The 130,792-nt window shown below is 42.7% G+C and overlaps 3 protein-coding genes and 1 pseudogene across 3 annotated transcripts; 1 reads left to right on the top strand and 3 right to left on the bottom strand.

Annotated features, from left to right (window-relative positions):
- The first annotated feature begins 8,748 nt into the window (after positions 1-8,748).
- On the top strand, positions 8,749-10,375 carry TPRX2 (tetrapeptide repeat homeobox 2). Its single transcript, XM_065920677.1, has 3 exons — positions 8,749-8,773; positions 9,216-9,385; positions 9,875-10,375. The coding sequence occupies exons 1-3, from the start codon at positions 8,749-8,751 to the stop codon at positions 10,373-10,375; spliced, it is 696 nt and encodes a 231-aa protein (XP_065776749.1).
- Positions 10,376-14,747: 4,372 nt separating this feature from the next.
- On the bottom strand, positions 14,748-34,318 carry LOC136161501 (sulfotransferase 2A1-like). The gene is made up of 7 exons (XM_065926409.1): positions 34,190-34,318; positions 30,338-30,595; positions 25,139-25,347; positions 23,946-24,072; positions 19,987-20,081; positions 16,726-16,903; positions 14,748-15,144 (listed from the first exon to the last, which is right to left on the bottom strand). The coding sequence occupies exons 2-7, from the start codon at positions 30,471-30,473 to the stop codon at positions 15,032-15,034; spliced, it is 858 nt and encodes a 285-aa protein (XP_065782481.1). The 5' UTR covers positions 30,474-30,595; positions 34,190-34,318; the 3' UTR covers positions 14,748-15,031.
- Positions 34,319-35,345: 1,027 nt separating this feature from the next.
- LOC136161502 (sulfotransferase 2A1-like) lies at positions 35,346-71,952 on the bottom strand (annotated as a pseudogene).
- Positions 71,953-79,224: 7,272 nt separating this feature from the next.
- LOC136158849 (sulfotransferase 2A1-like) lies at positions 79,225-92,592 on the bottom strand. Its single transcript, XM_065920678.1, has 6 exons — positions 92,457-92,592; positions 89,940-90,148; positions 84,132-84,258; positions 82,389-82,483; positions 80,733-80,910; positions 79,225-79,504 (listed from the first exon to the last, which is right to left on the bottom strand). Exons 1-6 carry the CDS (start codon positions 92,590-92,592, stop codon positions 79,392-79,394), a joined length of 858 nt encoding a protein of 285 aa, XP_065776750.1. The 3' UTR covers positions 79,225-79,391.
- Positions 92,593-130,792: the final 38,200 nt, after the last annotated feature.

Genomic DNA, 130,792 nt, shown 5'->3' on the forward strand with positions numbered 1-130,792 from the left:
TTTTTTTAAAGGTGAACTTCACCCAAACACTGGAAGAATCATGGTTGCTGCGTGGGGTACACCAGCTATGATTGTGGCTATTTCCAAGAGAAGAAGAGGTGGACAGGCTTCCCACCTGTAAATATATAAGAGACGGGGGTGGGGCAAGAGAAATGGATTTGGGGGCAGCCCCACATCCCACATTCACACTCCCTCTTTTAGAGGTTTTGTTTTCAGTTTCGATTGTGGGATTGGACTATAGATAGAGCTTGGCCTGGGAAATTTTCCTGGGGCAGCACTGTATGTCTTCTAATACAGTCTGACCCATGGCCACAGAGACAAGCAGTGTAAGAATCTGAAGAAGGATGCAGGCATCCCAACACTCTTGGAAGTTTGGTACTTTGGCACCTACTTTCTCAGTCTGAGTTCTTTTATTTTTGGGTGGGGGAGGCAGGAGCCACGAGCCATTCACTGGTGGGTTTCACAAGGCCAGGAGTGAAAGGAAATAGTCTGGGAAGGAAGTGGTATGCTGCGAGGTACTTAACAACGGGCTCTGGAAGGAAGAGGAAATCCTGGTTTGTTGCCCATTTGTCTGGTGTAAATACTCCCACTGTGGCTGATGTCAAGGCATCAGGCTGAGGTCCCTGAACTTAGGAAGAGACACTTACAGTCTGTGCTCACTAGCCAGGACAAGCTGGCTCCAGGCCCCCTGGGCGGGAAGCAAGGTCAGGAGGAGGGGCACGATGCAAAGACAGACTAGGTGGCATCAGGTGATGCAAAATCAGAAGAAACCATGAGCGGCACCCTGAGATCACTAGAGCCCCCAAAGATGGCTTATGCATCATCTCTCCTGGGTCTGAGTCATGCTGGGACATTAGACCCAGAATCAATTGTGGGAAGCAATATCTAAACAGAGAAAGACAACATATATTGACATATGGGATGGATGCCAATCCCCCGATCCAGGCAAAAATTTGCCAGGGAGGGGCAGGTAGGAGATGGCATTGTGCTCTGGATCTGTGTAAACGCTGGGACCAGGATGCACTGTCCATTAGGCATTTTGCCGAGGCATTTTCCCACACTCTTTGCTGGAGGCTGGGGTCTCAGGTGTGAGTAGATTCTCTCCCTGCCTCACCAAGTTCTCCAGTCACAGAGGAGGGTGTGTCTTATGCAAATGATTCAGAGGCAGTAATAGAATCTGGTGGGTGGGGCACAGACACAGGCCAACGGGAATAAGACTTTAAGAGACACCCCTTCCCCCCGCACCTTCTTGGGGTCTTCTAAGAGTTCTCTAGGAGTTGGACAGAGGAAGGAGTCAAATCTTTCAGGAGATTCCAGGTTCCTTCTCCTGGGCCAGCCTGGTTCTTCAGCTGTCCCTTGGGGATTCCTAAAGCCAGGAAGAGTGTCAAAGGAAGTGGGGACAGAACAAGAGGTCTCCCTCATTCTATGTCAGGTCCTCTGTCCTCCCCTTGCCCACTCACTGGAGCTCCAGGTCTCCCTTCGATGGCCACCTGTGGAGTGAAAATGATTAAAATGTTGGATCCTGCTTAAAGTCTGGGTGATTTTTTTTGTTGTGTCCATGGAGGGGCATGGAGGTAAAAACAGGGGTTGCTCTGTCCCCTTCCTTTCTCCCCCACCTTCTGTCTCTGGGGGCATGGGTGTTTCCATGTGGTTTCTCTGTCTTTTCTGTGACATCTCTATAAAGCCAATTAAGCAGGAATATGGGCTCCAGACGGCCCGCTTCCACCTGTTATGACCCCTTGCTGCAAGGGGGTGGTGACCATGCTTCCTGCCTCAGTGGGCCACATGAGGATTAAAGCAGCTTGGGAAGGGAGTGGTGTGCTTAGCAATTGGCCCTCGAAGGAAGAGGAATTCTTGGAGCCCTCCCCATCAGGCTCCAATGCTCTGCGGCTTCATCGCACACCTCCCCCTTCCCCCTTCCATCCTTGCCGCCTTCCCTTCCATCTCTTCTCCCATTCTGGTCCCTTTCAGCTTCCCATCATTTCTTGTCTGTCTCTTGTGTTTTCTCTCTCTCTTTTCCCCACCCCCCGTTTTCCTTCTTGACTGTCAAATCTCAAGACTCCAAGGTCCGCATTTCTTTTTGCTGGTTTTTAACTTTTTATTTCTTTCCTCTTCTTCTCTTATCCTTTGTCTTTCTGTTTCTCCAATGCCAGGTCATCAATCTCTGCTAACGTCCCTCTCGTTCGCTGGATCCTGGGTTAAAACGTGTGTGTGTGTTTAACACAGAGCTGATCAGGTCAGACAGACTTGCTATTTGAGCCTGGCTCAGCCACGTCTGGTCCTGTGACCTTGGGCAATCCATTTCTCCCAATTTCAGTTTCCCCCTCAGTCACATGAGACATTGAGAAGACCCACCTAGAGAATTAAATGACATCAGTATGTTAAGTATTTGGCCCTGAGGTCTGGTCCATGGTAAGAGCCCAATAGGTGTTTATTTGTATAGTAAAATGCACATCACATAAAAGTGACCATTATTATCATTTTAAAGTGTGCAACTCAATGATATTAAACACATTCACAGAAGAAACAAGACATAAAAGGCTCCATATCAAATGAATCCCTTTACGTGAAATGTCCAGAAGAGGCAAATCCATGGAGATGGAAAACAGATTCGTGTTTGCTGCGGGGGAGGGGAAGTTGGGGAGGAACTGCTTAATGGGTGAGAGAGTTTCTCTTTGGGGTGATGAAAAAGTTCTGGAATTAGATAGGATCCAGCAATTCCACTCCTTAGTCTATTGTGAAAGTCGTTCAGTCATATCCGACTCTGTGATCCCATGGACTGTAGCCCGCCAGGCTCCTCTGTCCATGGGATTCTCCAGGCCAGAATACTGGAATGGGTAGCAGTTCCCTTCTCCAGGGGATCTTTCTGACCCAGGGATTGAACCCAGTCTCCTGCATGGCGGGCGGATTCTTAATGAGCTGAGCCACCAAGAATTGAAAACAGGTGTTCAAAAAGGTGTACTCTTGTGTTCACAGTGGCGCTATTCACAATAACCAAAAAGATGGGAACAGTCTGATATCTACCTTGAAGACATTATTCTAAATGTGTATCTTAACCTAGCATTTCCTCTGAAGTTGTACTTGTGCCCTTCATAGCAGCTTTATCCATAATGGTCTCGAACTGGAAACAGTCCAAATGTCCATCAATAGGTGAATGGCTAAAAGAAGCTGGTGAATCTAGAGAGTGTCTTTAGCAATAGAACAGAAAGAACTCCTGATGTACAGGACAACTGGATGAATAACACAATAATGAGTGGAAGAAGCCAGGTTCTAAGCAGTGTATATAGTATGAGTCCACTTCAATGAAATTCTAGAGAAGATAAAACCAGTGGCAGAAGGTGATTACTGATTAGCAGGAGCTGGGGAATCAATAGATCAGATTCGCCGCAAAGGGAAAAAAGGAAAAAAATTTAAAGAAAAAATTTTTTTTGGCCACACCATTCAGCATGTGGGATCTTAGTTCCCCGACCAGGGATTGAACTGGTATCACCTTTCTCAGAAACATGAAGTCTTAACCAATGGCTCACCAGGGAAGTCCCCCAAAGGGGGACTTTTTTGAGGTGCTAGAAATATCTTCTATCTTGACTATGGTTGTATTTCCATGACTGTATGTGATTGCCCAAACTCATCAAACTGCATGGTTAAAATGGGTGGAATTTATAGTATATGAATTATACCCCAGTAACTTGGAAGGGAAAGGAAAGAAAAACTTACTCAGCAGGTACTATTTGCCAGTACTGGAGAAAGTCCTAACTCTTCAAATTCTCAAAGCAATCTACCAGAGAGATGCTATAATTATCAGATAGATGCTATGATCATCTTCACTTCACAAATGAGCAAACCGAGGCAGAGGCAGGTCAGGTGACCTGCCCAAGGTCCCACAACCAGGAAGAGATAAGAACTGAGATGTACAGTCCTCGTGCTGGAAGGCAGACCCTCCAGACCCTCCTGGCATTTCCCCCCTCCTCCCCATTTTTGACCCTGCCTCTCCTCCTTGCTTCTCTCCCGCCTGTCTCTTTCTTCTTTGGTCTCAGGCTCAAGTGTTATTCTTCTCTTTGTCTCTCTCCTGACCCCCATGTGTCTCCAACCGACCTCCTGCTTCTCCTGATCTCTGAGCCCCTCCCTGGCTGTTTCCTCTGTCCCTGACCAGGACTAATTTAGCAAATGCTCCAATCCTCTTATGATGGCCCAGCCTCAGCAGAATGGCAGGGGAATTAGCGGGGATTAGGTTCAGACCCATGACCCACTGTGGGGAGGGGACTTCGTGGAGACAAGTGAGTTTTAACTAAGGCATGGCCTCATCCACCCTTGTCCCTTCCATGTGAAACCATGCCTGGGACACACAATAGTAATAAAATCACAGCTGAATTCTTTTTTGGTTGTGCCGGGTCTTCATTGCCGCCAGAGGGGGCTACCCTCTCATTGCAATTCGCGGGCTTCTCATTGCTGAGACTGCTCTTGTTGCAGAGCATGGGCTGTAGGTGCACCGTCTCAGTAGTTGTGGCCCACGGGCTTAGTTGCCCCATGGCACGTGGAATCTTCCTGGGCCAGGGATGTCCCCTATGTCCTATGTCCCCTGCACTGGCAGGCGGATTCTTATCCACTGTATCACCAAGAAAGTCCACAGCTAAATTCGTTACGAAAGGCTTACGGTGTGGCAGGCCCTTCTGTATTTCTCCCGTATTAAATCTTCATTACAACCTCATGAGGTTGGGGCCACCCCCATCTCCCCTATTTGATGGATCAGGAGGGATTAAGTAACTTTCCCAAAGTGATCGGGGTCCTGTCCCAGCCATCCTGGTAGTTTCAAGTTATAGGTGAAAAAACAGAGTCTGGGAGATAAGAAGAGGATGGTCCTGGGGCTGCAGAGTGTGCAAATGAACCCTCTGTTTGGTGACTTCAAAGGTGACCCTTTCAGCAACTCCCCCACCCCCAGTTTGGAGGAGGTGAAGGAGAGGGAAAGAGGTCAAGAGAGGGTGGAAACCAAGCAGAAAATGCAGAACAGAAAGCAGAGCAGAGGAGGAGATTAGGTAGGGAAAGAAAAGACAAATGTCAGGAGGGGAGTTTGTACAAGGTCTTATTTCTTCTTTAAGTATGTGACAGAATTCAACAGTGAAGCATATGGGTCTGGAGGAGGTTTTTTTTTTTTTCTTTTAAGGAAGGCTAATTTTGTATTTCATTTAGTTAACACATATGTAATTGTATCCTGTGGACCCAACTGGAAGGAGAGAAGGTACAAGATAGAGTTTGTTATGGCAGAGGAAGGGATAAGCAGAACTGAGACCCCGGTTAATAGTTACAAGCCACTGAGACTTCCCTGGCAGTCCAGTGGTCACGACTCCTCTCTCCCAACGCAGATCCCTCATGCCACACAGCGCAGCCAAATATAAAACATTTAGAATAGTGCATAAGTGCCACAAATAAGAAAAATGTGGTTGGATTTCTCTGTTTCTCTCTCTTCCTCCCTTTCTCTCATTTTTTAAAGCAAAATTATTTATATTATTTTTTGGCTGGGCTGGATCTTCATTGCTGCAAGCAGGCTTTCTCTACCTGGGGTGAGCGAGCGGGAGCTGCTCTCTAGTTGTGGTGCGCTGGCCTCTCACTGTGGGGGCTTCTCTTGTTGCAGGGCCTGGGCTCTAGGGTGTGCAGGCTCAGCAGTTGTGATGCATGGGCTTTAGTGGCATGTGGAATCTTCCTAGACCAGGGATCAAACCCGTGTCCCCTGCAGGTGGATTCTTAACCATCAGAGACGTCCCTCCCTTTCTCTTATAGATATTAATGTTTTTGTGTTTGTCTCTGCTTCTCATATCAGTTTGTCTTCCTATCTCTATAACTCTCACTTTCCCTTTCTCTGTTTTCTGGGGACAATTTTAGGGCTTCTCCAAGGCTGGCACAATCTGGTGCTGGCTTACCCCTCCACCCTCCTCTTTCTGCCTTGCTGGCCCCTTCTTGCCACTAGAACAAACCAAGCTCTGGGACTGAGGCCAGGGCTAGGGACCAGGGTAGGCCAGATGGGCTGTCTCTTACAGTGTGTGAATGCTAAGTTGCTTCAGTCGTGTCCGACTCTGTGGGACACTGTGGACTGTAGCCCGCCAGGTGCCTCTGTCCGTGGGATTCTCCAGGCAAGAATACAGGAGTGGGTTGCCATTCCCTTCTCTAGGGGATCCAGGAGACCCGGGTCTCCCACATGCAGGCAGATTCTTTACCATCCGCACCACCAGGGAAGTGCCTGATGGTCCTTTCAAACAGCCTCTTACTGAGATGCCCCTAATGTTCCCATGATGTATTCTCCCTCATTGCAATGAGACAATTGTTTGGTTGTTGGCTGTTTACTCACTAAGTCCTGTCCGACTTTTTTGTGATCCTGTGGACTGTAGAGTCCACTAGGTTCTTTTGTCTGTGGGATTCTCCAGGCAAGAATACTGGAGTGGGTTGCCATTTCCTCCTCCAGGGAATCTTCCCGACCCAGGGATTGAATCTGCATCTCCTGCTTGGCAGGTGGATTCTTTACCATTGAGCCACCCGAAAAACCCAATGAGACAATCAATTTGCACAAACACTGGGGCTTTCTGATGGTCTTTGGCTGAGGGTATTGACAGCAATCACCAAGTCTGTCTCAATAACCAACCTACTCTCCCCAAACATGGGAAAGCCAGATTCCCCATCCCGTCAGTTATCTGGCCCCAGCATGAAGTCTCTTCTCAGTCTTTGCTCATCTAAACATCACAGTGTTCCATTTAATTTCCTTTCAAAGGTAGGGAGCCCATGAAGGGGGAAGGGTGGGTGAGGGAAGAATTGAGATTAGCAGATGCAAACTATTACAGATAGAATGCAAAAACAGCAAAGTCTTACTGTATAGCACAGGGAACTATATTCAGAATCCTGTGATAAGCCAGAATGGAAAATGATATGAAAAATAATGTCTATATATGTATAACTGGTTTGAATAAACTCTGGGAGTTGGTGATGGACAGGGAGGCCTGGTGTGCTGCACTCCGTGGGGTCGCAAAGAGTCGGACACGACTGAGCAACTGAACTGAACTGAACTGATGTATAACTGAATCACTGTGCTGTATATCAGAAATTAACATGGCATTTTGAATCAAATACACTTCAATAAAACTTTTTAAAAACTAGAGAGAAGGCAGCCTAGAGTCATATCTTATAGACCAAGGACGTTACTAGGTTCTCTCTTGTCGACAGCAGCGTCATCAACTGTCTTGGTGACCAAGTGTTCCCAGCTGCTCCAGAAGCAGAAGAGATCTCCGGTTATGGCAGCAGGTTGCCAAACAGGGAGCAGAATAAATGGCCACTGATGGCAGGTTGCCCCTTGAGCATCAGAGAGTGATGGAAATCGAATAACAAGATCTCTTTGCTTTGTTTCATGTCATACTTGATCACTTAATTAGTTGTCATCTTGCACTGATGATAATAAAAGTCCCAGGGGATGAGCACTGTCAGCTGTGTTCTCCCCTGCCCTCAATCCCAGGAGACCCCTGCCCCAAGTTCAGTATGATGCTTAGACCCCAGGTCTATGCAGCCTGGAGAAACACAAAGCTAGGCTCCTAAGACCCAAGCTCCAGCAGACAAACCAGATCCAGTTCATTCATCCACAGAGGGCAGGAGCCAAGCTGTCTTTTCAAAAAAATATATTTATTTATTTGGCTGCCCCAGGTCTTAGTTGTAGCACAGGGGATCTTCTATCTTTGCTGTGGCCTGTGGGACTAGTTCCCTGACCAGGGATCGAACCTGGGCCCCCTGCACTGGACGCACAGAGTCTTAGCAGCAGACCACTAGAGAAGTTCCCCCAAGGTGTCTTAATACGGAGGGCTCTTGGTGGCTTCCAGCACAGGACCCACTAATTGTTCGGTCCCTAAGTCGTGTCTGACTCTTTGCGACTCCATGGGCTGCAACACACCAGGCTTCCCTATCCTTCACTGTCTCTTGGAGTTTGTTCAGACTCAAGTCCATTGATTCGATGATGCCATCCAACCATCTCATCCTCTGTTGCCCTCTTCTCCCCTGCCTTCAATCTTTCCCAGCATCAGGGTCTTTTCCAATGAGTCAGCTCTTCGCATCCACCAAAGTAGTGGAGCTTCAGCTTCAGCATCAGTCCTTCCAATGAACATTCAGGGCTGATTTCCTTTAGGATTGACTGGTTTGATCTCTTTGATGTCTAAGGGACTCTCAAGAGTCTTCTCCAGCACAATTCGAAAGCATCAGTTCTTCAGTGCTCAGCCTTCTTTATGGTCTCTCACATCCGTACATGACTACTGGAAAAACCATAGCTTTGACTAGATGGGCCTTTGTTGGCAAAGTGATGTCTCTGCTTTCTAATATGCTGTCTAGGTTTGTCATAGCTTTCTTTCCAAGGAGCAAGGGTCTTTTAATTTCATGGCTGTAGTCACCTTCTAGAGTGATTTTGGAGCCCAAGAAAATAAAGTCTGTCACTGTTTCCACTGTTTCCCCATTTGTTTGTCATGAAGTGATGAGACCAGATGCCACAATCTTAGTTTTTTGAGTGTTGAATTTTAAGCTAGCTTTTATTATTGCACCCACTAGTAGTTGCTCAATAATAAAAGGATTAACCAATTATTAATCACTCTCTTGCCAGGCTGAGGGTGGGGCAAGAGAGGGTGGGTTTCAGGACCCTTAGGGTGTGCCTAAGGTGGGCACAGCATAAAACCGGGATGTCTGGCCCAGGCCTGTGAGCAGAGCCTCACACTCCCACAGCAGAACAGCAGGAGGATGCAAGAACCTGAGTCCATCATGAGTGAGTCTGGCCTCCTGGGACTTGGTGGAGTTTGGGGGTGGAATCACATTACTGGGGAAGAGGAGCAGAGAGCCTGGCCCTCGGGGGGCCCCTGTCAGGGTGGCTCCCCCCTTGGATGGGAGATAGTGGGGGGTTGGGGAGGGCACCAAGGGTGACCAGGGAGCATGTCCTGCCTGCCTCCCCAGGCCAGGGCCCTGCAATACTCCCCGGGCCGAGGTCAAGCCCATTTCCAAGCTGAGCTCACTGAGGCCCAGAGAGGTGCAGGGGTTAGGGCTGGAGGGCGAACAGCCAGGGTCTGAGTAACACCCTCAGGTCCAGATGCCCCAGGCTTCTCCTCCCGCGTCCCACCCGCTCACCTGGGTCTGGTCCAGGGAGAGGGAGGGCGCCAGGCGGGCTGGGGGCTGTTGCTGGGCTCATGGGACCCTGTTTGCCCAGTGCTCAGGCCCCACGGGGAGATCAGCGCCCCCAAAGAGAAAGCGGCGGGAGCGCACGGTGTACAGCAAAGAGCAGTCGGAGGCGCTCAAAGAAGCCTTCCTGAGGACCGAGTACCCGAGCTACCGGGACCGCCTGCGCCTGGCGGCCAGGCTGCACCTGGACGAGCAGAGAGTGCAGGTCCGAGCCCCCCGCCCCGGGCTGCCCTCCGCCCGCCGGGGCCGCCGGTGGGGACCGCGAGGCCAGAGGGGCCAGGGCTGCCCAGGTCCCGCAGCAAGCAAGGGGTCTCCCCGCTGTGGACCCAGGACTGGACCCTGGCCCCCCTCAACCCTGGGCTGGATCACCCCGCCAACCGCATCCGGCCTGCCTGACCCCCCCATCGCCCCGGGGTGTCCCGGCGCCCAGCCCTCAGGGCCTCTGACCCCGCGGACCCTCTCGGGCAGACCCCTTCCTGCCCCGCGGGGGCCCCAGCCCTGCCCCCTGCCCTCTGCGCCCCTTCCCGCCGCCTCCTGAACCCCAGGAGCCTCTAATTGGGTCTGGGGGGCGAAGGGAGAGGGGAGGCGGGATTCTCAGCAGGACCGCCTCACCCCCGCCCCCCACCATCAGAGGCAATAGCGCGGGCCCCTCGCCTCTCACACCCCCTCCTCCCGGTCCCCTCTGCCCCCCCAGGTGTGGTTCAAGAACCGCCGGGCCCAGCGCTCCCGTCTGGAGCGACGACAGGCCGAGGGCGGATACCGGAGGGCCGGCGATGCGCCCACGGACCCCAGAGTCCCCTGGACCCCTGCCCCCGCCCTGGAACCTGCTGCCACAGCTGCGAGCCCCAGTTTCCCAGGCGGCCCGGGATTCTATAGCAGCCCTCCTCCCTTCAGCCCCGCGGGGGTGCTCCCAGCGCCCGAGCCCGGCGTCTCCAGCTGCGACCAGGCCACGTGGGTCCCGGCACAGGGCGTCCACGTGTACGGCCCCGCTGCTCCAACCCCGGCCCCCGCCCAGGGCTGGCCTCAAGACCCCTACGCGCCCAACTACCGCCCAGATCCTCTTCCGGTTCTGCTTCCTGACTGTTCCCTGATGTTCTCATCCCGGGAGCTCTCCTCCCCGACGTCTGGGTACCAAACCGGAGATAGCTTTGGGGATGGCCACGACACAGGCCCCCGGCAGTTCACAAATTTATAGGGTCGTGGTCATCTGTCTCCAAAAGTCCTGCAGACCCCGAGGGGCTAGAGGGGATGAGGGCCTTGTGAGTCTGCACGTGGTGCTCATGCGGAAGGTGTGATGGCTTGGTCTTCACAGCTGGTTTCCTGTCCGCAGAGGGACCGCACCTCCCTTGATCCAGCCTGGGGAGGGGGCGTTTTTTTGTGTCACTATGAGGTCCTCTCAGGTCTCGAAGCTCTGACTGTCCCCGCCCTCGTTAGTATTTGAGGCGCACGTGGATATTTCTGTGAATTTCTAGATCAGAGGTGGAATTATTGTTCACAGCCTCTGTTTCACTGTTGTGGGAACTTGCTATAGGATTTTCACCAGTCTCATAGGGAATTTAATTAAAATTGCCTTAAATCTTTACATTCCCTTGATGTCTAGAGATTTTTGTTTTTGCTTGTCTCTATCCTTACTAATGGAGAAGGTAATGGCAACCCACTCCAGTGCTCTTGCCTGGAAAATCCCATGGACGGAGGAGACTGGTAGTCCAGGGGGTCGCAAAGAGTCGGACACTACTGAGCGACTTCACTTCACTATTCTTACCTGTAGTTTCAAATGTTTGCAAATAAAAAAGGGGGGCATTAAATCCATAAATAGTTTTGGAGCTAATTGGCATCTTTACAATACTGAGCCTTCCAATCTAGGCTAATTACTTACTAATCATTCATTTGGTTGTTTACAAAAATTCTTTGCTAAGTGTTATTATTTCTGTAGGTTTATTTCTAGTGCTTTGTCTTGTGATTGCCTGATATTTTAGATGAATTTAAATTTTTATTTTAAAATCTGTGTTCTGCCTAGATGTCCATCAGCAGATGAATGGATAAGAAAGCTGTGGTACATAGACACAATGGAATATTACTCAGCTGTTAAAAAGAATGCATTTGAATCAGTTCTAATGAGGTGGATGAAGCTGGAGCCTATTATACAGAGTAAAGTAAGTCGGAAAGAAAAAAACCAATACAGTATACTAACGCATATATGTGGAATTTAGAAAGATGGTAATGATGACCCTATATGTGAGACAGCAAAAGAGACACAGATGTAAAGAACAGACTGTTAGACTCTGTGGCAGAAGGTGAGGTTGGGATGATCTGAGAGAATAGCATTGAAACATGTATATTACCATATGTGAAATAGATTGCCAGTCCAGGTTTGAAGCATGAAGCGGGGTGCTCAGGGCTGGTGCACTGGGATGACCTTGAGGGATGGGATGGGGAGGGAGGTGGGAGGGAGGAAAAATTTTTAAAAAAATCTGTGTTCAGTATATAAGATTCTGTGGATAGATTTATTTTGTATTTAGGGACCTGGCTCAATTAAAAAAAATTTGTAACAACTTATCTGGATGTTTTGGGCTTGATAATTTGAAAATTCATAACGTTCATGGTCATCTTGTAAGCACTGTTTCCTACAGAGCTAGGGAGTGTTTGTTATCCCCTTTTTGATTTTATTAAATGGCTGTAGGAATCTCTTCTCTCTACTCCTCTTGTCTCTCCATCAACCTCTTTCTTTGACCGCCTCCCTGCGGCAGCCCTGCCTCCTGAGTTCCCCCCACAGTCAGTCCTCTGACCCTGGCCTGGTCCCATTTAGCAAATGCTCCAATCCTCTTAAGGCCAGGCCGGCCTCAGCAGAGCAGAGAGAGAATTAGATCAGATTTGGGAGGGGGAAGCTCATGTGACAGGCTCTGGGGGGAAGTGTCGGGGGACGGGGGAGGGGGAGACAGACTGCCAGGGTATAATGAGAACTTTCTTGATTATACAACAGACCCTGGTGGGGATGTACACACACCACTCCCTGGAACGCCACCCCACTCAAACCCTGACATTGTAGGGGAGGGCAGGGAGGAGTCTAGTCTTCTGTTTATTCCAGGAGAAGGAGCCCAGGTGGGGGAAGTCCCTGTGAGTGTTCGGGGACAGAAGAGGGGGTAAGATTCAGGTAAGATTCAGACTCACTCTGGGCATGTGGGAGGGAGGGTGGTGCTCCTAGGGATTCCCCCACCCCCTACTGAATCCAGGAATCTTTGCCACCCCCTTGCAAGCTCTCCTGGGCTCTATTCCTCCTCCTTCCACAGTCTCAGGCTGTGTCTTCACTATCCACGATGATGGAAGCATCTGGAATTCCCATTCAGCTCAGGAAGAAGGGAGGTGGTAACTTCTGGTTGGCAGGTCTTGAAAATTTCCCACAAGACTGAGCAACTGAACAGTAACAAGAGCCTCTAGCACAGCTCCACCCACCAGGGGGCCAGACAGGAGCAAGAAGGCTGCAGGCCTGAGTCTGCAGAACAGGGCCACCCACCAGCAGGCCACATCTTTCCCCGGGGACTGGCTGGGCCCAGGTCCTATCTACCAGCAGGTCAACACAACATCGAGACACCCTGGGTCCTGCAACTAACTGACAAAACTGACCCCACCCACCAGTGGCCCTACACCTGCTCTGTGACCCCTGGGCCCTGCCACCAGACCCCAGGACCCAGCTCTGCCTGCCAGCAGGCTAACCCTAGTCCCAGGACCTGGCTTCACCCAGAGTGAAATAGTGGAAGTCTCAGTCACTCAGTCGTGTCTTTCCCACCCCATCGACTGTACCCACCAGGCTCCTCTGTCCATGGAATTCTCTAGGCAAGCATACTGAAGCAGGTTGCCATTTCCTTCTCCAGGGGGATCTCCCCTGCCCAGGAATTGAACCCAGGTCTCCTACACTGCAGGCAGACTGTTTACCATCTGAGCCACCAGGGAAGCCCCACAGTGAAATGAAAGGAATCTAAATGGAAAGGAAGAAGTAAAACTGTCAGTGTTTGCAGAGGACGTGATTCTGTACAAAGAAAATCTTAAAAGTGCCAGCAAAAACCTACTGGAACTCATGAATGAGTTTGGTGAAGCTGAAGGATACAAAATTAATATACAGAAATCTGTTGTATTTCTATACACTAACAACAAACTACCAGAAAGAGAAATTAAGCCAACAATTCCATTTATAGTTGTAGCAAAAGAATAAAATATTTGGGAATAAGCATACTCAAGGAGATAAAAAAATCTGTACTGGACAACCTCCCTGGCTGTCTAGTGGTTGGGACTTGGTGCTTTCACTGCAGGTTTGATCCTGGTGGGGAGATATAAGATCCTGCATGCTGTACAGTAAGACCAAAAATTTAATAAAATAAAATGAAAAACTACTGGTTCTCAAACATTAGAAGAAAAGGATATATATTGAATTTTATTAAATGATTTTTCTGCATCAGTTGATACACTTATGTGATTTTCTTACTTTAGTTTGTGGGTACGGTGAAGTATACTGATTGATTAAAAAAATTTTTTTTAACTAATTTATTTATTTATTTTTTGGCTATGCTGGGTCTTCGTTGCTGCGTGGGCTTTTCTCTACTTGCTGTGGGTGGCTTCTCATTGCGGTGGCTCTAGGGCCCGAGGGCTTCAGTGGTTGTGGCTCCCCGGCTCTGGGTCACAAGCTCAGTAGTTGTGGAGCACAGGCTTAGTTGCTCTGAGGCATGTGGGATCTTAGTTCCCAGACCAGGAATTGAACCTGTGTCCCCTGCATTGGCAGGCAAATTTTTAACCACTGGACCACCAGGGAAGTCCTCTAACAAAGTGTTAAATGCAAAATCCAGTATTAACTACAGGCACAGCATTGTAGAGTGAGTCTCTAGAACATATTGTATCTTGTATGACTAACACAGCACCTGATGAGTGACTGCTCCCCATGTCCCCTTCCCCCAGCCCTTGGCAACCACCATTCTGCTTTCTTTTTCTATGAGTCTGTCTCTTTTATGTTCCTTATGTATGTGGAATCACACACTATTTGTTCTTCTGCCTGACTTATTTCACTAATACGAATGCCCTTCGAGTTCATCCATATTTCACAGAACGTCTTTCTTCTTTAAGACTCAGTAATAATATCCCATTGTTTGTATATATCACATTAAAAAAATCCATTTATCTAACATTCTCCAAGGTTAGGCCATATGTTAGGCTAAAGCCATATTTTAAATCGAGAGAAATTGGCAGGGAAGATATCCAAATTAATCTGAGGGAGGATAGGAGACTAAATTATAAATCTCAATACCTAGTAATGAGTTATACAATCAACATGCAGAGACACCCAAACAGAAAATACTGAGTTGAAAAGCAAGTTGATGAGTGCATTATGCAGGACACCATTTTTCTAGGTTTAAAAACCCTCCCTAAATTCTATATATTGTTTATGGTCAAACACCACATAATAAGAGAATAATGCTAGGTTGGAAATGATATACTTCAAGGTCATCATAATAGTAAATTGTAGAGATACAGGCAATGGAAAGAGAAGACACCTTATCTGCTTTGTAATTTTATTTCTCAGTTTAATTTAAAAATTGACATAATTGGGGAGTAATATTATTTCTTTACCACTCTATAGGAATGAGATGAAACATGATAAACATTTTTTAAAAGTTGGGATGCCACGAAGTGAATTAGGGGGTACCCTGATAAAATTTAACAGTCAAGTTGTCAAATGCAGAGATTTGATCATTCAAAACACCACGATGAAATAACAGGTTTTATGCAATTATCCCCAGTCACTCACATGTATAAGGGCAGGAGAACAAATATCAATATCCATATAAGATCTGGAAGATTTAGAACATTATTCCCATGGGAACAGTTCTTGTGGAAGGTCTGCCATCTTCTCCTGGAATAGTTTATCAAAAATTTCAGCTTGGGCCACCGTGAAGTGATTTTTCCAGTCCCCAGTCACGCCTGATAAACATAAAATAGAGACTCAGATCAGATCTAGGGGCCGGTCTCAAGACTCCACTACATGTCTTCCTGAATCTGTTGCTTTTCTTTTTAAAAGTGTATTGCTCTTAAGTAGTGCACAATACATTCATACACATTTTATTTTATTTATTTAAAAAAATTATTTATCTATTTATTTATGGCTGCACTGGGTCACTGTTGCTGACACCGGCTTTCTCTAGTTGTGGCAGTTGGGGGCTCCTCTCCAGCCTTGCTCGGACTTCTCATAGCAGTGGCTTCTCTTGTGGAACAAGAGTCACAATGCATGGGCTTAGCTGTCCCAAGGCATGTGGGATTGTACCCATGTCCGCTGCGCTAGAGGCTGATTCTTCACGCCTGGACCACCAAGGAAGCCCTGGATCTGTTTCTTCAGTCTGCTTGACATGGAAATCAGAGCTAATAAAGCAGAATGACCAATGGTTTGTTGCTTTTTACTGCCTGGCAGTCATACCCATTTAGACTTCTGCCTGCTTGAAACAATTTCCCTTGTTCTCTTCTCTCCCAGTGTATAATCTGTCGGCAATAATACAGCCCTATTTTCTGATAGAACCAGTATTTAGCCACTTTTTGCAACCTCTGCTTCTACCACCTATATCCAAATTAGCATCATTTCTCACCTGGATTATTGTATTAGAAATCTAACTGGTCTTTCTGGTTTTTAAAAAATTGTTTATTTTTATTTATTTATTTGGTTGTGCCATGTCTTAGCTGTGGCACTCGAGATCTTTGATCTTTGTTGTAGCATGTGGCATTTGACATCTTAGTTGCAGCATGTGGGATCTAGTTGCCTGACCAGGGAAGGAACTCCGACACCCTGCATTGGGAGACAGAGTATTGGCCACTGGACCACCAGGGACATCCATTTCATTTCTTCCTTGCATGAATCACATCCTCCATCTATTTGAACTATAGGATTCTGGGAAAATAGGCTCCTCCCCCTCTACGCTGTATATTCTGTTCATTCATCTTGAGTTCAAGGATATGGACTTGATTAATTTCTCATCACAGGGAGCTTTATAATGTCTGATAACAAGACAGGCTCTCAGCTAAGTGAAAAGTCTTTCCTCTTTCCTTTTTCCAATTGAGCTGTTCTTCATACATTTGTGTTGTTGTTGTTGAGGATATTTCTCTATGTTCAATCACCAGGAGTAACACAAACGAACTTTCCTAATCCTGTCCTAATTTTCTGGGTCAATCACAGCTAGCGAGTTAGCAAGAATAGTGAATTAACCTGGTTACTGTTTGCAGAAGAAATATCTTACATGTTAAATTCTGAGAGAGAGAGTTTGAATGGCCTTGGATAAGACTGATCATCATACTATACCTGAAAAACTTTCTCCAAGAGCCTGCAGCCCACCTCAGTACTATGAAAAGAGACACCCTGATAAGGGTTCACAAGAGACAATCTCAAGTGATGAGCAATTTATGTTGATAAATTCAAAGAGTCCCTACTCCCAAAGGTTAGTGCACTAACCAGTTATGGTTGTAAGCGTAACTTCTACATTTTCTGATCCATTTTGAAGGCAGCACGTTTTCTTTTACCTTTCCTCAAAAGATGTGCATTTTCCTCAAAATGCAAACCCTTCGCAAGGGAAAAATTGGACATATTGTTTTCTTTCATGGCCTGGAAAGAACTGTTTTTGAGGACTGAGTTCAGTTCTTCTGGTTCTAGTTCCTTGCCCAGGAATTGGCAGATCTTCTCCACAGTGTTCCTTGTGTCCTAGAAGAAGAGAAAATCTGAGAGATTATGTGAAAGAGCAAGAACGTAGAAAAGGAGATGAGGGGGAGGAGACAGCAGAAAGAGGAGGAGGAGAGGGGAGAGGAAAAGAAAATAATGTAGAGACGTGAGTAGGGATAGAGTTGGAGGAGTCCAGAGTGGGTGAACTGGGAGATTGACATTGACACAGAGCCGCTGTAAAGAATAGGCAACTAACGAGAACCTACTGTGTGGCACAGAGAACTCTAGTCAACGCTCTGTGTTGACCTGAATGGGAAGAAAATCCAAAAAAGGGGATATATGTAAGCACTTCGCTGATTCACTTTGCTGTACAGTGAACATTGTAAAGCAACTATGCCTGTGTGTGCTCAGGTGTGTCTGACTCTCCGTGACCCCACGGACTATAGCCTGCCAGACTCCTCTGTCCACAGGATTTTCCAGGCAAAAAGCCTTGGAAATGGTTACCATTTCCTCCTCCAGGGCATCTTCCCAACCCAGAGATCAAACTCGTGTCTCCTGGGGCTTCTGCATTGGCAGGCAAATTCTTTACCACTGACCTAAAATTTTTAAGAAATAAAGTAAACAAACAAACAAAAATGACTTAGAGAACAGTTGGAAAAAAAAGATGGAAGGACCATGATGGATTTCCCAGTATAGTTGAATTCAGGACACCTCAACACTAAAATACTGAGTTTTCCAAAGATACTTTAGAAGGGCTTCTGGACAATTATGAGCAGGATTAGGCAGGAGAGTTTCAGGGAGAATTTGACCAAAATTTCGGAATTGACTTCAAGCCTTGGCTATGTGCCCAAATAATGCTGTTTCTCACAACTAACATTTGAATAACACAATTTACCATGTCTTCTTATTTATTATCTCAATAATTAGTTCTTGGCCCATGATCCTGGGAGATTATAAAAAAGTGGGTTTTATAACCAAAAAGGCTTTGCTTTGAATCAGAGACTTTAATGCTTTAATTTTTTTTTCTTTATTCCATGAGCCTTCAGTATGGTCTAACAAGAAAACACACAGTGATAAAACATAAAAGAACAAAAGAACATCAAAAAAAGAAAAAGAATGGGCCAAAGAACTAAACAGACATTTCTCCAAAGAAGACATACAGATGGCTAACAAACACATGAAAAGATGCTCCACATCGCTCATTATCAGAGAAATGCAAATCAAAACCACAATGAGGTACCATTACACGCCAGTCAGGATGGCTGCTATCCAAAAGTCTACAAGCAATAAATGCTGGAGAGGGTGTGGAGAAAAGGGAACCCTCTTACACTGTTGGTGGGAATGCAAACTAGTACAGCCACTATGGAAAACAGTGTGGAGATTTCTTAAAAACCTGGAAATAGAACTGCCATATGATCCAGCAATCCCACTTCTGGGCATACACACTGAGGAATCCAGATCTGAAAGAGACACGTGCACCCCAATGTTCATCGCAGCACTGTTTATAATAGCCAGGACATGGAAGCAACCTAGATGCCCATCAGCAGATGAATGGATAAGGAAGCTGTGGTACATATACACCATGGAATATTACTCAGCCGTTAAAAAGAATTCATTTGAATCAGTTCTAATGAGATGGATGAAACTGGAGCCCATTATACAGAGTGAGGTGAGCCAGAAAGATAAAGAACATTACAGTATACTAACACATATATACGGAATTTAGAAAGATGGTAACGATGGCCCTATATGCAGGGCAGAAGAAGAGACGCAGAAGTACAGAACAGACTTTTGAACTCTGTGGGAGAAGGGGAGGGTGGGATGTTTCGAAGGAACAGCATGTATATTATCAGAGGTGAAACAGACCACCAGCCCAGGTGGGAGGCATGAGTCAAGTGCTCGGGCCTGTTGGGCTGGGAAGATCCAGAGGAATCGGGTGGAGAGGGAGGTGGGATGGGAGACCGGGATGGGGAATTCGTGTAACTCTATGGCTGATTCACATCAATGTATGACAAAACCCACTGAAAAAGAAAAAAAAAAAAAAGAAAGAAAGAAAAAGAAGGAAAAAGGAAAAAAGCAACACCGAAAAAACAAAGAAAAATCACCACCGCCATCCCCCCAAGGAGGAAAAAAAAGAGAGAGAGAAAGAAAACAAATAGCTGGGGTAAATTGTTATTTACAAAAGACTCCTTGGTAAAAAGGAAATTCGTGTGGATGCCATTGAGGATTGAATAGAAGTAGCTGGAAGAAGATGATGGAAAGTAATGTTTCTAGAATAGAAGCAAAAGCCAGTGTTTGTGTTATTTTCCTTTTCTCCAAGATACCATGAAAGGTTAAAGTTCTTCTCTCTATGGTTTCATCAGCTTTACTGGTTTTGAGTATCATCTGCCAGCTTTTCCTGCCGATCACTGCTCAGTTCAGTACTTGGCCTCAGAGTAATCATACTGATTGATTTTATGACTTAATTTTTCTCCCACCAGTCCCTCTGGGATGTCAGACAGCTGAACACATCTCTGGAACCCAGCTTGCTTCTACCCATTTCCATCTTCTTTCTCAGACCCCTCTCACTACTAGGTTATCAGCAGCACCATAGGCTATGCCTCTAGAAATTGCAGAACCAGTGACCAGTGTGAGCACAAGCCATTCTACTCTGCCTCAGTGTATGGAAAAAGCCCTTTGGATGTTGTCCAGTTCAGTTCAGTTCAGTCGCTCAGTCAAGTCCGACTCTTTGCGACCCCATGGACAGCAGCATGCCAGGCTTCCCTGTCCATCACCAACTCCTGGAGTTTATTCAAACTCATAGCCATCGAGTCAGTGATGCCATCCAACCATCTCATCCTCTCTCGTCCCCTTTCCCTCCTGCCCTCAATCTTTCCCGGCATCAGGGTCGTTTCCAATGAGTCAGTGCTTGGATGTTGTAAGATGAGATAAAGAACACATGACGAAAGACAGCATGGCGTTTGACCATAAACAGGGCAGGGGGGACCTGGTGGCTAAGTTCTCACTTCTCATGACCATGCCCAGGCCAAACTTGGAGAAGGTGGAAGGGAGACACAGGGGAAGGGAGGGAAGTTAGAGGGAGTGAAGATGAGAAAGAGTTTGCTGATTATAAGAGCAATAGTCACCCATTTCATCTCTTCATAGCTCAGTATCAGGAAGTTCTCTTTGTCTCTGATGGACATCCAGCCCCGAGTGTGGTCGAACCATGATCCAAATGGCACTGTATACAGAGAAGGTAGAAAGAGTGAGTAGATGACACACAGAATAAAAACAGGGATCCGTATATATGTTCACTCTGTAGACATAAATGCTAGCACAGCTCAGGGCACTTTTATGTTTGTTGTGACTAGTATCCAGCATCATGCATTAGCCCTTTAAAAAGCCTAGGACTTCCCTGGTGGCGCAGTGGATTAGAATCTGCCTGCCAGTGCAGGGAACGAGGGTTTGATCCCTGGGCCAGGAAGAGTCCACATGACTTGGAGCAACTGAGGCCCTGGGCCACGACCACCAAAGCCCACACGCCTAGAGCCCGTGCTCCACAGCAAAGAGAAGCCACTGCAGTGAGAAGTCACACACTGCAACTCGAGAGCAGCCCCTCTCACCACAACTAAAGCCCGAGCAAAGCAGTGAAGGCCCAGCTTAGCCAAAAATAAAAAATGTAGAAACCCAATAAAATAAAACAAGGCTAGTTCACTTGGAGCAGGTTTTGTATACAGCTTTGTATGCTGTAAGGAGATCTTGTCCAGAGAGCCATGTGACCTGAGAAGCAGTGTTCTGGTTGCCCCTAATATGTTCTGCCTTTTGAATGTTTATTTGTTGGGTGTATTCTCACTGTTCCCACACCTCTTGCTTCCTCCCTGCCCTCCACCCTTCCCACCATCTTGCTTTCAATGTTGCTGTTGGAATCATTATTCTTTGGGAAACTGTCTTTCCTCTGGTTTAAGGTTTTCTTTTCTTTTTCCTACTACAGCTTTCTTAGAGTCTAGGTGATTTATTTGTAATAATTCTTTGCAAGGCTTTGTGGTTCTTCAAACAGATTTCATCAATGAGGAAATTCCCAGGCATGTCTTCTTGAAGATTTCCTTTCTCTGTATTTTTTCTTTCTTAGTATATGCATATATATATTTTATTGAAGTTTAGTTGACTTACAATGTTTCAGGTGCACAACAAGATGATTCAGTTATACATATTGGACAGCAAGGAGATCAAACCAGTCAATCCTAAGGAAATCAACCCTGAATATTCATTGAAAGGACCGATGTTGAAGCTGAAGCTCCAATACTTTGGCCACTTGATGCAAAGAGCTGACTCACTGGAAAAGACCCTGATGCTGGGAAAGATTGAAGGCAAAAGGAGAAGGGGACGGCAGAGGGTGAGATAGTCAGATAGCATCATCGACTCAATGGACATAATCTGAGCAAACTCTGTGAGATAGTGGAAGGCAGAAGAGCCTGGCATGCTGCAGTCCATGGGATCGAAAAGAATCAGAGATGACTTAGTGACTGAATAACAACAATATGCATATATTATTTTTTATTTTTCAGATTATTTTCCATTGTAGGTTGTTACAAGATATTGACTACAGTTTCCTGTGTTATACGGTAAACCTTTGTTGCTTTTTGCATATCTAGTCTTTTTTAAATTAGAAATCTAGCATTCTATTCATACTAAGTCAAACAAGTGGGATCAAAATGTTGTAAGTTTTATAGATAGGCAAAAATTAATAAGTTTCTAAAACATATATTATACATATTTTATACACATATATATGTATGTGAAAGCTTTTCTATTATGCTTGATAAGGGCTTGAGAAAGAACATCAAAAAAAAGGGGGGGAGATGGAGAAATTGGAAAACATAAACTAAATGAAATGGGATCACCAAATATGAAATAGAAAAAGTGAAACAAGCTAGATAAAAGATCAGCATATAGTCCAGTTATTTTTAAACATGGTTGCTCATTAGAAACACATCTGGAGCTTTAGGAAAAAAAGGCAAAACTTGGGCATTTGTATTTTTCAAAAAATTTCAAGATAATTCTAACATGAATTTGGATTTTAAAAAGTGATGACAGATTTTTCTATTAAATGGTAGTTTTGATGATATAGAATTCTATTATTTCCTGCTAATCAATCATGATGCAATGGTGTTAAGTGAGTAATAGTTACATAATCACAATAGAAAAAGATATTTATTAGTTTTTCACAATCAATAGCCAGACAAAGAGTAAAAGACAATTAAAATTGCAATCCATAATGGAAATGTGATTAACTCAACAATATAAAATAATTATGTATAAGTTGGGTGGTTAAGTAGAGTGATGTGGTAAGTGGAAGTGCATATATGCACGTTTTCATCCGATCAGACAGTCTATGTCTTTTGATTGGTGGATTTAATCCATTTACATGTAAGTTAATTATTGATATGTATGATTCTATTACCATTGTCTTAATTGTTCTGGGTGTATTTTGTTTAGGTCATTCCCTACTCTTGTGTTTCCTGCCTAGAAAAGTTCCTTTAGCATTTGTGGTAAAGTTGGTTTGGTGGTGCTGAATTCTCTTAACTTTTGTTTGTCTGGAAAGCTTTTGATTTCTCCATCGAATATGAATGAGAGTCTTCTTGGGTAGAGTATTCTTGGTCAGTTCTTCCCTTTCATCACTTTATGTTTTCTTTTTTGTTGTTGCTGTTGCTTTTGTTTTTAATTTTTTTTAATTTTTTTTTTCTTTTCATCACTTTAAAAATATCATGTCATTCCCTTCTGGCTTGTGGAGTTTCTGTTGAGAGATCAGCTGATAAACCTTATGAGTTCCCTTGTATGTCATTTGTCATTTTCCCTTGTTGCTTTTAATATTTGATCCTTGTCCTTCATTTTTGTCAGTTTGATTTTATGTGTCTCAGTGAGTTCCTCTTTGGGTTTATCCTGCTGGAATTCTGTGAGCTTCCTGGACTTGGTTGACTATTTAAGAAGTTTTCAGTTACTATCTCTTCAAATATTTTCTTGGGTCCTTTATCTCTCTCTTCTTCTTCTGGGACCCCTATAATGCAAATGTTGGTGCATTTAATATTGTCCCGGAGGCTTCTTAGGCTGTCTTCATTTTCTTTTTTTCATTCTTTTTTCTATATTCTGTTCTGTGGCAGTGATTTCCACCATTCTGTCCTCCAGGTCACTTATTCATTCTTCTACCTCAGTTATTCTGCTACTGATTCCTTCCAGAGTATTGTTCATCTCTGTTTGTGTCTTGCTCTGGTGGACAGAGCCTCTCTCAGTAAAGCTTTAATCCAATCATCAGCTAATGGGTGGAGTTGCACTCCTATTAGTCCTGTTAGTTTGGCAACCCACTCCAGTTTTCTTGCCTGGAGAATTCTATGGCCAGAAGAGCCTGGCAGGCTACAGTCCGTGGGGTTGCAGAGTTGGACACTACTGAGCGACTAACACTACCATGTCTGAGCCTTTCTTTCTTTTTTTTTTTTTTTAAATATTTATTTATTTGTCTGGGCTGGGTCTGAGCTCTTTGATCTTCATCCCAGGAGTTGCAATTACTCAACCCACGTGCCACAACTACAGAAGTTCAAGCACCCTAGAGCCCCAGCTCCACAACAAGAGAAGCCACTGCAATGAGAAGCCTGTGCACTGCAACGAAAAGTAGCCCTTACTCTCAGCAACTAGAGAAAAGCCCGTGCAGCAGTGAAGACCCAATGTGGCTAAAAATAAATAAATAAAGGAATAAGGAAGATGCATTTGAAAAATGATGAAAAGTCAGGATTGTATTGTCCAGAAAGCCAATGAAAACTGACTTTCAGAAAGTCATAGATTAGAAAAGGAAAGAATATGAGTGCTTGGTGCTAGTATTAGACAGATCCTGGAGACTCAGAACACAGCTAGAATAGTTTCTGATGGGCAAACAAAGAGGCTGGTTGAGGTTCTGCTGCTCTACAAGACAGTATGTGGATTTAGAAAATCTGGGTTCCAGTGGTGATGGGGATACTCATGGGTTGGCAAGATATAGAGACATCAGGTTGGGTTTAAAAAGGAAAAAAAGAAGTCTGATGAAGGACCCTAGCTTTCATATTTTACATTCACTCACTATTTCCGTGGATGAACCATTCAAAATATTCTTCCATTGATTCTGGTTTCTCAACAAATTTTGCACTCCTCCAGAAAAAATAACCAGACACAAAAACATCTCTTGGATTTCTGATGAGGTAGATCATCTTAAAGAGAAAAATAGGATGATGAAAAATCAAGTCATTTTCTAACCTTCCTTTTTTCCCCCAACCTTTATGACTTTCATAAAAATGTAGAAAAAGCTAAAGACTTCCCTGGTGGTTCAGTGGTTAAGAGTCTATGCTTACACTGCAGGGGGTGTGGGTTCAATCCCTGTCAGGGAAATAGGATCCCACCTGGTATGTGGTACAGCCAAACAAACAAACCACCCAAGCTATCAGCTGGATGTAGAAACACATAGTGGTTGGAAAAACCAGTCACGAAGGCTGAGTAATCACCCCGAATTTAGGCATTGATTTAAGTATGCCGCTTCTCATATGAGCAACTCTCTGGTGCGTCTACATAAGTGGCAGGAGGTATTTATTGAATTAAGACTGGCTAATTATTATTATTTTTTTATAGCAACAAAGGAGGATTATTCAGGGTATAATACAGTTATAAATTCTAGCTTAGATTTAAATGTGGTTTTCTAAGATTTTGGCATGATCGTTTCCCTTGGTCTCTGGCTTACACCTGGCTAGCATAACATAACCTGCAGAATGGTCTACACATTTGTATTCCAGTATAGCTGTGTCATCAACAAATAAAGACTCCCAGGTCCCACCCCATATCTAGTGAATACAATTGCATTTCAATCAGATTTCCAAGTGATTCCTAGGCAAATTAAAGTTTAACAAGCATTGCTCAAGTCTATCTTTATTTTATATTTTTGTTTTTTGGCTGCATCCCACGGCATGCAGAACTTCCCCGACCAGGAATTGAACTTGTGTCCCCTGCATTGGGGTTTCCCTGGTGTCTCATTGTAAATAATCCATCTGCAATGCAGGAGACACAGGAAATGCAGCTTCAGTCCCTGGGTTGGGAAGATGCCCTGGAGTAGGGCATGGCCACCCACTCCAGTATTCTTGCCTGGAAAATCTCAGAGACAGAGGACCCTGGTGGGCTACAGTCCACCGGGCTGCAAAGAATTGGACACGACTTAAATGACAGAGCACCACCACTGGGTCACCAGAGAAGTCCTGATGAAGACTGTCTTCACTACGGTACACTGACCTTGGCCTTGGATTTGAAGAAAGACTTGGGGAAGAGTTGGATGGGGAGGTGAGAACTGATGAGACGTGGGCCTTCCTTCTCCTTTAGTAATTCATACCCATACTTATTTTCTACCCAGGGGGAGCGGTCCCAAATGGGCTCAGATTGGACCCACTTGGGATCCCCCTTGGAGTAAATCAGGCAGACAGTTTCAATCAACCAGTTTGTTCCTAGATAAAGAAAGGAAAAATATGATCAATCGTTTTAATCTGACTTTAAAAAATCATTATAATGGATACAGGTCATAAAGGTGTCATCTTAACCCTCTTTAAATGTATGATTCAGTTGTTTAGTTGCTCAGTCCTGTCCAACTCTTTTTGCAACCCTATGGACTGTAGTCCTCCAGCCTCCTCTGTCCATGGGATTTCCCAGGTAAGAATACCAGAGTGGCAGCTATTAAAATGAATGCATTTCCTCCAGGAGTTTTATAGTTTCTGGTCTTACATTTAGATCTTTAGTCCATTTTGAGTTTATTTTTGTGTATGGTGTTAGAAAGTGTTCTAGTTTCATTCTTTTACAAAACTCCTAGAGGAGAACATAGGCAAAACACTCTCTGACATAAATCACAGCAGGAGCCTCTATGACCCACCTCCCAGAATATTGGAAATAAAACCAAAAATAAACAAATGGGACCTAATTAAACTTAAAATCTTTTGCACAACAAAGGAAACTATAAGCAAGGTGAAAAGACAGCCCTCAGATTGGGAGAAAATAATAGCAAATGAAGCAACAGACAAAGGATTAATCTCAAAAATATACAAGCAACTCCTGCAGCTCAATTTCAGAAAAACAAATGACCCAATCAAAAAATGGGCCAAAGATCTAAACAGACATTTCTCCAAAGAAGACATACAGATGGCTAACAAACACATGGAAAGATGCTCAACATCACTCATTATCAGAGAAATGCAAATCAAAACCACAATGAGGTACCATTACACACCAGTCAGGATGGCTGCTATCCAAAAGTCTAAAGCAATAAATGCTGGAGGGTGTGTGGAGAAAAGGGAACCCTCTTACACTGCTGGTGGGAATGCAAACTAGTACAGCCGCTATGGAGAACATTGTGGAGATTTCTTAAAAAACTGGAAATAGTACTGCCTTATGACCCAGCAATCCCACTTCTGGGCATACACACTGAGGAATCCAGATCTGAAAGAGACATGTGCACCCCAATGTTCATCGCAGCACTGTTTATAATAGCCAGAACATGGAAGCAACCTAGATGCCCATCAGCAGACGAATGGATAAGGAAGCTGTGGTACATATACACCATGGATTTTACTCAGCCATTAAGAAGAATTCATTTGAATCAGTTCTAATGAGATAGATGAAACTGGAGCCCATTATACAGAGTGAAGTAATCCAGAAAGATAAAGACCAATACAGTATACTTACACATATATATGGAATTTAGAAAGTTGGTAACCATAACCCTATATGTAAAACAGAAAAAGAGACACAGATGTACAGAACAGACTTTTTTGGACTCTGTGGGAGAAAGCGAGGGTGGGATGATCTGAGAGAACAACATTGAAACTTGTATATTATTTATAGTGAAACAGATCACCAGCCCAGGTTGGATGCATGAGACAAGTGCTCGGGCCTGGTGCACTGGGAAGACCCAGAGGAATCGGGTGGAGAGGGAGGTGGGAGGGGGATCGGGATGGGAAATACATGTAAATCCATGGCTGATTCATGGCAGTGTATGACAAAAACCACTACAATGTTGTAAAGTAATTAGCCTCCAACTAATAAAAATAAATTGAAAAAAATACTGTAAAGCAGTTATCCTTCAATTAAAAATAAATACATTTTTATAAAAAAATTAAAATGAATGCATTTGAATCAGTTCTAATGAGGTGGATGAAGCTGGAGCCTATTATACAGAGTAAAGTAAGTCGGAAAGAAAAAAGCCAATACAGTATACTAACGCATACATGTGGAATTTAGAAAGATGGTAACGATGACCCTATATAACCAGACAGCAAAAGAGACACAGATGTAAAGAACAGACTTTTGGACTCTGTGGGAGAAGGTGAGGGTGGGGATGATTTGAGAGAATGCCATTGAAACATGTATATTATATGTGAAATAGATCGCCAGTCTGGGTTCGATGCCTGAGACAGCGTGCTCAGGGCTGGTGCACTGGGATGACCCTGAGGAATGGGATGGGCAGGGAGGTGAGAGGGGGGATCAGGATGGGGAACACATGTACACCCATGGCTGATTCATGTCAATGTATGGCAAAAACCACTACAGTATTGTAAGATAATAGCTCCCAATTAAAATAAATAAATTAATTTTTAAAAAAAGAAGAAGAAGAAAAAAAGAATATCAGAGTGGGTTGCCATTTCCTTCTCTAGGGGATCTTATCGACCCAGGGATTGTACCCACATCTCCTGCATTGGCAGGCGGACTCTTTCCCACTGAGCCACCAGGCAGCCCTGTATAGCTCTGTAGGGTTAAGAATATTCTCATGGTTGTGCAAACGATCTCCAGAACTTTTCCTTCTTGCACAGCTGAACCTCGTGCCCATTAAGTAACAACTTCTCATTTTCTTCTCCTTCCAGTCCCTGGCAACCATTCTACTTTCTGTTTCTGATACTTCATACCATGCAGAGCTTGGTGACTCAGATGATAAAAGAATCTGCTTGCAATGCAGGAGACCTGGATTCGATCCCTGAGTCAGGAAGATCCCCTGGAGACAGGGATGGCTACACACTACAGTTTCCTTGCCTGGAGAGTCCCATGGACAGAAGAGCCTGAAGGTCTAGGGTCTATTGGATCACGAAGGGTCAGACACAACTGAATGACCGACACTTTCACTTCACTCCACATACTATGTCTTCGTAGTTTATCCGTGTTGTCGCAAGTGTCAGAACTCCAATCCTTTTCAAGGCTGAATAGTATTCTAAATATGTGGATAGTAAATTTTGTTTATCCATTCATCTGTCAATGGACCTTTGGGTTGCTTCTATGCTTCAGCTACTTGCTTAAATCCTTTGAACATGTTCCCATTGCTCTTGGCCTTTGAGCAGATTCCCATTGTCCTTGGCTTATCATTACCACAGCACTTCTGATGACTTCAGCCTTGCTTCTTGCCCAATCATAGTCCCTCTATGACCCCACCCATCGTAGATATAGGATCCACATCTTTTTAGTTCAGTGGATTTGTCAAGTTCTTTTCCAATTCCTGACCACTATCTATGCTGATACCTTTACTGGAAAATCCCTCCTTTTAAAAAAGTTATATTTATTTATGCATTTGTTTTTGGCTGTCTTGCTGCACTTGGGCTTTCTCTAGTTGTGGTGAATGGGGGGCTACTCGCTAGGTGTGATGCTGGGGCTTCTCATTGCAGTGACTTCTCTCATTGCAGAGCACGGGCTTTAGAGCCTGCAGGCTACAGTAGTTGTGGCACATGGGCGTAATTGCTCCAGAGCATGGAGGATCTTGCTGGACCAGGGATTGAACCCATGTCCCCTGCATTGTCAGGCAGATTGTTAACCACTGGACCATCAGGGAAGTCCTGAAAAATATCTCTTTTCACAAAATAATTTCACATTCACTCTTTTTTTAGAAAAAGAAAAACATTTTCTGCTGCTAATTTTTTCCTTTTTCTAAAATAAAAAAGATTTGTTTATTTTATTATTTACGGCTGTGCTTGTGTCTTCACTCTTGCACTGGGGATTTCTGTGGTTGCAGTGAGCAGGGGCTGCTGAGAAGCCGTCTAATTGTGGTGGCTTCTTTTGTTGTGGAGCACAGGCTCTAGGCACACGGGCTTCAGCATTTCGGCTTGTGGGTGCTAGAGCACTGGATCAGTGATGGCGGTGTACAGGCTTAGTTGCTCCACAGGATGTGGAATCTTCACACTAGGGATCGAACCAGTGTCCTTTCCATTGACAGGAGGATTCATAACCTCTAGATCACCAGGAAAGCCCCAGGTTCACTCTTTTTGATCTCAATTTAGATGTCATTTCTTCTACCTTGCTTTTTGGCTGTGGTAGTTATGTTTTATTCCCCACCCCAGCCCTCCCACCTCGTTTTATTGACTTATTACTATCAAATCAAGGACCTATATATTTAACACCCTCAGTTCAAAAACAGTAGGGGCAACATGGCAAGACTAAACTCTTCCTTGCTCCATTATTTTATACAAGTAACTGGATAAGGCTTGTTTGTGATAGTGGGGAGCTTATTGTCTCTTTCATACAAAGAAGATGCCCCAAGGGCATCCCCTGGGGCTCAGTGGTAAGAATCCGCCTGCCAGTGCAGGAGACTTGGGTTCTATCCCTGACCTGGGAAGATCCCACAGACAGTGGGGCAACTAAGCCCGTGTGCCACAACTACTGAAGCCCTGAACCCGACTCCACAACAAGAGAAGTTACCTCTAGAGAAGCTCTCACACTGCAACTAGAGAAAGCAATGAAGCAGTGAAGACGTCAGAGCAATGAAGATCTAGCATAGTCCAAAATAAATCAATAATAACAATAAAAACAAGAGGCAAAATTCTACTTAAAAAGATGAATGTGTATATTTAAGGTGTACATTTGTTACATGTCACATAGTGAAGACTGCCACCGTCAAGCTAATTAAAATATACATCATCTCAAAGAATTACGTGCCCCCCCCCACTTCTTCTAGGGCTTCCCTGGTGACTCAGTGGTAAAGAATCCACCTGCCAATGCAGGAGACAGAAGAGATTAGGATTCAATCCCTGGCTCGGAAAGATCCCCTGGAGGAGGGGATGACAACCCTCTCCTGTATTCTTACCTGGAGAATCCCATGGACTAAGGAGCCTGGTGGGCTACAGTTCAGGGGATTCACAAGGAGTCAGACAGGACTGAGCGACTAAACAATAGCACCCCATTTCCTCTGCAGACATCAATCTCCATCCTTTTCCACTCCTCTCTACAAACAGCTGAATCTGCCTTATGCTTCATTCCCATGGTTTCCTCTGATGCCTTTGATTACCCCCTCTGAGCACTCAGCTGACTGTGTAACTGCCTGCCTCGATCCTTTTCTCTGAACATCGGTGGGATCAGTGCACATTTCTATTCCCCTAATGCATTGTCGGCATACAGAAAGCGTGCCATCTGTCTGCTGAATGAATGAAGGCCACTGCCACAACCTGTCAGTACCTGATCCTGCTTCCTTACCTGATTTGGGGAAAGTCAGAAGTAAGACATCTTCATCTTTAATAAGAAAACTCTCGTGCACCTCTCTCAGGACTTCAGGAGAGTAATTCAGCCTTGGGAAGAGTATCCCTTCAAACGATATAAACTTTCCTGTCATGATGATGAGCTCTTTGTACCTCTTGTGAGCCTTTTAGCTGTAGCCACTGTTGGACTGGGAGATGTGTTTTATAGTCAGCCTTGAATAGTCATTAATCTCTCCCAAGTCTTTGATGAGTGTACCTGCCCATAAAAAGAGAGAGTCACAGATTGATAATATTGGGCAACTGTGAAGTCATTCAGAGGAACTTCTGGGGTGACCTGAGTTTGACTTCACGGGAGGGAACCAGGAGTTTAGTAACAAGATGGAGGGTGTAGACATGTGGTGGGTTAAAAATGTATATCTTTATTTATTTATTTATTTATTATTTTTTTTTATTAGTTGGAGGCTAATTAAAAATGTATATCTTTAAGTTTATTTATTTATTGGCTGCGCCAGGTCTTCATTGCTGTGTGTGGGCTTTTTGCAGTTGCAGCAAGCAGAGGTTACTCTCTTGCTGCCAAGCTTGGGCTCTAGGCAGCTGGGCTGAATATGTGGCACAAGGCTCAGTTGTGCCAGGGCGTGTGAAAACTTCCCGGACCAGGTATCGAACCTGTGTCCCTTGCAATGTCAGGCAGAATCCTAACCAGTGGACCACCACTGGTGGTGGTGGTGGTGATTTTAGGGAAATCCTAAAAATATATATTAAATAAGCTTTGTTATTTTTCAATACTTTTAGATGTATAGGAAAATTGTAAATATAGTGTAAAAAATAGTCCATATAGTCCATACTTCTTTCAGACTTCCTTAGTTTTTAACCTAATATAGTTTCTCTGGTCCAAGATGCTATCCCAGACACTACATTACATTGGGTCTTTATGTCTCCTTAGGTCTGTCTTAGCTGTGACATTTTCTCAAACTTTCCTTGTCTTTGATAACTTTGACAGTTTTGAGGATTACTGGTCAGGTATCTTGGAGAAGGTCCCTCTCTTGGGGTGTGCCCGATGTTTTTCTCATAATTAGATTGGGTTTCTGGGTTTTGGAGAGGAAGATCATGGAGGTAAAATGCTAGTACAGTCACAACATTTCAAGGGTATTTACTATCAATCTGACATCTCAGTTCTAGCTGACTCTTTGTGACCCCAAGAAATTCTCTAGGCCAGAATACTGGAGTGGCTAGACTTTGGCATCTCCAGGGGATTTTCCCAACTTAGGGATGGAACCCAGGTCTCCCACATTGCAGGCATATTCTTTACCAGCTGAGCCACAAGGGGCTTTCCCTCATATATCAGTTGGTGCAATGTAGGAGGCCCCGGTTTGATTCCTGAGTTGGAGAAAGGAATGGCTACAGACTCCAGTATTCTTGCCTGAAGAATCCCATGCACAGGAGAGCCTGGCAGGCTACAGTTTCTGGGATCATGAAGAGTCAGACATAACTGGAACGACTCACACTTTCACTTCCCTTCATACATACTATGTCTTCATAGTTTATCCATGTTATAGTGTGTGCCAGAACTCCATTCCTTTCTAATTCTGAATAATATTCTACAATATGTGGACAGTAAATTTTGTTTATCCATTCATCTGTCAGTGGACCTCTGGGTTGCTTCTATGCTTTGGCTATTTGCTTAAATCCTTTGAACATGTTCCCATTGCTCTTGGCCTTTGAACAAATTCCCATTGCCCTTGGCTTATCATTACCACAGCACTTCTGATAACTTCAGCCTTGCTTCTTGCCCAATCACAGTCCCTCTATGACCCCATCCCTCATAGATAGATGATCCACATCCTTTCAGTTCAGTGGATTTGTCAAGCTCTTTTCCAATTCCTGACCACTATCTATGCTGATACCTTTACTGGAAAATCCCTCCTTTTAAAAAAGTTATATTTATTTATGCATTTGTTTTTGACTGTCTTGCTGCACTTGGGCTTTCTCTAGTTGTGGTGAATGGGGGGCTACTCGCTAGGTGTGATGCTCGGGCTTCTCATTGCAGTGACTTCTCTCATTGCAGAGCACGGGCTCTAGAGCTTGCAGGCTACAGTAGGTGTGGCACATGGGCATAATTGCTCCAGAGCATGGAGGATCTTCCTGGACCGGAGATTGAACCCATGTCCCCTGCATTGTCAGGCAGATTGTTAACCACTGGACCATCAGGGAAGTCCTGGAAAATATCTCTTTTCACAAAATAATTTCACATTCACTCTTTTTTTTTTTTTTAAAGAAGCATGTTATTTTCTTGCTGCTAATTCTTTCCTTTTTCTAAAAAAAAAAGATTTGTTTATTTTATTATTTACAGCTGTGCTGTGTCTTCATTGCTGCACTGGGGGTTTCTCTAGTTGTAATGAGCAGGGGCTGCTGAGAAGCCGTCTAATTGTGGTGGCTTCTTTTGTTGTGGAGCACAGGCTCTAGGCACACGGGCTTCAGCAGCTGTGGCTCATGGGCTCAGAAGTTGCAACTTGTGGGTGCTAGAGGACTAGCTCAATAGTTGTGGTGTACAGACTTCGTTGATCCACAGGATGTGGACACAGGGACTGAACCCATGTCCCTTCCATTGGCAGGCAGATTCTTAACCTCTAGACCACCAGGGAAACCCCATGTTCTCTCTTTTTTTATCTCAATTTAGATATAATTTCCTCTACCTAGTTTTTTGGCTGTGGTAGTTATGTTTTACTCCCCACGCCAGCTCTCCCACCTCGTTTTATTGACTTATTACTAACCTGTTAAGGACGTATACGTTTAACTCCCTCAGTTCAAAAACAGTGGGGGCAACATGACAAGACCAAACTCTCCATTGCTCCATTATGTTATACAAGTAACTGGATAAGACTTGTTTCTGCTAGCAGGGAGCTTATTGTCTCTTTCATATAAAGCAGAAATAGGGCATTCCTGGGGGCTCAGTGGTAACGAATCTGTCTGCCAATGTAGGAGACTTGGGTTTGATCCCTGACCTGGGAAGATCCCACTGACAGTGGTGCAACTCAGCCTGTGTGCCGCAACTACTGAAACCCTGACCCCGGCTCCATAACAAGGGAAGTTACCTCTAGAGAAGCCCTCACACTGCAACTAGAGAAGGCCCACGCGGCAATGAAGACTTAACACAGTCCAAAATAAATCAAGAATAATGATAAAAGCAAGAAGAAAAATTCTATTTCAAAAGACGAATGTGTATATTTAAGGTGCACATGTTCATTTGTTACATGTCACATTGTGAAGACTACCACCGTCAAGCTAATTAACATATACATCATCTCACAGAATTACATCCCTCCCCTACTTCTTCTAGGGCTTCCCTGGGGGCTCAGTGGTAAAGAATCCACCTGCCAACGCAGGAGACAGAAGAGATTAGGATTCAATCCCTGGCTCGGAAAGATCCCCTGGAGAAGGTGATGGCAACCCTCTCTAGTATTCCTACCTGGAGAATCCCATGGACAGAGGAGCCTGGTGGGCTACAGTTCAGGGGATTCACAAGGAGTCAGACAGGACTGAGCGACTAAACAATAGCAGCCCATTTCCTCTACTGACTTCACTCTCCATCCTCTTCCACTCCTCTCTACAAACAGCTCAATCTGCCTTATGCTTCATTCCCATGGTTTCCTCTGATGCCTTTGATTACCCCCTCTGAGCACTCAGCTGACTGTAACTGCCTGGCTCGATCCTTTTCTCTGAACATCAGTGGGATCAGTGCACATTTCTATTCCTCTAATGCATTGTTGTCATACAAAAAGCTTTCCATCTGTCCGCTGAATGAATGAGGGCCATAGCCACATCCTGTCAGTACCTGATCCTGCTTCCTTACCTGATTTGGGGAAAGTCAGCAGTAAGACGTCTTCGTCTTTAATAAGAAAACTCTCCCGCACCTCTCTCAGGACTTCAGGAGAGTAATCCAGGCTTGGGAAGGGTATCCCTTCAAACCACAGGAACTTTCCTGTCATGATGATGAGCTCTTTGTACCTCTTGTGAGCCTTTTAGCAGTAGTCACTGTTGAACTGGGAGGTGCGTTTTATAGCCAACATCGAACAATCATTAATCTCTCCCAGGTCTTTGATGAGTGTGCCTACCCATAAAAAGAGTGGGTCACAAGATTGATAATATTGGGCAACGGTGAAGTCATTCAGAGAACATTCTGGGGTGACCTGAGTTTGACTTCATGGGAGGGAACCAGGAGTTTAGTAACAAGATGGAGGGTGTAGACATGTGGTGGATTAAAAATGTATATCTTTAAGTTTATTTTTATTTATTGACGGCGCCAGGTCTTCATTGCTGTGCGTGGGCTTTTTCTAGCTGCAGCAAGCAGGGGTTACTCTCTTTTGCCAAGCTGGGACTCTAGGCAGCTGGGCTGAACATGTGGCACAGGGGCCTCGTTGCCCCATGGCATGTGGAAACTTCCCGAATCAGGAATCAAATCCGTGTCCCTTGCATTGGCAGGCAGAATCCTAACCAGTGGACCACCAGGAAAATCCTAAAATATATTTTAAATAAGCTTTGTTATTTTTTCAACACTTTTAGATGTATAGGAAAATTGTATAGATGGTGTAAATAATTCTCATATTCCATACTTTATTCAGACTTCCTTAGTTTTTAACTAGTATCATTTCTTTTGTCCAAGATCCCAGACACTGCATTACATTGGGTCTTCATGTCTCCTTAGGTCTGTCTTAGCTGTGACAATTTCTCAGACTTTCCTTGTCTTTGATGACTTTGACAGTTTTGAGGATTATTGGTCAGGTATTTAGGAGAAGTCCCTCTCTTGGGGTGTGCCCGATGTTTTTCTCATAATTAGACTGGGTTTCTGGGTTTTGGAGAGGAAGATCATGAAGGTAAAATTCTAGTACAGTCACATCATTTCAAGGGTATTTACTATCAACCTGACATCTCATTGTTGTTGACTTTGATCGCCTGGAAGAAGTAATGCTTGCTAGATTTTCCCATGGTGAATTTACTCTCCCCATCTGTTTTTATTTTTCCTAAATTTTTTGGCCATGCCTCACGGCATGTGAGGTCTTGGTTCTCTGATCAGAGATTGAACCCGTACCCCTTGCTTTTGAAGCTCAGAGTCTTAACCACTGGACTCTTTCCTTTTTATATGGGCATGTATAAAACATGAAGTCTAGATGTGAAGGTATTAATGAGAACATGCTGTGTAAACTCTTATTGAGGATCTTCTCTAAAACTATTTTCTGGCCCCATTTAAATTATCAAAATATTATTAAAAAAAAAAAAAAAAGAAAGAAAATCTGAGGATATGTTCCAGATAGAGAAGAATGTAAACTAAAACCTGGATTGACTTCCATACCACAGAAAATGCTATTTTTTTATTATTGGGACAGTTGAGCACATTTGAATGCACACTGTGGATTAGATAATAACATTGCATCAACACAAACTTCCCTGATTCCTATCATTTTTGTGGGATTATAAGGGAAATGTTTTTGATCTTAGAAAACATGAAGCTTTTTTTTTAAAAAATTGTATTTGTTTATTTTTAACTCTGCTGGGTCTTAGTTGCTGCCCAGGCTTTTTCTCGAGTTGTGGCGAGCGGGGCTACTCTCTAGTTGAGGTGAGGAGGTATCTGATTGCTGTGGTTTCTCTTGTGGGGCACGGGCTCTAGGGCACATGGGCTTCAGTAGTTGTGGCTGCCGGGCCCTGGAGCACAGGCTCAATAGTTGTGGTGTATGGGCTTAGTTGCTCTGTGACATGTGGGATCTTCACAGACCAGGGAGGAACCCGTATCTTCTGCATTGACGGGTGGATTCTTAACCACTGAGCCACCAGAGAAGTCTCATACCTTGAGGTTTTGAGGGATAAAAGGAAAGGATTTCTGTAACTTACTCTCAAATGGCTGAAACAGTTTATATTGTATATGAGAGTGAAAAATAAGAGCATAATCTAGTAAATGTTGCAAAAGTTTACAGTTGGTAAATCTGTGTGAACTATGTACAAGGATTTTGTGTGTATTTCTTGCAAGATTTCCCTAAGCTTGAAGATAATTAAAAATAAAAAAAGTCACTCAGTTGTGTCCAGGTCTTTGCAACGACATGGGCTACACAGTCCATGGATTTCTCTAGGCCAGAATACTGGAGTGGGTTGCCTATCCCTTCTCAAGGGGATCTTCCTGACCTAGGAAGTGAACGAGGGTCTCCTGCATTGCATGTGGGTTCTTTACCAACTGAGCTATCAGGGAAGTCTTTTAAAAAATAAAAATCAAACTAAATAAATAGATGTAGTGATAATAAGCTAGAGGGGAATTGGGATACCATGGACTTAAATCTCTCACACTTTTTTTTTCTTTATAGCAACCTAATTTTTAAAGAAGTCTATTTGTTCTTTTTATTTTTTGGCCACTCTGTGTAGCCTGTGGGATCTTAGTTCCCTGTGCAGGGATCAAACCTACACCCCCTGCATTGGAAGCACAGTTTTAGCCACTGGACTACTAGGGAAGTCCCTGAAATCTGTCATTTTAAGCATAAGAGTCAAGAACTTGCTTTAGACTCACAGGTATGGGGGTGAATTTTAATACCTAACTACACGGCAGGATCCAGTTCTTATTTGCCATTTCATCATTAACATACTGAGAATTTATGAAATGCTTCCAGGTTTTAGTGGTTGGACTGAGAGAATTCTCTTTTTGGCCACATTGAAAATCTATAATAGCAATTGTTATTTTATGGGTCCCACCTTCTATTACCCAGTGGAGGACTCTAGGATTCAAGGCTTCCCACATTCACACAACAAGCAAAAGAAAGAATGCCCGCTTCTGCAATATTGACTCCAGAAGTAATTAAAGAAACATCTAGTTTCTATCATTTCTTGGTGGGCTTCAGTCAGATAAAATTATGACCATCCAGGGATTCCCTACCATATCCATATAGGACTACTAGAAACACCATAGTTTTGACTCTACAGATATGAGAGTTGGACCATAAAGACTGAGCCCCAAAGAATTGATGTTTTCGAATTGTGGTGATTCTGTGCTGCAGAAGACTTTTGAGAGTCCCTTGGACAGCAAGGAGAGCAATCCAGTCAATCCTAAGGAAATCAATCCTGAATACTCATTGGAAAGGCTGATCCTGAAGTTGAAGCTCCAATACTTTGACCACCTGATGTGAAGAGCTGATCATTGGAAAAGACTCTGCTGCTGGGAAAGATTGAGGGCAAAAGGAGAAAGGGGTGTCAGAGGATGAGATGGTTAGATTGCATCACAGACTCAGTGGACATGCATTTGAGCAAGGTCAGAGATAGTCGGTGACAGAGGATCCTGGCAAGCTGCAGTTCATGTGGTCACATGACTTAGTGACTGAACAACAACAATGATACTTACATTATTTCTTGACCACTCTGTATGAATGAGATGAAACATTATAACAGTTTTTTGAAAGCTGAGATACCAAGAAGCGAAATAGGGGTACCCTGATAATTTTAATAGCCAGGTCCTCAAAGATGCAGAGATTGGATCAATTGAAGCACCAGGATGAAATAACAGGTTTTATGCAATTATTCCCAGTCCTTCTCACTTATGAGGACAGGAGAGCAATTATCATTGTCCATATAAGATCCAGAAGTTTTAGATCATTATTTCATTGGGAACAGATCTTGAGGAAGGTCTGCCATCTTCTCCTGGAATAGTTTATCAAAAGTTTCAGCTTGGGCCACCGTGAAGTAATTTTTCCAGTCCCCGGTCACACCTGACAAACGTAAAATAGAGGCTCATGTCAGATCTAGGGCTCAGTCTCAAGACTCCAATACATGTCTTCTAAATCTATTTTATTTTAATATATTGCTATTAAGTAATACACAACACATTCTTACATGTTTTATTTTATATATTAAAAAATTTATTTGTTAGTGGCTGTGCTGAGTCTTTGCTGCTGCGCATCGGCTTTCTGCAGTTGCAGTGAGGGTGGGCTACTCTAGTTTCAGTGCACGGGCTTCTCTTATTGCCAAGCATGTGCTCCAGAGCTTGGCCTCAGCAGTTGTGGTGCATTGGCTTAGTTGCCCACAGCTGATGGGCAACTAATCAAACTTGTGTCCCCTACGTTGGCAGGCAGATTCTTAACCACCAGACCATCAGGGAAGCCCTCGATCTATTTCCTTCTGTCTGTTTGACATGGAAATCCCAGTTAATATAGCAGAATGACCAATGGTTTGTTGTTTTCATATACCTAATGGTCATACTCATTTACACATTGGCCTGCTTGGAACAATTTCCTGCCTTCTCTTCTCTCATCTTGAAAGAAGTTCCTCACCAATAACACTGCTCTATGCTCTATAACAGATCTTCCCTGCTGGCTCAAACAGTAAAGAATCTCCCTGCAATGCAGGAGACTCAGGTTCAATATCTGGGTTGAGAAGACCCCTGGAGGAGGGCATAACAACCCACTCCAGTATTCTTGCCTGGAGAATCTCATGGACAGATGTCCATGGGGTCTGTAATAACCAGTGTCTCGTCACGTTTCACAACTTCAATTTATACCACCTCCATCCAAGCCAACATCATTTCTCACCTGCATTATTGTATTAGATGTCTAACTATTCCTCTCTGTTTTTTTTTAAATTGTTTATTATTTATTTGGTCATTCCATTATTTATTTTGCAGCCAAATAACCAAGACATAAAACAGAAACAATATTGTAACAAGTTCAATAAACACTTCAAAATGGTCTGCACCAAAACAAATTAATCTTAAGTAACTTTCTCAAGCACCTGCATACCACATCAGTACTCTAAAAAGAGATGCCCTGCTAAGGGCTCACAAGAGATAATCTCAAGTGATGAGCAATTTAAGTTGATAAATTCAAGCAGTCCCTACTCCCAGTGGTTAGTGCACTACCACAAACCAAGAATAATCTCTACATATTCTGATCCATTTTGAAGGCAGAATGTTTTCTTTACCTTTTCTCAAAAGTAGTCCATTCTCTTCTAAATGCCAACCCTGCAGGAGGGAAAAATTGGACAGATTGTTTTCTTTCATGCCTGGAAAGAACTGTTTCTGAGGACTGAGTCCAGTTCTTCTGGTTCTAGTTTCTTGCTCAGGAATTGGCAGATCTTCTCCACAGTGCTCCTTGTGTCCTAGAAGAAGAGAAAACCTGAGAGATTATGTGAAAGAGCAAGAACACAAAAAAGAAGACAAGGGGGAGGAGACAGTAGAAAAAGGAGGAGAGGGGGAGGAAAGAGGAAAGAAATGTAGAGACATGAGTAGGGATAGAGTTGGAGGAGTCCAGAGTGGATGAACTGGGTGATTGACATTGACACATAGACACTATAAATACTAAGTAAAGAATAGTAACTAATGAGAACCTACTGTGTGGCACAGAGAACTCTAGTCAATGCTCTGTAGTGACTTAAATGGGAAGGAAATAAAAAAAAAAAAGAGGGGATATATGCATAGGTACAGCTGATTCACTTTACTCTAGAAGCTATATACACTGTAAAGCAACTATACATCAATAAAACTTTTGAAAATTTTACAAATGACTTAGAGAAAGGTTGAAACAAATAGATCAAAAGACCATGATGGATTTCTCAGTATAGATGAATTCAGGACACATTGAAACACTAAAATGCTGGGTTTTCTAAAGAGACTTAAGAAGGGCTTCTAGACAGTTATGGTCAGGATTAGGGAAGAGAGTGTCAGGGAGAAATTGACAAAAATTTAAGGAATTGGCTATGTGCCTTGGCTATGTGCCCAAATAATGCTGTTTTTCACAACTGACATTTGAATAAAATAAGAGAGCTTTACCATATCATCTTATTTGTTATATCAATACTTGGCCATGATCTTGGGAGATGATGATAAGAAAAAGGATTTTATAACAAGAAAAGCTTTGCTTTAAATCAGACTTTCCTCTTAGAGGTATAGTGCTTTAAAGGTTTTCTTTATTCCATGAGCCTTCAGTATGGTCTAACAAGTAATCACACACCTGGGGCAGTCCTAAGATGTGGAGGAATAGGATAGGGAAACCACTTTCTCCCCGACAAATTCATCAAAAAATCATTTGAATGCTGAGCAACTTCTACAAAACAACTTCTGAACGCTGGCGGGGGACTCCAGGCACCCAGAAAGGCAACCCATTCTCTTCGAAAGGAGGTAGGACAAAATATAAAAGATAAAAAGAAAGACAAAATTGTTAGGAATGGAGACCCATCCCAGGGAGGGAGTCGTGAAGGAGGAGACGTTTCCAAACACCGAAACCCTCTCACCAGTCGGTCTGTGGCGAGTTTTGGAATCTCAGATGGCAACATAACCAGGAGGGAAAAAAACAAAGCCCACAGAATATGTGCCTTAAGCACAATTCCCAGCAGAGAAATAGCCCAGATGCTCCCGTCTGCCACCAGCAAGTGGGGGAGGCATGGGTTGCATGCTTAGGGTAAGGGCCAGGCCTGAATGCCCAGAGGACAATCTGAAGGAGCTAATGTGAGATAGCAACCCAAACTGTGGGATAGCGGGGGGTGGGGGGGGTGGAGAAAGAGAGAGAGAGAGAGAGAACAAAAAGCTCTAACCTAAGGCACAGCCTGGCTGGCTCCCAGAACAAAGGATTGAGTGAATACAATAGGAGAGCTAGCAGGCTGCAGACTGGCCCATCTCCATGTGAGAGGCAGAGAGGCAGGTGGGTGACAGCCAGAGTTGGAAGGCAGGGGGCAATCTTGGCCCCAGAGACAGCATCCTATACCAAACTGTGAGCAGGCTCCCAGTTGCTAACCAACTCTTCCTGGGATCCTGGATGGCTGACATCTGCCAGGAGGGTTGCAGCCTAAGATCAGCCCCCCAGAGGAGACACGGCACAGCCCAGATGGTGCTTTTACGGCACACCCAGGAAACCAAGCGACTGGAGCCGGGGAGGTGATAAGACGCACCACACACCTGGGATAGTGTGCTCGAAAAGCACCTGGTCGCCTGAGCTCCTCGGACCTGGGAAGGGCACAACACGCAGGCCCGACTGAGTCTCTGCCTTTGTGGAGTACCCGAGAACCTGAACCTGAGCAGCTTAGACCTGGGAAGTGCATGCAACCCAGGGCCCGCTTTGGACAGTTCCCCTTCAGAGCAACCTGGAGCCTGAGCAGTGTAGACCGGGAAAGCACAGGGGCCATGAAAGTGAAAGTGAAAGTCATCCAGTCGTGTCTGACTCTTTGTGACCCAATGGATTATACAGTCCATGGAGTTCTCCAGGTCAGAATACTGGATTGGGTAGCCTTTCCCTTCTCCAGGGGATCTTCCCAACCCAGGGATTGAACCCAGGTCTCCCACATGGCAGGAGGATTCTTTACCAGCTGAGCCATAAGGGACACAAGAGCCACAAGGAACTGAGCTGGGGCAAACCCAGTGTGGTCCATACACTGCAAGCACCCCTCACACATGCCAGTGATAACTGTTTGCAGTATCCCTCTCACGCTACAGCACACTGAACAAGTGAGCCTAAATAAGTGACCACCTTTGCCCCCTTGTGTCAGGGCGGAAATTAGACACTGAAGAGGCTTGTAAACAGAGGAAGCCAAAATAAGCAAAGAGGAAGCTGCTCTGGAAATGACAGGTGCAACAGATTGAAACCCTGTAGTTAGCATTGACTAAGCATTGGAAGGGGCCTATAGACCTTGAGAAGAAGTATAAACTGGAACAAGGAACTATCTGAAACTGAACTGACCCCACACTGTCCTCAACAGCTCCAGAGAAATTTCTAGATATATTTTTACTATTATCATTTTTTATTTTTTTATTTTTAATTTCTTTATTAGTCCTTTAATTTTCATTTTTATAACCTACTATTACTTTGCAAAAAAAGACCCTATTTTTAAAGCAATTTCACATATATATTTTTTATAATTTTTGTGATTGATATTGTTTTGTATTTTTGAGATTTTAACCTTTACTCTAGATTTTTCATCTTTGCTTTTTGTTATTTGTTATCAATTTTGTACCTTTAAGAATCTAATCTTCAGTACCCATTTTTACTTAGGGATGTGATTACTGGCTTGATTGCTCTCTCCCCTTTAGACTCTCTCTTTTCTCCCCCAGGTCACCTATATCTCCTCCCTCCCCCTTATCTTTTCTACTTAAGTCTGTGAATCTCTCTGGGTGTTCCAGGCTGTAGAGAACACTTAAGGAACTGATTACTGGCTAGATTGGTCTCCCCACTTTTGACTGCCCTTCTTCTCCTCCTGGTCACCTCTATCTCCCTCCTTCCTCTTCTCTTTTTTTATGTAATTCTGTGACCTTCACTAGGTGTCCCTCACTGTAGAGAATCTTTTCACCATTAACCTATATGTTTTATCATCAGTGCTGTATGGATGGAGAAATCTTGAGGCTACTCAAAGAATGAGACTTAAAGGCAGAGGCAGGAGGCTTAAGTCCAAAACCTGAGAACACCAGAGAACTCCTGACTCCAGGGAACATTAATCAACAAGGGCTCATCCAAAAGCCTCCATACCTACACTGAAACCAAGCTCCACCCAAGAACCAACAAGTTCAAGAGCAAGACATACCACACTAATTCTCCAGCAACGCAGGAACATAGCCCTGAGCATTAAAGTACAGGCTGCCTAAAGTCACACCAAACCTATTATAGACACCTCAAAACTCACTACTGGACGCTTTATTGTGCTCCAGAGAGAAGAGATCCAGCTCTACCCACTGGAACCCCAATGCAAGCTTCCCTAGCCAGGAAAACTTGACCAGCCACTAACCTAACCCTACCCACAGGGAACAACCTCTACAATAAAGAGGAACCACAAACTTCCAGCATACAGAAAGGCCACCCCAAAGAGAGCAATCTAAACAAAATGAAAAGGCAGAGAAATATTCAGCAGGTAAAGAACATGATAAATGCCCACCAAACCGAACAAAAGAGTAGGAGATAGGGAGTCTATCTAAAAAAGACTTCAGAATAATGATAGTAAAGATGGTCCAAAATCTTGAAAACAAAATGCAGTTACAGATAAGTAGACTATAGGCAAGGATTGAGAAGATGCAAGAAATGTTTAACAAGGACCTGGAAGAAATAAAAAAAGTCAGTAAGTAATGAATAATGCAATAACTGAGATCAAAAGCACTCTGGAGGGAACCAACAGTAGAGTAACTGAGGCAGAAGATAGGATAAGTGAGGTGGAAGATAGAATGGTGGAAATAAATGAAGCAGAGAGGAAAAAAGAAAAAAGAATTAAAAGAAATGAGGACAACCTCAGAGACCTCTGGGACAATGTTAAACACCCCACATTCGAATCATAGGAGTCCCAGAAGAAAAATTCCAAAGGAAAGGCCATGAGAAAATACTTGAGGAGATAATAGTTGAAAACTTCCCTAAAATGGAGAAGGAAATAGCCACCCAAGTCCAAGAAACCCAGAGGGTCCCAAACAGGATAAACCCAAGGCAAAACACCCCAAGACACATATTAATCAAATTAACGAAGATCAAACACAAAGAGAAAATATTAAAAGCAGCAAGGGCAAAGCAACAAGTAACACACAAGGGGATTCCCATAAGGATAACATCTGATCTTTCAATAGAAACTCTTCAGCCCAGAAGGGACTGGCAGGACATACTTAAAGTGATGAAAGAGAAAAATCTACAACCCAGATTACTATACTCAGCAAGGATCTCATTCAAATATGAAGGAGAAATCAAAAGCTTTACAGACAAGCAAAAGCTGAGAGAATTCAGCACCACCAAAACAGCTCTTAAACAAATGCTAAAGGATCTTCTCTAGACAGGAAACACAGAAAAGGTTTATAAACACAAACTTTAAATGATACAATAGACCAGTTAGACCTAATTGAAATCTAGAACATTTCACCCCAAAATAATGAATTTCACCTTTACCTCAAGTGCACATGAAACATTCTCCAGGATATATCACATCTTGGCCATAAATCTAGCCTTGGTAAAGTCAAAAAAATTGAATTCATTTCAAGCATTTTTTCTGAAAAAAATAATGAATTTCACCTTTACCTCAAGTGCACATGGAACATTCTCCAGGATATATCACATCTTGGCCATAAATCTAGCCTTGGTAAAGTCAAAAAAATTGAATTCATTTCAAGCATTTTTTCTGAAAAAAATAATGAATTTCACCTTTACCTCAAGTGCACATGGAACATTCTCCAGGATATATCACATCTTGGCCATAAATCTAGCCTTGGTAAAGTCAAAAAAATTGAACTCATTTCAAGCATTTTTTCTGATCATGATGCGGTAAGATTAGATGTCAACTACAGGAAAGGAACTACTAAAAATATAAACATATGGAGGCTAAACAACACACTTCTGAATAACCAACAAATCACAGAAGAAATAAAAAAATTATGCACAGAAACGAATGAAAATGAAGACACAACAACCCAAAACCTATGGGATTCAGTGAAAGCAGTGCTAAGGGGACGGTTCATAGCAATACAAGCTTACCTCAAGAAACAAGAAAAAAATCAAATAAATAACCTAACTTTACACCTAAAGCAACTAGAAAAAGAAGAAATGAAGAACCCCAGGGTTAGTAGAAGGAAAGAAACATAAAAATTAGAGCAGAAATAAATGAAAAAGAAACAAAGGAGACTATAGAAAATTAACAAAACTAAAAGCTGGTTCCTTGAGAAGATAAATATAATAGACAAACCATTAGCTAGACTCATCAAGAAAAAAAGGGAGAAGAATAAAATTAACAAAATTAGAAATGAAAATGGAGAAATCACAACAGACAACACAGAAATACAAAGGATCATAAGAGAGTACTATCAGCAACTATATGCTAATAAATGGACAACTTGGAAGAAATGGACGAAATATTAGAAAAGTATAACCTTCTGAAACTGAACCAGGAAGAAATAGAAAACCTTAACAGACCCATCACAAGCATGGAAATTGAAACTGTAATAAAAATCTTCCAACAAACAAAGCCCAGGACCAGATGGCTTCACAGGTGAATTCTACCAAAAATTTAGAGAAGAGCTAACACCTATCGTACTCAGTCTCTTCCAGAAAATTGCAGAGGAAGGTAAACTGCCAATCTCATTCTATGAGGGCACCATCACCCTAATACCAAAACCAGACAAAGATGTCACAAAGAAAGAAAACTACAGACCAATATCACTGATGAACATAGATGCAAAAATCCTTAACAAAATTCTAGCAAACAGAATCCAACAACATATTAAAAATATCATACATCATGACCAAGTGGGCTTTATCCCAGGGAGGCAAGGATTCCTCAATATTTGCAAATTAATCAATGTGATATACCACATTAACAAATTGAAAGACAAAAACCATATGATTATCTCAATAGATGCAGAGAAAACCTTTGACAAAATCCAACATCCATTTATGATAAAAACCCTCCAGGAAGCAGGCATAGAAGGAACATGCCTCAACATAATAATAATAAAAAAAAAGGAATCCAGATTGGAAAAGAAGCAGTAAAACTCTCACTGTTTGCAGATGACATGATCCTCTACATAGAAAACCTCAAAGATACCACAAGAAAGTTACTAGAGCCAATCAATGGATATAGTAGAGTTGCAGGATATAAAATTCACACACAGAAATCCCTTGCATTCCTATACACTAACAATGAGAAAACAGAAAGAGAAATTAAGAAAACAATTCCATTCACCATTGTGATGAAAAGAATAAAATACTTAGGAATAAAGCTACCTAAAGAAACAAAAGACCTAAATATAGAAAACTATAAAACACTGATGAAAGAAATCAAAGAGGACACAAATAGATGGAGAAATATACCATGTTCATGGATTGGAAGAATCAATACTGTGAAAATGAGTATACTATGCAAAGCAATCTATAGATTTAATGCAATCCCTATCAAGCTACCAATGGTATTTTTCACAGAATTAGAACAAATAATTTCACAGTTTGTATGGAAATACAAAAAAACCTCGAATAGCCAAAGCAATCTGGAGAAAGAAGAATGGAACTGGAGGAATCAACCTGCCTGACTTCAGTCTCTACTACAAAGTCACAGTCATCAAGACAGTATGGTACTGGCACAAAGACAGAAATATAGATCAATGGAAGAAAATAGAAAGCCCAGAGATAAATCCATGCACCTATGGACACCTTATCTTTGACAAAGGAGGCAAGAATACACAACGGAGGAAAGACAATCTCTTTAACAACTGATGCTGGAACAACTGGTCGACCACTTGTAAAAGAATGAAACTAGAACTCTTTCTAACACCATACACAAAAATAAGCTCAAAATGGATCAAAGATCTAAATGGAAGACCAGAAACTATAAAACTCCTAGAGGAAAACATAGGCAAAACACTCTCTGACATAAATCACAGCAGGATCCTCTATGACACATCTCCCAGAGTAATGGAAATAAAAGCAAAAATAAACAAATGGGACCTAATGAAACTTAAAAGCTTTTGCACAACGAAGGAAACTATAAGCAAGGTGAAAAGACAGCCTTCAGAATGAGAGAAAATAATACTAAATGAAGCAACTGCCAAAGAATTAATCTCAAAAACATACAAGCAGCCTATGCAGCTCAATTCCAGAAAAATAAATGACCCAATCAAAAAATGGGCCAAAGAACTAAACAGACATTTCTCCAAAGAAGACACACAGATGGCTAACAAACACCTAAAAAGATGCTCAACATCACTCATTATCAGAGAAATGCAAATTAAAACCACATTGAGGTACCATCTCACACTGGACAGAATGGCTGATATCAAAGAGTCTACAAACAATAAATGCTGGAGAGGGTGCAGAGAAAAGGGAACAGTCTTACACTGTTGGTGGGAAAGCAAACTAGTACAGCCATTATGGAGATTCCTTTAAAAACTGGAAATAAAGCTTGCATATGACCCAGCAATCCCACTGCTGGGCATACACACCGAGGAAACCAGAATTGAAAGAGACACGTGTACCCCAATATTCATCGTAGCACTGTTTACCATAGCTAGGACATGGAAGCAACCTGGATGTCCATTGGCAGACGAATGGATATGAAAGCTGTGGTACATATACACAATGGATTATTACTCAGCTATTAAAAAGAATGCATTTGAATCAATTCTAATGAGGTGGATGAAACTGGAGCCTATTATACAGAGTGAAGGAAGTCAGAAAGAAAAACACCAATATAGTATATTAACATACATATATGGAATTTAAAAAGATGATAACGATGAACCTATATGCGAGACAGCGAAAGAGACACAGATGTGAAGAACAGACTTTTGGACTCTGTGGGAGAAGGCCAGGGTGGGATGATTTGAGAGAACAGCTTTGAAACATGGATATTACCATCTGTGAAATAGATCAACAGTCCAGGTTCAATGCATGAAACAGGGGGCTCAGGGCTGGTGCACTGGGATGACTCTGAGGGATGGGATGGGAAGGGAGGTGTGGGGGGGGAGGGTTCAGGATGGGAGACACATGTACACCCATGGCTGATTCATGTCAATGTATGGCAAAAACCACTACAATATTGTAAGATAATTAGCTTCCAATTAAAATAAATTAATTAATTAAATAAAAGAAATCACACACCTGTAAAAATAACAACAACAACAAGAACTATCTGGACAAAACAGAACAAAATTCCTAATGAAAAGAAAACAAAGGGGCTCCCTTGGTGGTTCAGTGTTAAAAATTCGGCCTGTCAGTTCAGGAAACATGGGTTCGATATCTGGTCTGGGAAGATCCCACCTGCCTCAAAGCAACTCAGCCCGTGTGGCATAACTGTTGAGCCTGTGCTCTAGAATCTGGGCACCACAACAAGAGTACCCCCCGCTCATCACAGCTAGAGAAAGCTGAGGACAGGCATGAAGACCCAGCGCAGCCAATACATAAATAAAATTCTTTTTTAAAAAACCCCTTCACGTTATGGTGAAACAAAGAAAAACATGTGAAGAAAGAGAGCTTGGAGCTTTGAAGTGTCAATCAGAAATAAGGCAATGAAGACCAGGTTGCTATTCTCACTCCTTTGACTGCAGGCTAAATTTTGAGAAGGTGGGAGACACAGGGGAATGGAGGGAAGGTGGGGGGAGTGCAGAGGGTGGTGAGAGAGGGTGTGCTGACTCTAAGAGCAAGAGTTACCCATTTCATCTCTTCATAGCTCAGTATCAGGAAGTTCTTGTCTCTCATGGACATCCAGTCCCGAGTGTGGTCAAACCATGATCCAAATACCACTGCACGGAAGGGAGGCAGAAAGAGTAGATGACACATGGCATGAAAGAAGGGATCCATACACTACGTTCACTCTGTGGGAACAGTTACTAGCACAATGCCAGGCACATTTACGCTTGTTATAACTGGTATCCAACACCATGCATTTGCCCTTTAGCAAGCCTAATCCCTTTGGAGCAGGTTTTGTATACAGTTTTCCAGGGTCTGTAAGGAGATCTTGTCCAGAGAGCCATGTAGTTTGAGAAGTGGCTTTTTTTTTTTTTTTTTGCCTCTTATTGTTCAGCATTTAGATATTTTTGCTTGTTAGGTACATTCTCACAACACTTGTTTTTACCCCCCTCCCTGTCATCTTTCCTTCATTGTTGCTGTTGGAATTATTATTCCTTGGGAAACCAAATCAAGAAGGGAATACTGGCTTCAGTGGTTGCAGCACACCCACCCAGTTGTGCTATGGCATGTGGGATTTTCCCAGACCAGGGATCAAACCCATGTCGCCTACCTTGGCAGGGAGATTCAGAACCACTGGACCACCAGGGAAGTCTTGTTGCTCTTTTTCTGAAAGAGTAGCCTGAAGCAAATCAGGAGATATAGCTGAAGAGTTCACTCAAGATCAGCTCAATAAAAACTATGACTTCCAGTGTTTGAAGATTGGACTCTAGTGTTGAGGGCAAAAAAAAAAAGAAGAAGTGAGGGAGTCGAACTGTTCAATATAGAAGTGATGATTGCCTCATAGCCTGGAAGAGCCACAGGGCATGCAGATGAGGACAATAAAGAGCCTATAGCGTTACTCCTATAGACCAAGGACATCACTAGATTCTCCCCTGTCGGCAGCAGCACCATCAACTGTCTTGGTGACCAGTATGTCCCAGCTGCCCAAGAAGCAGAAAAGATGTTGAGTTATGGCAGAATGCTGGCAGACAGGGAGCAGAGTGAATGTCCACTGATGGCAGGATGCCCTCTGTGAGCATCAGAGAGTGACATTAATAGATCTCTTAATGACATTACTAAGATCTCTTTGCTTTATTTCATGCTGTATTTGTTGATTTATTTGTCATCTCTCACTGATGATAATGGGGCTTCCCAGGTGGCAGCAGGGGTAAAGAATCTGCCTGCCAATGCAAGAGGGCTGGATTGAACCCAGGGTTCAATCCCTGGGTCAGGAAAATCCCCTGGAGGAGGGAATAGTAACCCACTCTGATATTCTTGGACAATTCCATGGACAGAGGAGCCAGGCAGGCTACTGTCCAGGGCGTTGCAAAGAGTCAGAGATGACTGATCGTCTGTGCATGCACACACATGTGGCAAGCACCACTCTAGGGCCTGGAGTCAACAATGAAGAACTCAAAGACTTTACATGTTAGTGGAGAGACATGTAGCAGAAACAAATAAATAGAATACATACTCACTGGTGATGAATACTAAGGAAGGGGGGGAAGGTGAAACTATAGAGGTGGGGAGACATGCTATTTTGTATAGTTTATGAAAAGGATCAGACAAAACTGAAGGGCTAAACAACAATGACCCTCTCCAGTGAAGATGTCCATGGGCTGTTAAAGAAAGAGGTCTGAAACCGGGAAGACGTATCACAGGTGAGATACTAGATTCATCACATAGTTTTGAGAAAAACTGCAACATTTCAAGCATCTGAGAATGCTTAGAAGTTCTGCATAATTAAAAGCATAGAGGGCTTTCCCTGGTGGCCCAGTGGCTAAGACTCTGTGCTCCAATTCAGGGGGCCAGGGTTCTACCCCTGGTCAGGGAACTAGATCCCACATGCTGCAATGAAAGAACCCACAAGCCACAACTAAGTTGGAAGAATCTGCCTGCCACAACTAAGATGGAAGGATTCACATTTCACATCTAAGACCTGATGCAGCTAAATAAATAAATAATTAACTTAAAAAAATAGAGGTCCTGAGTGAATGCGTGCTAAGTCACTACAGTTGTGTCTGACTCTCTGCGACCCCAGGGACCAGAGCCTGCCAGGCTCCTCTGTCTATGGGATTTTCCTGGCAAGAATACTGGAGTGGGTTGGCATGCCCTCCTCCAGGAGATCTTCCCGACCCAGGGACCGAACCTGTATCTCCTGCATCTCCTGTATTACAGCCAGATTCTTTACCTACTGAGCCACCTGGGAAGCCCATAAAGGCCCTGGGGTAATGCATACAGTTTTTAGACACAGAGGACAAGAAAATTAAGGGACTTTCCAAAGGATGCACACATAAATGGTGGAAAGTCAGGATTGCGTTGTCCAGGAGGCCAACGAAAACTGCCTTTCAGAAAGCCTAGTGACTCTCACAAATTTAGGAGAGTACAGGAGAAGAATATGAGTGCTTTGTGTTAGTATTAGGTCATGGAGACTCAGAAAATAGCTAGGATAGTTTCTGATGGGGCAAACAAAAGGGCTGGTTGAATTCTTCTGCTTTACAAGATAGTATGTAGATTTAGAGAATTTGGGTTCCAGTGGTGATGGAACCCTATACCAATGCATTGGTTAGATGTAGAGACATCAAATTTCATTAAGAAATGAAAAGAGGTCTGATGAAGGAATCTGACAACTCCCAGCTTTCATATTTTACATTCACTCACCATTTCCTTGGATGAACCAGTCAAAGTATTGTTCCAGTGACTGTGGTCTCTTAACCAATTTTGCACTCCTCCAGGAAAATAACCAGACACTAAAACATCTCTGGGATTTCTGATGAGGTAGATCATCTTAAAGAGGAAAATTGGATCAGGAAAAATCAATAGTTATTTTCCAACCTTCTTAATTGTCATAAAAATGGGAGAAATAAAACCAGTTCCTAGAAAGTGCCCTTTAAATATCATGGATTATTTTAATAAACTAGTTATTACATTCATTAATCAAATATGTATTTTAAAGTTCCTGTGAACTAGTCACTGGACCAAGAGCAAGGCCCTAATTAAGGAAGAGGAAAGCATTGTTCTTTCCCTCTGAGATATTATAGACTAAAGAATCTTTATGTCAATGCAAGAGATGCCAGAGATGTGGGTTTAATCCCTGGGTTGGGAAGATTCCCTGGAGTAGGGCATGGCAACCCACTCCAGTATCCTTGCCTGGAAAATCTCAGAGACAGAGGACCCTGGTGGGCTACAGTCCATGGGGCCGCAAAGAGTTGGACATGACTTAAACGACAGAGCACCACCACTGGGCCACCAGGGAAGCCCTGATGAAGACTGTCTTGACTACTGTACACTGACCTTGGCCTTGGATTTGAAGAAAGACTTGGGGAAGAGTTGGATGGGGAGGTGAGAACTGATGAGACGTGGGCCTTCCTTCTCCTTTAGTAATTCATACCCATACTTAGCCTCTACCCAGGGGGAGCGGTCCCAAATGGGCTCAGATTGGACCCACTTGGGATCCCCCTTGGAGTAAATCAGGCAGACAGTTTCAACCAACCAGCTTGTTCCTAGATAAAGAAAGGAAAAATATGATCATTCATTTTAATCTGACTTAAAAAAATCCTTATAATGGATACAGGTCATAAAGGTACCATCTTAACCCTCTTTAAATGTATGATTCAGTTGTTGTTTAGTCGCTCCGTCCTGTCCAACTCTTTTTGCAACCCCATGGACTGTAGTCCTCCAGGCTCCTCTGTCCATGGGATTTCCCAGGCAAGAATACTGGATTGGGTTGCCATTTCCTTCTGCAGGGGATCTCCCTGACCCAGGGATTGTACCCACATCTCCTGCATTGGCAGGCAAACTCTTTACCACTGAGCCCCCAGGCAGCCCTGTACAGCTCTGTAGGGTTAAGAATATTCTCATGGTTGTGTAAACGATCTCCAGAATTTTTCCATCTTGCACAACTGAACCTCTTGCCCATTAAGTAACAACTTCTCATTTTCTTCTCCTTCCAGTCCCTGGCAACCATTCTACTTTCTGTTTCTAACACCTCATTTAAGTGGAGTCATATATACCATGCAGAGTTTGGTGGCTCACATGATAAAGAATTTGTCTGCAATGCAGGAGACCCAGGTTTGATCCCTGGGTCAGAAGACCCCATGAAGAAGGGAATGGCTACAGACTCCAGGGTTCTTGCTTGTAGAAACTCATGGACAGGGAAGACTGGAGGGCTACAGTCTCTGGGATCATGAAGAGTCAGACACAACTGAACAACTAACACTTTCCCTTCACTCCATACATACTATGTCTTCACAGGTTATCCGTGTTGTAGTGTGTGTCAGAACTCCATTCCTTTCTAAGGCTGAATAATATTCTACAATATGTGGATAATAAATTTTGTTTATCCATTCATCTGTCAGTGGACCTCTGGGTTGCTTCTATGCTTCAGCTACTTGCTTAAATCCTTTGAACATGTTCCCATTGCTCTTGGCCTTTGAACAGATTCCCACTGCCCTTGGCTCATCATTACCACAGCACTTCTGATAACTTCAGCCTTGCTTCTTACCCAATCACAGTCCCTCTATGACCCTGCCACTCTTAGATATATGATCCACATCCTTTCAGTTCAGTGGATTTGTCAAGTTCTTTTCCAATTCCTGATCACTATCCATGCTGATACCTTTACTGGAAAAATCTCTCCTTTTTAAAAAATTATCCTTATTTATGCATTTATTTTTGGCTGGGTCTTGCTGCACTTGGGCTTTCTCCAGTTGTGGTGAGCAGGGGGCTACTCTCTAGTTGTGATGCTCAGGCTTCCCATTGCAGTTACTCCTCTTGTTGCAAAGCATCTGCTCTAGAGCCTGCAGGCTACAGTAGTTGCGGCACATGGCATATGCTCCACAGCATGGAGGATCTTTCTGGACCAAGGATTGAACCCATGTCCCCTGCAAGGCAGGCAGATTGTTAACCACTGGACCATCAGGGAAGTCCTGGAAAATATATCTTTTCGCAAAATAATTTCACATTCACTCTTTTTTTTTTTAAATTTTCTTTTCCTGCTGCTAATTCTCTCTTTTTTCTAAAAAAAAAAAAAAAAAAGATTTATTTATTTTATCATTTATGCCTGGGCTGTGTTTTCATTGTTGCACTCGGGCTTTCTCTTGTTGCAGTGAGCAGGGGCCTCTGAGAAGCGTTCTCATTGCAGTGGCTTCTTTTCTTGTGGAGCACAGGCTCTACACACACAGCTTCAGCAGTTGTGGCTTGGGAACCCTAGAGCACTGACTCAATATTTGCGGTGTACAGGCTTACTTGCTCCACAGGATGTGAAATCTTCGCTGACCAGGGATTGAACAGGGAAGCCCCACCTTCACTCTTTTTGATCTCAGTTTAGTTGTCATTTCTTCTGCCTTGCTTTTTGGCTGCGGTAGTTATGTTTTATTCCCCACACCAGCCTTCCCACCTCATTTTATTGACTTATTACTAGCATGTTAAGGATGTATACGTTTAACACCCTCAGTTCAAAAACAGTGGGGGCAACATGACAAGACCAAACTCTCCATTGCTCCATTATATTATACAAGTAACTGGATAAGACTTGTTTCTGCTAGCAGGGAGCTTATTGTCTCTTTCATATAAAGCAGAAATAGGGCATCCCTGGGGGCTCAGTGGTAAAGAATCCACCTGCCAATGCAGGAGACATGCGTTTGATCCCTGACCAGGGAAGATCCTACAGGCAGTGGTGCAACTAAGCCCGTGTGCCGCAACTACTGCGCCATGAGCCGCAACTCTTGAAACCCTGACCCCGGCTCCACAACAAGGGAAGCTACCTCTTGAGAAGCCCTCACACTGCAACTAGAGAAGGCCCACGCGGCAATGAAGACCTAACACAGTCCAAAATAAATCAAGAATAATAATAAAAGCAAGAAGCAAAATTCTATTTAAAAAGATGAATGTGTATATTTAAGGTGCACATGTTCATTTGTTACATGTCACATGGTGACGACTACCACCGTCAAGCTAATTAACATATACATCATCTCACAGAATTACATCCCTCCCCTACTTCTTCTAGGGCTTCCCTGGTGGCTCAGTGGTAAAGAATCCACCTGTCAACGCAGGAGACAGAAGAGATTAGGATTCAATCCCTGGCTCGGAAAGATCCCCTGTAGAAGGAGATGGCAACCCTCTCCAGTGTTCTTATCTGGAGAGTCCCATGGACAGAGGAGCCTGGTGGGCTACAGTTCAGGGGTTTCACAAGGAGTCAGACAGGACTGAGGGACCAAACAATAGCAACCCATTTCCTCTGCAGATGTCACTCTCCATCCTCTTCCACTCCTCTCTACAAACAGCTGAATCTACCTTATGCTCCATTCCCATGGTTTCCTCTGATGCCTTTGATTACCCCCTCTGAGCACTCAGCTGACTGTGTAACTGCCTGGCTCGGTCCTTTTCTCTGAACATCGGTGGGATCAGTGCACATTTCTATTCCCCTAATGCATTGTCGGCATACAAAAAGCGTTCCATCTGTCTGCTGAATGAATGAGGGCCACAGCCACAGTCTGTCAGTATCTAATCTTGTTTCCTTACCTGATCTGGGAAAAGTCAGCAGTAAGACATCTTCATCTTTAAAAGAAAACTCTCCTGCACCTCTCTCAGGATTTCAGGTGAGTAATGCAGGCTTGGGAAGGGTATCCCTTCAAACCACACATCCATTCCTGTCATGATGATGAGCTCTTTGTACCTCTTGTGAGCCTTTTAGCAGTAGTCACTGTTGGACTGGGAGATCCATTTTATAGTCAACATCAATCAATCATTAATCTCTCCCAGGTCGTTGATGAGTGTGCCTGCCCCCAAAAAAGAGAGGGCCACAAGACTGATATATTGGGAAACTGTGAGCTCATTCAGAGAATATTCTGGGGTAACCTGAGTTTGACTTCATGGGGGGGGAACCAGGAGTTTAGTAGCAAGTTGGAGGGTGTAGACATGTGGTGGATTAAAAATGTATATCTTTAAGTTTATTTATTTATTGGCTGTGCCAGGTCTTCATTGCTGTGTATGGGCTGCAGCAAGCAGGGATTACTCTCTTGCTGCCAAGGTGTGCCGGGAGCCATTATGGGAGGTCCCACCCATGACGAGGTCGTGAAGAAAATACCTGAAAGGCAAGGCCGTCCAGGATCCCATCCATGACGAGGTCATGAGGAAAAACCTGGCAGGCAAGGCTGTCTAGGATAAGGGACCCTCCAGGTTGGCCTCGGCCTCTACCCCACCCTGTATCCTCCCCACTTTTTTCTGCTGTTGTTCTTGTTTGCCCTGTTGCGGATCCTTGAGTTGCCTGCTGAGAGCTCTCCTGCTCCTCTTTCACTGAATAAAGACCAACTTAAAACCCTAATTAATAAATCCCCTGGATGCTGGCACCCTATGAAGGGGCCAAGGATGAAGGAAATGCTTCAATTCAAACCCTTTTGCTGGCATTCTGGCTTGTTTGATAAATGTGTGCTCTCATTGCACAAAATGCTCATGATTGTTCTAAACATCCTAAGAACAGTACGCTAACAAAAGAAACTATTAAGCATAGGTCCCTCCGCGGGGTGAGAAAAGCTCCACAAATAAAATAGCCACAAATATGCCTAATAGAAAATAGTTTAGTTAGAGATTAGCTGGTGACTTCTTGCAGGTAATTAACTTTTGGACTAAGAGCCTGTTTTGTGCATATCTGCTGTTTTTGCAGTCCTTCGCATTTCTGTTCTGTAAAAATGTAATCCTATCTAGCTCCCATGGAGATGACACCTAATAGAAAATAGATTAACCACAAAAAAGACAGGGTCAGCTACTGAAGTTGCTTAAATTTACACCAGGTGCAAGCCATAAATTGTCAACAGGCCTGAAAGCCAAAAGATATTATACATAGAGATTAACCATAAAAAAGGCCCTAATAGGCACAGAGCCTTTGGGGGGGTTAGGAAGCCCTATTAGAGAATACAAAAAATATTATTTTAAAAATGGTTATTGGATCAACGTTTGATTAATGTTAATGTGCTGAGGTTGTGCAGTAGAAACTATTGTTAATATAGTTGGAGATCTAGAAAAATAAGAGTGTAGCCCTAGTGTAAAAACAATAAGATAATTATTAATTTTAACCAGGAGTGCTAAACAGAGGCTGCCTCACCAGAGCTACAGAGTCTTTGTGTGTCAAACTTTTTAGATAAATTTAGCTGAGAACTTTTGGAAAAAGACTAACCTTTGTGTTAACAGGATTGTATTTCTACTATGTTACAACCTGTTGTACCATGAGACTGCCACTTCTCTGTTTTCTGCTAAGCTCAAGGCCAGAAGATGATGTACAAAAAAATCTATGGGAAAAGACTCTCATAAACAAAAAATAAACAGAGCACACCTGGTTTTGTGAAGGACAAGCTGATGTAATGTTAAACTAAGTCTGTGTGCTTATCTGCCCCTTAGAAATGTACCAGCTTAGGGTATAAAGGCTACGGTGAAAAATAAAGCAACTGCCAGACTCTGCTGCACACTCCGGTCTGGTCTCTTTCTTTCTCTCTCTCTTTCTTTCTCCCTCTCTCTCATTCGCCGACGCCGTTCATCCTGAGGGTTCCCCTGGATCCTGTTGGGGCTGGACCCCAACTAAGGTGGGTCTCTAGGCAGCTGGGTTGAATATGTGGCACAGGGGCTTGGTTGTGCCAGGGCATGTGGAAACTTCCTGGACCAGGTATTGAACCCATGTCCCTTGCACTGGCAGGCAGAATCCTAACTACTGGACCCTAGGGAAATCCTAAAAAAAATTTTTAAATAAGTTTTGTTACTTTTGTTTCAATATTTTTAGATGTATAGGAAAATTGTAAAGATAGTGTAAAGACTTCTCATAGTCCATACTTTATTCAGACTACTTAGTTTTTACTCAATATCCTTTCTCTGGTACAAGATCCCATCCCAGACACTACATTACATTGCGTCTTCATGTCTCCTTAGGTCTCTCTTGGCTGTGAAAGTTTCTCACACTTTCCTTGTCTTTGATGACTTTGATAGTTTTGAGGATTACTGGCCAGGTATTTTGGAGAAGGTCCCTCTCTTGGGGTGTGCCTGATGTTTTTCTCATAATTAGACTGGGTTTCTGGGTTTCGGAGAGAAGATCATGGAGATAAAATACTAGTACAGTCACAACATTTGAAGGGTATTTACTATGAACCTGACGTCTCACTCTTTGTGACCCCATGGAAATCTCTAGACCAGAAGGGGGTAGCCTTCCCCTTATCCAGGGAATCTTCCCAACCCAGGTATCAAACCCAGGTCTCCCACATTGCAGGTATATTCTTTACCACTGAGACATGAGGGGCTTTCCCTCATAGATTAGTTGGTAAAGAATACACCTGCAATGCAGGAGACCCCAGTCGAACCCTGGGTTTGTAAGATCCCCTGACGAAGTGAATGGCTACCCACTCCAGTATTCTGGCCTGGAGAATTCCATGAACTGTATAGTCTATGGGGTTGAAAAGAGTCAGCCAGGACTGATTGACTTTCACTTTCACTGACATCTCATTGTTGATGTTGATTTTGATCACCTGGCAGAAGTAATGTTTGTTAGCTTTCCACACGGTAAATTTACTCTCATCTTCTTTCTTCTTCTTCTTCTTTTTTTTAAAAATATTTTTGTCCAGGCCTAATGGCATGTGGGATCTTAGTTCTCTGATCGGAGATTGAACTCCTTTCTTTGGAAGCTCAGAGTCTTAATCACTGGACTGCCAGGGAAGTCCTTACCTTCCTTCCTTTTATGTGGGCATATTTAAAAGATGAAGTCTAGACCTGAAGGCATTAATGGAGAACATCTCCTATAAACTCTGATTGAGGAATCTTTAAAAAAATAATTGTCTGGTACCATTCAAATTATCAAATTGTTATTTCAAAACAACTGTAAGGAAAGAAAAACTGCAATATGGTCCAGAGAAATGAGAAAGGAGAATGTAAACTAAATCCTGGATTGACTCTTAAACCACAGAAAATGCTAGTATTTTATTATTGGGACAGTTGACCACATTTGAATGCACACTGTGGATTAGATAATAACATTGCATCAATACTAACTTCCCTGATTTCTGTCATTTTTGTGTTTATATTCTTGATCTTAGAAAATATAAAGTTTTTAAAAAATAATTGTATTTATTTATTTTTAACTCTGCTGGGTCTTTGTTGCTGTCCAGGCTTTTCTCTAGTTGCAGTGAGCAGATTTCTCATTGCTGTGGTTTCTCTTGTTGTGGAGCATGGGCTCTAGGGCAAAAGGTCTTCAGTAGTTGTGGCTGCCGGGCCCTGAAGCACAGGCTCAATAGTCATGGTGCATGGGCTTAGCTGCTCTGTGACATGTGGGATCTTCACAGACCAGGGATGGAACCCTCATCTCCTGCATTGACAGGTGGACTCTTAACCCCTGAGCCACCAGAGAAGTCTCATACACTGAAGTTTTGAGGGACAAGGAAAGGATTTCTGTAGCTTACACTCGAATGGCTGAAAAAGTTTATATTGTATATGAGAGTGAAAGAAATGAGAGCATAATCTAGCAAATGTTGCAAAAGATTCAGTTCAGTTCAGTCGCTCAGTCGTGTCTGACTCTTTGCGACCCCGTGAACCACAGCATGCAAGGCCTTCCTGTCCATGACCAACTCCCAGAGTCAACTCAAACACATGTCCATTGTTTCGGTGATGCCATCCAACCATCTCATCCTCTGTTGTCCCCTTCTCCTCCTGCCCTTCAATGTTCAAAAGCATTACTGTTGGTATATCTGTGTGAATTTTGTACAAATTTTTGTCTGTATTTCTTGCAAGATTTCCCTAAGTTTGAAGATAAATAAAAATGAAAATGCAAACTAAATAAACAGATGTAGTGATAATAAGCTGGAGGGAAATTGAGACACCATGGACTGAAATCTCCCACACTTTTTTTTTATACCAACCTAATTTTTTTTCATTTATTTTTATTAGTTGGAGGCTAGTTACTTTACAATTTTGTAGTGGTTTTTGCCATACATTGATATGAATCAGCCATGGATTTACATGTATTCCCCATCCCGATCCCCCCTCCCAGTGCACCAGGCCCGAGCACTTGTCTCATGCATCCAACCTGGGCTGGTGATCTGTTTCACTATAGATAATATACATGTTTCGATGCTGTTCTCTCAAAACATCCCACCCTTGCCTTCTCCGACAGAGTCCAAAAGTCTGTTCTGTACATCTGTGTCTCTCTTTCTGTTTTGCATATAGGGTTATCATTGCCATCTTTCTAAATTCCATATATATGTGCTAGTATGCTGTAATGTTCTTTATCTTTCTGGCTTACTTCACTCTGTATAATGGGCTCCAGTTTCATCCATCTCATTAGAACTGATTCAAATGAATTCTTTTTAATGGCTGAGTAATATTCCATGGTGTATATGTACCACAGCTTCCTTATCCATTCATTTGCTGATGGGCATCTAGGTTGCTTCCATGTCCTGGCTATTATAAACAGTGCTGCGATGAACATTGGGGTGCACGTGTCTCTTTCAGATCTGGTTTCCTCTGTGTGTATGCCCAGGAGTGGGATTGCTGGGTCATATGACAGTTCTATTTCCAGTTTTTTAAGAAATCTCCACACTGTTCTCCATAGCGGCTGTACTAGTTTACATTCCCACCAACAGTGTAAGAGGGTTTCCTTTTCTCCACACCCTCTCTAGCATTTATTGCTTGTAGACTTTTGGATAGCAGCCATCCTGACTGGTGTGTAATATTATACCAACCCAATTTTTAAAGAAATCTTTTTTGGGTTTTTTTGGGCCACTTTGTGTGGCCTGTGGGATCTTAGTTCCCTGCTCAAGGATCTAACCCACAAGTCCTGCATTGGAAGCACAGAGGTTTAAACACTGGACCATCAGGAAAGTCCCTGAAATCTCTCTTTCTAAGCATAAGGGTCAAGAACTTGCTTTAGACTCACAGGTATGGGGTTGAATTTAAATACCTAACTGCATGGCAGGATCCAGTTCTTATTTGCCATTTCATCATTAACATACTAAGAATTTATGAAATGCTTCCAGGTTTTAAGGACTGGGCTGAGAGAATTCTCATATTGGACACTTTGAAAATCTATAATAGCAATTGTTATTTTATGGGTTCAGTTCAGTCGTTCAATCGCTCACTCGTGTCTGACTCTTTGCGATCCCATGGACTGCAGCATGCCAGGCCTCCCTGTCCATCAACAACTCCCAGAGTTTACCCAAACTCATGTCCATTGAGTCGGTGATGCCATCCAGCCACCTCATCCTCTGTCGTCCCCTTCTGCTCATGCCCTCAATCTTTCCCAGCATCAGGGTCTTTTCCAATGAATAAACTCTTCGCATCAGGTGGCCAAAGTATTAGAGTTTCAGCTTCAACATCAATCTTGCCAATGAATACTCAGGATTGATCTCCTTTAGGATGGACTGGTTGGATCTCCTTGCAGTCCAAGTGACTCTCAAGAGTCTTCTCAAACACCACATTTCAAAAGCATCAATTCTTTGGCACTCAGCTTTCTTTATAGTCCAACTCTCACACATCTATACATGACTACTGGAAAAACCATAGCCTTGACTAGGCAGGACTTTGTTGGCAAAGTAATGTCTCTGCTTTTTAATATGCTGTCTAGGTTGCTCATAACTTTCCTTCCAAGGAATAAGTGTCTTTTAAATTCATGGCTGCAGTCACCATCTGCAGTGATTTTGGAGCCCCCCAAAATAAAGTCAGCTACTTTTTCCGTATCTATTTGCCATGATGTGATGGGACCAGATCCATGATCTTCGTTTTCTGAATGTGGAGTTTTAAGCCAAAATTTTCACTCTCCTCTTTCACTTTCATCAAGAAGCTCTTTAGTTATTCTTCACTTTCTTCCATAAGGGTGGTGGCATCTGCATATCTGAGGTTATTGATCTTTCTCCCAGCAATCTTGATTCCACCTTGAACTTCATTCATTTGGCATTTCTCATGATGTACTCTGCATATAAGTTAAATAAGCAGGGTGACAATATACAGGCTTGACATACTCCTTTCCCAATTTGGAACCAGTCTGTGGTTCCATATCCAATTCTAACTGTTTCTTCTTGACCTGCATACAGATTTCTCAGGAGGCAGGTCAGGTGGTCTGGTATCCCCATCTCTTGAAGAATTTTTCACAGTTTGTTGTGATCCACACAGTCAAAGATTTTAGTGTAGTCCATGAAGCAGAAGTAGATGTGTTTCTGGAATTCTCTTGCTTTTTCTATGATCCAACTGATGTTGGCAGTTTGATGTCTGGTTTCTCTGCCTTTTCTCAATCCAGCTTGAACATTGAGAAGTTCTCGGTTCATGTACTGTTGACCCCTGGCTTGAAGAACTTTGAGCATTACTTTACTAGCATGTGAAATGAGTGCAATTGTGCAGTAGGTTGAACCTTCTTTGGCAAAAGAGTGTTAAGTAGGGTATAATACACTTATGAATTCTAGTGAAGCTTTAAATGTGGTTTTCTAAGTTTGGGCATTATGGTTTCTCTTTGTCTCTGGTTTACATCTGGCTTATAGAACCTCTGGAATGCTCTATATCTTTGTACTTAGTATGGCTGTGGTGTGCACAAGCAGAATCTCAGGTCCCACCACATACCTACTGAATACAATTGCATTTCAATCAGATCTTCAACTGGTTGCCAGGTAAGTTAAAGTTTAATGAGTACTGATCAAGTCTATCTTGACTATGTGCACTGACCTTGGCCTTGGACTTGAAGAAAGACCTGGGGAAGAGTTGGACAGGGAGGTGAGAAGTGATGAAATGTGGGCCTTCCTTATCTTTTAATAGATTATACCCCCTGAAAGTCTCTACCCAAGGGGAGCACTCCCCAATGGGCACAGATTGGATCCACTTGGGATCCCCCTTAGAATGAATCAGGCAGACAGTTTCCATCAACCAGTTCATTCCTAGATAAAGAAAGGAAAATCATGGTCAGTCACTTTGTGCTTAATTGCTCAGTCATGTCCAATGCTTTATGACCACATGGACTGTAGCCCCCACCCCCCAGACACCCCTGTCCATGGAGATTCTCCAGGCAAGAATAGTGGAGTGGGTTGTCATTTCTTTCTCTGGTCAACCATTTCAATCTGACTTTAAAAAATTCTCATAAAGTATAGAGATCATCCAAGGCACCATCTTAACCATTTTCAGGAGTACATTTCAGCTGGGTTAAGTATATTTACACTGTTGTGTAACTGACCTCCAGAACTTTCTCATCATGCAAAACTGAAACTTTGGGCCCATTATGTAACAACTCTCCATTTCCCCCTCTTTCCAGTCCCTGCCAGTCTCTAGCATCTATTCTACTTTTGGTTTCTGATAACCTCATTTATGTGGAATCATATAGTGTATCACTTATTTCGCTCAATGCTGTAAAGAGCAATATTGCATAGGAACCTGGAATGTTAGGTCCATGAATCAAGGCAAATTGGAAGTGGTCAAACAGGAGATGGCAAGAGTGAATGTTGACATTCTAGGAATCAGCGAACTAAAATGGACTGGAATGGGTGAATTTAACTCAGATGACCATTATATCTACTACTGTGGGCAGGTATCCCTTAGAAGAAATGGAGTAGCCGTCATGGTGAACAAGAGAGTCTGAAAAGCAGTACTTGGATGCAATCTCAAAAACGACAGAATGATCTCTGTTCGTTTCAAAGGCAAACCATTCAATATCATGGTAATCCAAGCCTATGCCTCAACCAGTAACGCTGAAGAAGCTGAAGTTGAAGGGTTCTATAAAGACCTATAGGACCTTTTAGAACTAACACCCCCAAAAGATGTCCTTTTCATTATAGGGGACTAGAATGCAAAAGTAGGAAGTCAAGAAACACCTGGGGTAACAGGCAAATTTGACCTTGGAGTACAGAATGAAGCAGGGCAAAGGTTAATAGAGTTTTGCCAAGAGAACGCACTGGTCATAGCAAACACCCTCTTCCAACAACACAAGAGAAGTCTCTACACAAGGACATCACCAGATGGTCAACACCGAAATCAGATTGATTATATTCTTTGCAGCCAAAGATGGAGAAGCTCTATACAGTCAGCAAAAACAAGACCAGGAGCTGACTGTGGCTCAGATCATGAACTCCTTATTGCCAAATTCAAACTTAAACTGAAGAAAGTAGGGAAAACCACTAGACCATTCAGGTATCACCTAAATCAAATCCCTTATGACTATACAGTGGAAGTGAGAAATAGATTTAAGGGACGAGATCTGATAGACAGAGAGCCTGATGAACTATGGATGGAGGTTCATGACACTGTACAGTAGACAGGGATCAAGACCATCCCCATAAAAAAGAAATGCAAAGGCAAAATGGTTGTCCAAGGGAGACTTACAAATAGCTGTGAAAAGAAGAGAAATGAAAAGCAAAGGAGAAAAGGAAAGGTATACCCATTTGAGTGCAGAGTTCCAAAGAATATCCAGGAGAGATAAGAAAGCCTTCCTCAGCAATCAATGCAAAGAAATAGAGGAAAACAACATAATGGGAAAGGCTATAGATCTCTTCAAGAAAATTAGAGATATCAAGGGAATATATCAGGCAAAGATAGGTTTGATAAAGGACCAAAATGGTATGGACCTAGCAGAAGCAGAAGATATTAAGAAGAGGTGGCAAGAATACACAGAAGAACTGTACAAAAAAGATCTTCACGAGCCAGATAATCATAATGGTGTGATCACTGACCTAGAGCCAGACATCCTGGAATGTGAAGTCAAGTGGGCCTTAGAAAGCATCATTAAGAACAGAGCTAATGGATGTGATGGAATTCCAGTTGAGCTATTTCAAATCCTGAAAGATGATGCTGTGAAAGTGCTGCACTCAATATTCAGCAAATTTGGAAAACTCCGTAGAGGCCAAAGGACTGGAAAAGTTCAGTTTTCATTCCAATCCCTAAGAAAGGTAATCCCAAAGAATGCTCAAACTACCACACAATTGCACTCGTCTCACATGCTAGTAAAGTAATGCTCAAAATTCTCCACGCCAGGCTTCAGCAATACATGAACCATGAAATTCCAGATGTTCAAGCTGGTTTTAGAAGAGGCCAAGGAACCAGAGATCAAATTGCCAATATCCCCTGGATCTTTGAAAAAGCAAGAGAGTTCCAGAAAAACATCTATTTCTGCTTTATTGACTACACCAAAGCTTTCGACTGTGTGGATCACAATAAACTGTGGAAAATTTTGAAAGAGATGGGAATACCAGACCACCTGACCTGCCTCTTGAGAAACCTGTATGCAGGTCAAGAAGCAACAGTTAGAACTGGACATGGAACAACAGACTGGTTCCAAATAGGAAAAGGAGTATGTCAAGGCCATATATTGTCACCCTGCTTATTTAACTTATATGCAGAGTACATCATGAGAAACGCTGGACTGGACGAAGCACAAGCTGGAATCAAGATTGCCGGGAGAAATATCAATAACCTCAGATATGCAGATGATACCACCCTTATGGTAGAGAGTGAAGAGGAACTAAAAAGCCTCTTGATGAAAGTGAAAGAGGAGAGTGAAAAAGTTGGCTTAAAGCTCAACATTCAGAAAACTAAAATCATGGCATCTGAAATCATCACCTCATGGGAAATAGATGGGGAGACAGTGGAAACAGTGTCAGACTGCATTTTTTTGGGCTCCAAAATCACTGTGGATGGTGACTGCAGCCATGAAATTAAAAGACGCTTACTCCTTGGAAGGAAAGTTATGACCAACCTAGATAGCATATTAAAAAGCAGAGACATTACTTTGTCAACAAAGGTCTGTCTGGTCAAGGCTATGGTTTTTCCAGTGGTCATGTATGGATGTGAGAGTTGGACTGTGAAGAAAGCTGAGCGCCGAATAATTGATGCTTTGGAACTGTGGTGTTTGAGAAGACTCTTGAGAGTCCCTTGGACTGCAAGGAGATCCAACCAATCCATCCTAAAGGAGATCAGTCCTGGGTGTTCATTGGAAGGACTGATGCTGAAGCTGAAACTCCAGTGCTTTGGCCACCTCTTGCGAAGAGTTGACTCATGGGAAAAGACCCTGATGCTGGGAGGGATTGGGGGCAGGAGGAGAAGGGGGCAACAGAGGATGAGGTGGCTGGATGGCATCACCGACTCGATGGGCATGAATTTGAGTAAACTCCAGGAGTTGGTGATGGTCAGGGAGGACTGGAGTGTTGCGATTCATGGGATCAGAAAGAGTCGGACACGACTGAGAGACTGAACTGAACTGAATGTCTTCATAGTTTATCCTTGTTGTCTGTGAGTCAGAACATCATTCATTTTTAAGGTTGAATAGTGTTCTATTATATGCAGCTACTACATTTTATTTCATCTGTCAGTGGACATTGGGTTGCTTCCACCATTTGGTTATTTATTAAATCCTGTGATACATTATGTTCCCATTGCCCTTGGCTTTTCACTATCACACAGCTTTTAAGGTCATCAACCTTCCTTCTTGCCCAATCACAGTCCCTCAACGACCCCACCTCTCACAGATGTATGATTCACATCCTTTCTGTCCCTTGGATTTGTCAGGCTTTTTTCCAATTCCTGACCATGATCCATGCTGATACCTTTATCGGAAACTATCCCTTTTTGCGAAATAATTTCACATTCATCCCTTTTATCTCAATATAGATGTCATTTCTTTCACTTTTTTGTTTTTGGCTGAGATAATTAAGTTTTACTCCCTGCCCTCCTGCCTTGATTATAGCTAACAAATGAAAATGTATATATTTAACATTGTCAGTTCAAAAGCAGTAGTGTCAATGTGGCAATACTAAACTCTACATTGCCCCATTATATCATACAAGTAACTTGATAAGCCTTGTTCTTGCTAGCAGGGAGCTTATGGTCTTTTAACACAAAGCAGAAATGTTAAGAGAAAAAGAATAAACATATACTTTACATAGAAATGCATCTGATGTATTTTTTAATATGATATATATATATATATAAATATCAAGGAAAATAAACATGGTTTAAAGTTAATTAAAAAAAAAAAAAAGAATGTAGTCCTCCCCTGGTGGTTAAGAATCTGCCTGCCAATGCAGGAGACACAGGTTCCACCCTTGGTCCAGGAAGATTCCACCTGCAAGGGCAACTAAGCATGTGCACCACAATGACCGAGCCCCACGCTAACCCCACTGAAGCTCTAGAGTCTGTGCTCCACAACAAGAGAAGCTGCCCACAGCAACTAGAGAGTAGCCTACTCAGCCATGAAGATCCAGCACAGCCAACAATAAGTCATAATAATAATCAAAAGGTAAAAATCAAAATTCTTGAAAAAAAGAATGTATATCTTTAAGGTATACATGTTAATTTGATATATGTGCACATTGTGAGGGATTCACCATGGCTCAGTAGTAAAGAATCCACCTGCCAATATAGGAGATGCAGTTTCTTTCCCTAGGTGGCGAAGACCCTTTGGAGAAGGAAATAAAAAAACCATTCAAGTGTTCTTGCCTGGAGAATCCCAAAGACAGAGGAGCCTGGTGGGCTACAGTCCATGAGTCCCGAAAGAGTCGGATATGACTTATCGACTAAACAACAACAACAACACATGATGAAATGACCACCACAATCAAACTAATTCAGTTCAGTTCAGTTCAGTCATTCAGTCGTGTCTGACTCTTTATGACCCCATGAACCACAGCACGCCAGGCCTCCCTGTCCATCACCAACTCCCGGAGTCCACCCAAACCCATGTCCATTGAGTCGGTCATGCCATCCAACAAACTCATCCTCTGTCGTCCCCTTCTTCTCCTGCCCTCAATCTGTACCAGCACCAGGGTCTTTTCAAATGAGTCAGCTCTTTGCATCAGGTGGCCAAGACTTCTCAAGAGGCAGGTCAGGTGGTCTGGTATTCCCATCTCTTTCAGAATTTTGCACAGTTTATTGTGATTCACACAATCAAAGACTTTGGCATAGTCAATAAAGCAGAAATAGATGTTTTTCTGTAACTCTCTTCCTTTTTTGATGATCTAGCAGATGTTGGCAATTTGATTTCTGGTTCCTCTGCCTTTTCTAAAACCAGCTTGAACATCTGGAAGTTCACGGTTCAGTATTGCTGAAGTCTGGCTCGGAGAATTTTAAGCATCACTTTACTGGCGTGTGAGATAAGTCCAATTGTATGGTAGTTTGAGCATTCTTTGGCATTGCCTTTCTTTGGGATTGGAATGAAAACTTAATATCTTCTGCTTCTGTTAGGTCCCACCATTTCTGTCCTTTATTGAGCCCATCTTTGCATAAAATGTTCCCTTGGTATCTTTAATTTTCTTGAAGAGATCTCCAGTCTTTCCCATTCTATTGTTTTCCTCTATTTCTTTGCACTGATCACTGAGAATGGCTTTCTTATCTCTCTTTGCTATTCTTTGGAACTCTGCATTCAAATGGGTATATCTTTCCTTTTCTCCTTTGCTTTTTGCTTCCCTTCTTTCCACAGCTATTTGTAAGGCCTCCTCAGACAGCCATTTTACTCTTTTGCATTTCTTTTTCTTGGGGCTGGTCTTGATCTCTGTCTCCTGTACAATGTCACGGACCTCCATCCATAGTTCATCAGGCTCTCTGTCTATCAGATCTAGTCCCTTAAATCTATTTCTCACTTCCACTGTGTAATTGTAAGGGATTTCATTTAGGTGATACCTAATGGTCTAGTGGTTTTCCCTACTTTCTTCAACTTAAGTCTGAATTTGGCAATAAGGAGTTCATGATCAGAGCCACAGTCAGCTCCCGGTCTTGTTTTTGCTGACTGTATAGAGCTTCTCCATCTTTGGCTGCAAAGAATATAATCAATCTGATTTTGGTGTCAAACATCTGGTGATGTCCATGTGTAGAGAATTCTCTTGTGTTGTTGGAAGAGGGTGTTTGCTATGACCAGTGCGTTCTCTTGGTAGAACTCTATTAGCCTTTGTTTTGCTTCATTCTGTACTCCAAGGTCAAATTTGCCTGTTACTCCAGGTGCTTCTTGACTTCTACTTTTGCATTCCAGTCTCTTATAATGAAAAGGACATCTTTTTTGGGTGTTAGTTCTAGAGGGTCTTGTAGGTCTTCATAGAACTGTTCAACTACACCTTCTTCAGCGTTACTGGTCGGGGCATAGAAGAAATAGGGGAGGGAGGTAATTATAATTACCTCCCTCCCCTATTTCTTCTATAGACTTCCCTGGCCAGCCATCTCTTTCCACTTCTCTATGCATAAACCTGAATCTGCCTTGTGATTCAATCTTATGGGTTCCCCTGATGCCTTAGGCTATCCCTCTGAGTACTCAGTTTATTGTATAACTACCTGTCTAGATCCTTCTCCTCTGAAAGCCAGTGGCTGTTGTTGTTCAGTTGTTCCATCATGTCCAACTCTTCGTGACCCCGTGTACTGCAGCACACCAGGCTTCCCAGTCCTCCAATACACTCCAGAGTTTGCTCAAACTCATGTCCACTGAGTCAGTGATGCCATCCAACCATCTCATCCTCTGTTGCCCCCTTCTCCTCCTGCCCTCAATCTTTCCCAACATCAGGGTCATTTCCAATGAGTCAGCTCTTCAGCGGTACCAGTGCACATTTCTATTCCCCCAAAGCATTGTCGGCATACAGAAAGTGTTCCGCCTGTCTGCTGAATGAATTAGGAATCATTTCTCAGCATCTGGTCCTGCTTTCTTACCTGATTTGGGGTAAGTCAGCAGTAAGACATCCTCATCTTTAATAATAAAATTCTCCTGCACCTCTCTCAGGTGTTCAGATGGTAATTCCCTGCTCGGGAAGGGTTTCCCTTCAAACCACACACACTCTCCTGTCATGATAATGAGATCTTTGTACCTCTCGTGGGTGTTTCAGCCTTAGTATAGTCACTGTTGGACTGGGAGATCCATTTTATAGTCAATATCAAACAATAACTGATCTTTCCTAGTTCATTGAGGAATGTGCCTACTGATGAAAAGAGACAGTCACAAGACTGACAATATTTGGCAATCGTGAAGTCATTGAGAGAACATTCTGGAGTTACCTGAATTTGATGTCATGGGAGGGACCCATGAGTTTAGTAACAAGATGGAAGGTGTAGACATATGGCGAATTAAGAAAATATATTTTAGTTTATTATTATTTTTTAATGAATCACTTTGATAAGTTTTGTCTTTTAAAATATATGTATTTATTTTTTTGGCTGCTATGAGTCTTCATTGCCGTGTACAGGCTTTCTCTAGTTGCAGCCAGCAGGGGTTACTCTCTTGTTGCGGAGCGCGGGCTCTAGGCTGCTGGGCCGGATATGTGGCCCAGGGGCTCAGTTGCCCCATGGCATGTGGAAACGTGCTGTGTCCCTGCCTTGGCAGGTAGAATCCTAACCACTGGTCCACGAGGATAGCCTGAAAAAATATTTTAAATAAGCTTTATTTTTATTTTGTACAACACTTTTAGAAGTATAGGAAAATGGTAAAGATGGTACAAAGAACTCTGATAGTCCATATTTTATGGACTTAGTTTTACCTAATATCCTTTCTCTGTTCCAAGATTCTGGCCCAGACACTACATTACAATGGGTCTTCATGTCTCCTTAGTCTCTCTTGGCTGTGACAATTTCTCAGACTTTCCTTGTCTTTGATGACCTTGACAGTTTTGAGGATGACTGGTCAGATATTTTGGAGAAGGTCCCTCTCTTGGGGTGTACTCCATGTTTTTCTGATAATTAGACTGGGTTTCTGGGTTTTGGAGACAATGATCATGGAGGTAAAATATATTATAGTCCCAACATTTCAAGGGCTTTCACTATCAACTTGACAACTCACCATTGACCTTGATCACTTGGCCAAGGTAATGTTTGTTAGATTTCCCCACAGTAAATTTACTCTCTCCCCTTCTTCTTCTTCTTCATTTTTTTTTTTGTTTGTTTGTTTTTGTTTGCTTTTGGCCATGCCAGGAGGTGTGTGATATCTTAGTTCCCTGATTAGGGATCGAATTCCATGCACTTTGATTTGGAAGCTTGGCATCTTAACCACTGGACTGCCAGAGAAGTCTCTTGCTTGCTTCTTTCTTTTTTGAGGGGGCATATTTAAAACGTGAAGTCTAGACCTGAAGGTATTAATGAGTACATATTGTGTAAACTCTAACTGAGGAAGCTGTACAAAATAATTGTCTGTTACCATTCAAATTATCAAATTGCCATTAAAAAAAAAAAAAAAAACCCTAAGAAAAGAAAAGCTGATGATATGGCCCAGAGAAAGGAGAAGGGAGAATGTAAGCTAAATCCTAGATTGAATCCTAAGCCACAGAAAATGCTATCATTTTATTATTGAGGCAGCTGACACATTCTTACATGTTTTATTTTATTTATATAGAAGTTTATTTATTTGTGGCTGTTCTGAATCTTTGTTGCTGTGCATGGGCTCTCTAGACTTGCATTGAGTGGGGCCTATCCTCCAGTTGCAGTGCGCAGGCTTCTCTTGTTGTGGAGCATGTGTTCTAGAGCTTGGGCTGAGCAGTTGTGGTGCATGGGCTTAGTTGCCCGCAGCTGGTGGGCAATTAATCAAATCTGTGTCCCCTACATTGTCAGGCAGATTCTTAACGACTAGAACATCAGGGAAGCCCTCGATCTATTTCCTTCTGTCTGCTTGACATGGAAATCCTAGTTAACATAACAGAATGACCAATGGTTTGTTGTTTTCATATGCCTAGTGGTCATACTCATTTATACTTCTGCCTGCTTGGAACAATTTCCTGTCTTCTCTTCTCTCCCATCTCATCTTGCATGAAATTCATCAACAATAATACTGCTCTATTTTTTATAACAGATTTTGCTTGGTGGTTCAAATGGTAAAGAATCTACCTGCAATTCTGGAGACCCAGGTTCAATCACTGGGTTGGGAAGATCCCCTGGAGGAGGGCATGGCAACCCAATCCAGTATTCTTGCCAGAATTATTCCATGGACAGAGGAGCCTGGCGGGCTAGTTCAAGGGGGTCACAAAGAGTCAGACAGGAATGAGCAACTAACCAAGAGCAATGTATTTCTTCTATAGACTTCACTCTCCATCTTCTTCCACTCCTCTCTACAAACAGCTGAATCTGCCTTATGCTTCATTCCCATGGTTTCCTCTGATGCCTTTGATTACCCCCTCTGAGCACTCAGCTGACTGTGTAACTGCCTGGCTCGATCCTTTTCTCTGAATATCAGTGGGATCAGTGCACATTTCTATTCCTCTAATGCATTGTCGGCATACAGAAAGCGTTCCATCTGTCTGCTGAATGAATGAGGGCCACAGCCACATCCTGTCAGTACCTGATCCTGCTTTCTTACCTGATTTGGGGAAAGTCAGCAGTAAGGCATCTTCATCTTTAATAAGAAAACTCTCCTGCACCTCTCTCAGGACTTCAGGTGAGTAATCCAGGCTTGGGAAGGGTATCCCTTCAAACCACACAAATTTTCTTGTCATGACGATGAGCTCTTTGTACCTCTTGTGAGCCTTTTGGCCGTAGTCACTGTTGGACTGGGAGATGCGTTTTATAGTCAACATTGAACAATCATTAATCTCTCCAAGGTCATTGATGTGTGTGCCTGCCCATAAAAAGAGAGGATCACAAGATTGAGAATATTGGGCAACCGTGAATTCATTCAGAGAACATTCTGGGGTAACCTGAGTATGACTTTATGGGTGGGAACCAGGAGTTTAGTAACAAGATGGAGGGTATAGACATGAGGTGAATTAAAAATGTTTATCTTTCAGTTCAGTTGAGTTCAGATCAGTTGGTCAGTGTCTCTGACTCTTCACGACCCCATGGACCACAGCTCGCCTGGCTGCCCTGTCTATCACCAACTTTCGGAATTTACTCAAACTCATCTCAATTGAGTCGGTGTTGCCATCCAGCCATCTCATCCTCTGTCGTCCCCTTCTCCTCCTGCCTTCAATCTTTCCCAGCATCAGAGTCTTTTCCAATGAGTCAGTTCTTTGCATGAGGTGGCCAAAATATTGGAGTTTCAGCTTCAACATCAGTCCTTCCAATGAACACTCAGGACTGATCTCCTTTAGGATGGACTAGTCGGATCTCCTTGTAGTCCAAGGGACTCTCAATAGTCTTTTCCAACACCACAGTTCAAAAGCATCAATTCTTCAGCACTCAGCTTTCTTTATAGTCCAACTCTCACATCCATACATGACTACTGGAAAAAACTATAGCCTTGACAAGACAGACCTTTGTTGCCAAAGTAATGTCTCTGTTTTTTAATATGCTGTCTAGGTTGCTCATAACTTTCCTTCCAAGGAATAAATGTCTTTTAATTTCATGGCTGCAGTCATCATCTGCAGGGATTTTGGAGCCCACCAAAATAAAGGCAGCCACTGTTTATACTGTTTCCCCATCTATTTGCCATAAAGTGATGGGACCAGATGCCATGATCTTTGTTTTCTGAATGTTGAGGTTTACTAACTTTTTCACTCTCCTCTTTCACTTTCAAGAGGCTCTTTCGTTCTGCTTTACTTTCTGCTCTAAGGCTGCTGTCATCTGCATATCTGAGGTTATTGATATTTCTCCCAACAACCTTGATTCCAGCTTGTGCTTCACCCAATTCAGTGTTTCTCATGATGTACTCTGCATGTAAGTTAAATAAGCAGGCTGACAATATACAGCCTTGTTGTACTCCTTTTCCTATTTGGAACCAGTCTGGTTTCCATGTCCAGTTCTAACTGTTGTTTCCTGACCTGCATACAGGTTCCTGAATCAGATCAGGTGGTCTGGTATTCCCATCTCTTTCATGATTTTTCACTGTTTATTGTGATCCATACAGCAAAAACTTTGGCATAGTCAATAAAGCAGAAATAGATGTTTTTCTGGAACTCTCTTGGTTTTTCGATGATCCAGCAGATGTTGCCAATTTGATCTGGTTCCTCTGCTTTTTCTAAAACCAGCTTGAACATCTGGAATTTCATGGTTCACGTATTGCTGAAGCCTGGCTTGGAGAATTTTGAGCATTACTTTCCTAGCGAGTGAAATGAGTGCAATTGTGTGGTAGTATGAGCATTCTTTGGGATTGGAATGAAAACTGACCTTTTCCAGTCCTGTGGCCACTGCTGAGTTTTCCAAATTTGCTGGCATATTGAGTGCAGCACTTTCACAGCATCATCTTTCAGGATTTGAAATAGCTCAACTGGAATTCCATCACCTCCACTAGCTTTGTTCGTAGTGATGCTTCCTAAGGCCCACTTGACTTCACATTCCAGGATGTCTGACTCTAGGTGAGTGATCACACCATCCTGATTACCTGAGTCATGAAGATCTTTTTTGTACAGTTCTGTGTATTCTTGCCACATCTTCTTAATATCTTCTGCTTTTGTTGGGTCCATACTATTTCTGTCCTTTATTGAGCCCATCTTTGCATAAAATGTTCCCTTGGTATCTCTAATTTTCTTGAAGAGATCTCTAGCCTTTCCCATTTTACTGTTTTCCTCTATTTCTTTGCACTGATCACTGAGGATGGCTTTCTCATCTCTCCTTGCTATTCTTTGGAACTCTGCATTCAAATGGGTATATCTTTTCTTTTCTCCTTTGCTTTTTGCTTCTCTTCTTTTCACAGCTATTTGTAAGGCCTCCTCAGACAGCCATTTTGCTTTTTTGCATTTCTTTTTCTTGAGGCTGGTCTTGATTCCTGTCTCCTGTACAGTGTCACAGGCCTCCATCCATAGTTCATCAGGCACTCTGTCTATCAGATCTAGTCCCTTAAATCTATTTCTCACTTCCACTGTGTAATTGTAAGGGATTTCATTTAGGTGATACCTGAATGGTCTAGTGGTTTTCCCTACTTTCTTCAATTTAAGTCTGAATTTGGCAATAGGGGGTTCATGATCTGAGCCACAGTCAGTTCCCAGTCTTGTTTTTGCTGACTGTATAGAGCTTCTCCATCTTTGGCTGCAAAGAATATAATCAATCTGATTTCGGTGTCAAACATCTGGTGATGTCCATGTATAGAGAATTCTCTTGTGTTGTTGGAAGAGGGTGTTTGCTATGACCAGTGCGTTCTCTTGGCAAAATTCTATTAGCTTTTGCCGTGCTTCACTCTGTACTCCAAGGCCAAATTTGCTTGTTACTCCAGGTGTTTCTTGACTTCCTACTTATGCATTCCAGTCCCTTAGTGTTAGTTCTAAAACTAACTATCTTTAAGAATTATTTACTTATTGACTGCACTGGATATTCATTGCTGTGTGTGGGCTTTTTCTAGCTGCAGCAAGCAGGGCTTGGGCTCTAGGCATCTGGACTTAACATGTGGCACCGGGGCTTAGTTGCCCCATGGCATGTGGAAACCTCCCAGATCAGGTATCGAACCTGTGTCCCTTGCGTTGGGAGGCAGAATCCTAACCACTGGACCACCAAGGAAATCCTAAAAAAATTTTAAAAATAAGCTTTGTTATTTTTTTCAATGCTTTTAGATGTATAGGAAAATTGTAAAGAATTCTCATAGTTCACACTTTATTCAGATTTCCTTAGTTTTACCTAATATCCTTTCTCTGGTCCAAGATCCCATCCCAGATACTACATTACATTGGATCTTCATGTCTCCTTGGGTCTGTCTTAGTTGTGACAGTTTCTCAGATTTTCCTTTGCTTTGATGACTTTGACAGTTTTGAGGATTACTAGTCAGGTATTTTGGAGAAGTCCTTCTCTTGGGATGTGCCTGATGTTTTTCTCATAATTAGACTGGGTTTCTGGGTTTTGGAGAGAAGATCATGGAGGTAAAATACTAGTACAGTCACAACATTTAAGGTATTTACTATCAACCTGACATCTCGTTGTTGTTGTTGACTTTGATCACCTGGCAGAAGTAATGTTTGTTAGATTTCCCCATGGTAAATTTACTCTCCCTTTCTTCGTTTCTTTTTTTTTTTCCATTTGTTTGTTTTTAAATTTTTTTGGCCATACCGCATGGCATGTAGGATCTTAGTTCTCTGATCAGAGATTGAACCCGTACCCCTTGCTTTGGGAGGTCAGAGTCTTAACCACTGGACCGCCAGAGAACTCCTTACCTTCCTTCCTTTTTATGTCAGCATATTTAAACCATGAAGTCTAGACCTGAAGATATTAATGAGAACATATTGTGTAAACTCTAACTGAGGGTCTTCTCGAAAACCATTATCTGGCACCATTTAAATTATCAAATTGTTATTTTTAAAAAATGCTTAGGTAGAAAGCCCAGAGATAAATCCACGAACCTATGGACACCTTATCTTTGACAAAGGAGGCAAGGATATACAATGGAAAAAAGACAACCTCTTTAACAAGTGGTGCTGGGAAAACTGGTCAACCACTTGTAAAAGAATGAAACTAGAACACTTTCTAACACCATACACAAAAATAAAGTCACAATGGATTAAAGATCTAAATGTAAGACCAGAAACTATAAAACTCCTAGAGGAGAACATAGGCAAAACACTCTCCGACATAAATCTCAGCAAGATCCTCTATGACCCACCTCCCAGAATATTGGAAATAAAAGCAAAAATAAACAAATGGGACCTAATGAAACTTAAAAGCTTCTGCACTACAAAGGAAACTATAAGTAAGGTGAAAAGACAGCCCTCAGATTGGGAGAAAATAATAGCAAATGAAGAAACAGACAAAGGATTAATCTCAAAAATATACAAGCAACTCCGGCAGCTCAATTCCAGAAAAATAAATGACCCAATCAAAAAATGGGCCAAAGAACTAAACAGACATTTCTCCAAAGAAGACATACAGATGGCTAACAAACACATGAAAAGATGCTCAACATCACTCATTATTAGAGAAATGCAAATCAAAACCACAATGAGGTACCATTACACGCCAGTCAGGATGGCTGCTATCCAAAAGTCTACAAGCAATAAATGCTGGAGAGGGTGTGGAGAAAAGGGAACCCTCTTACACTGTTGGTGGGCATGCAAACTAGTACAGTCACTATGGAAATCAGTGTGGAGATTTCTTAAAAAACTGGAAATAGAACTGCCATATGATCCAGCAATACCACTTCTGGGCATAACACACCGAGGAAACAGATCTGAAAGAGACACGTGCACCCCAATGTTCATCGCAGCACTGTTTATAATAGCCAGGACACGGAAGCAACCTAGATGCCCATCAGCAAATGAATGGATAAGGAAGCTGTGGTACATATACACCATGGAATATTACTCAGCCATTAAAAAGAACTCATTTGAATCAGTTCTAATGAGATGGATGAAACTGGAACCCATTATACAGAGTGAAGTAAGCCAGAAAGATAAAGAACATTACACCATACTAACACATATATATGGAATTTAGAAAGATGGCAATGATAACCCTATATGCAAAACAGAAAAAGAGACACAGAAGTACAGAACAGACTTTTGAACTCTGTGGGAGAAGGTGAGGGTGGGATGTTAAACAGATCACTAGCCCAGGCGAGATGCATGAGACGAATGCTCGGGCCTGGTGCACTGGGAGGACCCAGAGGAGTCGGGTGGAGAGGGAGGTGGGAGGGGGGATCGGGATGGGGAATATGTGTAACTCTATGGCTGATTCATGTCAATGTATGACAAAACCCACTGAAATGTTGTGAAGTGATTAGCCTCCAACTGATAAAATAAAATTAAAAAAAAAATGCTTAGGATATGTTCCAGATAGAGGAAAATGTAAACTAAATCCTGGATTGACTCCTAAACCAGAGAAAATGCTATTATTTTATTATTGGGACAGTTGACCATATTTGATTGCACACTGTGGATTAGATAATGACATTGTATCAATACTAACTTCCCTGGTTTCTATCATTTTTGTGTGATTATAAAGGAAATATTTTTGATCTTAGAAAATATAAAGTTTTTTAAATAATTGTGTTTATTTATTTTTGACTCTACTGCATCTTAGTTGCTGCCCAAGCTTTTTCTCTAGTTGTGGCAAGCAGGGGCTGTCTCTGGTTGAGGTGAGGAGGTATCTCATTGCTGTGGTTTCTCTTGTGGAGCACGGGCTCTAGGGCACATGGCCTTCAGTATTGTGGCTCCCGGACTCTGGAGCACAGGCTCAATAGTCATGGGGCACGAGTTTAGTTACTCTGGGACATTTGGGATTTCCCCAGACCAGGGATGGAACCCATGTCTCCTGCATTGACAAGTGGATTCTTAACCCCTGAGCCACCAGAGAAACCCCATACACTGAAGTTTTGAGGGATAAAAGGAAAGGATTTCTGTAACTTACTCTCACATGGCTGAAAAAGTTTATATTGTATATGAGAGTGAAAGAAATGAGAGCATATTCTAGTAAATGTTGCAAAAGATTACTGTTGGTAAATCTGTGTGAATTATGTACGAGGATTTTGTGTGTATTTCTTGCAAGATTTCCCTAAGTTTGAAGATAATTAAAAATAAAAATAAGTCCTTCAATCATGTCCAACTCTTTGTCAACCATGGGCTACACAGTCTGTGGAATTGCCCAAGCCAGAATACTGGAGTGAGTAGCCTGTCCCTTCTTGGGGATCTTCCTGACCCAGGAATCGAACCGGGTCTCTTGCATTGCAAGGGGGTTCTTTACCAAGTGAGCTATCAGAGAAGCCCTTAAAAAATCAAAATAAAGCTAAACAAACAGATGTAGTGATAATAAGCTAGAGGGAAATTGAGATACCATGGACTGAAATCTCTGAGGTTTTTTTTTTTTTTTAAACTTTATAGCAACCTAATTTTTAAAGAAATCTATTTTTATTATTATTGTTATTATTTTTAGCTACTCTGTGTAGACTGTGGGATCTTAGTTCCCTGTGCAGGGATCAAACTCGTACCCCCTGCATTAAAAGCACAGAATTTTAACCACTGGATCACCAGGGAAGTCCCTGAAATCTGTCGTTTTAAGCATAAGAGTCAAGAACTTGCTTTAGACTCACAGGTATGGGGATGAATTTAAATAGCTAACTACACGGCAGGATCCAGTTTTATTTGCCATTTCATCATCTTATCATTAACAAACTGAGAATTTATGAAATGCTTCCAGGTTTTAGGGGCTGAGCTGAGAGAATTCTCATATTGGCCACATTGAAATTCTATAATAGCAATTGTTATTTTATGGGTCCCACCTTCTATTACCCAGTGGAGGACTTTAGGATTCAAGGTTTCCCACGTTCACACAATAAGCAAAAGGAAGAATGCCCACTTCTGAAATATTGACTCCAGAAGTAATTAAAGAAACATTTAGGCTCTATCATTTCCTGGTGGGCTTCAGTCAGCTAACATTAAGACCATCCAGGGCTTCTTTACCATATGGACTACTACAAATACTATAGTTTTGACTCTATGGATGTGACAGTTGGACCATAAAGAAGGCTGAGCCCCAAAGAATTGATGTTTTTGAATTGTGGTGCTTCTGTGCTGCAGAAGACTCTTGAGAGTCCCTTGGACAGCAAGGAGAGCAATCCAGTCAATCCTAAGGAAATCAACCCTGAATACTTATTGGAAGGACTGATCCTGAAGTTGAAGCTACAATACTTTGACCACCTGATGTGAAGAGCCGATCATTGGAAAAGACTCTGCTGCTGGGAAAGATTGAGGGCAAAAGGAGAAAGGGGTGTCAGAGGATGAGATGGTTAGATTGCATCACAGACTCAATAGACATGCATTTGAGCAAGGTCAGAGATAGTCGGTGACAGAGGACCCTGGCATGCTGCAGCTCATGGGGTCACAAAGTGTCGGACACAGCTTAGTGACTGAACAAGAACAACAATGATTTTTGGGTTATTTCTTGACCACTCTGTATGAAAGAAATGAAACACTATAAACATTTTTTGAAAGCTGGGCTACCACAGAGTGAATTAGGGGTACCCTGATAATTTTAACAGTCAGGTCCTCAAAGAAGCAGAAATTTGATCAATTGAGGCACCAGGATGAGATAACAGGTTTCATGTAATTACTCCCAGTCCTTCACATGTATGAGGACAGGAGAACAAATATCATTGTCCATATAGGATCCAGAAGTTTTTGATCATTATTTCCATGGGAACAGATCTTGAGGAAGGTCTGCCATCTTCTCCTGGAATAGTTTATCAAAGGTTTCAGCTTGGGCCACCGTGAAGTAATTTTTCCAGTCCCCGGTCACGCCTGACAAACGTAAAATAGAGGCTCATGTCAGATCTAGGGCTCAGTCTCAAGACTCCAATACATGTCTTCTAGATCTATTTATTTTAATTTATTGCTATAAGTAGTACACAACACATTCTTACCTGTTTTATTTTATTTATTTAAAAGAGTTTATTTATGTGTGGCTGTGCTGAATCTTTGTGCCGTGCACATCGCTCTCCAATTGCAGTGAGTGGGGGCTGCTCTCTAATTGCGGTGCGTGGGCTACTCTCGTTGCCGAGCACGTGCTCTAGAGCTTGGGCTGAGCAGTTGTGGTGCACGGGCTTAGTTGCCCGCAGCCAGTAGGCAACTAATCAAACCTGTGTCCCCTGCATTGTCAAGCAGATTCTTAACCACTAGACCATCAGGGAAGCCCTCGATCTATTTCCTTCTGTCTGCTTGACACGGAAATCCTAGTTAATATAGCAAAATAACCAATGGTTTGTTGTTTTCATATGCGTAGTGGTCATACTCATTTACACTTCTGCCTGCTTGGAACAATTTCCCCCCTTCTCTTCTCTCCCAGCTCATCTTGCGTGAAATTGATCAACAATAATACTGCTCTATTTTCTATAACAGATCTTGCCTGGTGGCTCAAATGGTGAAGAATCTGCTTGCAATGCAGGAGACCCAGGTTCAGTCCCTGGGTTGGGAAGAGCCCCTGGGGGAGGGCATGGCAACCCACTCGATTATTCTTGTCTGGAGACTCTCATAGACAGAGGAGCCTGGAAAGTTACAGTGCATGGGATCTGTAATAACCAGTGTCTACCCACTTTTCACAACTTCTGTTTCTACCACCTCCATCCAAGTCAACATCATTTCTCACCTGCATTATTGTATTTAGATGTCTCACTAATCTTCTCTGCTTTTTTTAGTTGTTTATTTGGTCATGCCATTATTTGTTTAGCAGCCAAATAACCAAGACATCAAGCAGAAACAATATTGTAACAAGTTCAATAAACTTCAAAATGGTCCACACCAAAACAAATGAACCTTAAAATAATAAACTTTCTCAAAAACCTGCAGCCCACATCAATACTCTAAAAAGAAATGCCCTGATAAGGGCTCACAAGAGACGATCTTAAGTGATGATCAATTTAAGTTGATAAATTCAAACAATCCCTACTCCCAATGGTTAGTGCCTTATTATAAGCCAAGAATAATCTCTGCATATTCTGATCCATTTTGAAGGCAGAACATTTTCTTTTACCTTTTCTCAAAAGTTCTCCATTCTTTTCTAAATACCGACCCTTCAGGAGGGAAGAATTGGACATATTGTTTTCTTTCATGGCCTGGAAAGAACTGTTTCTGAGGACTGAGTCCAGTTCTTCTGGTTCTAGTTTCTTGCCCAGGAATTGGCAGATCTTCTCCACAGTGCTCCTCGTGTCCTAAAAGAAGAGAAAATCTAAGAGATTATGTGAAAGAGCAAGAACGTAGAAAAGGAGATGAGGGGGAGGAGACAGCAGAGAGAGGAGGAGGAGAGCGGAGAGGAAAAGAGAAAAAATGAAAAGATGTGAGTAGGGATAGAGTTGGGGGAGTCCAGAGAGATTGAGAGATTGACATTGGCACATAGCCACTGTCAATACCAAGTAAAGAATAGGTAACTAACGAGAACCTACTGTGTGGCACAGAGAACTCCAGTCAATGCTCTGAGGTGACCTAAACGGGAAGGAAATACAAAAAAAAAAAAAAAAAAGAGGGGATATATGCCTAGGTATAGCTGATTCACTTTACTGTACAGTAGAAACTATATACTCTGTAAGGAACTATACTTCAATAAAATTTTTGAGAAATTTAAAAATGACTTAGAGAAAGGTTGAAAAAAATAGATGAAAGGACCATGATGGATTTCTCAGTATAGTTGAATTCAGGACACCTTAAAACAGCAAAATGCTGGGTTTCTAAAGAGACTTGGGAAGGGCTTCTAGACAATTATGATCAAGATTAGGCAAGAGAGTTTCAGGGAGAACCTGACAATAATATAAGGATTTGATTTCAAGTCTTGGCTATGTGCCCAAATAATGCTGTTTTTCACAGCTATCATTTGAATAACACAAGAGAGCTTTATCATATCTTATTTATTATGTCAAAACTTGGCTCATGATCTTCAGAGATTAAGATAAGAAAATGGATTTTATAACCAGAAAGGCTTTGCTTTGAATCAGACTTTCCTGTTAGAGCTATAATGCTGTAATTTTTTTCTTTATTCCATGAGCATTTCATATGGTCTACCAAGAAATGACACACGTTAAAAAAAATAATAAAACAACAATAACAACATGGAACAAAACAAAACAAAAATCCTAATGAAAACAAAAGAAAGGGCTTCCCTGATGGCTCAGTGGAAAAGATTCTTACTGCCAGTGCAGGAGACATGGGTTCGATCCCTGGTCCGGGAAGATCCCATGTACCTCGGAGCAATTCATCCATAGGGCATAACTATTGAGCCTGTGCTCTAGAATCCAGGCACTGCAACTGCTCAGCCTGCACGCCTGAGCCTGTGCTCCACAAGAGAAGCCACCGCAGTGAGAAGCCCACACACCGCAACAAAGAGTACCCCCCGCTCACCGCAGCTAGAGGAAGCCTGAGGACAGCCGTGAAGATCCAGCACAGCCAAAACATAAAATTCTTTCTTAAAAAAAGCCCTTCACCTTACAGTGAAACAGAAAACCACGTGCAGAAAGAGAGCAGGGAAATTTGAAGTGTCAACAAGAAATAAGGCAATGAAGACCAGGTATTGCTATTCTCACTCCTATTGACTGCAGGCTAAACTTTGAGAAGGTGGGAGACACAGGGGAATGGAGGGAAGGTGGGGGGAGTGCAGAGGGTGGTGAGAGAGTGTGCTGACTCTAAGAGCAAGAGTTACCCATTTCATCTCTTCATAGCTCAGTATCAGGAAGTTCTCCTTGTCTCTCATGGACATCCAGCCCCGAGTGTGGTCGAACCATGATCCAAATACCACTGCACGGAGGGGAGGCAGAAAGAGTGAGTAGATGACACACGGAATGAAAGCAGGGGTCCACACACTGAGTTCACTCTGTGGGCTCACTTGCTAGCACAATGCCGGGCACATTTACGCTTGTTATAACTGGTATCCACCACCATGCATTTGCCCTTTAACAAGCCTAATGCCTTTGGAGCAGGTTTTGTATAAAGGTTTCCAGGGTCTGTAAGGAAATCTTTTCCAGTGAATCATGTGGTCTGAGAAGTGGCATTTTTTTTTGGGCGGGGGGTGGGGGGCTAATATGTCCAGCCTTTAGGTATTTTTGCTTGTTAGGTACATTCTGACAATACTTTTTTTCCCCTGTCTGTCATCTTTCCTTCATTGTTGCTGTTGGAATTATTTCTTGGGAAACCAACTCGGTATCCCAAGACAGGAAATAGCTTCAGTATTGCAGTGCACACACTTAGTTGCCTCATGGCATGTGGGATTTTCCCAGACCAGGGGTCGAACCCGTGTCCCCTGCCTTGGCAGGCAGATTCTGGACCACTGGACCACCAGGGAACTCCTGCTGCTCTTTTTCTGAAAGAGTAGCTTGAAGCAAAGCAGGAGATACGGCTGAAGAGTTCACTCAGGAGCAGTTCAATAAAAAATATGACCTCGATGTGATACTAGATTCATCACACAGTTTTTAGAAAAACTGCAACACTTCAAGTATCTGAGAATGCTTAGAAGTTCTGCGTAATTATAAGCATAGAGGGCTTTCCCTGGTGGCCCAGTGGCTAAGACTCTGTGCTCCGATTCAGGGGGCCAGGGTTCTACCCCTGGTCAGGGAACTAGATCCCACATGCTGCAATGAAAGAACCCACAAGCCACAACTAAGATGGAAGAATCTGCCTGCCACAACTAAGATGGAAGGATTCACATTCCACACCTAAGACCTGATGTAGACAAATAAATAATTAATTAACTTTAAAAAAGTATAGAGGTCGTGGGTGTGTGCGTGCTAAGTCACTACAGTCCTGTCCAACTCTCTGCGACCCCAGGGACTGTAGCCTGCCAGGCTCCTCTGTCCACGGGATTTTCCTGGCAAGAACACTGGAGTGGGTTGTCATGCCCTCCTCCAGGAGATCTTCCCGACCCAGGGACAGAACCTGTATCTCCTGCATCTCCTGTATTACAGTCAGATTCTTTACCTACTGAGCCACCTGGGAAGCCCATAAAGGCCCTGGGGTAATGCATACAGTTTTTAGACACAGAGGACAAGAGAATTAAGGGACTTTTCGAAAGATGCACACGTAAATGGTGGAAAGTCAGGACTGTGTTGTCCAGGAGGCCAACAAAAGCTGCCTTTCAGAAAGTCTCGTGACTTTCACAAATTTAGGAGAGTACAGGAGAAGAATATGAGTGCTTTGTGTTAGTATTAGGTCATGGAGACTCAGAAAATAGCTAGGATAGCTTCTGATGGGGCAAACAAAAAGGCTGGTTGAAGTTCTTCTGCTTTATAAGATAGTATGTGGATTTAGAAAATTTGGGTTCCAGTGGTGATGGAACCCTATACCCATGCATTGGTTAGATGTAGAGACATCAAGTTGGGTAAAAAAAATGAAAAGAGGTCTGATGAAGGACTCTGACAACTCCCAACTTTCATATTTTACATTCACTCACCATTTCCTTGGATGAACCATTCAAAGTATTGTTCCAGTGACTGTGGTTTCTTAACCAATTTTGCACTCCTCCAGAAAAAATAACCAGACACTAAAACATCTCTGGGATTTCTGATGAGGTAGATCACCTTAAAGAGAAAAATTGGATCATGAAAAATCAATACTTATTTTCCAACCTTGATCGTCATAAAAATGTTGAAAAAACCAATTCCTAGAAAGTTCCCTTTAAATATCAATGGATTATTTTAATAAATTAGTTATTACATTCATTAATCAAATATGCATTTTAAAGTTCTTGTGAACTAGTCACTGGACCAATAGCGAAGCCCTAACTAAGGAAGAGGAAAGCACTGTTCTTTCCCTCGGATATTATAGACTAAAGAATCTGCCTGTCATTGCGAGAGATGCTAGAGGCATGGGTTCAATCCTTGGGTTGGGATCCAATCCAATTGAACCATGGTTGGTTCAATCCACGGGTTCAATCCATGGGTTCCCTGAGAAGGAAATGGCAACCCAATCAAGTATTCTTGCTTAGCGAATCTCATGGATAGAGGAGCTCGGTGGGTTACAGTCCATGGGGTTGCAAAAAGTCGGACATGACTTAGCATGCACCCACAATGGGAAGCACAGGAAGATTTTAATATGTCACTGATATTATATTTGCATACTATAGTTTAAAGATTACTAATAGAATAGATGAACAAATCATGAGATCCTTAGAGACACACAGCAATATTTATCTGTACATACACAACATCATGAATGAATCTCCCCCCAGTCATGGAGGGGGAAAGTCATGGAGGTTTGACTCATTGAATCACTGACCTGTGAGCTGGATCTAGGCAAATGAAGGCACCCAACCCATCCTCCTTATATGTTCATATAAGGAGTGTGTTCCACTTGACTTCTCTGCAGCAGAAGCTGCCCAAGGAGAGAGCCTTGAGACTGTAATGTGGTATTGAAACAATGGGGATCCTGTACATGTTTCAAGCCAGGTAAAGTCTCTATAAAAACTTTTAAGATGGGGTGGGCAAGTACACAAAGCTACTCATCTTGTGGCTGCCTAAGACAGACCTCATGAGTAAGTTCCCTTGCTTATTTTTAAAAACAATTTTATTGATTTATTTTGGTATGTGCTGGGTCTCTGTTGCTGTGTCGGCTTTCTCGTTGCAGTACATGGGTTTCTCATTGCATTGGCTTCTCTTGTTGCTGATCACAGGCTCTAGGGCATGTGGGTTTCAATCGTTTCAGTTCCCAGGCCCCAGATCACAGGCTCAGTAGTTGTGGCTCATGGGTTTAATTGTTCCTCAGCACGTGGGATCCCCCTTGACCAGGGGTCGGACCCATGTTTCCTGGGTTAGTAAGCAGATTCTTTACCACTGAGCCACCAGGAGAGCCCCTCCCTTGCTTATTAAACCTGCCACCTACCAATTTGGAATGGTCTGTCTCTTTCTTACTGGTCTATCCCTGCCCTCTGTATGTGGAGTCCAGTTTCATATTATACCCAGCCAATTCCTGAGGACGTTGTGTACCAACAATTATCTTGAGTGAAAGAAGTCAAATGTTCGGGCTTCCCTGGTGACTCAGCGATAAAGAATGTGCCTGCCAATGCAAGAGACAGGAGTCTGATCTCTGGTCTGGGAAGATCCCACATGCTTCAGACAGTTAAGACCGTGTGCCACAACTATTGAGCTTGGGCCCTAGAGCCCGATACCCCACCTACTGAAGCCCAAGCGCCCTGGAGCCCGAGCTCTGCAACAGGAGATGCCACTTCAATGAGAAGCCCAAGCACTGCACCTGGAGAGTGGTCCCTGCTTTTGGCAACTAGTAAAAAGCCCGAGCAAAAGCAAAGACTCAGCATAGCTAAAAATTAAAAAAAAAATTTTTTTAAAGACTCCGGAAAAACAGATATTAAAAAGAAGTCAGATGTTCATGTGATATGAGTCTATGTACATGAAGCTCAAGAACAAGTATAGGGTGAGTAGTCAAAAGGGAGTGGTTACCTCTGTGGGTGGGCATTGACTAGGGCAGTGTGTGGGGAAATATTCTTGGGGAGGAGAAATGTTCTAAATCAGGGTTCTGGAAGAAAGTTTCCAAGTTAGCTACGTATGTAGAGATTGAACAAGCTAATCCTTAAGATTAGTGTATGCATACAGACACACACACACGCAAGAATACTTGGCATTTCAAATTCTGAATCACATCTCTATTCGGTGTCAGCTTTCTTTGTGACATTATTCTAGGCCCTTGGGCTTCTCTTGTGGCTCAGCTGGTAAAGATCCACCTGTAATGTGGGAAACCTGGGTTTGATCCCTGGTTGGGAAGTTTCCCTGAAGAAGGGAAAGACTACCCACTCCAGTATCCTGGCCTGGAGAATTGCATGGAGGGTATAGTCCATGGGGTCACAAAGAGTCAGACATGACTAAGTGACTTTCACTCATCTCTCTCTAAACTTCAGTTTCCCTGTACAGGCATTTCACAAACACCGGTCAGTCTCATATAAATAGGTTGATTTTAAATAATCTTAGAAAATGATGGGTGAAAAAAAAAACTTAATTGTGCTGTGACATACTGAAATTTCAAAAAAGGTGGATATCATTCAAAGTTTCACAATCTCTTTTTTAAATTGAAGTATATTGGTCAAGAACCTGCCTGCAGTGCAAAAGATACAGGAGATTCGTGTTCCATCCCTGGGTTGGGAAGACCCCTGAAGAAGGACATGGGAACTCACTCCAGGATTCTTGCCTGGAAAATCCCATAGACAGAGGAGTCTAGGGGGCAACAGTCCATGGGGTTGCAAAAGAGTTGGACACAACTGAAAGAAAGTGAAAATGCAGTCGCTTAGTCATGTCCAACTCTTTGCAACCACATGGACTGTAGCCCACCAGGCTCCTCCATCCATGGAATTTTCCAGGCAAGAATATTAGAGTGAGTTGCCATTTCCTTCTCCAAGGGATCTTCCTGACCCAGAGATCAAACCCGGGTCTCCTGAACTGCAGGGAGACACTTATCATCTGAGCCACCACAGAAACCTGAACACAACTGAGCACACACACAATTATTTTTTAGAGCAACAAAGGTTGGTTTGTTGTTGTTGTTGTTTAGTCGCTCAGTCTTGTCCGACTCTTTGTGACCCCATGGATTGCAGTATGCCTTGCAACCCCGCTCTTCATCTCCCAAGCTTGCTGAAACTCATGTCCATTGAGTCAGTGATGACATCCAACCATCTCGTCCCCTGTCATCCCCTTTACCTCCTGTTTTCAATCTTTCCAGTATCAGGGTCTCTTCTAATGAGTCAGCTCTTCACATTAAGGTGGCCAAAGTATTGGCGCTTCAGCTTCAGTGTCAGTCCTTCTAAAGAATATTCAAGATTGATTTCCTTTAGGATTGACTGGTTTGATCTCCTTGCAGTTCAAGGGACTCTCAACAGTCTTATCCAGCACTGCAGTTTAAAAGCATCAATTCTTTGGTGTTCAGCCTTCTTTATGGTCCAAATCTCAAATTCATACATGACTACTGGAAAAACCATAGCTTTGACCTTTGTCAGCAAAGTAATGTCTCTGCATTTTAATATGCTGTCTAGGTGGGTCATAGTTTTTTGTTTTTTGTTTTTTTTTGCAAGGAGCAAGTGTCTTTTAATTTGATGGTTGCAATCACCATCTGCAGTGATTTTGGAGCACAAGAAAATAAAGCCTATCACTATTTCCATTGTTTCCCCATCTATTTGCCATGAACTGATGGGACTGGACATATATTTCTGCATTATTGACTCCACCAAAGCCTTCTCTGTGTGGATCACAACAAACTGTGAAAAATTCTTCAAGAGATGGGGATATCAGACCACCTGACCTGCCTACTGAGAAATCTGTATGCAGGTCAAGAAGCAACAGTTAGAACTGGACATGGAAAAACAGACTGGTTCCAAATCGGGAAAGGAGTGTATCAAGGCTGTATATTGTCAGCCTGCTTATTTAACTTATATGCAGAGAACATCATGAGAAATGCTGGGCTGGATGAAGCACAAGCTGGAATCAAGATTTCCGGGAGAAAGATCAATAACCTCAGATATGCAAATGACACCACCCTAATGGCAGAAAGTGAAGAAGAACTAAACAGCCTCTTGATGAAAGTGAAAGAGGAGAGTGAAAAAGTTGGCTTAAAACTCAACAATCAGAAAATTAAGAACATGGCATCTGGCCCCATTACGTCATGAAAAATAGATGGGGAAACAATAGAAACAGTGAAAGACTTTATTTTTTTGGGCTCCAAAAAAAATGCAGATGTTGACTGCAGTCACGGAATTAAAAAATGCTTGCTCCTTGGAAGAAATTTATGATCAACCTAGACAGCATATTAAAAAGCACAGTCATGATGTTGCCAACAAGATCCGTCTAGTCAAACTATGGTTTTTTCCATTAGTCATGTGTGGATGTGAGAGTAGGACAATAAAGAAAGCTGAGCACCAGGGAATTAATGCTTTTGAACTGTGGTGTTGGAGAAGACTCTTGAGAGTCCCTTGGGCAGCAAGGAGATCCAACCAGTCCATCCTAAAGGAAATCAGTCCTGAATATTCAATGGAAGGAAAATGATGCTGAAGCTGAAACTCCAATGTTTTGTTCACTTGATGGGAAGAACTTACTCACTGGAAAAGACCCTGATGCTGGGAAAGATTGAAGGCAGGAGGAGAAGGGGATGACAGAGGATGAGATGGTTGGATGGCATCACCGACTCAATGGACATGAGTTTGAGTAAACTCTGGGAGTTGGTGATGGACAGGGAGGCTTGGCGTGCTGTTGTCTATGGGGTTGCAAAGAGTCGGACATGACTGAGCAACTGAACTGAACTGATGGGACTGAACTGAACTGAATGAATCAAAAAATGACTCATTTTTTGAATGTTGAGTTTTAAGCCAGCTTTTTCACTCTCCTCTTTCATTTTCACCAAGAGGCTCTTTAGTTCTTTTTCGTTTTCTACCATCAGGGTGCTGTCATCTGCATATCTGAGTTTACTATTATTTCTTATGGCAATCTTGATTCCAATTGTTCTTCATCCTGCTGGCATTTCACATGATGCACTCTGCACACAAGTCAAATAAGCAGGGTGACAATATACAGCCTTGACATTCTCTTGTCCGGATTTGGAACCAGTCTGTTGTTCCACATCCAGTTCTAACTGTTGCTTCTTGACCTGCATACAGATTTCTCAGGAGGCAGGTCAGGTGGTCTGATACTCCCATCTCTTGAAGAATTTTTCACAGTTTGTTGTGATCCACATGGTCAAAGGCTTTAGTGTAGTCCATGAAGCAGAAGTAGATGTGTTTCTGGAATTCTCTTGCTTTTTTATGATCCAACAGATGTTAGCAATTTGATCTCTGGTTACTCTGGCTTTCTCAATACAGCTTGAACATCGAGAAGTTCTCGGTTCATGTACTGTTGACCCCTGGCTTGGAGAACTTTGAGCATTACTTTACTAGCATGTGAAATGAGTGCAGTTGTGCAGTAGGTTGAACCTTCTTTGGCAAAGGAGTGTTACCTAGGGTATAATACAGTTATAAATTCTAGTTAGGCTTTAAATGTAAGGTTTGGGTATTATGGTTTCTCTTTGTCTCTGGTTTATATCTGGCTTATAGAACCTCTGGAATGCTTTATACCTTGTAGTTAGTATGGCTGTGGTGTGCACAAGCAGAATCTCAGGCCCCACCACATACCTACTGAACACAATTGTATTTCAAACAGATCTTCAACTGGTTGCCAGGTAAGTTAAAGTTTAATGAGTATTGATCAAGCCTATCTTGACTATGTGCACTGACCTTGGCCTTGGACTTGAAGAAAGACCTGGGGAAGAGTTGGACAGGGAGGTGAGAAGTGATGAAACGTGGGCCTTCCTTATCTTTTAGTAGATTATACCCCCTGAAAGCCTCTGCCCAAGGGGCGTGCTCTCCAATGGGCACAGATTGGATCCACTTGGGATCCCCCTTAGAATGAATCAGGCAGACAGTTTCTATCAACCAGTTCGTTCCTAGATAAAGGAAAAACATAGTCATTCTGTGCTTAATTGCTCAGTCGCGTCCAGCTCTTTTCGACCTCCTGGACTGTAGCCCCCCCAGACACCCCTGTCCATGGAGATTCTCCAGGCAAGAATACTAGAGTGGGTTGCCATTTCTTTCTCTGGTGAGCCATTTTAATCTGACTTAAAAAATTCTCATAAAGTATAGAGATCATCCAAGGCACCATCTTAACCATTTTCAGGAGTACATTTCAGTTGGGTTAAGTATATTTACACTGTTGTGTAACCGACCTCCAGAACTTTCTCATCATGCAAAACCGAAACTTTGGACCCATTATGTAACAACTCTCCATTTTCCCCTCTTTCCAGTCCCTGTCAGTCTCAGGCAACCATTCTGCTTTCAGTTTCTGATAACCTCATTTACGTGGCATCATACAGTGTCTCACTTATTTGTCTTAGGGTAATGTCTTCATAGTTTATCCATGTTGTCAACTGAGTCAGAACTTCGTTCCTTTTTAAGGTTGAATAGTGTTCTATTATATGCAGCTACTACATTTTGTTTCATCTATCAGTGGACATTTGGGTTGCTTCCACCATCTGGATATTTAATAAATCCTGTGATACGTTATGTTCCCATTGCCCTTGACTTTTCACTACCACACCACTTCTAAGGTCATCAGTCTTCCTTCTTGCCCAATCACAGTCCCTCAATGACCCTACCCCTCACAAATATATGATTCACATCCTTTCTGTCCCTTGGATTTGTCAGGCTTTTTTCCAATTCTTGACCATGATCCATGCTGATACCTTTATCAGAAACTATCCCTTCTTGCAAAATCATTTCACATTCATCCCTTTTATCTCAATATAGATGTCATATCTTCCACTTTTTTGTTTTTGGCTGAGATAATTGTGTTTTACTCCCTGCCCTCCCCCCTTGATTATAACTAACAAATGAAATTGTATATATTTAACATTGTCAGTTCAAAAGCAGTAGGGTCAACATAGCAATACTAAGCTCTCCATTGCCCCATTATATTATACAAGTAACTTGATAAGCCTTGTTGCTAGCAGGGAGCTTATGGTCTCTTTAATACAAAGCAAAAATATTAAGACAAGAAGAATAACATATACTTTACATAGAAATGCACGTGACGTATTTTTAAAATATGATTTATATAAATATCAAGGAAAATAAATATGGTTTAAAGTTAAAAAAAAAAAAGAATGTAGGCCTCCCCTGGTAGTTAAGAATCTGCCTGCCAATGCAAGAGGCACAGGTGCCACCCTTGGTCCAGGAAGACTCCACCTGCAAGTATGTGTACCACAATGACTGAGCCCCATGCTACATCCACTGAAGCTCTAGAGTCTGTGCTCCACAACAAGAGAAGCTGCCCACCGCAACTAGAGAGTAGCCCACTCAGCCATGAAGATCCAGCACAGCCAACAATAAGTCATAATAATAATCAAAAGGTAAAAATCAAAATTCTTGAAAAAAAGAATGTATATCTTTAAGGTGTACATGTTAATTTGATATATGTACACACTGTGAGGGATTCACCATGGCTCAGTGGTAAAGAATCCACCTGTCATTGTAGGAGGCTCGATCCCTGGGTCGGGAAGATGCCCTGGAGAAGAAAATGACAACCCATTCCAGTATTCTTGTCTGGAGAATCCCAAAGACAGAGGAGCCTTGTGAGGTACAGTCCACGGGGTCCCAAAAGAGTTGGATATGACTTATCGACTAAACAACACCACCACCACATTGTGAAATGACCACCACAGCCAAACTAATTAACATATACATCATCTCACATAATTACCTCCCTCCCTGATTTCTTCTATAGACTTCCCTGGCCATCCATCTCCTTCCACCACTCTCTGCATACACCTGAATCTGCCTTGTGATTCACTCCCGTGGGTCCCCCTGATGCCTTAGATTATCCCTCTGAGCACTCAGCTTATTGTGTAACTGCCTGTCTAGATCCTTTTTCTCTGAAAGCTAGTGGCTGTTATTGTTCAGTCGTTCCATCATCTCCGACTTTTTGTGACCCCGTGAACTGCAGCATGCCAGGCTTCCCAGTCCTCCAATACACCCCAGAGTTTGCTCAAACTCATGTCCACTGAGTCAGTGATGCCATCCAACCATCTCATCCTCTGTTGCCCCCTTCTCCTGCCCTCAATCTTTCCCAGCATGAGGGTCATTTCCAATGAGTCAGCTCTTCAGCAATATCAGTGGACATTTCTATTCAGAAAGTATTCTGCCTGTCTGTTGAATGAATGAGGAAGCAATCCTCAGCATCTGGTCCTGCTTTCTTACCTGATTTGGGGTAAGTCAGCAGTAAGACATCCTCATCTTTAATAATAAAATTCTCCTGCACCTCTCTCAGGTGTTCAGATGGGAATCCCATGCTCGGGAAGGGTATCCCTTCAAACCACACACACTGTCCTGTCATGACAATGAGATCTTTGTACCTCTTGTGGGTGTTTCAGCCTTAGTATAGCCACTGTTGGGCTGGGAGATCCGTTTTACAGTCAACATCAAACAATCATTAATCTTTCCCTGTTCACTGAAGTTTGTGCCTATTGATGAAAAGAGAAGGTCACAAGACTGACAATATTGGGTAATCGTGAAGTCATTCAGAGAACATTCTGGAGTAACCTGAGTTTGACGTCATGGGAGGAAACCAGGAGTTTAGTAACAAGATGGAGGGTGCAGACATGTGGTGAATTAAGAAAATATATTTTATTTTATTATTTTTTTCCTGATTCACTTTGATAAGTTTTGTCTTTTAAAATATATGTATTTATTTTTTTGGCTGCTATGAGTCTTCATTGCTGTGTACAGGCTTTCTCTAGTTTCAGCCAGCAGGGATTACTCTCTTGTTGAGGAGCACGGGCTCTAGTCTGCTGGGCTGAATATGTGGCCCAGGGGCTCAGTTGCCCCAAGGCATGTGGAAACTTTCCAGACAAGGTATCGAACCTTTTTCCCCTGCGTTGGAAGACAGAATCCTAACAACTGTACCACCAGGATAGCCTGAAAAAATATTTTAAATAATCTTTATTATTATTTTCTACAACATTTTTACATGTATAGGAAAATGGTAAAGATAGTATAGAAAATTCTGATAGTCCATATTTTATTCAGACTTCCTTAGTTTTACCTAATTTCCTTTCTCTGTTCTAAGATTCTGGCCCAGACACTACATTACATTGGGTCTTCATGTCTCCTTATGTCTCTCTTGGCTGTGACAATTTGTCAGACTTTCCTTGTCTTTGATGGCTTTGACAGTTTTGAGGATGACAGGTCAGATATTTTGGAGAAGGTTCCTCTCTTGGGGTGTACTCCATGTTTTCCTGATAATTAGACTGGGTTTTTGGGTTTTGGAGGCAATGATTGTGGAGGTAAAATACTATTATAGTCCTAACATTTCAAGGACTTTCACTATCAACTTGACAACTCACCATTGACCTTGATCACTTGGCCGAGGTAATGTTTGTTAGATTTCCCCACAGTAAATTTACTCTCTCCCCCGCCCACCCTTTTTTTTGTTTGTTTTTGGCCATGCCAGGATGTATGTGGCATCTTAGTTCCCTGATTAGGGATTGAATTCCATGCACCTTGATTTGGAAGCTTAATGTCTTAACCACTGGACTGCCAGAGAAGTCTCTTGCTTGCTTCCTTCCGTTTTTGGGGAGGGGGCATATATTTAAAACGTGAAGTCTAGACCTGAAGGTATTAATGAGAACATATTGTGTAAACTCTAATTGAGGAAGCTGTACAAAATAATTGTCTGGTACCATTCAAATTATCAAATTATTATTTAAAGAAAAAAACCCCAAGAAAAGAAAAGCTGAGGATATGGTCCAGAGAAAGGAGAAGGGAGAATGTAAACTAAATCCTAGATTGAATACTAGGCCACAGAAAGTGCTATCATTTTATTGTTGAGACAGCTGGCCACATTTGATTGCACAATGTCGATTAGATAATAACATTGCATCAATACTAAATTCCTTGGTTTCTATCATTTTTCTGAGATTATAAAGGAAATATCTGTGGTCTTAGAAAATATTCCCTGAAGTTTGGAGGGATAAAAGGAAATGATATCAGTAACTTTTTCTCAAGTGGTTAAAAAAGTTAATATTATCCATGAGAGGGAAAGAAATGAGAACATAATCTAGCAAATGTTGGAAAACATTACCACTGGTGAATCTGTGTGAATTATGTACAAGATTTTTTGTGTATTTCTGATAAGATTTCTCTAAGTTTGAAGATAATTAAAAATAAAAGTAAAAACTAAATAAAAAGACATAGTAACAAGAAGCTGGAGGGAAATTGAGAAACCATGGACTGACATCTCTCTCTCTCTTTTTTTTTTTTCCCTAAATTTTTTATTTTGTATTGGGGTTGGGAAGATCCCCTAGAGAGGGGAATGGCAACCCACTCCAGTATTCTTGCCTGGAGACATGGACAGAGCAGCCTGGAGGGTTACAGTTTATGGGATTGCAAAAAGTTAGACAGACATGGCTGAGCGACTAACACTATACTATAACTGATTAAGGAACAACATTGTGCTAGTTTTAGGTGAACAACAATCTCTCTCTTTTTTTTAATAGCAATCTAATTAAAAATTTTTAGAAAATCTCTGGCTGCACTGCGTAGCCCATGGGATATTAATTCCCTGATCAGGGGTTGAACTTACATCTCCTGCTTTGGAAGCTCAGAGCTTTAACCACTGGACCACCAGGGCAGCCCCTGAAATCTCCCTCTTTGAACATAGGAGTGAAGAACTTGCTTTAGACTCACAGGTTGTGGGGTTGAATTTATATTATACCTACATGGACTACAGGAGGCAGTTCTTGTTTGCCATTTAATCATAAACATTTTGCTGTTGTTGCTTACTCAGTGAGTTGTGTCTGACCCTTTTTGTGACCCCATCAACTGTGACCCCGTGGACTGTAGCCTGCCAGGCTCCTCTGTCTGTGGGATTCTCCAGGCAAGAATACTGGAGTGGGTTGCCATTTCCTTCTCTACGGGATCTTCCCGACACAGGTATCGAACCTGTCTCCTGCTTTGGAAAGGGGAAATTCTCCACCACCGAGTCCCCAGGAGGTCCAATCATTAACATAATGAGCATTTATTAAGTGATTTCATGTTTTAGGGACAGGGCTAAGAGAATTCTCATATCTGCCACATTGAAAATTCATAATAGCAATTTTTACTTCATTGTACTCTCCTTCTATCTCTCTGAGAACCAAAGGCTTCACATGTTCACATAATCAACAATAGGGAGAGTGAAAATTATATTTTCATTCTTTGTAATTGCTAAACAATTGTTAAATAATTCTAGTTAGTGACAATAATCATAATGATACTGTGAGTGACCAATAATTACTGAGAGTAAACCTGTGTCAGCAATACTCAGATCATTTTACACGTTACTCCCCTTAGTTATAACATTGAATATACAGATTATATGAAGAAATTGTATTCTTCTCCCACTTCATAGGTCATGGAACACTAATAAAACTGTTAATCTTATTGGAATGTTGGGCATGAGTTTGAGTAAACTCCGGGAGTTGGTGATGGACAGGGAGGCCTGGCGTGCTGTGATTCATGGGGTCGCAAAGAGTCGGACACGACTGAGCGACTGAACTGAACTGAACTGAACTGAATCTTATTGGAATGACAGCAGTTAATTAATGATTGGGGACTTCCCTGATAGCTCAGTTGGTAAAGAATCCCGCCTGCAATGCAGGAGACCCTGGTTCAATTCCTGGGTCAGGAAGATATGTTGGAGAAGGGATAGACTACCCACTCCAATATTCTTGGGCTTCCCTGTGGCTTAGCTGGTAAAGAATCTGCCTGCAGTGTAGGAGACCTAGGTTTGATCCCTGGTTTGGGAAGATCTTCTGGAGAAGGGAACAACTACCCATTCCAGTATTCTCCAGTTTAAAAAAGGACCCTCTATTGGTACCCCAACATTAAAGGGCCCCAAACAAGTCTGCTCTATTTACAACCAGTTAAAAAAATTTTTTTTAAGGCTGAAAGAAAATTACACTGAGATTCCATCCCAGCAATTGGTTAGGGGCAATTGTTCAATTAATTAATCAAGATCAAGATTGACAAAAGGTTCTGAACTCCTTTGCTTGACTCCCTCACTGGGGACCTCAAAGCCTTACACCCCAAAATGAATAAAATGGCTGAGGGATTAAAAAGGAAGCTTTCTTGGGACTTCCATGGTGATCCAGTGGTTAAAACTTCACCGTCCTATGCTGGTGGTGTGGGTTCAAGTCCTGGTTGGGGTGTTGAGACCCCCACATGTCTCAAGGTCGAAAAACCAAAACAAAACAGAAACAGTACTGTAACAAATTCAATAAAGACTTTTTAAATGGTCCACATTGAAAAAAACAATCTTTTTTCTTTTCAAAGGAAACTTTCTGGGACTCCTTGTAAGACCAAGACTTGTTGATAGGCTAAAAGTAAGGGTATAAGTGTTGATAGAACTGAGAAAAATGTTTATAATGATTGGTGTATTTGAAAGGGCTTTATGAGCCTTTGACAAAATTCAACATCCATTTATGATAAGAACTCTCCAGAAAGCAGGAATAGAAGGAACATACCTCAATATAATAAAAGTTATATGCGACAAACCCACAGCAAACAATATCCTCAATGGTGAAAAATTGAAAGCATTTCCCCTAAAGTCAGGAATAAGACAAGGGTGCCCACTGCTCACCACTACTATTCAACATAGTTTTGGAAGTTTTGGCCACAGCAATCAGAGCAGACAAAGAAATAAAAGGAATCCAGGTAGGAAAAGAAGAAGTAAAACTCTCACTGTTTGCAGATGACATGATCCTCTACATAGAAAACCCTAAAGACTCTACCAGAAAATTACTAGAGCTAATCAATGAATATAGTAAAGTTGCAGGATATAAAATCAACACACAGAAATCCCTTGCATTCCTGTACACTAACAATGAGAAAACAGAAAAAGAAATTAAGGACACAATACCATTCACCATTGCAACAAAAAGGATAAAATACTTAGGAATATATCTACCTAAAGAAACAAAAGACCTATATATAGAAAACTATAAAACACTGATGAAAGAAATCAAAGAGGACACAAATAGATGGAGAAATATACCATGTACATGGATTGGAAGAATCAATATTGTGAAAATGAGTATACTACCTAAAGCAATCTATAGATTCAATGCAATCCCTATCAAGCTACCAATGGTATTTTTCACAGAACTAGAACAAATAATTTCACAATTTGTATGGATATACAAAAAACCTCAAATAGCCAAAGCAATCTTGAGAAAGAAGAATGGAACTGGAGGAATCAACCTGCCTGACTTCAGGCTCTACTACAAAGTCACAGTCATCAAGACAGCATGGTACTGGCACAAAGACAGAAATATAGATCAATGGAACAAAATAGAAAGCCCAGAGATAAATCCATGTACCTATGGACACCTCATCTTTGACAAAGGAGGCAAGAATATACAATGGAAAGAAGACAGCTTCTTTAACAAGTGGTGCTGGGAAAACAGGTCAACCACTTGTAAAAGAATGAAACTAGAACACTTTCTAACACCATACACAAAAATAAACTCAAAATGAATTAAAGATCTAAATGTAAGACCAGAAACTATAAAACTCCTAGAGGAAAACATAGGCAAAACACTCTCTGACATAAATCACAGCAAGATCCTCTGTGACTCACCTCCCAGAATATTGGAAATAAAAGCAAAAATAAACAAATGGGACCTAATGAAACTTAAAAGCTTTTGCACAACAAAGGAAACTATAAGCAAAGTGAAAAGACAGCCCTCAGAATGGGAGAAAATAATAGCAAAGGAAGCAACAGACAAAGGATTAATCTCAAAAATATACAAGCAACTCCGGCAGCTCAATTCCAGAAAAATAAATGACCCAATCAAAAAATGGGCCAAAGAGCTAAACAGACATTTCTCCAAAGAAGACATACAGATGGCTAACAAACACATGAAAAGATGCTCAATATCACTCATTATCAGAGAAATGCAAATCAAAACCACAATGAGGTACCATTACACACCAGTCAGAATGACTGCTCTCCAAAAGTCTGCAAGCAATAAACGCTGGAGAGGGTGTGGAGAAAAGGAAACCCTCTTACGCTGTTGGTGGGCATGCAAACTAGTACAGCCACTATGGACAAGAGTGTGGAGATTCCTTAAAAAACTGGAAATCAAACTGCCATATGACCCAGCAATCCCACTCCTGGGCATACACACAGAGGAAACCAGATCTGAAAGAGACACGTGCACCCCAATGTTCATCGCAGCACTGTTTATAATAGCCAGGACATGGAAGCAACCTAGATACCCATCAGCAAACGAATGGATAAGGAAGCTGTGGTACATATACACCATGGAATATTACTCAGCTGTTAAAAAGAATTCATTTGAATCAGTTCTAATGAGATGGATGAAACTGTAGCCCATTAACAGAGTGAAGTAATCCAGAAAGATAAAGACCAATACAGTATACTAACGCATATATATGGAATTTAGAAAGATGGTAACGATAATCCTATATGCAAGACAGAAAAAGAGACACAGAAGTACAGAACAGACTTTTGAACTCTATGGGAGAAGGCGAGGGTGGGATGATCTGAGAGAACAGCATCGAAACATGTATATTATCAAGTGTGAAACAGATCGCCAGTCCAGGTTCGATGCATGAGACAAGTGCTCAGGGCTTGTGCACTAGGAAGACCCAGAGGGATGGGATGGGGAGGGAGGTGGGAGGGGGGTTCAGGATGGGGAACACATGTAAATCCATGGCTGATTCATGTCAATGTATGGCAAAAACCACTACAATATTGTAAAGTAATTAGCCTCCAACTAATAAAAATAAAGAAAAAAAAATAAAAGAAAAGGCTTTATGTGAGATGGTTACACTGCTAATATAAAATGGATACTTTTTACACTGATCCCTAATTATATTATGGGATAGGCGTTATGTGGGGGAAATGTTCCCCTGTCTGATGTTATAAAACAGGGCTTATAAATCTGCCCCTCAGGCAATATTAATTAAATATACTAAAGGAATGTTCAGTATGGGCTTCCAAGGTGGCTCAGTGGTAAAGAATTCACCTGCCAATGCAAGAGATACAAGAGATACTGGTTTGATCTCTGGATCTGGAAGATCCCCTGGAGGAAGAAATGGCAACCCACTCCAGTATTCTTGCCTGGGAAATCCCATGGAGAGAGGAACCTGGTCAGCTATAGCCCATGGGGTCGAAAGCACATATAAGGTGAGCCCACACAACAAAAAGTTAAAACTGGAGACTCATATTCAGATACTAATAAAAGCAAATTGAAGAAAATGTGGTTGGGTAATTCCCCTTTTTAATATCATTTAGGCTGCAGGTCAGTGTTTTTTGTCATTTATAGTCATTGTTTTACTCTGAGGTTTTTACCAAATGAAGATCTTCAAGAAGATTCATAAAAAGACTTTTTGACACATAGTGATTCTGATGACTTTCAGATCATACTGTTGAATGAGATTAAAAAAAATTATGAAACTGTAATGGAAAACTTGCTGGATTCATCTATATCAACAGGAATTAATTATATGCATGGGACTGAATGGGCCTCCCTGGGCTCAGACAGTCAAGAATCTGTTTGCAATGTGGGAGACCTGGGTTCGATCCCTAGGTTGGGAAGATCCCCTGGAGGAGGGTATGGCAACCCACTCCAGTTTTCTTGTCTGGAGAATCTTCATGGACATAGGAGCCTGGCAGGCTACAGTCCATGGGGTTGCAAACAGTCAGACACAACTGAGTGAATGAAATGGGAAATATGTCTCATAACTGTATCACTGATTGTCTGAAATATTGTTGGCTTTTCATCTTTGTTTTCCAGACAGCCTTTGCTTTTATGCTAATTACATACTACAGCAAGATGGCAAACTACACCTTTGCAAACAAAGATGAAATATTTATCTTTTTCTCTCTACCTGATCCCTCCAGATTTTGGCTTCTCCAGCTGAGTCCTCTCAGGACTTGATAGCTTATTGCAATTCAGATTTGTGCTCAGTTGTGTCCAACTCTTTGTTATCCCATGGAGTGTAGCCTGCCAAACTCCTCTGTCCATGGGATTCTCCAGACAAGAATACTGGAGTGGGTTGCCATTTCCGTCTCCAGGGGATCTTCCCCACCTGGGGGTTGAACCTGCGTCTCTTGTGTCTCCTGCATTGGCAGGTAGATTCTTTACCACTGCACCACCCAGAACTGGTTATAACAATCAGTGTTTTAATTTGTTCTCTCTTTGTGGTTTTCAAATTATTTATGGTTTGTGCCTTTCTCTGGTATACTGTGACCTTATTAACGTCACTAACTTTATTACTTGTATCCTGTCTACTTTATAAGATTGTTGTCTCTTGTTTTACCCAAGATGTAGGCCTCCGACAAAACGAATGATGGCTAAATGTCATAAGGCAATTAATCACATATATAATTGTATAGAATAATTGTAATGGTGCAACTCTAGTATGGGAAGAAACAAGGGCATACATTGCTGGACTCATAATAAACTAGTAAGACAGACAATCCAGAGAACTTTAGGTTATCAACAGGGCTTAATTCAAAAATAGCATATTGAGTGTCCTATCAACCAAAATCTCATCTAACCTAAGAAAGATAATTCTTAGAGTTGTAGGACTAACTGGTCACTAGATCTCTCTCAAAGCTTAGTCCATTTATGACCAACAGGGGACGCTGTAAACAAAGAATGCTGCCCACCATCCCAGTTCTACAAGGATCTTTAGCCATGAGGACTGCGCACTGATAATGCACCTCTAGGGGAATTCAGAGTGGAGAAAAGCAGGAAGAATTCTCTGCGTTGGATACTGACCCTCAGTAGTTAAGACTGCACATCTAAGGAATAATTTCAATGAATCCAGATTCTTGCATCTTCTCATACATGAAAAAGCCATAAAATGAATAACCTGTGAAATCTGCTCTTTGTAATTCAAAGTACTCTCTTGATGTTCAACTACATTTTTTTTTTCTTCCAACAAAAACAAATAAGCAAACAAAATAAAAACACCCTCGTGTATATCCTGGTTCCTCCCTTACCTCTTCAGAGCAGTTCCTCAAAGCTATCTGAACTGCTGTCTCCCAGGCTATAGTCCTCAGTAAGCTCCCCAAATAAAACAACACACAACCTTGCAGGTGTTTTTCTTCAGTTGAGAGTTTCCATAGATGGTGCTGAGAGTATGTGATATGCAAGCAAGAGCCAATTTTTTCTTTTATTCTATAAAGGAAATTGTGTAAGTCAATGCCATACACGTGCTCCAGGGATATGAAATAGATATCAAATATGTTCCTATTCTCCCTCAACTTCTAGGGGTGAAAGTGAGAATGTAGGCAGTTTCAAAGTAGCAGATCAGAACATCGAAGAGCCTGAGGAAGTTCCCAGGGGGCTCCGTTACCCAAGCCCTGTGAGAGAGATGCTAGAGCTAGACTAAGCCTTAGACCTCAGTCTGGGCAGAGTGGACATCCCCTTGGACAGCAAGGAGATGCAACCAGTCCATCCTAAAGGAAATCAACCCTGAATATTCATTGGAAGGACTGATGCTGAAGCTGAAGCTCCAATACTTTGGCCACCTGATGTGAAGAACTGACTCACTGGAAAAGACCCTGATGCTGGGAAAGATTGAAGGCAGGGGCAGAAGGGGATGACAGAGGATGAGATGGTTGGATGGCATCACCGACTCAATGGACATGAGTTTGAGCAAGCTCCAGGAGTTGGTGACAGACTGGGAAGCCTGATGGGCTGTGGTCCATGGGGTCCCAAGGAGCCGGACACGACTGAGCCGCTGGACCGAACTGAACTGAACTGGACCCCATCATTGTTTGCCGTCCTGCGCTTAGCAGCATCCCTGGCCTCTACCCACTAGATGGCGGTAGAGCCTCTTGCTTCAGTTGTGACAACCAAAATGTTCCCGGTTGAAAATCAAGTTTCTTCAGATCTCCAGACCAGGTTGGATGCATGAGACAAGTGCTCGGGCCTGGTGCACTGGGAAGACCCAGAGGAATCGGGTGGAGAGGGAGGTGGGAGGGGGGATCGGGATGGGGAATACATGTAACTCCATGGCTGATTCATGTCAATGTATGACAAAACCCTCTTCAATATTGTAAAGTAATTAGCCTCCAACTAATAATAATAAATGAAAAAAAAAAAAAAAGAAAACCAAGTTTCTTTGCTGTTCACTGAGTCATGTTCGACTCTTTTACGACCCCAGGGACTACAGCCTGCTGGGCTTCTCTGTTCCCAGGATTTCCCAGGCAAGAATACTGGAGCAGGTTGCCATTTCCTTCTCCAGAGGAATATTCCAGACCCCAGGGATCAAACTCACGTCTCCTGCATTGGCAGGGGATTCTTTACCGCTGAGCCACCAGGGAAGCCCTCAGTTTCTTAGAGGAAGGGATGTGAAAGCTGATATTCTCAAGAATGAGGACAAGTTACGCAGGCTAAGAGGGTAAGCGCCAGTGTGATGGAGGCAGAGAGAAAGGACGAGACTAGCATTTGGAAGTATACTTATAATAGATGCCATCTTCCAAAAGGACACTATTTCCACATTTCACATTCATTCTAGTGTAAATACGACTGCCCTGAAAATAGGGCTTGCCTATGTCTTGATGAAAGTGAAAGAGGAGAGTGAAAAAGTTGGCTTAAAGCTCAACATTCAGAAAACTAAGATCATGGCATCCAGTCCCATCACTTCATGGCAAATAGATGGGGAAACAGTTGAAACATAGGCTGAATTTATTTTTCTGGGCTCCAAAATCACTGCAGATGGTGACTGCAGCCATGAAATTAAAAGACACTTATTCCTTGGAAGGAAAGTTATGAGCAACCTAGACAGCATATTAAAAAGCAGAGACATTACTTTGCCAACAAAGGTCCGTCTAGTCAAGGCTATGGTTTTTCCAGTAGTCATGTATGGATGTGAGAGTTGGACTATAAAGAAAGCTGAGCGCCAGAGAATTGCTGCTTTTGAACTGTGGTGTTGGAGAAGACTCTTGAGAGTCCCTTGGACTGCAAGGAGATCCAGCCAGTCCATCCTAAAGGAAATCAGTCCTGAGTGTTCATTGGAGGGACTGATGTTGAAACTAAAACTCCAATACTTTGGCCACCGGATATGAAGAGCTGACTCATTGGAAAAGACCCTGATGCTGGGAGGGATTGGGGGCAGGAGGAGAAGGGGACGACAGAGGATGAGATGGCTGGATAGCATCACCGACTCAATGGACATGGATTTGGGTAGATTCCGGGAGTTGGTGATGGACGGGGGGCGGGGGGGGGAGCTAGCTGCAGTTCATGGGATTGCAAGGAGTTGGACACGACTGAGCGACTAAACTGAACTGAATGTCTTGAATTATGATTTTGCCCAGATCTAAGCCAAGAAGTGGAGTTGCTGGGTCATGTGGCAGCTCCATTCTCAGATTTTTAAGGAACTTCTACACTGTTCGCCACAGTGGCAGTACTAGTTTGTATTCCCACCAACAGTGTAGGAGGATTCCCTTTTCTCCACACCCTCTCCAGCACTGGGAAATGGCAACCCACTCCAGTATTCTTGCATGGAGAATCCCATGGACAGATGAGCTTGGTGGGCTGCAATCTACTGGATCAGAAAGAGTTGGACACGACTGAAGTGACTTAGCGTGCATTCTAAAATTTATTGTTTGTAGATTTTTTGATAATGGGCATTCTGACCAGTGTGAGATGATACCTCATTGTAGTTTTGGTTTGCATTTCTGTAATAGTGATATTGAGCAACTTTTCATGTGGTGTTTTATGGTCTGAGTGTCTTCTTTGGAGAAACATTTAGATCTTCCACCCAACTTTTTGATTGGGTTGTTTTTTGATATTGAATGGGTTGTTTGTATATTTTTGAGATTAATCCCTTGATGGTTGATTCCTGTGAAAATATCATCTCCCATTCTGAGGGCTTTTCGTTTTGTTTATGGTTTCCTTTGCTGGGCAGATTTAAGTTTTATTAGGTCCCATTTGTTTATTTGTGTTTTTATTTTCATTACTCAAGGATGTGGATCAGAAAAGTTCTTGCTGCGATTTATGCCAGAGAGTGTTCTGCCTATTTTTCTAAGTTTTATAGTATCTGGCCTTACGTTTAGATCTGATACAGAGCTCTTTGATTCCATGCTACACCATTCTTTCAGGGCTACGTGAGTCTTCCCTATAAGGTGATGCCCATCGATTTCATTGTGCAAAGCTGAGACGTCTCAGAATCTCACCCATCTCGGGTGAGGGCTAGGATTCCAGGAAGGGAAGACAGACTCCTAGAAACAGGAACTTCTCAAAACAGAATTTAGAACTTCTCTCCTATTCTGTACAGGCTTCCCAGGTGAATCAGCAATAACGAATCCACCTGCAATGCAGGAAATGCAGGAGACGTGGGTTCAATTGCTGGGTCTGGAAGATCCCCTGGAGGAGGAGATGGCAACCCACTCCAGTATTCTTGCCTGGGAAATCCCACGGAAGAAGGCGCCTGGCAGGCTACAGTCAGCGGGGTCGCAAAGAGCCAGACACGACTGAGCAACTGAGCACTGCCTATTCTGTTCTGTACAATCCTTTAGCCACACATACTCTGTACAAAAAGGAACACCCGATACACTGCATGTGAAAGGAATCCAGAGATTCTGGGATAGCTTTGCGTGGCAGTTGCTTTGCCTGGAAATTTGCAGAATATGCAGATAGCCCCATCAGAGAAAGAATTCTAGGTGAGAGCAAACTTTAGAGCAGTATGTGGGTGGAATGGAGAAATGGCCTTAGGCCATCCTTTGCCCCCAAGGCACCTGCGATGGCCATTTAATGTTGCTTTCAGAAGGAGTCCCATCTCTGCTTTGAACAGAATGTTCTGGGGGGCATCTGAGAGAACAAAGTATTAAGCTCCCCTCCTCTCCACTTCATTAACCTTAACGACATTCATACAACCCTCATCAGACACAGAGTGGTATTGATTTCTGAGAACCAAAAGTCCATCATGTTACTATTTTACTAGATTTGCAGAGACAGTCAGCAGTGCTGGGTAATAGCCACATGAACTACCTGAATTGTCTAGTGATCAAGGACCCCTGCTTTCTCACAAGATTTTCCCACAATCCTCTCTGCTGCCTGCACAACCATATCCTGTGTCCGCATCCCATCCCTGCCCTTTTTCGAAGAGCTTCCTGGAAGCACCATGCAATTTTGTTCTTTTCAAATAATTCTCTTTTTAAAAAAAATTTGGGTATTTAACTTATTTTCCTTGACTATTATCACTAACACATTTAATCTTGCAGCCTTTCAACAGTTTTCTGTTTCCTTAGTCCTGTCTTGTTTCTTTGCTTCTTTGTTTATTGAAGTTATTTTCCATTGTTTCTTCCCCATTTAAAAAGTTTTTATTTGGTTGTGCTGGGTCTTAGTTGCCACATGTGGGATTTAGTTCCCTGACTGAGGATGGAAACCCGGTCCCCAGCAGTGGAAGTGCAGAGTCTTAACCACTGAATCAAGAGGGAAGTACCCACCCCCCACCTTTTTTTTTTTTAATTGAAGGTTTATGGCAACCCTGCTTCAACTGGCAAGTCTATTGGTGCCATTTGGGTGGGTAGTGCCTGGAAAAGGGAATGAAGCAGGGCTAGAAATGATGTGGTTTTTTTTTTAATATAGTTGTCAGTTGCATGGAGTGTTTAGTGGAAATTCACCTAGCTCTATACATATGATGTATGTGCCTTATCAAATCTACATGAGATGGTTAGAAGCATCACTGACTCAATGGACATGAGGTTGGGCAAAGTCTGGGAGACAGTGAAGGACAGGGAAGCCCAGTGTGCTGCAGTCCGTGGGGTTACAGAGAGTCAGACACGACTTAGTGTACTGAACAACAGCCATGGATAAATAAAACACAGTATATCCAGACAGAGAAATATTTCTCAACCATGGGAAGAAATTAAATATTGACACGAGTGACAATGTGGGGTGAGCCTCAACAACATCATGCCAAGTGAAAGAAGCCAGACACTGATGGTCAGATACCATATGAAATATCCAGGAAAGGGTTGGGGCTAATAGTTCCCAGGGGCTGGAGGGATGAGAGATTGAAGAATGACTGCTCGTGGGTACAAGGTTTCCTCTCGGGATAACGAAAATGTTTTGGAACTAGACAGAGATGATGGTTGCAGAGCATTGTAACTGTACTAAATGCCACTGAACTGTTCACTTTAAAATGGTTAATTGTATATCATAAATTTTACCTCAAAAAACTAAAAGTGTATACCATAATTTTAAAATTGTATAAGGGGAAGTGAGTTTCTCTAAGAATTTAGTTAACTTGCCACAGATTATGCTGTTAGCAATTCATCAGGGTTTTTAGTTGAATGCAAGTTGTTCTTCATAAATATACTACTGGTCTCCCACCCCCACCCCAGCCAACATTGCACTGACCACCACTGAGCTTTGGTTGCATCTTTTTTGGAGAGAAGGAGTCATTCACACAGAAGACAGAGGAAATCTTTATTGGTCAGAATGCCCAGGGAAAGGATGTATTTTGAGAGGCAGCTGAAGAATCTTGTAACTTCTGCCTCTCTGAGAACACCAAGACTTAAAGACTGTGGATGAAAAAAGAGATTACCATCAATATCTCAGTCTATCACCTTCAAGATGGGATAACCCTTGCTTCTCCTTAATTGGACATCTGGTCTACCTCTAAGATCTACACAGCATGGATAAGTAGAACAGGATGGCTCAGCGGTAAAGAATCCGCCTACCACAACCCAATGTGGGTTCAATCCCTGGGTCAGGAAGATCCCCTGTCTGGAAAATCCCATGACAGAGGAGTCTGGTGGCCTACAGTCCTTGGGGTTGAAAAAGAGAAACGACTTAGCAACTAAACAACAAAGAGAAGGTGTATTTCTCTCTCACTCTCAAATTCAATATGCCATTATTGATCATTCTAAGTTGCTGATTTGCATAAATTATGTTTCCTGGTGGTTCAGCAATAAAGAATCCGCCTGCAATGCAGGAGACCCAGGTTCTATCCCTAGGTCAGGAAGATCCCCTAGAGAAGGGAATGACCACCCAGTCCAGTATTCTTGCCTTGGAAATCCCATGGACAGAGAAACCTGGCGGGTTACGGTCCATAGGTGGCTAAGTGTTGGACACAACTGAAGTGACTGAGCACAAATGCGTGTAATCCATTATTTGAACAAATTTCCTAAATTGATAATTTTCAATGTTAAGGAAGTTGTTAAAATGATGGAATTGGAGAGCTATAGCCAAGCATCACTGATACCCTTTTATAAGGTAATGAAAAGCTCGCAGATGAGGCAACATCCAATTGAAGGCCAAGTTTAGAAACCAGGGAAACCTCCTGGCATCTTACCAAGAAGCAAGTCTGCAGATCAACCCAGGAAATAACAACTATTGACTGAGCTCCTGGGAAGGTTCAAGAATCAATCCAAATCAGTTGGGGGAGGAAGTGGGACCCCTTACACATGTAAAAGAGTATAGTTTCTATGCCTGGGTTCCAATGGGGCTTCAACTTTTCTGGAAGCCTGACAAGAAAGTTCAGCCCCATTATTTACTAGAATTTCATTGTGGATAGGGAATCCCTGAGCTCTTTATCTTCCTGTTACTGGTATTGTAATGCCCCAAAGGCATTTCCAAATTAATGGCTGTCTGGTGTGGGGGGTGTGTGATCAGTCATTGTCAGACTCTTTGTGACCCCATGGATTGTAGCCCACCAGGCTCCTCTGTCCATGGGGTTGTCCAGGCAAGAATACTGGAGTGGGTTGACATTCCCCCTTCCAGTGGATCTTCCCAACCCAGGGATCGAACCCATGTCTTCTGCGTCTCCAGCATTGCAGGCAGATTCTTTACTGTGGAGCCACCTGGGAAGTCGAGAAATGGGTAAGCTCTCCAGTGTCCTTAACCACACTTCTCCTTCTCCTATCTTCTTTTCAATGGAAACTTGAAAATTTCAAAGTTTCAATTCTTCGTTTGAATGAGATCACAGACAAATCATCCAAGCCAGGGGCAGCAAACTAGAGCCCGCAGGCCAAATTCCACCCACCATCTATTTCTGGATGGCTTGTGAACTAACAATTTTCTCATTTTTGAGTGGTTGACAACAGTGGTTGTATTTCCAATGAAGGAAAGGGCAATATAATAGAGAAGTAGAGATATTAATATATTTTTAAAAAGGTTGAAAGAAAAACAAAAATCACAAGGTGACTGGTATTTTGTGACTCCTGAAAATTATATGAGATTCATTCATTTATTTATTTTTTTGGCCATGCCTTGGGGCATCCGGGATCTTATTTCCCTGGCCAGGGATTGAACCCACACACCCTATAGTGGAATTTCAGAGTCTTAACCACTGGACTGCCAGGAAAGTCCCTTCTTGCTTATAGTTTATTTTTAATTTTTTTGAGGCTCAAATTTAAAGCCTATAAATAAAATCTTATTGAAATACACTCATATTTATTATTGTTTTTATAACCTGTGGCTGTTTTTGTGCTCCGAGGAAGAACTGAGTATGGCCTGTACAGCCTAAATTACTGACTAGTAGGTTCTTTATAGGGAATGTTTGCTGACCCCTGATCTAAGCCATCACAAGAAAATCTTGACCCCAAGCTTCCCTTTCCATTAACCCAGAGGATCCCCTCTTTAAGGTATCTATAAGATCCCCCCACTCCATCCTTCCTCAACCAACTTACTGGTAAGGAGAGCATTGTTTCCATTTTCCATCTTTGTTATAATCTCTTGTCAATGAACACCAACTGCGACTCAAAACATAGCCTTCCTTGGTGCATTTATAAAAGTATTTATTTCGGTACAAGAAAGGGAAGGTGCAGCTTGGGGGATCTGCAAAGAAAGGATGGAGCAGAAGGAGAAACATGAACATAAAAAGTCTTAGCCTTAACCATCGCTGCACTCACAACACATGCTTTCTCTACCACACAGAACTGTTTTTGAGGTGGTTAAACAACATCAAGGGCTTCTGGGGTGGCTCAGTGATAAAGAGTCCGCCTGTCAATGCAGAAGAAGCAGGAGACACAGGTTCAGTCCCTAGGCTGGGAAGATCCCCTGGAGACAGAAATGGTAACCCACTCTAGTCTTCTTGCTTGGGAAATCCCATGGACAGAGGAACCTGGCAGGCTACAGTCTATGGGGTCACAGAGAATCAGACACGACTTAGCGACTAAACAATAACAACAACCCTGTAAAGATTTGGATGCAGGTTTATCTGACAGCAAAAACCATGTAGCCAGCTGCTTCTTGGATCCTAGCCATCTAAACACATCCTAGTGATGCTCACCTTCCGCGGTGCAATACCGCCATCTACCTTGGAATATCTCATCGATAGAGCACCAGGCATAGTCACTGCGGACAGAGATGCAGTTGTGGTAGATAATGTCATCATACACAAATGGAAAGATACAGGAATAGTTTTTATACACTGGAAAAGAGAAAACAAGCAAACTGACAAAGGGAACTGACTTTCTAACTTAGTCTGTCACATTTGATGGCACCTACCTCCCCCACATCCACACGTGGCACATCTCTCTCCCTCCCTTCTCTGGGTCTGGCACAAAAATAGCCGAATGAGTATCAGAGGAAGCCTATTTCATTCCAGACCTGGGGGCAGACTGGAGTCACTGGCTTCCTTTTCAGGGAAGTCCTCTACCCACTGTGCACCAGACCCAAGACACAATTCTAGAGTCTTTTTTAGCATCCTTTATCTCTCTATCTCCTAGTAAAAGAAATCTCTTACCTTTCACAGTTTGTCCCTAGGTATCTCTCAAAGCTGACCACTTGTCTTGACTACTCAGTGACTTATTTCTGGATGCTTCTAACTGATTTGCCCCATCTCTTCTTCACACTGCAGCAAATATCTTCATTCTTGAATACTAACCTGACACTGCCACACCTCTGTTCATATTCCATTTTCCTTTTTTTAAAAAAATTTTTTATTTATTTGGCTGCACTGGGTCTTCATTGCAGCATGTGAACTCTTAGTCACAGTATGTGGGATCTAGTTCCCCGACTAGGGGTCGAACCTGGGCCCCCTGCATTGGGTGCATGGAGTCTTAGCCATGACGTCGCACCATCACTCTTAGGATAAGAAATAGCATTGAAGTGGCTTATGATATCCTACTTGACCTGGTTCCCAGCTGCACCTCCAGCCTCACCTTGGACCACCCTTCCTTGGGCTCTCTCTGCTCAAGCTTTGTGAGTTCTCCCAAGTGTACCGCCATCTTTCTTGTCTTGGGGATTTAGAGATGTGATCTCTGATTGGCAAGAACATCACACACCCTCTTCCTGTTTACCCTCCCCTGACATTCATCCTAAATGTAAATCTCTGAGGAGCTCCCTTGAACATCCAGTCTATGCCGGATCCAATTGTACAGAACTTCCTTACAAGCTCCCTTCTTATAAGTTCTCATATTTATTTAACATGGAGTGACTCATTCAGTGTCTCATTTGTCAAGTGTGATCACATATATATTGTTCAACGATAGACCCATGGTGTCAACTGACAGGTCAGAACTGGTCCAGAGGAGAAACTTAACCTACAAAGAATAAAATCCACAAATGCTGATGTTAATTTCAGTGGAGAAAAGAGTACTTTTCCAAAGGAGCATGGGAGAGGATCTTGGAGGGCTGACTTAACTGGGTCTTGAAATATATGGTTTGGCTACCACGATCAGGGAAGGGTCTTTTATGCCAGAAGAACAGTGAATGAGGAACTTCCCTGGGTTTCCAGTGGCTAAGACTCAGTGTTTCCATGGCAGGGGGCATGGGTTCAATCCCCCTGCAGGGAAGTAAGATCCCTCATGCCATTGGCAGTGTAGCCAAAAATAATTAACTAACTAAAAAAGAAAGAATGAAAAAAGAAGAATAGTGAATGAAAGAGTAGAACCAACAGGGAAGTAAGTGCAAGGAACTTTCAGAATGTAACATTGTTTCATGGGTGGGGTGAGATGGGGCCTCACATTTGAGATGCTAACAAATAAAAAAAAAAGATGTCTCCTTACCTGGGAATGGAGGAGAGATACGGACAATCAAGTCTGAAAGAGGAAAAAAAAAAAAAAGCAAAATTTAGACCACCTCCTAAAATACTCTATTCCCAAGTAAATGGCAATTAAAGGTACCTTGAAGTTGACAGAGCCAATTGCTTTCCTGTTACAGAAAACTGTCACATTTTGGATGACTTATGGTTACTTCTAATTTGGACAGGGGGTTTATGTTCACCCAAGACAGTCCATTAATTCAGGTATGAGCACTAACTATTCCTCAGGTCTTTCTTTGTGTAAGTCAGGATAAATCTGCCCCATCCAAGGTCACTCAACTTTGACCCATTGGTTGAAATTCCACAGGTCTGAAAGTTGGATGGAACATCTAGCTTTTGCCCACATGGCAACATTTCAGGAAAACAACCTGCTTGTTTGTTCAGTGCTAGAGGTTGAGTACTTACAGCAGCCTTGGTGATTTTGTTTGATTTCCTTTCACTTTGTTTTCCACGTCATTTTGCTCTTTATCATCCCTGAACCTGTTTCAGGAAGTGTCTCAGCGGCACTTCCACTGTTATAAAAGTCAGGTTGAAAGTGAAAGTCACTGTCATGCTCGACTCTTTGCAACCGCATGGACCATACAGCCCATGGAATTCTCCAGGCCAGAATACTAGAATGGGTGGCTGTTCCCTTCTCCAGGGGATCTTCCCAACCCAGGGATCGAACCCAGGCCTCCTGCATTGCAGGTGGATTCTTTACCAGCTGAGCCACCAGGGAAGCCCTAAAGTCAGATTGGACCCAATTAAAGACTAGAAAGGAAATACGCAGACCTGTTAACCAACAACATTAGCTTGTATTTCATTGGCCAGTCCTATGTTCCAGCATTGTCCTCAGTTGCTCTTTACAACAACTCTATGAAAGAGAGATTATAATTTAGAACACTCTTCTCCTCCCTGACCCACCAAAGTTTTACGGAGGAGAAAACATAGGCAACGGGAAACTCTTGAAAGTTATATGACCACTGACTGGTGGGAACAAGGTCCCAACCCAGGAAGTCCTGGTACGGAGACTGCCTTCTGGACACAATATTGATATTATCTTGTAATTGTCACCTACCTATGAAAGTGACTTAACCGATATACTTCACTCTTCTGATCCTTGATATGGTGATGCTCACTCATAGGTCTGCCTGAGACTCTATGCCTCAGGAGCTACGGCATGGTGAGTATGTCATCTGTGTTAGCCAGTGTTAGCCCTGCTTTTCAGAAAGTAGCTGAAAAGTTGTCAACGTTTTCGAAATCGTGATTAAATAAATGATTCTTCTGGGTGGCTTCCTGCACTTAACACCTTCTGCTATTTATCTCACAGAAATGATGCTTACAACACCACTGTAAGATTGGTATTATTACATGCGATTGTGGAGCCCTGTACTAGGGTCACAGGCGTGGAGTCTTATACCAAGGTCACAGGACAAAAATCTCCAGAATTAACCAAGCCCCATAGCAACTGTTGCCATGAGCCTACTCACCTAAACTGACCAGTTCCTTGACCCCATATTAGGTAAAGTACCCACCCTGTAGCATCCTAACCACTCACTCAATGCCACCCCTCCTGTTGGAATTTTCTGTCTTGAGGCTATAAAAACTGGCCACTAGCCCACCAGCATCTCCCACTATAATAAACTCTATTCTCCTCTCATTCTGCCTCGTGTCTGGAAATTCTTTTCCAACCCTCGCATATACCACAACAGTAATATTTATAGATTGCAGAGTATTAATGATGATCTCTGTTTTGTAGACAACTGCAATGGAGGCTTAGAGGGGTGGGGTGTGGAAATTGCTGTTCAGAAGCCAGAGAACTTGTGAAACAGATCGCCAGTCCAGGTTCGATGCCAAAGACAAGGTCCTCAGGGCTGGTGCCCTGGGATGACCCTGAGGGATGGGATGGGGAGGGAGGTGGGAGGGAGGGTCAGGATGGGGAACACATGTACACCCATGGCTGATTCATGTGAATGTATGGCAAAAACCACCACAATATTGTAAAGTAATTAGCCTCCAATTAAAAGAAGAAAAGCCAGAGAACTAAGAAGCGGTTCAGGTACTCTGGCTGCAGAAAATGAGCCTCTGAAATAGTCCTGCCTCTGAAATAGTCCTGTTTCCAATTCTGAACCTCTTCCAGGTGGTGCCGCCCCAAAGCTGAAGCTTCACCCTGGGCAAATGAGGGTCATTTTAGGAGAAAACCATGGGTACTTAACGGCTTTCCTTGTGGCTCAGATGGTAAAGAATTTACCTGCAATGCAGGAGACGCAGGTTCCATCGCTGGGTCCCCCAGAGGAGGGCAGGGCAACCCACTCTAGTATTCTTGCCTGGAGAATTCCATGGACAGAGGAGCCTGGCTATAGTCCATGGGGTTGCAAAGAGTCAGACATGACTGAGTGACTACACTTTCTTTTCTTTCTATGGATGCTTAAATTTCGTTATAAATGCTAACAGAGGCTGGGTGAGTTTTCTGCTTTGTTCAGCCATGGCAGTTAACCTTTACACCTTCTTACCTCTACAGTTTTTAATCTTCACGGCCTTCTCCTCATTTTACAGATGAAAGGGCAGAAAGAAACTTTCACTCAAACCTTTCCCACATAGTCAAAAAAAAAAAAAAATGCACGCAGCCTGAACTCTCGCCCAGCTCTGTCTGATTTCAGGAAATAAGTTATTTGTTTTACGAACATGGAGATGATCCTTTGCTGTTTCATCTGCTAATACTGATGAACGAGACTAAATCCTTATGGATCGTTTGTGTTTGTACTTTATGCCCTTATCACATTGTATGCCTGGGCAGACATTACCATTTTTATCATCAGATCCCCTCCTCCCCGCTCCTTTTTCTCTCCCCTTCTCTCCCTGCTCTTCCTCCTTCTCTTGCTCCAGCTGATGATGAGAATAAATGCCACCACCAACCGACTGAGGAATTCCCGTATGCCCAGTGTGTTCTGAGAAAGAGGAAGCTAAAGGAAGCCCTCTCCCCCTCACCCCAGCCCCCTGACATCTGAAGGCTGACCGGGCACTCGGGGCTTGCTAGCCCTGTCCTCCAATCAGACATCAATCACTCCCAGAATCATGACCTCAGACAGGCGTCCTCTGAGATCTTGAGAAACTGAGATAAAGCAAGAGCCCTCAGCAGTGTGTGGAAACACAGACCAAAGCACATTCACCATGTTACAAACTACCAGACACTTCCTCCAAAAACAGTGACCGCTGCCTCTTTGTCAATTACACCTTTCTCATGCTGTTCTGTCTTCATCCCAGAGAAGATGAACCGAGATACCCGAGCATAGCATTACCTCCACTTTCTGATCACATCCAATCTTGGGTGAGACCCAGCTTCCTTAACCTAAGCCGCTCCCACTACAGTCTCCCACCCAGAGCCCAAACCCTAGAATAGATCCTAACACTCTCTTCCTGAGACAGCCCATGGTATACGCTGGGCCGTGTGGTCTTCCTGGTTCCAGTGAGTGGGAAACCAGTTTGTTCAGCACCCCTGTGTTCCTGGTGGGCTTGGGTTAGATGCAGGTCATTGACAGTTCTGACAATTTACCTACCTTTTCTATATAATCCTTACAATGATAAGAGATAAAGATCATTTGCCCTCTAATGAATTTGTTTTCTGGAGAGGGAATATACACTGAGTTCAAACTTCAAATGGGTTATGAAAGGGAAATCATGTCAGTCTTTTCAGCCACCCCCAACTCCAGCCTCCCCACAGATAACCATTTGTAATTCCTGTGAAACCTACAGAGATAGTTCATGAATATTCAATGTATATATTAATAACATTTTATTCCCTTTTTAGACAAAGAACTTGGCTTACATACTGTTTATTTTGAAGCTTCCTCTCTTAACAAAAGATCTTGGTAAACTTTCTAAAGCAATACATAATAAGCTTCATTCATTCATTCTTTCTTCCTTCCTTCTTTCTCTCCCTTTTCTTCCTTCTTTCTCTCCCCTTTTTCTTTCCTTCCTTCTCTCTCTTTTTTCATTGTAGTAAGAACTTTTTTCATGCGATCTACCTTCTTTACAAACTTTTGAGTGCACAAACCAATAACTGCTAGCTCTAGACATTATGTTTTCCAGCAGACCTCTGGAACTTATTCATCTTGCGTTATTGAAATCTTTCACCCATTAAGCAAACTCCCCATTGCCCCTTCTCCCCAGCCCTTGGCTTCCACCAATTCTACTAGTGTGACTATTTTAGATACTTCATCTAAGTAGAAACACACTGTATTTGTCCTTTTGTGACTAGCTTATTTCACTTGGCGTTATGTCCCCCATGTTCATCTGTGCTGTTCCATTAGACAGGATGTTCAGGCTTCTTCCTTCCTAAAGTATTATAACCATTATATAGATGAGAAGGCTGAGGCTTAAAGAGAGGCAAAGTTACCTACTGATGATCACTCAACCAGCAAGAGGAAAAGCCAGGATTTGAACCCAGGACACTCGAAATTTTCGCTTTGGCACAAACCATTAGGCTCTATTTAAAAGATACTATGAACATTGGCTAGACTCTGTTTCCTGCCCATTTCACTCCAAACCACCACCTCCTAGGTCTCACCTTCTTCATCTATCCTCCCCTCCCTGACACTTCTGGTGATCTCACCTGATTTCAGCCTATATAGACAGAGGACCAGGGACAGCCATCTCACCAGGCTTCTCATCACTCCCAGTGAACTGCAGCTGGCCTGCACAGGCAAGCGTTACTTCTGACTTTATACCCTCCAGTTTCTGCTCCTCCTACTTCTGCTCTTCTGACTATTCACAGACTCACTCCACAGCCTTTTCTCCCATGCCCCGAATCCCAGGCTGCCTAGAAAAATCAGGAACCACCATCTCAGAAAGCTCTGTAGCAGCATTCTGGAAGTGTGGTCCCTGGACCAGCTCCACCATCTTCACCTGCAAACCTGTTAGAAATGCAGGTCCTTTGGCCCCTGCAGCAGACCTGCCGAAACACCGAGGATGAGACCAGTCGCCTGTGTTGCAACAACTCACCTCCTGGTGAATCGAATGTTCGAAAAAGTTTGAGAACCACTGCTTTAGAGCTCGCGTCACACTTCCTTATCCATTTCATATCACCTACTCCCTTGATTATTAAAAACAAAAAAGACTAACACAACATTGTAAAGCAACGATACCCCAATAAGAAATATCATTAAGAATTTCCAAAAGAAAAATGTATTTGTTTTCTGTCTCTAATTTAATAGAAACTCTTGCAATAATTTAACCAAAGTTTCTCAGCCTGGACTTTGGGGAAAAATAAATAGAGACACACAGAGAAAGTCCTGTAAGAAAGGCAAAGTCATCTTTAGCTTCCTGAATAAGTAAGGCTCAGAATGACTAGGCATCGTGCCTTGTGGTCAGCCAGTATGTGGAAAGGATGGATCTTGGTCCACTTTAGAATTCCTCCCCCACCTGCCATCTCTGGAGGGATCTGGGAAGAGTGCTTTATAAGAGAGGGAAGAGACTGGAAGAGTGACTTCCCCGAAGGAGGCAGGTGTCTTGCTGGACTCCCCGGGGCAAACCAAGATGAGGAAGAAACTGTTCTGGAGGCCAAGTATCATGACAACGGCAGGAAGGGAGGCATTTAATGCTCATCCTGCAGATCTTGTCTGTGCCAAGACCTTTTCAGACGTTATTTCACTTCTGCCCCATTTGCAAAACATACGGAGATGGGGGACTGCTTAGACAAATGTGTGCCCTTTCCAAGAAGAGATGAGAAAACGGAATACAAGAGAAGTGGGGGAGCTGATAAAGGCGTGGAGAAGCCTGAGTCTCTCTTGTCTGATGCATTGATGTTGTTGTGTAAGTTGGGTCCAACTCTTTTGCAGCCCCATGGACTGTAGCCTGCCAGGCTCCTCTGTCCATGGGATTTCCCAGGCAAGAATACTGGAGTGTGTTGCCATTTCCTTCTCCAGGGGATCTTCCCCACCTAGGGATCAAACCCATGTCTCCTGCATTGGCAGGCAGATTCTTTACCACTGAACCACCAGGGAAGCCCTGTCTGACGCATAGGTTTTTGCTTTTTCTATATCTCTGTTTTGCTGAATCGATAGATGTCTGGCCTCTCTGCAGTTAATGAGGTCACCTGTCAATCAAGAGTAAGCAACATGGCTGGTATCAACGCTTCACCCGAATGAGCTGAGAGAAGTCTCACGCAACTGTGTGGCAAGGGAATTGTATCCGTGGTTTGACATCTGGGGAAACGGAGGCTCCAAGAGGCAACATCATTTCTCAGAGTTACATGGCTTGTGCAGGTGTGGAAGGGCACAGATTCAACGCGGGCACCTGGAGGAGGGCATGGCAACCCACCCCAGTATTCTTGCCTGGAGAATCCCAAGGACAGAGGCGCCTGGCAGACTACAGTCCATGGGGTTGCAAAGAGTCGAATATGACTGGAGCCACTGAGCTTGCACGCACTCACTTTGATGTCAAGCCATCTTACTCTTTCACGCCCCATTGTTCACAGCGATCTTTCAGGTCCCTTCATAGGAAGCCTGGTCTCTCCAGAGTCACAGGTTCAACTCTTACTCTCTACCCATGAACTCACTTCATCTCAGACTCTTGCTAGTTGAGAGATTCTGCAAAATTGCTTTTGCTTTCTCAGCTTGTACACCAGATCTCTAAAACATCTGGGTTACCTGCATCTAATTTGCGAGCCCAGTGAATACTTTTTTTTCCTTTGAGTAATTCCAATTAATTATTTTCCATCACACTATATAGTCTATTACCATTACTGTTCAGGATACCTACCAAGAAATTCAGTGGAATGTGAGGTCAGTTTTCTATACCTATAATAATTATTATTTTCTATTGTTGTTGACCAGTCACAAAGTCGTATCCAACTTTTTGCAACCCCATGGACTGCAGCATGCCAGGCCTCCCTGTCCATCACCAAACCCCGGAGTTTACTCAAACTCAAGGCCATGGAGTCAGTGATGCCATCCAACCATCTCATCCTCTGTCATCCCCTTCTCCTCCTGCCTTCAATCTTTCCCAGCATCAGGGTTTTTCAAATGAGTCAGCTATTCACATCAGGTGGCCAAAGTATTGGAGCTTCAACTTCAGCATCAGTTCTTCCAATGAATATTCAGGACTGATTTCCTTTAGGATGGACTGATTTGATCTCGTTGGTGTCCAAGGGACTCTCAAGAGTCTTCTCCAGCACCACAGTTCAGAAGCATCAATTCTTCAGCAATTATTTTCTATAGCTATTATAATTATTATTTTCTGTACCTATTATTTAATAGGTTCGTACTTCTGGCAGATATTTGACTTCCTGTCATTGATTAGGGAAGTTAGCTTGTGCATCTTTGACTTTGTCTCTCTCTTTTTGGGGTGAATTTTTAAAAACACTCTTAATTCTAATTATAACTTCTCCCCAAGATAATGGGAGGTTATACTCCTGAATATTTATGAGGCTTCGGAGGCGGTGACGAGCGTGTGCTCAGTTGGTGAGGCACGTTCTAGAGATCCATCCCACCCCACACCCTAAAGTCATGGATGGGACACTATGAGCAGGGCCGAGAACACCGTACGCTCTGGATGGGCTGAAGTGGACGTTAAAGAGAACCCATTATTCCTTTCCTGCTCAACCGAAGAGTCATTACGCCCCGAGGCACTCAACCAACTGTGATAAACTATTTTTCAAAACCAAGTGGGTGTCTAGCCAGCAGTACTGGGAGGGGTGGGGTGAGGATGAAAGGAAAATTTGACCAGAGTCATGAACGCACCGAGAGGCCGCGCTAGGGAACTTCCCCGGTGGTCCAGTGGTTGAGAATCCGCCCACCAGTTCGGGGGCCACAAGTTTGATCCCTGGTCTGGGAAGATGCCGCATGCTGCAGAGCAACTAGGCCCGTGAGCCCCAGCTACTGAAGCCCTTACACCTAAAGCCGGTGCTCTGCAACAAGAGAAGCCGCCTCAATGAGAAGCCCGTGCACCGCAACTAGAGAAAAGTTGGGCCAGCAACGACGGCTCAGCACCGTCAAAAAGAAATAAATAACTCTTAAAAAAACAAAAGAGGCAGAACTGGGCTTGAAATCCTAGCGATTGTACATGAATACCTCTAACCACTGGGAAACAGAGAGAAATTACCGATGATTCTAGCAGCAAGGCGGTGATGTGAGGTTCAACTTTATCTTCTGCCAAATGGAGAGATACAGGGCACTGGGTTTAGATTCTTGCAATACCAACTCTAGAACTAGAAGGAAATATATGAGCATTCATGTCAGAGGGACACTAACTTTCGATTTCTGAATTTCCCACTGATTTGTTGGGGATAGATTTGTTCCCAATCTATCTTTTATAAGGGTTGTTTAAGATCTGTATTTCATAGATGCACAGCAAATGAGGAGGAAAAGGTATTCAGCCTTCACTGGTGTCTATTGTTTTTTAAGAGTTGAGTCGTTGTAAATAAGATATGTGAATTCTGAAACCTTGTGTATACTTCTGCTGGGACAGCCATAACAAAACATCATGGACTGGGTGGCTTAAACATCATGCATTTATTTGCTCATGGTTCTGAAGACTAGAAGTCCATGACCAAGGTGCTGGTGAATTCTGTTTCTGGAGAAGGGTCTTTTCCTGGCTTGTGGAGGCTACTTCTTGATGAACTTAAGGTCTTTGCTCTGTGCTCATATGATGGGGTAGGGTGGGCGGGTAGAGAGAGAGAAGGCAAAGAAAATAGATCTCTGGTGTCTCTTTGGGGACACATGTGCATTTGGGGGGAGACACCATTCAGTCCTTAATACCCTGATTTATCTCTGCAAAATGAGATTGTTGGTATCAGCCTCACTTATACTGTGGGAGAATCTGAGGTTATGGGCATGAATTGTGAGTCAACGTAAAAAAGCAAAGATATCTTGATTCTCGGAAAAGTTGACCCATACCCGTGTAAACAACTGGAACTTAGTGTTAGTCTGCAGCTCTCATGCAGTTGATAATTTCAAGAGAGAACTAGGGGAAATTCCCTGTTGGTCCAGTGGCTCAGTCCCTGGCCAGGGAACTGAGATCCCACAAACCATAAGCCCAGAACCAAGCAAAACAAAAAGAGAGAGAGAGAGAACTAGAGATGTGAGAATTCACTGATTGAAGAGATAGTGGGTGAGCATTTGGTTCGGGGCCAGAAATGTCTGGGCTTGAATGTAATATCTGCCTCTTTCTCACAGGGACACTCTGAGCAAGTTGGATTCACCTGTTCTAATCTGGTTTTTCTCATCTATAAAATTGGGTTCATCAGGGGCTTCCCGAGTGGACCAGTGGCGAAGACTCTGGGCTCCCAATGCAAGGGAGGGGGGCGGCCCGGGTTCTATCCCTGGTCAGGGAACTAGATCTTGCATGCCTCAACTTAAAGATCTCACATAGCCAAACAAATAAATAAATCTTTTTAAAAATTGGGGTCATGAAAGTATTTTTCATTTTTCCCACCAGACCTGCTCATCCTGCCTTTGCCTCTCTGTACATGACACAACCATTCCCCAGGACGAATGGGTCCCACTGGAGCCACTCTATCCTCTCTTCCACTCTATAGAGCCAACCTGCCAGCCAGTCCTGCAGACGCTACCCCTGAAATCTATCCTAAGTCCAGCCACCTCCCACTTCTGCCAGTGCTGTGTCTCCAATCCAGCCACAGTCATTACCCCTTTGAATCATGACAGTCACCTAACCATTTCCCTGATTTTTACCCCTGTCTCCCCTAATTCCCTCCACAAGGAACCAGTGCTTTTTTTTTTTTTTTTTTTTTTTTTAGTATTTATTTCACTGTGCCAGGTCTTATTTACTACATTCAAACTCTTAGTTGCAGCATGTGGGATCTAGTTCCCCGACCAAGGATCGAACCCCGGCCCCCTGCATTGGGAAGGTGGCATCCTACCCACTGGATCACCAGGGAACTCCTGAGATCCCGTTGCTTCTGGGATGATAACCTTCCATGACTTCAGAAAGAACGCCAAAGCCCCTGCTTGATCTGACCTCCCAAACCTTCGCTCAAAACAAGCTCCCTCCTGCTACTCCTCAAACGTCCTAAACACACCATCTTTTATATCTGCCAGTCGGTCTTTCAGAGACTCAATTTCTCCAATGCCTCAGACAAGACTTCACTCCCTCTCTTTCTTCAGATCTCTGTGACTGAAGTCCATCTGCTCAGAAAAGGCTTCTTATTTCTGAAACAGAAATAGACCCACAGACCTAGAAAAAAAAATCTTATGGTTACCAAAGAGGAATGGGGAAGAAAAGATATATTCAAAGTTTGGACCTAGCAGAAACACACTACTCCATATAAGTACATAAACATCATGGTCTGACTGTATAGCACAGGGAATTATACTCAATGTCTTGTAATAACCTGCAATGGAAAAGAATCTGAAGAAAAAATACATATATTATTTTATATATTACTTGTATATAAAAGAATACATATATACACATAAATAAAATTGTATCACTATGCTATATACTTGAAATGAGTACAACAGGATAAATCAACTATACTCAAATTAAAAAAAATTTTTTTAAACAAAGAAAAGAAATGGATAAACAAGATCCCTACCGTAGAGCACAGGGAACTATATCCAATCTCTTGGGATAAACCGTAATGGAAAAAAATGTTTTAAAAAATAATGTATATATGTGTCAACCTGAGTCACTATGCGCACAGCTGAGATTGGCACAACATTGTAAATCAACTGCACTTCCTTATATTTTTTAAAGCCTCCTTAGTCTTCCTGTCTAAGGTTCTGACTCCCATAGCTCGCTCTCTCCTTCTCTCTTAGCCTGAGTTAGGGGTCTGCACAGGGCTTATCTCCACCTGGCCTGCATCTCCACGTTCATGCCCAGATACCCTTGTCTAGGACCCCATGTGCTTAATGCTTGCTACCTCTCTCCTCCACGACAGTGTGGACTCAGGAGGCAGCCTTCCTCCTGATCAATACTTTATCTCCAGTAGAATGAAACAGCCTGAGATAAATAATAATACATGTTCAGCAGCCATTGTTTTAGACTTTGGGGGGTTTTGTTTGTTTTTTGGCTTGTGGGATCTTCATTCGCCGATCAGGAATCAAACCTGTCCAACCCGTGCAGTGGCAGTGCAATGTCCTATCCCCTGGATCATCAGGGGATTCTCCAAATGAATGGGTGGCCCCCTCAAAGGCTTGGTGGGAGAGATTTATATGTCTGAGCAAAATTGTCTTTGTTAAGTCCTCAACATTCATTGCAAGGACTGATGCTGAAGCTGAAGCTCTGATACTTTGGCCACCTGATGCGAAGAACTGACTCACTGGAAAAGCCCCTGATGCTGGGAAAGATTGAAGGCAGGAGGAGAAGGGGATGACAGAGGATGAGATGGCTGGATGACATCACTGACTCAGTGGACATGAGTCTGAGTAAACTCTGGGAGGTGGTGATGGACAGGGAAGCCTGGCGTGCTGCAGTCCATGGGGTCACAAAGAGTGAAACATGACTGAGCGACTGAACTGAACTGAAGTAATGATTACTATTGAGAATGCTGTTCCTGCTGTCAGATTGCCTGGATTCAGCTCCTGGCTCCTCTATTTGAACCTCGGCTGCTTTATGCCTCACTTTGCTGACATACAAGCTGGAGTAACAACAGCACCTAAGTTCACAAAATCATGCTTTACTCCAATAGTGAAGTAGAATTTTTCTCTTTTACATGAAGCTTGAACTGTGATGGGCTCAAGCCTGACCCCTAGTGGATTTCTTGAGAAGAACACAGGAGGGTTCCCTTTCCTCCCCACTCTGGCCAGTAGTACCTTTGACATTTTGATGATAACCATCCCACCCCTGAGAGGTGATACCTAATTGTGGTATTGGTTTGAATTTCCCTGATGATGAGAGATGCTGAATACCTTCTCACATATTTGTTGGCCATCTGTAAGTCTTTGGGAAAATGTCTATTCCAGACATTGTGGAGAAGAGTTTGGAGGTTTCTTTAAAAACTAAAAATAGAATGGCCATATGCTCCAGCAATCTTACTTCTGGGTATATAGCCAAAGGTAATAAAGTCACTACCCTGAAGAGATGTCTGTACCTCATCCCAAGTTCATTGCAGCATTAGTCACAACAGCCAAGATCCAAAAACAATCCGCCTCCATCGATGAATAAATGGATAAAGAAAATTATATATATATCATTATGTATGTATAACTGTAACTGTGTGCTGTGCTCAGTTGTATATAATGGAATAATATTCAGCCCTAAAGAAGAAGGAAATCATGCCATTTGTGACAACATGGATGAACCCAGAGGCATTATGCTAAGTGAAATAAGTCACACGAAAAACAGTGTGTTAGTGGCTCAGCCAAGTGCAACTGTTTGTGATTCCATGAGCTGTAGCCCTCCAGGCTCCTCTGTCCATGGAATTCTCCAGGCAAGTATACTGGAGTGGGTTGCCATTCCCTTCTGCAGGGGATCTTCCCAACCCAGGGATCGAACCTGGGTCTCCTGTATTGCGGGCGATTCTTTACCAGCTGAGTCACCAGGAAAACCCTTATTACTCCTGGTACCTGGGAAAATCATTACAGGGGATACTTGGTATCACATTGAGCCAAGAGCATGGGGAACTTAAGTCAGGATTCAATCTCGTGTTCTTAGAATCATCCATTCTAATTACTGGATCTTCCATTTTTAATGGAAGATTCTTTTTAGAAGCTCCAAATAGGAAAAGGAGCACATCAAGGCTGTATATTGTCACCCTGCTTATTTAACTTATATGCAGAGTACATCATGAGAAACGCTGGGCTGGAAGAAGCCCAAGCTGTAATCAAGATTGCCAGGAGAAATATCAATAACCTCAGATATGCAGATGATACCACCCTTATGGCAGAAAGTGAAGAAGAACTAAAGGGCCTCTTGATGAAAGTGAAAGAGGAGAGTGAAAAAGTTGGCTTAAAGTCCAACACTCAGAAAACTAAGATCATGGCATCTGGTCCCATCACTTCATGGCAAATAGATGGGGAAAGAGTGGCTGACTTTATTTTTCTGGGCTCCAAAATCACTGCAGATGGTAACTGAAGCCATGAAATTAAAAGACGCTTACTCCTTGGAAGAAAAGCTATGACCAACATAGACAGCATATTAAAAAGCAGAGACATTACTTTGCCAACAAAGATCCGTCTAGTCAAGGCTATGGTTTTCCCAGTGGTCATGTATGGATGTGAGAGTTGGGCTATAAAGAAAGCTGAGCTCAGAAGAATTGATGCTTTTGAACTGTGTTGTTGGAGAAGACTCTTGAGAGTCCCTTGGACTGGGAGGAGATCCAACCAGTCCATTCTAAAGGAGATCAGTCCTGGGTGTTCATTGGAAGGACTGATGTTGAAGCTGAAACTCCAATACTTTGGTCACCTAATGCGAAGAGTTGACTCATTGGAAAAGACCCTGATGCTAGAAAAGATTGAGGGCAGGAGGAGAAGCGGACAACAGAGGATGAGATGGCTGGATGGCATCACCGACTCAATGGACATGGGTTTGGGTGGACTCCGGGAGTTGGTGATGGACGGGGAGGCTTGGCGTGCTGCAGTTTATGGGGTCGCAAAGAGTCGGACACGAGTGAGCGACTGAACCGAACAGACTGAACTTTTTAGAGGATCGCCTCATGAAAAACTAAAATGAGCCCTCTGGGTCCACAAAGATGCTGTTTCCAGGCTTAAAAAAAGAAACCAAACATGATCTATAGTATTTAATTAACTAGTTTGCTGTTTTTGTATTCAATTGAAAGTGAACCCTCACTCATAACCAGTATTCAGTAGCTCCTGATAAGTTTAGGTATTTCCCATGATCTAACAATTTGGCCACCTGATGGCAAAGAGCCCACTCACTGGAAAAGACCCTGATGCTGGGAAAGATTGAGGGCAAAAGAAGGGGGTGGCAGAGGACGTGATGGCTGGATGGCATCACCCCGACTCAGTGGACGTGAGTTTGAGCCAATTTTGGGACATAATGAAGGACAGAGGAGCCTGGCGTGCTGTAGTCCATGGGGTCGCAAAGAGTCAGACATGGCTTGGTGACTGAGCAACAGCAACTTTCTCCTGTGCACTAAACACTGTTGCCCCTTTGGGGAAGTCTTCCAAGGAGGATTACAGCGTACGCCTATGGAGTTACATCAGTGTGTGTCTTCATGATGATCGAGCCTCCCCTTCATTCAAGAGGCTTTGAGTCTATGAACTGACTCATGCTGGGAAATCAGGTAAAGGGCTTTGATCCTAGCATGGGGGCTCAAGGTTGGCCTTTTGGATCTTCCCTGTCATAGGTCTTTTAGTGAGCTATCTGTTGTTTTTATTTCTGAAAAACCTTTGTTTAGATCATCACCACCAGAGGTCTCCAAGGGTCCACCATTCCCTAGGCTCTAATTAGTTAAGTGATCCCTGTTGTCTGGCATAATCACCATGGTCTCTTTGCACCTTAAGAAGAATCAGTTCTAATGATGTGGATGAAACTGGAGCCTATTATACAGGGTGAAGTAAGTCAGAGAGAAAAGCACCAATACAGTATACTAACACATATATATGGAATTTAGAAAGATGGTAACGATAACCCTGTATGCGAGACAGCAAGAGAGACACAGATGTATTGAACAGTCTTTTGGACTCTGTGGGAGAGGGCGAGGGCGGGATGATAAGGGAGAATGGCATGAAACATGTACATTATCATATGTGAAACGAATCGCCAGTCCAGGTTCGATGATACAGGATGGTCGGGGCTGGTGCACTGGGATGATCCAGAGGGATGGGATGGGGAGGGAGGTGCGAGGGGGTTCAGGATGGGGAACATGTGTACACCCAAGGCAGATTCAAGTCAATGTATGGCAAAACCAATACAATGTTGTAAAGTAAAACTAATTAATTAATTAATTAAAAAATTATACAAAGAAAAAACTCGAAAGGAAAAAAAAGAAGAATCGCTAACACCTGGGTTCACTCACTGCCGGTTCTGCCCATCTCCATTGAGAGAGTTAAACCCATTTCAAAGACTATTCTTTCTACCAACAATTCCAGACTAGAAAGACAAATCAGAAGCATTCTTTTTAGAGGATCACCTATCCCTCATGAAAAACTACAACGAGCCTTCTGGGTACACAAAGACAATGTTTTCAGACTTTCTTTTTTTAAAAAAACCATGATCTACAGTATTTAATTAATTAACTAGTTTGTTGTTTTTGTATTCAATTAAAGTATAGAGCTGATTTACAATGTCATGTCAGTTTCAGCTGAATAGCACAGTGGTTCATATAAATACATACATATTCTGTTTCAGATATATATATCTGGATTGGATTCTTTTCCCTTATAGATTGTAACAGAATATTGAGTATCGTTACCTGTGTTGTACAGTAGGTCCTTGCTTTGTCTATTTTATATGTAGAACTGTGTTTCTGTTAGTCCCAACCTCCTAATTTAGCCCCCCTTCCCTTTTGGTGACTGTGTTTGTTTTCTATGTCTGTGGGTCTATTTCTGTTCTGTAAATAAGCTCATTTATATATATGTATATATTCCATCTGTAAGTGATATCATATGCTATTTCCCTTTCTGACAGTAAGAATACATTTTAAAATATGATCTGATATATATGGTGATTGTAGCCATGAAATTAAAAGATGCTTGCTTCTTGAAAGAAAAGCTATGACCAACCTAGATAGCATATTGAAAAGCAGAGACATTACTTTGCCAACAAAGGTCCATCTAGTCAAAGTTGTGGTTTTTCCAGTGGTCATGTATGAAGGTGAGAGTTAGACTATAAAGAAAGCTGAGCGCCAAAGAATTGATGCTTTTGAACTGTAGTCTTGGAGAAGACTCTTGAGAGTCCCTTGGACTGTAAGGAGATCCAACCAGTCCATCCTAAAGGAAATCAGTCCTAGGTGTTCATTGGAAGGACTGATGCTGAAGTTGAAGCTCCAATACTTTGGCCACCTGACGGGAAGAGCTGACTCATTGGAAAAGACACTGATGCTCGGAAAGATTGAAGGCAGGAGGAGAAGGGGATGACAGAAGATGAGATGGTTGGATGACATCACCGACTCAATGGACATGAGTTTGAGTAAGCTCTGGGAGTAGGTGATGGACAGGGAAGCCTGGTGTCCTGCGGTCCATGGGGTCGCAAAGAGTCAGACACGACTGAGTGACTGAACTGACTGACGTATATGTGTGTATGTGGAAGGCTGCAGACATCAATACTATGAAGAGGGAAGTTCCTATCTATCTAGGTCCTAGTTCTTTCAACAGTAACAAAAATAGCTAATATTTACTGATTACTTTCTAGTGTTAGGAACCATGCACGATACAGTTGCATACTCTGTGGGTCTCATTATTCATGGATCCCATATTTGTAGATGTACTTACTTGCTGGAATGTGTTAAGAACCACAAAGTCAATAGGCATGCATTGCCTTTGCAGAGTCCTTCACAGAACCAAGCAGAGCAGTGATATCTTTGAGGATCTGTGTCTCTGTGTTCCCAGTTGAGAGAGAAGACAACAGATCTCCATCTTCCTGTTTCAGCCTTTGTACTACAAACGGTTCCGTTTGCAGTGCATGTGTTGTGTTTTCTTTCTGGTGATTTTTCTGTTTAAAATGCTTCCGAGTATAGCGCTGACATAATACTCTGGTGTCTTAAGCCCAAGGAGGCTGTGATGCATTACCTGGAGAAAATACATGTGTGAGATGAGATTCCTTCAGGCTTCAGTTATGCTGCTGTTGGCTGTGAGTTCATTGTGAATGAACCAACAATATGCATTGAATAAGGTGTCTTTAAACAGAAACACATAAAACCAAGCTATGTGTTGATCAGTTGGTGCCCATGTTGTGAACGTGTCACCCTGCATTTCACTCTGGAACCATGAGTCAGGAGTCACTAACTCAGCATTCATGGCAACTTTATCAGACATAACTATGGCGAATAATGGGAACGGAGTGTATCGTTTTATGTTCACGGTGAGCCATGAGACGTCTACTGTGCTTATTTTATTTTTAGTAATATTCTCATTTTATTTTATTAAATAGTGACTTATCTGGCTTTGCCAGATCTTAGTTGTGGCATGTGAACTCTTAGTTGCGACGTGTGGGAATTAGTTCCCAGACCAGGGATTGAACCTGGGCCCCCTGCATTTGGGAGGGCAGAATCTTAGCCACAGAACCACCAGGGAAATCCTTGTCCTTATTTTATAGATGAGGAAACCGAGGCTTAGAGAGATCAAGGAAATTGTCTGTCATAAGTGGCACAGTCTGGATTAGTAAATATATCCCTTTGATGACATGCTTGCTGCAAATATATTCTTTGACTGTCAATGAATTCTTTAAGGAAGATCACAGGTGTTTAGGAAATAGATGTCCTCTGCCAGTGGGATTTCTTCCCCATTGTGTGAACTGGGCTGGAAAAGATCGAGGGCAGGAGGAGAAGGGGGTGACTGAGGATGAGAGGTTGGATGACATCACCAACTAATGGACGTGAGTTTGAGCTAACTCTGGGAGGTGGTGCAGGACAGGAAAGCCTGGTGTGCTGCAGTCCATGGAGTCGCAAAGAGTTGGACATGACTGAACGACTGAGATGAACTGAAAGAGAAAAAAAGAAAATGTGAACGGGGCGGGAAGACTCAGTGCAGGGAAATCACCTGAATGTACTTCTGGGATGACATATGGACAGAGTGGGTCAGAGAGGCTCAAACCTGAGTGTACACAGAGATTACCCGAGGACCTTAAAAAAGTGTGTAAATCAGTTGGCACTAGATACTGTTCCTTACAAATGTTCAACAAAATGATTCTTTGTGTTGCTGTTCTTAATAAAAAGAATCCTGAGAGTCTGCAAAACCACAGGGGACGATATTTTTCCCTTCCTCCTGAAACTCTACCTCCTAGTCAGTATCTAAAAAACTTTTTCTTGGTCCCGAGGCATAGGGGATCTTAGCTCCTCACCCAGGATTTGAACTCACACCCTCTGCTTTGTAAGGTGAAATCTTAACCACTGGACTGCAGGGAAGCCCCTGTAGTCTGAGTTTTGATTGCCTTATTTGTTGGTTAATTTTATGGGTCAACTTGGCTGGGCCATGATGCTCAGATATTTGGTCAAATGTTATCTTGGAAGTTAAGGGGAATTTTTTTTTTTGAGGGGGTGAGATTTATTTTTATATATGTGATTAATCTATTTGCTGCTTTTACATATGTTTCATTTCATTTTTTTCCAGCTTTCCTGAGATATATATGATCTATAACTATGTATGCAAGATAAGGTAAACAATGTGATGATTCAATACATTACTTACTTACATTACAATACTTACATTTTACATATATTATGTGAAATGATTACCGTAATAAGGTTAGTTAACACCTTGATTACCTTGCAAAGTTACCATTTGTGTCTGTGTGTGTTGAGAGCGTTTAAGACTGACTTTCTTATCAATTTTCAACTACACAATATTAGATCTCCAGAATTTGTTTATCCAGAACTGAAAATGTGTACCTTTTGATCAACATTGCCTATTTCCCCCACTCTCTCAGCCCCTGGCAACCACCAGTCTACTCTCTGTTTCCATGAGTTTAGCTTTTTTAGATTCCACATATAAATGAAATAATATGGTACTTGTCTCTCTCTGGCTTCAAAGAAGAAAAAAAATTTCTCTCATGCATCTTTGTTCATCTCTTTCTCTATAATATTGCTCGTGGCAATGCTATAGGGTAGAACTCTAACCCAGAGAGTTAGAGGTGGTCAGTAAACAGTGAGTTTTCCATACCAATTGGTGGAGACTGGATGTTGGCAATCCAGTTTTAGCTCTCTGCAGGGTAAGTGCCATCAACCCCTTTCTATGCTTTCAGTTCAGTTCAGTTGCTCAGCATTGTCCGACTCTTTGCAACCCCATGAACCACAGCGCGGCCTCCCTGTCCATCACCAACTCCCGGAGTCCACCCAAACCCATGTCCATCGAGTCAGTGATGCCATCCAACCATTTCATCCTGTCATCCCCTTCTCCTCCTGCCCTCAATCTTTCCCAGCATCAGGGTCTTTTCCAATGAGTCAACTCTTTGCATTAGGTGACCAAAGTATTGGAGTTTCATCTTCAGCAATAGTCCTTCCAATGAACACCCAGGACTGATCTCCTTTAGGATGGACTGGTTGGGTCTCCTTGCAGTCCAAGGGACTCTCAACAGTCTTCTCCAACACCACAGTTCAAAAGCATCAACTCTTCTGAGCTCAGCTTTCTTTATAGTCCAACTCTCACATCCTTACATGACCACTGGAAAAACCATAGCCTTGACTAGATGGACCTTTGTTGGCAAAGTAATGTCTCTGCTTTTTAATATGCTGTCTAGGTTGGTCGTAACTTTCCTTCCAAGGAGTAAGCGTCTTTTAATTTCTGTGCTTTACTGTATCTCTAAATGATTCAGTATGAACAGAGGACTAAAACTCAATCTGATGGCATGCTCTATTAGTCAGGGATCTTGCTTACAAACCAAAAAAGCTGGCGTTGGTTAATTTAGACAGTGCTGTGTTTAGTCACTCAGTCATGTCCGACCCATGGACTGTAGCCCGCCAG

The sequence above is a fragment of the Muntiacus reevesi genome, chromosome 2 (genome assembly GCF_963930625.1).
Source record: "Muntiacus reevesi chromosome 2, mMunRee1.1, whole genome shotgun sequence".
Lineage (NCBI taxonomy): Eukaryota > Metazoa > Chordata > Mammalia > Artiodactyla > Cervidae > Muntiacus > Muntiacus reevesi.

Coding starts and splice junctions, on each gene's coding strand:
- TPRX2 (XM_065920677.1), top strand. CDS start 8,749: ATGCAAGAACCTGAGTCCATCATGA. Junction 8,774..9,215: donor AGAACCTGAGTCCATCATGA/GTGAGTCTGGCC, acceptor CCCAGTGCTCAG/GCCCCACGGGGAGATCAGCG. Junction 9,386..9,874: donor TGGACGAGCAGAGAGTGCAG/GTCCGAGCCCCC, acceptor CTGCCCCCCCAG/GTGTGGTTCAAGAACCGCCG.
- LOC136161501 (XM_065926409.1), bottom strand. CDS start 30,473: ATGACAGGAAAGTTTATATCGTTTGAAGGGATACTCTTCCCAAGGCTG. Junction 25,348..30,337: donor TCTGACTTTCCCCAAATCAG/GTAAGGAAGCAG, acceptor TTCTTTATCTAG/GAACAAACTGGTTGATTGAA. Junction 24,073..25,138: donor TCTTCAAATCCAAGGCCAAG/GTCAGTGTACCG, acceptor TTTCTCTTTAAG/ATGATCTACCTCATCAGAAA.
- LOC136158849 (XM_065920678.1), bottom strand. CDS start 92,592: ATGACAGGACAGTGTGTGTGGTTTGAAGGGATACCCTTCCCGAGCATG. Junction 82,484..84,131: donor ATGGTTCATCCAAGGAAATG/GTGAGTGAATGT, acceptor CCCTCCGTGCAG/TGGTATTTGGATCATGGTTC. Junction 79,505..80,732: donor TGGAGAACTTTTGAGAAAAG/GTAAAAGAAAAT, acceptor TACGTTTGTCAG/GCGTGACCGGGGACTGGAAA.